Below are 144,179 nucleotides of genomic sequence, written 5' to 3'. Positions count from 1 at the left end.
AACTTTTAAATTGCTTTTCGGAAATCATAGATGCTGCACCTTCCAGGCTAAAGAGGAAAGGGACCATCTGGCTTGTTATCAGTGCACAATTCAAAAACGGGCATCTGTGATGGTATGGGGGTGCATTAGTGCACATGGCATGGGTGACTTGTATATCTGTGAAGGCATGATATATACAGGTTTCAGAGTAACAAATGTTGCCATCCAGATGACGTCTTTTTCAGGGAAGGCCTTGTTTATTTCAGCAAGACAATGCCAAAGCACATTCTCTAGGTTATACAACAGCATGGCTCTCTAGAAAATTCGTCCAAGTGCTAAACTGGCCTGGCTGCAGTCCAGACCTGTCACTCATTGAAAACATTTGGTGCATAATGAAATAAAAATACAACAAAGGAGACCCCAAACTGTTGAGCAGCTGAAATCCTATATCAAGCAAGAATGGAAAAACATTTCACTTTCGAAACTGCAGCAATTGGTCCCATCAGTTTCTAAATGCCTACAGAGTGTTGGTAAAAGAAAAAATGATGAAACACAGTGGTAAACATGCCCCTGTTCCAAATTTTGAGACGTGTTGCTGGCATCAAATTCAAAATGGGCAAAATGTTTTCAAAAAACAAAAAAAAAATTCTCATTTTGAACATTTGATATGTTGTCTTTGTAGTGTTTTCAAGTATATATATATAGGGTTTAAATGACTTGCACATCATTACATTCTGTTTTTATTTACATTTTGCATAGCGTCCCACCTGTTTTGGGTAATGCGGTTATAACATAGGTGATAAATATATATATATATATATATATATATATATATATATATATATATATATATTAGAGATTGTATCTATGATAATTGGTTCACTGCTGCTGCTCTCAGGCATATCTATTTCTGCAAACAGGTAAATAATATATGGAACTATTCCCTCTTTCTTATAATGTATCTATGGGATCCATGTGACTGGTTTCTGAATTTATACTCTAATTTGGCTCTAAGGGTACAGACGGCGCTCTAATGCAATGCCGTTAATCCTTAGTGGAGTCACGTAAATCTGATCTTTGACCTGCTCTCCTTGCTGTCTTTGCTATAAACTCAGGCTGAACTTTTGCAATCTACTTCTGCTTTTTCTGTCTTTAAAATGTATGTGTGTGTGACACATGTGCTTGTTCTATTTTGCAAGGACCAGATGTTCAGATAACCTGTCACATGCACCCCATTTTCAACTAAACCCTTCCAAAGAGTTACTGTGAAACTGCTATTATGTCTGTCACAAGCTTCAAGTAAAACATGGAATGTCTCATAGAAGCTTTAAATGCCTGTGTTTAATGTAGAACTGCCTTTTTAAAATTTTCCATCCCACTTTAAATGCTACAACACTTTAAATTTTCTCGTCCCTCAATTTTTGTACTACCATATTACAAATTCCCAAAGTGTCAATGTCAGATAGGAATACATTAAATACATGCTCAGCACAAATGCATGCATGAACACTCATACTGGATATAAACACATCTATGGTCTAGAAATACATTTATGCGTATACAGTATCTCAGAGTACGTGTAACAAAAGCTCTGTGGCTAAATATGTAACATTTTAAAGCATGACTCTATTCCTTGTTATGAACTGAAATTCCTGAAATGTAAAATAAATCGCTATAAATTTAGATTGTGTTCAGGTTTTCTTGCAATAACTCTTGAAATTATTACATATTAATACTGTAATGTTTAGAATAAGAATAGAGAAACATCATCATCATTGTGCTCTGGAACATAACTTGGGTGTGAAAGGGCTAAATGCTTGGTCACCAGTAATGCTCACTGGCTAATCATTGAACACTGAAATAGCGTTTGACTGTAGTCGAGAATAGTACTACCATTCAGCCAAACTCTAGAGAGACTGTAACACTCCTAAAAACAAAGTGAGAAAATGTTACTTAAATGTCTGTAACAAGCTTGAATTTTCTATGTTTAAGTAGAGCAGGAACAGACACAATTAGCTTGATGCCAATGTCACATATAAATTCCCTTGGCAATGGAAATTAGCATTGTACTATCAGTAGAAATTCCCTCCAAGAAAGCCACTTAAGAGTGAATTAAAAATTATTTCTGGATTAAACACTGCTATATTTAGGATGGGTATGGACAGCTGGTACATTCATGATTTGATGACTGTGTTTCAAAGACATGGTGGTAAAGGGGAATTCCATTTATATGTCAATGCAGAATTAAATAGATAGACATAATTCAAAGTTGATGTGAGATACGCAATTCTAGGGAAACTTGCAGAGTCAGAATTGTTCACATTGATAGGAACCAGGCATGTGAAATGCTTCTACAACACTGTTTTCAAAAAAGTTGTAATGCTGTGCCAAATGTCAATAAAATCAGAATGCAATGTGTTATTTAAAACCAGTATTTCACTGAAAATAGTAATAAAGACAACATACTAAATGTTGAAATTGAGAAATATTTTTTTTTTTTTAAATATATGCTCATTTTGAATTTGATGCCACCTTTTAAAAAAGTTGGGCAAGTTGCAACAATTTTTCTTCTAACAACACTCTGTAAGCATTTAGAAACTGACACCAATTGCTGTAGTTTCGAAAGTGAAATGTTTTTCTAATCTTGCTTGATATACAATTTCAACTGCTCAACAGTTTAGGGTCTTCTTGTCATACTTGTCATTTCATGATGCACCAAATGTTCTTAATGGGTGACAGGTCTGTACTGCAGGCAGGCCAGTTTAGCACCCAGACTCTTTTACTACATAGCCTTGCTGTTATAATGTGCAGAAGGTGGTTTGACATTGTCTTGCTGAAATAAACAAGGCCTTTACAGAAAAAGACGTTGTCTGGATGGCAGCATATGTTGCTCTAAAACCTGTTTATATTTATTGTTAGGCATTAATGGAGCCTTCATAGATGTTTAAGTCACTCACGCCATGTGCACTAATGCACCCCATGCCATCACAGATGCAGGCTTTCGAACTGTGCACTGATAACAACCCGGACAGTCTCTCTCCTCTTTAGCCTGGAGCATGCAGCGCCCATGATTTAAAAAAAAAATCTAATTTTGATTTGCTGGACCACAGGACACTTTTTCACTTCACCACAGTCCATCTTAAATGAGCTTGGGCCCAAAGAAGGCGGCGGTGTTTCTGGATACTGTTTATATATGGTTTCTTCTTTGTATGGTACAGTTTTAACTTGCATTTGTGGATGCAGCAATGAACTGTGTTCATAGGCAGTGGTTTTTGGAAGTGTTCCTGAGTCCATGCAGTGATTTCCACTACAGAATCGTGTCTGTTTTTAATGCAACGTGGCTGACCATTTAAGAGTTAATAATAGCTCAGGTGAACTTAAAATATGAATGGGAATACATTTCAGTTAGATTTCACTTTCTTAGATTCAAGAAAATATTTATTTCATGCTAAAGTGTTTTTTTTTATTATTGTACATCAAATAATTGTTCATATTTTATTGTAAGATGAAAAAGATAAGCAGTAAAGTTTTTATAGCCTGTTTCGCTTAAGTGCTCAGGTTTAACGGGGGTGGCGATATTTGTGGAGGGCACTTGGTGTGTGTGTATATATATATATATATATATATATGGTTGGTTCAGTAAGGAGCACTGCTTGCCCTTTCCAGCCTCCTTAATCTTTCACCAATTACTCTGCACTGGACTTTTCTTTGTGGAAGAAAAGGTGCAATTAATAATTCATAGTCACTGTAATATTTATAAACATAATACACATGTCAAGGTTGGCCAGATTAACTGTGTATAAAGGTAGTTGAAAGTCCACCATGTAGCCTTGTGTTGTTTTTGAATTGACTCAGGTTTTGCTGAATAATCATTATTTAATGCCACATATTTAGTCAGTTCTATAGCCCGTTTTGAAACTTATATATTAAGGCAATGACATCACCAACGTCCTTTGGGTTATTTTTATTAATAAAGCAGAGTATATGCATTACAGTACTGAGCAGAGCAGATTCACTTTTGTCATCATGCAAGATTGAACCTGTATAAGTAGAAATTATCACCAGTGATGAAAAAAGCATGGTGTTAATTTATATTCACTGTTTATCACTCAAGAACCTATTAAAAATACAAACAATTGAATTAAATATGTTCTTATGTAATTATATTTACAGAGGATAATAAAATGAGAGTGATAGTGATGACTTCTAAGGGTTAAATGCACTTTTTCCTTTTTTTCTGTTCATGAAAGCGACTGCAGATGCTGAGAGGCCTCACTGGCAGCTCACAGCTGGTAGAGCAGAAATCCAGAGAAGGTGTGTATGTTGAACTCCACGCTGGCGGCCACCTGGAAGCCCTTTGGCAGACGGAGGCTCACAGTGTCGCCCGGCTCCAGGATCAGAGCGGCCGAGTTAGTGGCGTAATCTCCATTGTCCCCGTCGTCCTGGTGCTCGCAAACCCGCAGCGCCTCCGCTTGGTTCCGGTACAGAGCCACCCCGATGTCAGCGTTCTTAGCCCAGCTGTGTGTGGTGAAGGTGAAGAAATAAACACCCTTCACCGGAGCTGTGAACACGCCTGCAAACACAACACAAATATTAGATGTTGAGCATGACAATATTACCATTATATACACCAAGGGCCTAAAACTATGCAATAACAGAGCTACGCCACACCAAGTGGTCAGTAGCAATGATTAGCAATGATTAGCAACTTTTTTTTTTTTTAATTTTTACCCCGATTTTCTCCCCAATTTGGTCGTCTCCAATTCCACCCCGCTAGTTAGGACTCCCCCAATCACACGATGGTATCAACACTAGGAGGGTGAAAGCTAACACAGGCTTCCTCCGAGACCTGTGAAGCCAGCCACCACTTTCTTTTCAAGCTGCCGCTCACGCAACGTCATTGGACAGCTGAACGCGGATTAGCAACTTTTAATAGCAATGATGAAATGAGAACCCATCAAAATCGCCATGCAATTAAGGTCATACATATTAAAGACGTCTACACCAAGTGATGCTCACTTGACCTTGCACTCTCAGGTATCTTCTACATGGGTATCACTTAGCATCAGTTAGCTGGAACCAAGCCTGTGGCACCTTTGGCTTGCTAACTAATTGTTAGCTTAGCTAATACATTATAGTCCAAATCACCACAGAACAAGTTTGACACCAGTCACTCCACTTTTGCTCTCTCAGAAATTAGTTTTAATCATTTACACTAGAGTCAGCAGAGTAGCAGTTAGTCAGAATCAGACCTGTACTGTGGTGTGTGGCCAGAGCCAGTTTATGAGGAGCCTGGCCACTTCCTATTCCCCCCGTTATATCAAAAACAGGACTGCTGAACAGCAGAGGGCGCCCACGAGGGAGTCCTCAATGAATGGGAGTAAATGGCACTCAATGGCTAAAAACGAAAAGTTAAAAAATAGTTTCTAATCATTTGTCCAGAACGAAAATCCAGTTTCTTTAATTTTAGAAAGTAGAACCATGTATTTTACAAAAAAAAACAATGAAATCTTACCTATATATTTCCTTTTTTCTATAGCAAATAGGTTTTGGGCAGCAGGAGGCGGGCTTTACTGCTAGAGCGTGATGATTGATTGGTAGGCGGAGCAGTTCATTGGCTGTTTGCGCTCACTGATGTCATGGACGTACATGAGGCACCATTTTAAATCCCTATATCTCGAGTTTAACAGCAGTGTTAAAATGTTTTATGCTGTTCTGTGTCCAGGATATAAATGCGTTCTTTTACATTAAAAATGTTTAAGCATTTATAAACTATGATTAGCCTCGGCTTCACTCCCTCAGATTTGAATCATTACCATCTAAACTTGAGTGGTACATTAGTTAGGCAGAGCTGTAGTGAGCAGAGCTGTTATCATGCTATAGCTAAGCTAATGCTAACCAGCTCCTCTCTCCTAGTTTGCAGCATTGGTTAACATTTAGTAATTGTTTGATAAATGGATAGACATTTATTAAATGATGCTTGAATATCATGCACTGTGTTCACTTATTTGGTGATCATGTAGACAAAATACTTTTTCTTTTTTGATTTTGAAATAATGCAGGATGACATGGCAAAAAAGCTTTTATGTGTGAACAGCCAGATCGGAATTCATGCGACTTTTACGCCAGTACAACCCGACATTCATCATAATTTCGCGCTGCTGAGACTCATAAACATTGAGTCTGATGTTTCTGTACTAAAACGTTATAAGAGACTCATCGCAACCGCTCAGTGTTCAAACGAAAGGCCGAACGCAGCCGGAGGAGCCCGAGGCTGCAGCGTCAGAGAACAGTTTAAAGAATCCGAGGACACGAACCAAAGAAGTGGCCGTGGCCGAATAACGTGCCCTTTTTTCGGCGAACACATTGTGGGTGATGAGTCCAGCTGTCAGTCATTGGAACTTTACACTCGCTCCTGTGATGCTGGCGAAGATGAAGCTGAAAGCTGCGGGAGCGACTGGTGTTCGCTGGCCGTCATGACTGTTTACCCTTAGATGAGCCGCCACGTGAAGCACTGTTCTTTTGCGCATGCGGGTCAGCTGATCTGTTCAGACTAATGTCCCATACAGGTCACATTTAAAAGATAATGTGAACAGCCAAACAAAAAAAAATCGGATTTGGTAAGAAAATCAGATTTGGGCCACTTTTACCTGCTGTGTAAATGTAGCCTAAATTTGGTTTTGTAGACTCGGTGTCCCCGAAAATGCTACCATCTTCTGCAAACCTCTAACCATCCTCTTTACAGTGAGTGGGGTTAAAATACACTTGTGTCCTTTTCCAATAAGGTTCACTACAACTCTGGTTGTTTTAAATTTTATTATCATTACATTATCATAACGCTGGATATGGACATTTTCAGGTGTTTAGCTATTTTTCTATAGCCATTGCCCGATTTATGAAGATCAACACCTATTTCTATTCATTTTCACCAACATTTTGTTGATTTTGTTGAAAAATGCATGGAACAAACTTTAATCTGAAATATTCCTGCAAATTTTACTAGACAACTGGAAAACTGCATTTCCTGAAGAAACAATATATTCTGTCTGTATAAACTGATAAAGATCCGAACTGTGGATAAAGATTACCTGTATGCGCCTTGTAGGCACCGCCAGTGTTGGTGATGACATGGGGGTGTACGAGGTTGGCGATGTCGGAAAAGGGTCCTATGATTCCGAGCCCACTAGTTTTAGGAGGGTGCAGAACTGCGGAGAACGCCACTTGTTTCACTGCACTCACTACACATTGAAAACACATACATGGAACATGAAACAAATGCAAACACATTCATATGAACTAAAAATGCATGTCCGTTACTTTAAGCTCATTTTCATTCAATAGAGTTTTGCTTGTGTGTAAACCCTGCAGGTATTACAGTGCAGGTATGACAGTGCAGGTATTACAGTACTACCCTTGTAACATTGTAAAGTATAGGATGGGAAAAATGGGTTAAATTCCTGAAACAGCCACTGGAAAATTGGCCGGTCAGGAATTCTTTTTCTCTGTGGGATCTAGGTAGATATAGCAAGGCGAGCTCTTCTATTGCTTCGGACTGGTTAGAAGCTGAAAAGAAGGCCAAATTTTTCGAATTTTCAGTTACAATCTGGTGCCAACAAACTTTCCATTCCACCTTAAAGACTGTAGCAGTTACATCGCTGTTAGCTTAGCGCTAACAAACTACTAGAATCCTATAAGGAGGCTAACAGATGTTAGCATTGGTATTAAGGGTTTTTTTTTCTTGTGTTTTGACTTTTATGGACCAAATCGAAGCCCAATCTCTATTAGTTGCCACCACAGAATACAAGTAATGCTGTTATATTAGAGAAATAGAGTGATTCTTAGAAAGATTACATGAAAACCACTCATCACTTATGGTGATTTTCTTGCTTGTGCTCTTCTCTACTTTCTTTCATCACAGAAAGAATCATGATGAAAGAAAGTTTGACCAGCAGTGGACCAAATTTATTTTAACATGTAGAGCACTAACTTTAACAAGGGTTAAATACTCTAAGCCAAACTAAGTTTTTGCTAGTGTTGAGCTACTCCAGTCCAGACTCCGGATTAATGGTCTTGTTTTGACCTCAACATCATTTAGACTCGGCCTTACCTCTGTCTTGGGGTAAGTTGGACTCAGGAATTGAGATAACTGGAAACTGGATGTTTTAAAATGGTGTAGCGTAAATATTCTGTAAACCTTTCACTCTTATTTTCCCTCTGTCACAACTGTTTTAAGTGTGTTGCAGGCAAAAAAATGTTTATATTTACAAATTACAATCAAGTTGATCAGCCGAAAGATTAAAACTAATTTCTCTGTACTTTTGCCAGTTAAGTAATGGTTCAAGAGAATTCACAAATTACAGATTCTTATTATTACATTTACAAAACTTTTCTGGAAAATGGGGTTTGTATTATTCAATAACACATTTTACAGAGTCTACTTATGAAAATGCTTCTATGTTGCATTCTTCTCTAATTTAATACAAAGTTTTTCATTACAAATTGTATTAGCAACATAACAATCTGAGGGAACAGTAGAATTTTAAAAATTTTAACTTGAAATTCAGAATTTCTTATTATTTGTCACACTTTTGCTTTAATGACAGTGTGCAACGGAGCTGGCATGGACTCTAAACACTAACAGTGACAAAAGTCTCTGAATGGTAGATCAAATCCACCTGAGATTCGTCTGAACCTGAGTTTTAATGGAAGCGATCAGACATTTTTGTACAAAGGCCTCAACATGTTCGGTGGCACCAATTTGAATAGTGACCTAGAAATAGATGCAAACTCTTGAATATTTCTTCTTCCTTTTACTCGTCATAACTTTTCAAATTTTTCGAACTTTCCATTGGATTAAATGAAAATACTCCTATATCTCAGACTTTTGGACCCCAGTGTTTTAAAACACTAAGTGTTATCTGTCATTATAGCTGAGGTGCCTTTGGCAAACCATGTTTATATGTAACCAAGTATTATATCCTTATAATGTCACCATTAATATTTAATATTATTTTGCCATTTAAAATTAAATTAGTCATCTAGTTAGTCATCTATCAGTTCTCTTTATTAGCATGGCATTTATCACATTTGAAGCATCATAGGCATTAATTCCAAAGCGCATAAATGGCAAATTACACATAAAAGAACTCTTACTTTCTCTTACAGTTTCCAGTTTAGTGTGCTCTGAATTTCAGTTTTTGGTCAAACATTTTCATTTCGGTGCATCACTAATCAAACAACTGTTAACCAAACAGTTTGCTTCATTAAAACTAGCAAGTGAGATGGCAGCCAGCATGGAACCCTTATTACCGATGGCCAGGGGGATATTTACTAGTGCACTACTGCTGTGTTACACTTTTCTTCAGCAGTTTCTTTTCCTACTGTTATCATTAGGAGTGACGAAGATCTGTTCTCTTGTTGGAATGTTGTACATTGGATACTAAAAACGAGTTGGGATAAAAAGCATTCCATACGTCCACAGATATGCTCAAGTGGTGGAACTGGACAAAACACAAATTTATATACTAAAAACCACCCTACAAAACATTTGGGAAACATGTTATGATCAGCAATATCACAAAAAACGTCATTTTTTATTCCTTTCAATAGAATTTCAGAATAAGCACCACTAACATAGATGACAAAAGTCAACTTTACCTTGCATGCTGCAGAATTTTTTCACCTCCTGAATGCGCCTATTTAGTTCTACAAAAACTTCTTCAATAGCTTCTTCATCAATGTCTTCATTCGAGTTCACCTTCAGCAGCTGGGCTGCCAACACCAGCACCAACAGCTTCATCTTTATCGTTGCGACCTTCATCACCATCATGCTGTACTCAGTGGAGAACTCGGTGGGTTCTTGTTTTAACACTGTAGAGCTGCAAGTCACCGTTCCTCTAATCGTGCTGATTGCACCACCAAAATAAGCGATGTTCCTTTTGTTCCAGAGAGGGAAGCTGTTAGTGCTACATCACTGGCCATGTTCACACCTACTGCTGCAAATGCAATTAGCTTGCATGGTTTTGGTTTGAGTGGATGAGACACAGCAGGCTAACAGATACACTCTTCAAACCAAGTCTTTTTGGACCTCACTTTGTGCACAGCAGCTCAGTCACACTGGAACAGGAAACAAATTAGGAAATGTTATTACAAAGTTAAGTATATAATAGTCTAAAATGTCTTTGTATGCTGTAGCATGAACATTACCATTCACTGGAACTAAGGGGCCCAAACCCTGAAAAACAGCCCCAGGACAATTATCCTTCCTCCACCAAACTTTACTGTTGGCACTATGCATTCTGGTAGGTAGTGTTCTTCTTGCATCCACCAAACCCAGATTCATCCATCAGACTGCCTGATAGTGAAACCTGATTCATCACTCCAGAGAACACGTTTCCACTGCTCCAGAGTTCAGTGGTGGCATGTTTCACACTACTCCAGCCAACACTAGGCATTGTGCATAGTGATCTTAGGCTTGTGTGCAGCTGCTCAGCCATGGAAACCCATTTCAAGAAGACCCTGTTGCACAGTTCTTGTGGTAATATTGCTTCCAGAGGCAGTTTGGAACTCTGAAGTGAGAGCTGCAAGAGAGGATAGGGTTTTTACATGCTACATGCTTCAGCTCCCAGTGCCCCTCTTTGGTCTATCACTTCGTGGCTGCATTGCTGTTGCTTCTAGACACCTTTATTCCACAATAATAGCACTTACAGTTGAGTAGGGTGAATATAGCAGCGCAGAAATTTGCAAAGTTGGCATCTTAAAGCAATTCAGCTCTTAGTATAACCCATTCTACTCCAAGTGTTTGTCTATGGAGATTGTATGGCTATGTGCTGGACTTTATACACCTGTTGGCAATTAGCACAGCTGAAACACCTAAACAATAATGAGGAGAGGAGTCCAGTGTACCCTTTAAACTGATTTCATTTTAGCATCAGTTAGCTGAATTCAAGCCCATGCTGTGGTGTGAGGCAAGCAAACTAAGATATTGTTAGCTTAGCTAAACCTCTACAAACACCACAGGACAGGTTCAATTTTCTATCACTCCAACACCAACATTGTAAAAGATTTACTGTAGATTTTACTGTAAATAACCATCAAAAAAGTTGCCAATAAAGTACTGTAAACAGTGTTATTACTGTAAGAAGCATTATAGGATGCCACTGGATACCAAGTTACACTTTTTCAGTAGTTAAATTACAAAATTTTACTGTATTTTTTACAGTAACTATTAGTTTTACCTGTAATCCAGTTCAAAGCAATTTGTTGTAATCCATATTTATATGAAGTAGCTTACCGGCAAGAAGAGTTGCTAATAAAGTTCTGTAAAATCCCTAAAAAGACAGTAAATTATATTTAAAGTGAAAAAATTATATATATATATATTATATATATATATATATATATATATATATATATATATATATATATTCTAGCCATATCCTATAAATCTACGTTGAGCAAACCACGTTGAGTAAACCACGGTAAAAATTAAACAAAATAAATCACCTGTTTCAAAGTTAGGTATATTAAAACATTTATTAAAAATGCTATTATGCATATAGAAGCAAAGAACACAGAATCAGAACACACAAGTCCTAATAAGTACAGTCTCAGCCCTACAACATCCAACTTTGGCTTATGTGTAAGCACACTTTGGAAAAACTGTTGGAAGTTTACAGGGAAAATGGCCAGATGGAGGGGGCAGGGCACTGGATATTTCTAAAAGAAAACAAGCTGAAACTTAAACACTATTAAAAATAGAATTTTAAAAATTAATTTAAGTCTGGGTTACACTACTATTTTATTCCCATTTTAGCCCTGATTCTCAGTCTGGCCAAGGCTGTGCTAGTTGGCTCTAGTCTGCAGATTTTGGGTCAGTCAGAGTCGACAGTTGGAGAGAGAATCAAGTAGTATGCGAGAGGTGCAGACTCAGATTTTTGGCCTCTTGATCGTGTTTCAGACGTTGACAGACTCTCAATGGATTCCTGCAACTGCCAATGAAAACGGAGAGCATGAAAGAAGAAAATACAGCAAGTAAACAAAGAAAAGGTGAAATGGCAAAAAGTCACTCACGTGTGGAGCGAAGCTTTTTAATGAGCTGAGTTTGAGACACAAGCACAGTCGAGTTTATGTACATTTAAATCTCTAAAAAATACCAGACTGATCACATTTTTAAATCCATGAGCCTCACTTAAACATGTTTACCTGCTGCTTCTTTACTCAGTGAGGAAACAGCAGCGAGCTGCTCCACAATTGTTTATTTGGGTCTTCTTGTAATGGGAGAACATGTGGGTTCACGTGAGTTTGCGCAAGTTCAGTGAGTTTGCTCGGTTTCAGCTGCAGCGTAAAAGTTGAGTAGTGTGTGATCCCCAATATTTCAGTCGCCCAAAAACTTGAAATGTCCTGTAGTGTACCCAAGGCTTTAGAAGGCCTTAATGCTAGAACAGCATTGGGGCTTTTGAAAACCAACTTAACAAGACTGAACAAAGCATCACTTTAATCAGCACAGCAGTGATCTTGTATAGGGAAATTCCACAGATTTTTCAGAATTTCTGCATAATTCAGTCTTTAAAATGTTAACACAGTGATTCAGAGTGGTTTGATATGAAATGGTCCATTATGAAGAAACACTACAGTAAAAAATCACTGTTTGACTACAATAAACCATCCTGAATGACTTTAAATCTCAATGATTTCATTCTGCAGAAATGTTGAAAACTCAGCAGAATTGCCCTTTAAGTGTCTCAGTATTACCATTTTTCACATGGTTCACAAACACCACCATGTGTCAGAATTAAAGCCGTCTGGGAAAAATGTCCAATGGAAATAGCAGGAAAATGGTCAGATGGAGAATATGAAAAAGAGAGATGCAAAAAAGAGGAACATAAGTTTAGAAGTTTAAAATGTTATACAAGCTGTTTTTTTGTCAAACCAACTTAACTAGACCAGCATCAGTAACCCTGCATATTAACTGCACAGTGCTACTAAATCACTGAGAAGAAAACACTGACCAACACTGCCAGGACCAAACATATGAACAAGTGGGACAACCTGCATGTCCATGAAGTCCACATAGAATGGTTTGCTCCTTGTTTTGAGAGCTTTGCATGCAGTACGCACTTACATAGCTGTTCAGAAGTCCAGTAGAAGAACACAGCAGGGGTTGACTATATTCGTTTTCTCAGAAATCTTTCCGCCTTTCTTGTACACAACCCCTGTGGTGGTCATCTTGGTGCCTGATGTTGGATTAATTCCAATGAAGCATCTGAAATAACAAAAACAACATGAAGTGAGTGCACAGAGCTCCATGCTTTACATCCCCTTTTTTATATTATGACATGCAGCATATTTCACATTGAAAATTAATTATGCAAAATGGTTAAATTCTTACTTTATGTATTATACCTTTTTAAAATTTAACCAAAGAAGTGGAATATTGTGTAAATTATTCTTTTTGAATTAAAGCATTACTCAGCAACCCTCCTAAATCCATACAGTTCTGTTCCAACCTGCATTTAATATCCCCCTTGAAGTCGGTTGCATTTTCTGCTTCTCGAGATCTAAGTAATCCCAAACTTACTCAGTGAGTTTGAGGTCTGGCCTTTGGGGTGGTCCGTCCAGCAGCATCACTGTTTTCTTGCTTTTTGTCTTTTTTCCTTTGCTAAGTAACGGCTTCTTGACAGCTGCACACTCTTTCAGAACCTTAGCACTGAGTAACATTTTAAACGTATTTCAGCCAGATTAATGCCTAATACAAGATCAATATTATACAATCAACCTGATTGGCAATCAACTGTTTTTTCACTTCTCTTCCTTTGAATTTCTCCTTCCTTATGCAAGCGGATTATTTTATATATAAATCCTCAGAAATATCTCCTGAAAAAATAATAACTTGTTCATAATGTCTGTTTTGACTGGAAATTAAATAAATGAAGTCTCTGACTTCTGCACAGTACCGTACCTGAAAAGTAATGGATTCCGTCATGGGCCCGGAATTTTCTAATCTGCTCATCATTACTTGTAACAGCTTAAAAGCCTCTGTGATATGAATTGGTAGATGGACAGCATCATTATGAGACCTCTTGCCTGCTGAGATTGAGTCCAGAGAGCTTAAGGCCATGGACAAGTTATCATACTTGCAAATAACTGTCATTATCATATGATTCCATGACACGTGCTCTGTGGACTACTATTAAATTGAGCTCTTGCTTGCTACAGCCTGTGATTTAGACTACAAAAGGCAGGCAGATTAAATACTGACCGTAGTACTAACTACAACTGATTAGCTGTGGGTTCCTGCACGTTTGGATACAACCAGTATCATCTGTAATTTATTGGTAGGACTGTGAAGGTTCTGTAAATAAATCTGTATGTGAGTATTACTGTCCTTTTGTGGATTTTTAAGTGTGTTGCAGTTGTTTTTAGTGACAATTTGACACTTGGCTAGCCCAGGGGTCTTAAATTAACTTCAGGCACTAGCCCATTCTCCAAGGTGGGGCAATGAAAAGTTGCAGGGAAAAAAAGTATCCAATATATTTTATATAAGTATGTATATGTATGTACTTTTGAGTTTTCATTCTATAAAGGTTTTCATCATTTTGCCTATTGTAAAATGAAGTATGGGGAAAAGGTGACCCATATGTGTTATCCAAGAATTTTTAACTACATAATATACAAACTTGTTTAAGTGAACCTTAGTAAACGTTTTGAGCAATTCTTCAGTTACCACAAACCACTATAACAACTATTAAAAACAACACAAATTATACAACCCCATTTCCAAAAAAGTTGGGACGCTGTAAAAAATGTAAATAAAAAACAAAATGCAATGATGTGCAAATCATTTAAACCCTATATTTCACTGAAAATGCTTCAAAGACAGCATATCAAATGTTGAAAAGTATATGCCCATTTTGAATTTGACACCGCAACACGTTCCAAAAAAGTTGGGACGGGGGCAACTAAAGGTTGGTAAAGCTTAAAAGCATATAAACAGATCAATAACATGATTGGGTATAAAAAAGCATCCCAGAGAGGCTGAGTCTTTCAGAAGTAAAGATGAGGAGGGGTTCATCACTTTGTGAAAGACTTCACGATCAAATAGTGCAACAATTCAAGAATAACGTTTCTCAACACAAAATGGCAAAGAACTTTTGCTTTTCATCATCTACGGTACATAATAACATTAAAAGATTCAGAGAATCTGGAGAAATCTCTGTAGGCAAGGGACAAGGCCAAAAAACAGTATATGCTGGCCATTATCTTTGGGCCCTCAGGTGGCACTGCATAAAAAACGGACATGATTCTGTCGTGAAAATCACTGCATGGGCTCAGGAACACTTCTGAAAAAAACTAAACACACTTAAGATGTAAACAAAGTCATTCAGAGTGCTTTGAGGTGAAATGCTCTGTTCTAGAGAAACTTGCTGAGTCACAATGGTGGTAAATACCAGATGTCCCTCACTGACATGCATAATATGAAATGGTTAAAAAACTTATATCTGAGACATTGTTTAATGTTTTTGTTCTAAAACAGATTTTTTATGTCCATTTGTTTTTTTAAGTTTAAGAAGGTGTTGGAATTAACAATAGTGTGTAAAGACCATTATTGGTCATTGTTTTACCAACACTACATATACAAATTCAGAAGGCACATGTAGGTTCACTGGTCATTTTGAATAGTAAATAAAATGGCTGTATTTGCATTGTAGACACACTGGTTCCTATCAGCACCACTGTAAAGAAATCTGTGCTGATGAGCTTCTCTACAATTAACCACTTCTCATCAAACCATTCTGAATGACTTTGTTTACATCTCAACCACTGAATTATGCAGAAATGAAACACTGTTGGAATTCCTCTGTGAGGTCCATTTTCTAACCAAAAGTATCAAGACAGCATGCTTTAAGAATCTGCATTTATCGAAAACTAAGTTAGAGTGATACTGAAGCTTCACCTGGTGATCTAATTGAATTCCTACCTGTGTTAGTCACAAACACATGGTTACACCGTTACACAGTTTCTTATTTGAATTCAGGGGGGCATGGTAGAGCAGTGAGTCTGGGTATGATTCCCCGGAAGGGCGACCAAGGTCCCTTCTGTGTGGAGCTTGCATGTTCTCCCTGCATCTGCGTGGTTTAATTCCCGCAGTCCAAAGACGAGCCTGTTGGAGATGCTAAATTGCCCCTAGGTGTGTGTGAATGTATATGTCTGTGTATATGCCATGCGATGGACTGGCGGCCTGCCTTCCGCCCAGTGAGCACTGGGATAGGCTCCAGCACCCCCCGTGACCCAGGAGGAAAAGTGGCTTTGATAATGAGTTATTTGTATTTGCCATGGAATGGAAAATTGGTATGAGCTGACGAAGAAGAAGCTAACTTCAGCTTCGTCACGGTGACCGTAGTCATTCCCAGTTGAAAGAAATTTCCTCCACAACTTCGAATTAACGTCTGACCTGTGCCAGAAAATAAAACATTAAAAAGGTACTTTAAAAAAAACAAAAAAAGGCTGTTGCCATGGGCTGTTTATGCAACCATGGTTACTGTCACTGTGCAGCCTGAATCACACAAACATTGCTGATCACTCACGGCACAAATCAGCACAAATCAGATACATTCCCGCTAGAAACAAAAATCTTGGTGAGAAATCGCTGGGGTGCTTATTTTTATTTAATCCCCGAGTCTGTGTAGTCAGAATGTGAGGAAAACGGTATTTGATCTTTGCGATTACTGTCTATTTGCGATGAAAACACCGCCGCCGTTATTCCACCTGTAGTAGGAACAATTATCTAGGAACCAAAAAAGGAGTGTACTGTTTCACGGTGGTGGAGATATGGAGTACTACGCTACGCAGTGCTCAATTTCTGTTGAAAATCGCCCCATGGCTTCGCTCTTTATTTGCATTTAGTTAAATTACGTTCAACTTTGTCGCATCGCTGACTCTGCCCACTTCGCATCGCCAACGTTCGCACCGCCTCCTGTTGCCGGAAATCGCCAGCTCTCATTGAAAATGAATGACCTCCGGCCGCTTTGTCGCATCGCGTCACTGCCGGTGTGAATGCAGGGTAAGGCGCGACAGAAGCCGAGAATGACGAGAGACCACACAGACCTTTAATTCAGGGTTTTCAGACTCCAGGCTTGGAGCTCCTGCACTGTATAGTTTAGTGTTTTTCGTTCACACCTCGTTCAGCTCAAACAGGGATTAATTAGCTAATAATATCAGATATTTTAACCAGGGAAACCACAGTTATTCAGTGCAGGGGTTGCAGGACTGGAGCTGAACTCTGCACTAACTGCACTAGCAAACATACAGAATTACATCTGTCGAAACACAATGTAGTTTTCCGACCCACGACATTCGGTCTGATATTTAACGTTTATGTTTCTCCATTCAAACCTCATTTAAATCTCCAGAAACGGAGAGTAAAGTTATACCGGCTGTCTGCAGCTCCGTTAGGGGGACGACTGTTCATCTTTCGGCTGTTAACATTAGCTAAAGTGATCTAAAGGCTAGCATTGATCTCATCTGTGTTAATTAGCTGATGTCGTTACCCTCCTATGATGGCAAAGAGCTTTTTCTCCTCTTTATGCAACACCATGGGATCCTTTACTCACCCTGACATGAAGAGCCAGGAGGCCTCTGTGCATTTAAATACTTTGAGAGAGTCTCCAGATTAGTGAGAGGGGCTGAGTATGAGGTAAATATAAATCTCAGGAAAACACAAATTTGGTAGATTTTCGCCAGTTAAAGTGGGACCAGGAGTTCAGGGGAAACTGTATAAGGATCGCAGCCTATTTTAATGACTTTGTCAAGGTAGCATTTTTTCTCTTCCAAAGTAATGTGAGTGACCTTAGCCATCTTTCATATCTAGTTAGGTTCATGCGGAGCAGCTTTTAGCTATGAGTGAATATTTTTTCAAATCCGACTTTGGTTAAGATCATCATCTCACATATCTTTAGGATTACTGAGAACCAGAATAAAATGATGAAGATTAAGTGACCTTTATTAGTCCCACAACAGGTGAAACACCACATACACACTAGTGCACACACACACTAAGGGGCAGTGAGCACACTTGCCGAGAGCGGTGGGCAGCCCTATCCACGGCGCCTGGGGAGCAGTGGGGTGTTAGGTGCCTTACTCAAGGGCACTTCAGTCACATGCTGTTGGCTCAGGAGATCGAACCGGCGATTTTCCGGTCACAAGGCTGGTTCCCTAACCTCCAGCCCATGACTGCCACCCCCATGAAGGTAGAGAGCATAGTTTTCTGTCTGTAAATACTGATAATAACATTTTACTATTGAGCTAAATATGATTATATGAATAAATACTACACAATTTGATATGATCTTAATAACATAGCCTTAATATATACCCAGAAGAACATTATAAACTGCTGTTTTTCTTTACCACCCCATCAAATTCACTGTTTCTAACCCCATTGTGAAAGTTCTGGCTACGCCCCTGCAAACATGACTTTGCAGGATCTATGACTGTGCATGATCAGCAACGTGAATGACTAAGCATGAGTTTTGCAATAAGATTTTTTATCTATCTTATCTTTTTCTCACATCTCTGCTGCTCTGCTGTGAAGGCAGCTCCTTCCGCACAACCCCATCATGACATCCTTGTGTTCCATACACATGTATTCAGTAGAAAATCTGGGTCCAGAGATAGAGAGAGAGAGAGAGAGAGATAGAAAGAGAGAGAGAGAGAGGGTCATCTACACAGTCACACTCCATCTCCCTCCTTACCTGCCTGCTCCAGCTGTGAGGAGCATATTGGAGGAGGGAGGAAGAGGAGGACAGTGGAACTGAGGAAGCTCTCGCACCTTCATCTGCTCTGCACCAGCACAGCAGCTCACAGGCAGAGTTCAATAAAAAATCTCATTTACTTTTCCCAAATGCATTTGATCAGACATGTTTGTCCAAAGTCTTCACTTTTCCACTTGCCCACATCAGGGCTGATACCTTTTTAAGGCCTCAGCAGAACAAATAACCATTTCCACCACATACCACACACACTCAGCTGAATTAAATCTATTTTAATATCTATTTTATTCAAACCTACTGGTTCAAAAACATGAATATATATTGCGACTGCACATCTTTCCAGTTTGTTTGAATTTATCACTCTGCTGTCCTCCAGGCCCTCATCAGCAGTCAGTTCTGACCACAGGACCACTGTCGGCCGGATATCTTGTGTTGGTGAGCTATTCTGCATTAGGTTAATGTACAAGATGACTTAGTTTTCAACATGATTTTTAGGCATCATCTTACAATGTCATTAGGGATGTCCCCTTTCCTTTCTTTTCCCTCCAGTCTGATCCCAGTCTTTTAATATGATCAGATACTGAGACGTTCATAATTCATACTGTGACAGTATAGACTGGTATGCGTAGTTTTGGCCTGTTCTAAATGACCATTTTATAGTGTGTTTTAAATGGATGTATGATCAAATCTGATTGACTGATCTGGTGATATGGCTACCAGTCACTTTAATATTCTGTAGTGAGATCCCTGTGCACAGTAGGGTACACTGAGTTTTACAGCTTTGGATTTATTGGACTATATATGTGAAATAACCACCTCATTCCTGAGCCACATGACGCTTTGAGTGACTTATGGATAGAACTTTCAGCAAAGTGTAAACAGACAATGAATTAAACGCTCATGATATCTTAACACAATAAAAATGTGGGAGTACATAAAAATATGAATAATTTTTATTGTTGGGATGCTGTTTCGAATGCTTGTGTGTCGATGTTTGTAATCAAACCTGAACCTCAAATCAAATCACATTTATTGTCACAACACATTTACTCAGGTAAGTGAAAATCTTAATACTTGTATACATATATATATATATATATATATATATATATATATATATATATATATATATATATATATATACGCATTGGACTCTATACATTAATATATACATTAATGTACACCAGTATTGCTCCATTTCCAATGTACAGTTTTTGTAACAGTAATATAGGTTATGAAATAAAAGCTTACAGTTTACAGTTACAGTTCAATTGTGTTTACACTCAGAGTCAAGTACACAGAATACCATGTGTAGTTTTTTGAACCAGTAGTATTAATGCTACTTGTATGTTTACCATGGTATGTTAGCCTCTGTTAAAAAAAGCACAGTGGTATATTGGTTTATGCTCATGTGATGCTGGTTAGGCTGGTCATCCAGCATATTACATTGTGTGAATATTTCATGATGATTGGACCAACAGTAATGCTCCAAAATTGCTTGGAATACAGGGTGTCCCAAAAACAATTGACATCATTTGAGATGTGAATGTCTGAGTAACTACATGTCCTGGCAAACGAAATTAAATAGGCTTCATGTTGAACAGTACAAGATTTATTTATCAAAATTCGAACAAGGAAATTCAGAGGGATTTAGATTTTATAACCAATTTCACAGCTTCACAAATGTTCACACTCTTGTCTGACTGTGTTCGAGCATATTCTAACACATAAAATGATTTTTCATTTCTAGTGAACGCCATCCTTCAACCTGAAAAAAAAACATTAAAAATTAAATTTGGTTAGTTTTTACAAATTTTGTTCAAATTTGAGATCATTTGAGGGAGAATTGGCTGTTATTAGACTACCAAATGATGTCAATTTTTTGGGACACACTGTACATTAATACATACTTTACTTACATTAACTTACATTGAAAGTAAACAATGTTTTTGGCCTCTCCTGTAAAGTTGCCATCTTGGAGATACTTGTTCTTCTTTGGACAGTGACAATATGCAGGTTTTGCTGGTGACCAGTCATGCTGCTCTGTTTTTTTCGAGCAGGGGTGTCAAGCTCAGCACTACTTTGGATATTGATATCAGCTCTAGCTTATATGCATACATTGTAAGCGCATAACGGGCATTCATGTAACATTGAAGTCTGTCTTCTGTTATTGTAGCCTGTTAGCTTTCTGTTGACCTGCTCAGTGTACTGACGATGGAATATATCCAGTTGTAAAGAGAATATGTGTGAGCCAGTTAAAGAGAGTCTGCAGCAGTGATGTCCAACTGGCAGTTCATCATCTGGTCGCACACAGGTAAGTGCACAGATTTTAACACTAGCAACTTCAACAAGTCATTATGAAGCCACATTCACTCGTCTGAGGAAAGCTCAGTGCTTTTTATGCTTATAGCAGCTCTTTTCTTGTCATATTTTCATCTACACTCAATGAGAGCTGCAAACTGCACGTTGTCTCAGAATGTATTAGAGATGTTTAATAGGACAAACAATAACGTAAAAAGTGAGCACAATTCCTTTGACAATTCCTTTGACTTAAAACCTTAAGGAACGACACTTCCGTTCCCTAACCAGATATTCCAGCCATAATCTCAAAAGCGCATACATAAAAAATAAAGTGGATAGGATCGTAATTCTGCTTCACATTCATAATGTGCTGACATTCCACAGTAGCTGCTCCCTGCCTTTCAACTGTGAATGCTCTAATGCTTCTATTAACATCGGTTTTAAACCAAAAATAATGCATGCTGCCAGGTAAGAACAATGGGTCCCCAACCGTTCTTAAGAAGAAACCTGTTCTTAAAACCAACAACACAGTTTTCAGAAGATTCTGATGTTCACCAATGTTTACTTATTTGGGATTTGTTCTTAGCTAAGAACATAATCTACACAAAGGTGTGAACAATTCTGAGGTTCTGAGACTGTTTTTAGGACCTTTCTCAAGAACTTCAGGAAGACATTGGAGAATGAGGCCCAATGTTTTGCAACTTAAAGGTAAAAAACTTCGCAAGAGTGCACTAGTACATGGTTTTGATGATCATGTTTAGGCAAATAACAGCAAGTTTAAACATAGTAGAAACACTGGAGCTGCAGATTATGCAAGCTTTAAGCTTAAAAGAGTTCCACGCTGCAGACATTAAAACCGCTTTGTTACCCTCTGAAAACGCTCCTCACTGCTGCAGATTGTGGATAATGTACATTTATTGCTCCTCTAAGACAGACTGCAAAAATAAAGCAAAGGACTGGAACTTGACTGGGTTTATTTTAGCTGATACCTGATCCATTAAAACATTTCTGAATATCCACAAAAATCAATACATCCAGTAGTAAAAAAAAAAGAATTTTGGACATTTTATGACTATTTAATATCCGTGTAAGACTTTATAAGACTGTTTAAGAGCCCAGTTTATCACTGTGTGCATGCTTCACACTACGTTGAGTTGTTTGGTAATCTCAAATAGATTTGATTATGTGCTTTTAGACAGTGACATACTGTTATGTATGAAAACGTACAAAAATGTATCTATTTTTATAGCTAACTCATCTAACTATAATATCCATTCATATTCACAATCAGTGACGTATACAGAACTTCCAGAAGGCCTTGAGTGACACATGAAATTGGCCTCCCTCATTATAAATCACAACATGATTGGTTGATTCCACTGTAACTTTTCTGCTGGTGGTTAATCTAACATGTAAGGCCTTCTGTCCTAACTTCTGTCCTCGGCCTAACTAATGAGACAGCTCACTTGGCTGTGTCTACCTAGGGGGAAAAAATCCTGATGGGTCGTGTGAGGATTTTAACCTTCTTGTTTCCAACAACATCTTAAAGATAGTATTGCCACAAAACTTTAAATACATGTTTTGTAGCAATACAAGAAGCTGTTAAATAAAAATGAACAAAAAATTACAGACAGAAATAATGAGGCCTTCTCTGAAGGCCACGAAGGCCCTCAGGGTTCCCCCTGCTGATTTTGCGAGTAGAAACTTTCATGACTTGTTAGCTAGCCGGTCAGCGCAAAACTGAACGAGCAACACCAAACATGTCTCGGCTAATGGACCGTTTGATCTTAGAAGGAAATTGTGGGTCTCCAAACTACTGTATTAACTCTTCGCTGGCTGAACACCTGCCGAGCCTGCTACGCTAGCCAGCCCAGCCCGTATGGCGTTCTTATGAGGTCCCAGCGGAACCCATCTGCCAGCAAAACAAGATGAAAGCCAAGGCTACACGGGGGCCTATGCAGCGAGAAATTTACCCAACTTAGGTGAGACAAATAAACAAATTAATTATTTGAGAAATTAAGCTGGACACACCCGTGAAGGAGTGTGGGGGTGGACAGAATGAGGAACATGATGGGGAGAAGTAGTGTGTGTGTGTGTGTGTGTGTGTGTGTGTGTGTATCTGAGTGTGTGTGTGCGTGTGTGTGTGAGAGAGAGAGAGAGAGAGAGAGAAAGACAGATATCGGCTAAAAAACACACTAATTAAATCTGTGAATGGGAACAGTGACAGCAGCAGCTAACAAGGCTTAGAAGCAGTAGTAAACAGGAGATTAGGGTTCATTCTCTGTCTCTATTAAAGCAGGGCTCCGTGAGAGACACATCACACTCACACACACACACACACAGCTTTGCAATACACTCTCAGGCACGACACACAGCAGTGATTTATTATTCATTATACAACACTCACAGAAACTTGATAGTACTAATAAGCTTAATAATGGTGCTTCACGCTGCATCTCTATTTGATTTCTGAGCTGATTACAGGGCGGCTGAGAGTGGGCCTGCAAAGCCTTTTGTGACTTCCATTCACCTGAAGGGTCTCATGTTAGACAAACACGGCCGATTCAATTCAACTGATTACACATTCTTGATTAATTGAGCCAAATGGGACGCTGCTTTGTTAAAATAAAGCTGTCCGTGGTACATCTGGCCCTGGGAATAGATTGTGAAACCGCCTCAGGCGCGTTTGCTTCAGAACTGTTTTACAAAAGTGGAGAACAGCACTTGAAGGATTGAATACAGACTGCAGCAGCTGCACCAAACAAGCTGATTTCAATTCTCCTAAAGGCTCTCCAGACGCTGGCCTCTCCACAGCACACTTCTGCATGTAACCAGCTTGTTATACTAGAGACAGAAACTCACAGGGGTCTTCGATGTCCAGGGTTCATTATCACATTTTGACTTAATTCCACTGATTTATTCAAAATTCGTGTGTGATTCATTTGTTGCGATGTAAACAAAGTCATTCAGAGAGGTCTGGTGTGAAATGGTTCATTGTAGAGTAACCTCAGATTTCAGATTTCTTTACGGTGGTGGTGATGGGAGCCAGGGGTCGCAATGTCTACAATGCAAATGTAGCCATTTTATTTCCTAACAAACCCTATCTGCAGGGTTGCCAGATTGCTTTTATAGTTTCCAGCCAAAAACTGTTCAAAATCTGCTAAAATGTTTGATAAACTGCCTAAAAAGTACACATCAAAAACAGTCTACAGTTATTTTAACCATAATACAAAATAATGCAGCACTTAATCAACATGACATCAGTAATAAGTGTCTTAGGTTACATTATCCACTGATGTCTAGCCTTATTAAGGCACTGAAAATGGTCGATAAATGGCGCAGTCCATCTTTTAAACCAATAGTTTGTGTTCATTTTATCACTGCTACAAACTATGAAGAGCCAAAAGCTTTTTACATGAATTTTAGTATCCCTAAAACATAAAAAAGGCAATTTTTACACCTGAAAGTCCAGACCAAGGTCCGAACCAGCTATGTTTTTGTTACATTGTATACGCATGATCTGGCTAGGTTTGGTGTTACATTGCAGTTTAGTGAGCGCACTAAAGAACTTTGCATGACATATCTACGTCCTGTCGTCATCACCGATACTTAACATTGATTGGTTTGTAGAGGAATGTGTGTCTGACGTCAACGTGTTGTCAATTTGCCGGGTATCATTTTCCATTTCAACAGAGAAAAATTAATATCCTCTCTCATCCAATAAGTTGACTTTTGACTTTTTTGTTGGACCAAATTACATTTAAATATTTAAACATTTCATCTCGCCCCATAAATATTTCCTGAAACCTCCTCTAAACCCACCCAAACCGCATCTAGAGCTTCATTAAGGTTGTGCAGACTATTCAGAGTGGTATAGGACACAGTAGGACATGCACGCATATGGACACCAGATGGCTTCTGTGATTTCTTTTGTTTTGTCCATTATAAACACATATCAGAAGCACATTACAGATCAATAATAAGTGGGTAATAATATGGTAATATTATGGTAACAAGCAGTACTACACTATATATTCCATGCTTATTAGGTAGTAGTTACTGAATAATATATTAGTAATTGTAGTCATAACAAGTTGGTACTAAAAAGGTAAAATAATGGTAACTCTTTGAAGTTACATGCTAATTTTGTTGTTTTTACTAAATAATAAGTTAGTAATTTTAGCCATAACTAGTTGGAAATAAAGGAAAAAGAATAACGGCAACAAATTACACTAGCCTAAAATTACATGCTAATTTTTTAGTTGTTAAGAAACAGTAAGTTAGTAACTGTAGTGGTAAATAGTTGAATCATTATAAGGTGTTATAATATTAGGCTTATTACCCCACAAATGGTGAAGTAACTCTGCTAAAATGATGTGATATAAGTGCTGTTAAACACCACTAGTTTTAGCTTTATTTCTTACCTGTTATGTCTTTAAATGGTCAAACACAGTATAATGTACAGATGCAGTTTCAGGCCGTAACTCCAGTAAAACGTAATGATATTGGAGCTGTAAAATACAAACTTACTCCTTTCTATCTTGTTGCTCAGTTACTGCATCTCACATAAGGTGTTAATGTTAGTTCTTCAAAATAATGTGCACTAATATTATGACTGAATCACTAAGTATAATCACTCATGGTTGTACTACTGCTTTAACTTGAAGACCCCTGTTTTTTCTTTACCTTAACTTATTAACAACTAGAAAATTAGCAAACAATTTTGAGCATTTTATATTACCAACTTTATATAATTACAATTACTAACTTGTACTCTAGTAATGACCTGAGAATGAGCATGTAGTTTTTTTGGTAAGTACCTGTTACCATATTATTACCATATTATAACCCACTTATTACCATGTTGTACAGTGCTACCCCTCAATCTTCAGTTCAAAATTTCAAGATTAGCATGTATGCCAATCATATGCCTGTGTGAGTGTGTTGGGGGGTGAAGGTAGGGGGTTTGGATTTCAGAACAACACCTGTTGTCTGAAATGGCTGCTAATATTCAGCTACAGAGTGATGTTTGTTAGTGTAAGTCACACTGGGCTCTACATCACTTCAATAAGTCTGCTTGACCTAAACGAAGGCCTGGGTGAGACTGGAGTGGCTTGAGAGAAGCTTTGGGGATGTATCTACAGAAAAAACTGGGTGACTATTGACTTCTAGTGTTTATTAGCAGAGTAAAGCAGCAGTAAATTTGGAAACTAAACATGACTACATCCTTTAAATGGCATAAGTCACTTTCAGATGTCAGAGCAGTTGTCAGCAAAGCTGAGACGCACTATACAGCTACAGTGGTTAGAACTGAATTTGAATTTGAATCTCCAGCTTTCCTGAGTCTGAAAGAGTTGGAGAAAGTAAAACAGGTGAACTGCCATGTTTTTGAAGATTAGTTTGCAAAGTTTCAGTTTTCGAAGTTTAAAATAGGCTCAGAGCCGAGGAGACACAACTCATTGATTCTTTCACAATCCTCACAAAGTAAAAGTTGTGTTTCCTTTAAATCAAAAATACACCAAATTCTATACTGTTCAGTATGCTTCACAGATCCGTAACCTTTCTGACCTTTGCACAGCTGTGTTCAGCTTATATCAAATAAACAACAGCTGAATTACCATAAGAGTGGCTGGAGAGAACACATGCAGCAGTGCCCCAAAGGCCAGAGGGAGAAACCAAGGCCAGGATCAAGAATGGATGTCATAGGTGGAGGTTATGGGTTACTGTGGCTGGAAGGACAGCAGAAAGGAGTGGGATGGGCAAAGCCGAGTTAGGGAATGACCAATATCTTGGTCAGTAATGATAGCCTGCCATACTACCATCTACCACCTTTTCAATCTAAATGTGTACATAAATATAGCTAATGGTAAGACACTTTTTGGACCACAAATTAGAGCAGCAAACATCAGCATGTGGTGCTTTTGCTCTTACTGTGAGTTGCCAGGGGCATTGTTTGCACTAGGAAAAGGTAGGCAGTTGCCTAGGGCCATGAGACAGAGGCCCCAGGAGAATACAGATTAGATATGCTGTTTGTGTTGATGTTAAATAACCTGTTCCAGAAAATATATAGATCATTGTACCGAATTGGTTCAAAGTCAGAGCTGAAAACACATTTCAGGCTTTTAAGTGGCTTCATTTTCTTTTATAGTCATTTTGCTTTGAGTGACCTTAACCCAGTGGTCGGCAACATGCCCTTGTGTCGCTCCACAGCAGAATTAGATTTGTAGGTAAAAATAAAATAATCTTCCTTTGCAGAGGAATAAAGCTCTGCTGATCATTTGAACACAGTTGTAACAATAAATGGTCTTTAACGCTGGAGTTAATGTATAACTGCTAATTTACCCTTAACTCTGAAGGTTGGTGCGCAGACTGCTGGTCAGCATAGCAACGCAGACGACAATCTCGCCTGGCTAGTAGCTAACGAAACGGAAAAGAGAGAGATTTAAGACAAACATTGATAATTTCAAGACAAATGGACTTATTTCCATTTATAATCACTCCAGCTGGTTTCCTGATATGTTCAATCTTCAACGAGAAACTGTCAAACACTAAAGTTGCGAAGCTGAAGTCTCATTCGCAGCTTCTTATTCAAATTTTCCCGTTCCACCTTAAATGGTGAAGCAGTTACATTCTGGCACCTCAGGCACCATTTAAGGTCGAACGGGAAAAATTCAAACAAGAAGCTGGTGAATGAGAAGCGACTTCAGCCTAATAAAAAGTCGAACATTAAAAGACATTTTACAAGAAACTACTCTACTTTTGTGGAAAAGTTTCCTGCCAGAGATGCGAGAAAAGTGGCTATAGCTGAGCTAAAGCTTAAAGCAGTGCAAAGTAAGTCTGAGTTTTCATTTATATTATATTTTTAGCCTATACTAGCACTTTAGCACATACTGAGGCATATTTACAGCCAAGATGGTAAAATGAATATAAAATGTTGTGACTCTCAAGGTGGTTTGGTTTTTGTTGAAAGGACAAAATGGCACTTCTTAACCTTTGGGTTGCCGACCCCTGCCCTATTCCTTAAATATGTTTATTTTATTAAAACAAATTATTAAACATTCCATTTTGTTACTGCCAAAACAACCATAACACTACCAAAACTTTACCAAATGTTTCAGAAGTGATTGTTCTGGTAATGACAATTTTGGCTAATTCTGAGCAGAACTCAAAAATACTAGCCAGTATATGACTAGCAAACACAGTTCTGACCAGTTGTACTTACATAATATCATAAAACTTTTCATTAAAAGTGCCCTTATTTGTAGAAAATATGCTTCAGTAGTGACAATTCTTAACATAACACACTGATTTTTAGACTTTGGGATACATTAACTTCAAAACAGTGGGATCTAACTGCTCACCATGTGGCCATGAAGGACAGGGATGCAGTCTCGCTTCCTGCTCTAAAATGCAGGGGTGTGTCTAAAATAAGGCTCCACCTATGGACTAAAACTCTTTGTGTTTCGGTAATGACATGAAAATGTGGGACAGCATTTTTTTTTATTTAAAAATATTCATCGTAAATCTGAATCTTTTAATCTCAAATTAATCGAACACATTTCTTTTAAACAATGAGTCCAAAACGACTGATCTTGACTTCAACAATTGCCATGGAATTGGACTTGGGCCTTTTAACTTGAAAAAGCTTTAGGCCCCCAACAAGCCCAAAGTAGTTTCAGCTTTTATCAGTTCCACTTACTATATAGGTGCACTTTGTAGCTCTACAATTACACACTGTAGTCCATCTGTTTCTCTGCTAGGAATGCAATGGTACATGGTATATTGTCCAACTGTTTAATACACCCCCTACAGTTCAATACGCACACAACAACTGAGGTATTATGACATGCCTGTTATTTTACTATCATTTCCACAACTTGGTTATTGCGCTGCATACTAACACACGTTGTGCGTTCAGATCCACAGAACATCTCTGAAGCCTATCAGAATTTCCCTGGAGCCTCTCAGTGCTCTGTATGAAAATATGAGGTGGAGAAAAGAGGCAGAACTAAAAACAAATAATCCCTCAGCTCCAATGTGACAATGGCGAGCGCTAGCAAGACAGAGGGAAGTTAAGGCCACTGCACACTGGCCAAACTACATCACATCACAAAGCATCCAAAAATTCGAAACCTTTGTTGTTAATGAAGGTACGAAAACTGCCTTCTGCCCAATGACTGCTGGGATAGGCTTTAGAAAGTGATTTAGAAAGTGTGTATGTACTTAGACATTATGCCAGTTTTCTCTCCAGATTAATGGTCAGTTCCACCTGTTAACTAACATTACTTTGCTGGTATTAAATGTTGAAATTACATTAAATTTGGTGAAGAGTGGGGGCTCCCGAGTGACAAAGTGGTCTAGGTTGCACAACGTGCTCCCCCATTCTTTCAATCAGCCCCACTACCACAAAGAAAGGTGCAGTTGGCCACGATATTATACGTTTTAGCCACCAACTGAACCCCTCAGTACATTCAGAGGAGAACACAAACCACTTTCTGACATGACAATGTGAAGAAACAACTACATCTCCATCTGCAGCCCCTACCATCCAGTGTCCATACAAAGCTGCCAACTGGACTACAGCAGACAGCACTGCTCAGATTCAATCTGGGTGGCAGAGTGCTTGATAAACAGTGTTTTTACCACTCGTGTGCCGAGTGGAGAACTTGCTATTGCAAACTGTTTCTTCAAACTGCGTGTGACAAGAGGCTTCCTTGATCTTTTTTTACTTGTTCATTGTATTTTTTTGATGTAGAACATGTAAATCCCATATTGCTCTAGCTGTTGTAGAGATCTGTAGAGCAAGAGGCAAAATGAAGAGTATAAAAACAACACTGTGTTAGCCTCAAGGATAACAGGAGAAAATAGTAAGCAACTGTAGTCATTTCAAAACAGCTGGAGGCAGGCTGAAAGGTCACTGTCAGGACTCCACAGGTAACAGGCAGTTCTTTCATTTAGAAACATGCAGTCATGATCTACAGACAGTGGTGGTGTCAAAATTTTGGAAAATGTTTATCAGAGCCTTCAAGAAGAGTTTGTGGCCTGAAAAAATGTTAAATGTACCCTACAAGACCCTCGCATTGATTTTGCAATCATAGTTTGTAATATAGTATTTTTGTTTTAATAGTGAAGATGCTATATTCAAGATATATGATAAGATTTTAGATGACGCTTTATTTTGAGTGGTCCTTTTTAGATGAGACAAACACTCAACAGACTCTAAGTAACGTCAAAAACATATGAGGGTTAGGATTAGGTTTTGGGTTATGGTTATGGTTAGGGTTAGGATTAGGGCCAGGGTGAGGGTAAGGATTAGGTTTTGTGTTGAGGTTAAGGTCAGGGTTAGGATTAGGGCCAGGGTTAGGGTTAGGTTTTGAGTAAGGTTGGTAAAGTAAGGTTTTAGGTAAGTTTGGTAAGGTTAGGTTTTGGGTAAGGTTAAGTAAGGTTAGGTTTTGGGTAAGGTTAAGTAAGGTTAGGTTTTGGGTAAGATTGGTAAGGTTAGGTTTTAGGTAAGTTTGGTAAGGTTAGGTTTTGGGTAAGGTTGGTAAGGTTAGGTTTTGGGTAAGGTTAAGTAAGGTTAGGTTTTGGGTAAGGTTAAGTAAGGTTAGGTTTTGGGTAAGATTGGTAAGGTTAGGTTTTAGGTAAGTTTGGTAAGGTTAGGTTTTGGGTAAGGTTGGTAAGGTTAGGTTTTAGGTAAGTTTGGTAAGGTTAGGTTTTGGGTAAGGTTAAGTAAGGTTAGGTTTTGGGTAAGGTTGGTAAGGTTAGGTTTTAGGTAAGTTTGGTAAGGTTAGGTTTTGGATAAGGTTAAGTAAGGTTAGGTTTTGGGTAAGGTTGGTAAGGTTAGGTTTTAGGTAAGTTTGGTAAGGTTAGGTTTTGGGTAAGGTTGGTAAGGTTAGGTCTAGGGTAGGGTTGGGTAAGGTTAGGTTTTGGGTAAGGTTGGGTAAGGTTAGGTCTAGGGTAAGGTTAAGTAAGGTTAGGTTTTGGGTAAGGTTAAGTAAGGTTAGGTTTTGGGTAAGGTTGGGTAAGGTTAGGTTTTGGGTAAGGTTGGGTAAGGTTAGGTTTTGGGTAAGGTTGGTAAGGTTAGGTTTTGGGTAAGGTTGGGTAAGGTTAGGTTTTGGGTAAGGTTAAGTAAGGTTAGGTTTTGGGTAAGGTTGGTAAGGTTAGGTTTTGGGTAAGGTTGGGTAAGGTTAGGTTTTGGGTAAGGTTAAGTAAGGTTAGGTTTTGGGTAAGGTTGGGTAAGGTTAGGTTTTGGGTAAGGTTGGGTAAGGTTAGGTTTTGGGTAAGGTTGGTAAGGTTAGGTTTTGGGTAAGGTTGGGTAAGGTTAGGTTTTGGGTAAGGTTAAGTAAGGTTAGGTTTTGGGTAAGGTTGGTAAGGTTAGGTTTTGGGTAAGGTTAAGTAAGGTTAGGTTTTGGGTAAGGTTGGTAAGGTTAGGTTTTGGGTAGGGTTGGGTAAGGTTAGGTTTTGGGTAAGGCAAAGTTTGTGCTCCCAGCTTATAATACAATGATACAAGTTCATGTGGGATGTCAAAGCAACAACCTAGCAACCACCTGGAATACTATGACAACAGCCTAGCAACCACTTGGGATGCCATGGCAGCCACCTAGCAACCACCTGGAATACCTTAACAACAGCCTAGCAACCCCCAAGCCATCACTTGGGATACCATAGCAACCACCAAGCAACCACCTGAAATACCATGACAACAGCCTAGCAACTCTCAAGCAACCACTTGGGATACTATGGCACCACCTAGAATAACATAACAGCCTAGCGAACCCCAAGTGACCACTTTGGATACCATAGAAACCACCTAGCAACCACCTGGAATACCATGACAACAGCCCAGCAACCACTTAAGATATCATAGCAACTGCCTAGCAATATCCTAGCACCCACCTGGTACACCACAGAAACTACCTAGCAACCTTCTGGGATACCAAAGCAAGCGCCGAGTAACACCCTAGCAACCCCCTGGGATACCACAGCAACCACCTAGCAACACCTTAGCAACCACGTGGTATAGCATAGCAGTTGGTTAACGACACCTTAGCAGCCATCTAAAATACCTCAGTATCCGCCTGTGTTTACTTTAGGAAATGCACTTCTCTAGTGTGTGCATGTACATCTTTGATGTACAATTATTTTATCAGTGAAAGTGTTAGGAATGAAAGAGAAACTATTTACAGGTCAAATATTTCCTTGGAAGACTGCTAATTCAACCTCTGGTCAAATGATGTTATACGAACAATGTAAATGTATCCTCAAAGTTACATCAGTGGTTTTAAGGTCCAGTTGTGAACCTTAAAAATACGTTTTTCCAGGTGAAAAGCACATAATTGTATCTTTTCATAACCTAATGTTTTAAAACAGAACAATAAAATAAAAAGTCTGGAGACGAGACGGGGTGTGTGGAGTCAGTACAACTTAGAAAATATAATTTCAATGGATTATGGTACAATTATGTTCCCTGACTAAACGTACTGAGATGTACTCTTAAGGGGACCACCCCAGTGACAAGAGGGGTACTGCACCAGTGACAGTTTACTACCTTTATTGGTATTGAGTGTACAGAGAACACACTCCTGCACATTTTAATTCACAGTTACTGTTCATTTGCTGAATTTACCATATTGTATTAAACATACCATAAAAAATATATAATATATTATTTTTGAACAAGCCACATTTTATGTTTTATTTTTATTCCAATAGGTTCAAAAATCAGAAAATAACAGCAATTGTGCATTAAAATGTGCAGAGGTGTGTTCACTGCACATGACTGTATGCTGTTTGACTTGCAGTTTAGAGTGTGGACTGCAGGGAAATGTAGTTTTTAGTGAGATTTAGTCAAAAGGAGGCTTAAATAACCAACCTTTTCCTTGTATTTAATTTTATAGTGTACTAGAAACAGTCATAATTCATTTTTATTTGTGTTTTCCAGCTTATCTGTATCTCTTAGAATTAGACAGGCTGTTTTAAGTTACTGTGTGTTTAAGACTGATATATGTAAATGAGATCCAGCAGTCCAAGCTGAAACGCTCCTTATAACCTCAGTGTGAATGGGTGGTGGGTGGGGCTAAACTGCTATAGCCTGAATAGGTGGATAAATATAGATTAATTATCCAATATCACAAAAAGAATGACTTCAAAACAGGCTGTAAACATTTACATAATATCTATAACTCTTATTCATTTTTAAAAAGTGAAGAAAATCTGGTCTTCCATGTTGCAATTTTGCAACAGAGCTTAGGTTAAATAAAAAAGTCACGTGCAAGGTTGCAGTCCTCTATGATATTAGGATGCTGTTGGCGAGCCAAATTACCATGACAACGGTGCATGGAACAAAGGCTGAAAGGGCGAAAGGTTACAGCAAAACGGTCAAGTGTGAGATCTAAGTGAGCGCGGCTCTAACGTCATTGTTAAGCAAAGAACAGCGGTTCAGAATCAGTGACATTGGGTCGTGGGCAGTGACAGTGGTCAGAGCATCAAAGGACATGTCTAACCTCTCTCAGCATGGAGAGGGGAGGGTGATGAGATTGAGGACCAGGCATCACGCAGCCCGTGTGCCCTTGAAGAGCAAAAACAGTCCATGAGCAGACTGCCTTGGAGAGGCGCTGGGGACGAAACACCAGTGAACTGAATCATCACCATCACCGTAATGAGAGGAGATCCGTCCTCACAGAGCTAGAGAGAGAGAGAGAGAGAGAGAGAGAGAGAGGGGGGTAGAACCAGGCAGAAAATTAGAGTGCAGGGCAGAAAATGAGGGAGGAAAAGCGAGGGAGCAATAGGAAAAAGAGAGAGGAGAGGATCCAGAGAGAAAACGACAGAAAATAAGGATCCAAACACACTCTGACAGAGAGATAGAGGCCGAGCGGGGAGACAACAGATAAGGACGGCATATGTAGTTATTTTGGATCCGACTCTGCTGCACTGACACGCCAGCATTAGAGGTTAGATAGCATTGGGGGGGCAGGATTTTAACACCGCTGGATGTTTGAGCTTGGGCTTTTTCTGTTTTTTCAACCGTAAGCCTGAAGAAACCATACCAGAAAAAAGAGGATAAACAGATAGAGATATAGGAACGGCAGGAGTGGCGGTCAGCGCAGCAGGGTATGCAGGGACAGTCCAGTTCAAGGCCAGAGGACAGTAAGGAGCGCTCTCAAGGTAGAGGACGAGCCAAAAATAAACCTTGGAATTTGCATTACGCATTTCTGCTACAGCAGTGCTGTGGCATAACAAAGTCAATTCATTACCATAGATATACATATTAGAGGCCTAGAGAGCAAACTGAGGGCGCTCTACTGAAGCCACCACTCCAGCGGCACATGATCCCTGGAACTAAGTGTCAGCCATAGATTTGCATTGATTTCTAAACGTCTCCCACCAATTTTCCAAAAGGTGAGATGGTTCATTGTAGAGAAATTTAGCCAATCTTTTCAGTGGTGGTGAGAGGAACCAGGGGTCACATTGTCTTCTACACATATACAGCCATTTTACTTACTATACAAAAATACTTATCCAGTGAACCTACATATGTTGTCTTTGGGGACTATTTTTCCCAACAACACCCTGCATGTACCTCTCTGTCATGAATGGGTTAAAATACTTCGAAAAATTCAAATTTAGAGGCGTTAAACTCTTCGTCTGGTTCCACTGCGAACAATTCTCCCAAGACCTCGTTGGTTTCTCTACAATGAACGTCAAACCACTCTGTCCAAAATGGAAAACAAATCATTTTAAACAGTAATTATAAGTAGTTTTCATTTAGGAATCCAGTGAAATTCATGACCCGCTCATGATCAAGTTTTCAAAAGTTCATTGTAGAGAAACTTGCCCACTCTTTTAGCTACAGTGGTGGTGATAGGAATCAGGGGTCGTGACTTCTACCACACAAATATAGCCATTTTATTTACCCTCCAAAACCACCAGTGAACCTACACTTGTCTTCTGAGTTTTGCTGATGATGGTAAAATAGTTTAAAATCTGAAAAAGTATGTTTTCTTTGGGGAAACTATCACAAAACTATCATAAAATAATCTCTCAAGCATCAGGCCTTGTATTCATGACCATTTCATCTATCCATTTCATGTCATAGGTTAAACTCCTCAGACGTCTGGTTCATATCACCACCACTGTGAACAACCCTCTCAAGACTCGGTAAGCTTCTCTACAATGAACCATGGCCGTTCTAGATTAAATGAGGACATTTGAAAGACATTCCATGCTCTATTTGAAGCTTGTACCAGACATCAACTTTTTTTCTGGAGTTGACTCCGACTCTCGATTCCTGCCTCTGGAATCAATGGCAGCGACGTTTCAACTCCACTTAATTTTAGCCCAGACAGCGCCAGAGCCAAGGATAAAAAGATACTGCAGATATTAAACCATCCTAAATGTGATTTACCCATTTTTGTGTAGCTACAGATTACAGTGACATGATGAAAATCCGTAGATTACACCATGTAATATCAGGCAGCTCGAAAAATGAGCTGATTCAACACATCTTACCATCAGAATTCACATCATTTCACATATTTCACATAATGAGGCTGCTGTAGGGAGCTCAAGCTCTGAGTGATGTACTGAGAACATCATTACTGTCAGGGGCATCACTAAAGGTCTATGGATAGGGGGGCTAGGCCTGTACTAGGGGGGTCCGGGGACACGGTCTCCTGAGAGAATATTTTTAATGGCCCCAAAATGTCTGTTCATCATGAACTTTTAGAGCAGCAACAGCCAGAAAATGTATCAAAAATGCCCTTTTGGTAAAATTAGCACACAGTAAATCTGTCTCTTTGTATTCTGTATTAAGCACAGAGCTAGTATGCCTTAAATACTATATCCACCCACTTACAACAGGCACAGATCAAGTAAAGGTACCGAAGTCAAGCAGCGCTTCTTAGATAAGCTGCGAGGTCCTAGATATATTATTCAAACACACAGATCATAGTTCAGTTCAGTCTCAGTTGGTGCAACCAGAAAGAGTGTGAATGGTTCAGGAAGATTCATGTTTAATAAGCTAGGTGACAGAATTGAAGTCATAGTGATAAATTATATATTTTCTCAGTTAAGTTCAGTTAAATTCAGTATTAATTTTAACTGAAAGCTCTCCCTCGCTTTCCCCTTGATCACTAACCTCCATCAGATCTGCTCCTTCAGGCCTCTCAGTCTCCTTCAGCTTCTTTTTCTCCCTTTTCTCGCCTGTGTTTAGTATTATATATTATCTTTATTAAACTCAGGTTTACAAGACTGCAAGGAAATAATGAGAGATTAATCAATTCAAATGTTTTTGTTTTTTTAAAAACCTTCTCACCTGACTGGCCTTCAACAGGACTGCTGCTTCTTCATTTTCATCTACACGTTGTGGAAATGCAATAAAACTGTGCTGTGATCAACACTCTATACCTTTTCACTGACATTAACATACTGTAAGCAAAAATATATGGCAAATGATGGTGTCACTGTTTTCAAATACCAAAGAGAAATCTAAAGACAAAGAAAATAAAGAGTCAATAATGTTATTTCTTTCTCTGTCACTCGTTCACACTCTCATTATGAAGTGAAGTTTCTTCAAATTCTTCAACTACTTGGCTTGTCAACTAGCTAGCTAATGTTAGTGGTAGCCGAACCCCGTTTCTTTGCGTCATGTAAACTCAAAGGCCGCTTTTCCACTATCAAGCCAAATGGTTCTCAGGGCCGTAGTAAGCCGCTCCACGCTGGTCTGGACTCATGAGACCGGCTACAGTTTCTTTTTCCATCTGTTGTACCGCTAAATCAGAACCAGGAAATACCCAGGAAAACTAAATCATCTACACTTGTGACAGCAGAACAGCACTTAGTCAAATGGAACCTGCACTGGGGTGTTTGGACCTCTTCATCTATGCTAAGTTAACTAGGAGAGAGGAGCCGGTTAGCATTAGCTTACCTAGGAGGCTCCAGCTCCAGACACCAGAGAACAGATTTCGGCTTTCTGTTCCTCCAACGTCAGACTTTGCTTCCTCAGAGTTGAATCATTACCATCTAAATTTGTGTCAGTAAAGCTTTTGTTAGTCAGAATCGAGCCTGGCAGCATGCTTGCGAAGCTAACGTTAACCAGTTACTCTCCTGGTCATCAGCGCCGTTTAATATTCAGAAATTGGTGTTAGATTGCTTTGACGTTTATTGAATGGTGGGTTTAAAATTGTGCACTGCTTTCATTTCTTTGCATTTAAGTGTTCCGTGTAGACCATGTCCATGTGGAAACGACACTGGAACGGTTACCCTCCGTGCTCAGAACCTTTCGGCCCTGCAGTGGAAAAGAGGCCAGAAGTTAGCTAGCTAACCAGAAGCCGAGCAAAAACTCAACAGATACTAATTTGCCACAAATCTGTATTGTAGTCACTGTGTAACTACAGTATATTATAGGTATATTATAGATTTTGAATAAGGTCCAATTTTTATTTTAGTGAGCTTTTAGCAGATGCTGACAGACATTACTGCAAGTAAAACCAGAGACCCTCCCCTAGGTCCGATATGACTGGCTTACAACTTACAAGGTCTGATATAATTGGCCGAGCCAGGGTCACCAATTTTCACATTATGTTAGTAAATCTGGTAGCTCAGCAGAGGCAGCACTGCATTAGAGCAGCAGCAGCGCCTCCCACAGGTCACGCCGTGCTATTATAGTATATGTGAATTTGGAGTTGAATAATGAAGAATGAAAGAATGAGAATAAATTATAGATGATTTGAACAAGTAACGTACTTTTATTTGGGGAAGGGGGGCTAAATAATGATTGGAAGGGCAAAAGCCCCACGAAAAATTGGCCTAGTGGTGCCCATGATTACTGTAGTCTATAAATAAGTCTATAAATATAAACTATTAACTAACAACTATTATTGGCCAGTTAAGCTAAAGTTTGCATTCCAGAGCAGATAAATGTATGTGTCTTGTATCTTGTTCCTTTTTTCACACAGCTGATATTGGCTTTTTCACCAGTTTCCTATTCGAATTTTCCTTTCCACCTTAAATAATGCAGGAGACACCTTAATGGAGTACAGGCACAAGAATGTAATAGCAGAACCATTAAAGGTGGAACGGAAAAAAGGACCAAAATGTTTTGGATATGGTATGTCGGTAATGTTTTTGTCAGCAACAAGTGAGCATCGTTGGCATATCATATAGCTGGTAAACAAGTTGGCGCAACTCAAACTCAACACATACCTTTTTCAAAATGCTTCTCTTGCCGAATACAACAAAAACAGTGTCAACAAGGACAAGCATTTCTCTCAGAGTCATTTGAAGAGTCATACCCAACTCTCAGACTTGTTGGAGTCAAAGAGTCGACTCTTGGAATCGACTCCTTATCAGTACATTTCGGTAAAGTCCTAAAGGCCTTGAAGAGTAAGATGAAAAAAATACAAAGTGCGTTCCTATTCCACTTTATTTTATGTTTTTCTGTCTGTATAAGAAGCCAAAAACAGCTAAAAATAAATATAGCATCACTTGTGCAATTTCAGCCACCAAAAACCTAAAAGAACTCTTTCACATTTTTTCTCCACTACTGAGGTGATCGAAACGGGTAATGTATGGAAATGCTAAGCATGTTAGCATGTTTATCTCCACTACTGAGGTGATCTAAATGGGTAACATATGAAAACACTTAGCATGTTACACCAGCTTTGTCCAGTAGGGGGTGGCTCTTTTTTCCTTTCCTTACCCTTCAGGGACCAGGTGAAAAAATTAAGTGGGGAGCTAAGTGGCTAACAATTAGCATGCTACACCAGCCTCGACCCCAAAAGAGTGGATGATTTTTTATGAAATGTTTTTTTAAATATATTAAAATAAACGTGTAAGATGTAAGCAAAGTCATTCAGAGCGGTTTGGTGTCAAATGCTCTGTTCTAGAGAAAATTACTGAGTCAGAATTGTTCACAGTGGTGATGATGGGAACCAGACGTCTGAAAACACGAATGCCTCTAAAGGAAAATTCTTACACAGAATGATTAGAAATTTGCAGCCTGATAGGTTGTTTTTCAATAGTTTTGAGTTAAGGTTTTGGCCTAAACCATTTTAAGTACGCAGGGCAGTGTAAGGAAAAATAGTCTCCAAAGAAAATATATTTTCATTGCATCATTATCAACCTATCACCACCACCAGGGCAGCAGCCAAGTAGCTTCACTTCACTATGTATGGAATAACCATCATATTTAGGTATTTAATATGTATATCTACAGTTATATGTAAAAGTTTGAGCGCCCCAGTCAAATCACCCTAGCATAGACTTCAAAATCAAGGGTGTAAGGACACCCACTGCATCCACAATCCGCTGACCTTGTCCCTTCTCCTGGCTCCAGCGTCCGTCCCATCCCTCCCATACATTACACATCCCTCATGAGCCAAGTCCAGACCTGTCAATCACACCCCATCCTAATCCAATCACTGTCAGTCATTGCCCTCACGTCCGGCCCACCGATTCATCAGTCAGAGGTGGTGGACCCGGGCACATCCACTCCTATTAACCTCACGGCCTGGACAGGCAGAATTACAAGAGCCTAGTCAGTGGATCGGCATGGCTTGAGTAACGAGTCGGAGGGCCTTAATTAATGCTTGCTGCTTGCCCGTGGTGGGAGGCTGGCATTCATCAGGCCCAAGACCAAAGAGGAGGGGAGATGGACTACTGGCCAAGGGTGCTGCAGGGGAGATTAAGTGGAAATCTGTGGGAAAAGAGAGAGAACTTCATGCCTCGGAGATTCCAGCCCTGGTTCAGATGGGTGAGCAGAGGCTTGGCGCTGAATGTCAAAAACCCCCCGAGCTGCAGCTCGCACAAAAGAATCGCCGAACTTGACCCCCAGCTGTCCAAGAAAGATCAAAGCAAAAACTATCACAGGTTTGGCCCAATAATTAGAGATGGATGAGCTATAGATGTGCGTCACTCTGTGGTTGATGTCTTGCCCATATTAAGAACTCTGGGTCTAGGCTAGGGATGCATCTATACCATGTTTTTCAGACTGAGTACAAGTACATGTTTGAAGTGCAAACCCAATTCCAAAAAAGCTGAGACAGTAGATAAAATTAAGATATATAAGGAACCCAGTCATTTAAAAGTCTACTTTGACCTCTATTTGAACAAAAACAGTACAGAGGCAAAATCAACTTCAATGTTTTTTTGTATAAAATAACATTGAAGCTAAATATATCCTGAAACTAATGCCTGCAACACATTCCAAAAAGTTGGGACAGGGGCAATTTAAGACCACCAACATTCTGAAATGTTCAAAAACAACTTAAACAGGTAATGCAATATAAAAGAAGCATCCAGGAAATGCCTAGTCCTTTATTAGCAAGGATGGGTGGAGGCTCGCCACTTTAGCAAAAATGTATCAGCAAAAAAATCAGCCGTTTATCGTTCCTCAGCCAAGGATTGCAAGAATTTTAGATATTTCACCCTCCACAGTGCATAATATCATTAAAATATTCAATGAATGCAAAGAAATGCTTTCTGACACACTTCCCAACGCTGCATGAATTGGGCAAGGGTCATGGAGGGGTCTTTATGGATGTATGGACATAAAGGGGCCCTCTGGCCAAAATGTGAAATCTAACCATTGCCACATCTGCTGTAAACATGCCTACTCACCTCCTACAGTGGTGCACCATTAATCTCTAGAGTGAGACTTTCCAGTTTAAAACCTAGAAAAAACACCTTTAGATGATGCACACTATATGGCCAAAAGTATGTGGACACCCATCCTAATTATTGTGTTCAGGTGTTTTTAGAATTAGGGTTATTCTTGCCGATACCAATATCATTATAGGTAACCTACTTAAAATAAAGTAGTTGTCAGTTTATAGGAGCACAATGTACCTTCACAGTAAATCATTAAAACATTACATCAATTACCACAAATTAAGCAGCATTAAAGTGAGGAAGAGGGTATTGTTTTACATCAGAAATGCACTTCTGTACAGCTGCAAGTTAAGTATGTTTCATAGTTTTGATCCCCTGCTCCTCCTCTGTCTCGTTCAACAAAAGTCAGGGTAACACACTAATAGCAGGTATCACATCTGAGGCTAATATATCCGAAGAGCTCACCTGTGGGAGTTTTATGTCTTGTTGAAGTCTTTTGATTGGCTGGTTTAGCTGTAGTAATACACAAAATCAACTTAATATTTATACCTCACAATTCTATCCAATCAAACAGTGTAAAGGCAGCATATACAGACTTTTTTACCTCTGTTGTTTAGCCTATGTGTGTTTACCTGTGTAGAAGTGGTAGTGATTGTTTTAATGAGTGCTTAAAAACTGGCTAAGTATACCCCTGGCAGGAATAAGCTTTAAACTGACCAACGACTTTGCATCCAACTGCCAACAACATTTTACTATGTAAGCAGACCATCATTGTCGGCCAGCTTGGGTCATTTGTTCATTAGCATGGCAGTGTACACTATGCCTATGTCACAAGATGTCAGGTGGTATCAGATGTTGGTATTGGTGCATTTTCATGAGTACGAGTGCGAGTGAATGAGCATGGTATTGGTACGACACCCGATGCCAGCATCAATATAAATGCATTTTTCGTCCAGACAGATTTTCTGTATAGGAAAAATGAATGGTGTTTTTGTAAATTGCATCCATTGATCCCAGTGATGTACAAAAATGGTTCAGTTTTGGCCGTGTGCACGTAAGGTCAGGTTTAGTGTGACTCAGCATTCTGCAACAGTTCCCACAAAACAATGCATTTGTGGGCGAAGGATGGATAAATCAATTAATCAGACAAGCAGTGATAAACACTCTTTAGTTTTTACTTCAGTACCAATATGCACTGCTTACACATGGTAGTGGGAGCACCTCATGCCCAGGCAATGTGGGTCATATTCTATATCTGGAAGATGATACAGAATACAGACATACAGCATATCCTTCAAACATCATGCACTTCAAAGCAGTATCTCTATCCTACTCTAGAGCCCAAGCTGCTGAACACATGACAGCTTCTCCTCAACAAATAGCCATGGAAAACAATAAAAAGCTATTTTCCAGTAGTGTCTGTGGGCCACGCTTGAAGGACAAGCAAAGCTAAAGAACAAAAACATGCGGGAACAAAGTGACCACAGCAGCGAACATCAGTCTTAACCGCTTCCCCACTCGCAGCTATTTTGACCTGGCCGTGTGTGTTTTTGCCTCCAAGGCCTGGGGCTCCCACTGCTCTACGTCTGCCGTGCAAGGCTGATAATAAAACACTCACACCATTTATACTGCCAGGTGTCATGGCCAGGGGTAAAGAGCAGACTGCACTAATGATGGAGCCCTCATCACCTTTTTCATCATCATCCTCATTTCCACCATCAAACAGAATTGTGGAGGCAACAGAAACTTCATTAATTAGGATTAATTAATGCTTTCTGACACACTTCCCAAGGTTGCATGAACTGGGCAAGGGTCATGGAGGGGTCTTTATGGACATAAAGAAAAATTTACACATCTAATCATCTCTAGAGTGAGACTTTCCAGTCTAGGAAAATCAGTATACTGCCAAAAGTATGTGGACACCCCTCCTAATTATTCTGTTCAGGTGAATCAGCCACACCTACTAACAAGGGTATACAATCAAGCACATAGCCATGCAGTCTCCATAGACAAACACTTACAGTACAGTGGGTTGTACTGAAGAGCTCAGTGATTTTGTCATCCCAGATAGCAAGCATATATCAGTCCACTGGTTTGAAGAGGTCAGCACCCCACTGACTGTTTGCCACTGCTGGTCCACCCTCGGACCACCCAGATTACTGTCCTCCATACAAGCTGTACCTAGTTTTTTAATCTCCTCAAACAGATTTTAAATGCACAGAGACTTTTATTTTAGAAAATAAACTTATAGACAAATATTACAAACAACTCGAGAAAAATATAATGACTAGGCCTAAAATAAAATGATTTTATAGAAAATGTTGTTGCAGACACTGTGCTAGATTAAAACTATTTACTAAACTAATTTACGAAGTGTAACTAAAGATAAGAAGGAAGGAAAAATCTGTAAATTGGACTAAATTGAGTGGAAAATGAGGATTAGGAAGTTTTGCCTATTACTCTGCTTAACCGCTAGTGGGCTACCCAGAAAACGCTGAGCAAAACGCCAGTGGACCACCAGCTCTGCCATCAGTGGGCCGACAGCGGTCCACTATCCTCTTGCTATCAAGGATAGGATGCCACTTTTGCCACAAGTCAATTTGTGAAATTTCTGTTCTGCTAGATCTGCCCCAGCCAACTGTAAGTGCCATTATTGTGAAATGGAGGAACCTAGGAGCAACAACAGCTCAGCCACGAAGCAGTAGACCACACAAACTTACAGAGTGGGACTACTGAGTGCTGAAGTATGTAAAAATCACCTGCCCTCTGTTGCATCTCCCTCTACAGAGATCCAAACTGCTTCTGGAAGCAACATCAAAACAAAAACTGTGCATCACAAGCTTCATGAAATGGGTTTACATGGACAAGCAGCTGCACACTTTGCGCAATGCCAAGCGTCGACTGGAGTGGTATAAGGCTCACTGCCACTGGACTCTGGAGCTGTGTAAACATGTTCTCTGGAGTGATGAATCATGCTTTACTATCTGGCAGTCTGTTGGATGAATCTAGGTTTGGCAGATACTAACGTTACCTACCAGCAAGGGAGGACAGAGTACTGAAAATTCCTACCTAAGTAAAAGTACTGTTACTTTTTTGATACTTTCCTTGAGTACGAGTAAAAGTATTTTTAAAGGAATCTACTGAAGTTAGAGTAAATAAGTAGTTTATTGGAAAACTACTTGACTAATCAAGATACTTTTTTTGTATATTCGCAATACCATTGAAATGACATCACTTGAAATAATCTGTAAACACAAATCTAAAGCACAACACGCTAATATGAGACAGTTTCGTGTCCTGAGAGTGATCACAGAATGTTCTCCTGGTGCACCTTTACACATCTTTCTGCAAACAGTGTAAGGAACAAGGTTTACATTAAACTACATGCATTTCAGGGTTAGATGGTAATATAAGGCTTGTTCATCTGTATTTGTGCGACCCAGAAGGATAAGCATCTTAGAAAATGTGTGTGTGTGTTTATCTGTTTCTAACAAAGTAGTTCTGAAAGGTTGTGCAGAGTTTGTTGCTGTTTATTTAAGTCCATTTTTAAATCTTTTTACTTGATCAGGAGTCAAAATAACAAGTAGATTCAATCAGTATTGTCATTTTTAGTAACAGCCCTGCTGCCCATTAGCACCCTGAATGTTAGCTTACATTAATAGGTGTGAACCTCTAGAGACAGTAAACATGATATTCACAGCCTTCAAACTGTGTACAATCACTGAGACCTGTATAGAACATTTCTGCCATTAAAATCATTAGCAATTTATGCAGATTCTCCTTACTGAGATATATTCCTCTGAGAATCATACTAATTACTTCACATAGAATCAGACATTTATTTGCACTTCATTTGACAGTTAAACAAGCTAAACAGACTTTCACACAGAGACAAACACAAAGGCAGAGAGAGAGAGAGAGAGAGAGAGCGAGAGAGAGAGAGAGAGGCTGTGTTCTGTAATGAATTGTTGAACTGACTGAACAAATTCTCTTATCAGCATGTACGTAACAAAAAAAAGCTTCATACTCCACCTCAGGCTGGTCAGATTACTCTTTAGGCCAGTAAGACTTAAAAAAAAGTGAATAAACAAATCTGAGCACAACAGAATTATTGCTAGAGTTTATAAAAGATCTTGTTTTAGACTAGATTTCCCGTATCTAGTCTTATATGGCCGTTTACCTCCAAAACTGTGACAAAATTGCATTTCATTTGAGTAAACAGTAGGCTGAAGCAGCTAGCTAGCTATGAAGTATATTCCTAAAGTAGCTAAAGTAGCTTAGCTGGCTGATTGACATTAGCAATGAAACATGCGCAGCAATTTTTTCAGTTTAATAAACAGCCACGAATTTATTCTAAAACAGCAGAGAAGAAAATGGAATTTAAACAATAAACAGTAAAAAGTATCTGTTTAGCTAGGATTAGCTAGCTATGCTAGCTAGCTGCTCCCTCAGGGCTGAGTTGTGAAAGCGGAGATGGTTTCAGGAGGCTGCGTTTAGGCCAGAAAGACTAAACAAACAAGGTGAAAAAACAAACCTGAGCATGACAGAATTACTGCATAGAGTTTATAAAAGAGTCTGCATTAGACTACATTCCCATATCTCAGCCTTAAACGGCCGTTTACCTCCAAAACTGTGACCAAATTGCATTTTATTTGGGTGTACTGTAGGCCGAAGTAGCTAGCTTGCTATGAATTATGTTCCTAAAGTAGCTAAAGTAGCTTAGCTGGCTGACTGACATTCGCAATAAAACCTATGCAACAGTTTTTCAGTTTAATAGTCTAATTAATTCTAAAACAGCAGAGTAAGAGGAAAATAGTAAACTGTTTAAACAGTAAAAAGTATCTGTTTAGCTAGGATTAGCTAGCTAGGCTAGCTAGCTGCTTCCTCACAGTGGAGGTTGAGTTGTGAAAGCGGAGACTTCAGCAGGTTTCAGGAGGCTGTGTTTAGGCCAGGAAGATTAAAAAAACAAACCTGAGCATGAAAGAATTACTGCATAGAGTTTATTAAAGAGCCTGTGTTAGACTAGATTTCCCATATCTCAGCCTTATATGGCCGTTTACCTCCAAAACTGTGACAAAATTGCATTTCATTGGAGTAAACAGTAGGCTGAAGCAACTAGCTAGCTATGAAGTATATTCCTAAAGTAGCTAAAGTAGCTTAGCTGGCTAATTGACATTAGCAAAGAAACCTATGCTACAGTTTTTCAGTTTAATAAATAAGTCTAATTTATTCTAAAACAGCAGAATTAGAAGAAAATAGTAAACTGTAAAAACAGTAAACAGTAAAAAGTATCTGTTTAGCTAGGATTAGCTAACTAGGCTAGCTAGCTGCTCCCTCAGGGTGAAGGTTGAGCTGTGAAAGTGGAGATTTCGGCAGGTTTCAGGAGGCAGATTTAGCAGCTGAAGAATAACACTGTATTCTTTAGTTCATCTGAAAACAAATGATGACCGTTTGGATAAAGTATGGTCTTCGTGTGTGCTGCTAACATTCTTCTTTTCGTCTCTCCTCTAAACTGGATGGCTCTGAACTCGCCTGTAGTGTTTTTGCGGCTGGGAGCTTCTCTGTTTTTCTTTGATTGGTTTTGGGAACTGAATCTTTTATGTTTAATAACACATTTTTCTCATTGGTTTATGAAATGAGACGCTCGTAATTTATTTTTTATTATTATTATAAAAAATTAAAGCAGTGAAGTTAAAGTATTTTATTAAAAATGAACTCAAATAAGAGTTAAAAAACTATTATTTTATTTTACTTCAAAAAGAACCATTACTGGGAAAAATGTGGCCTGCACAGAGCCCCGGCCTCAACCCCACTGAACACCTTCGTCTTGAACTGGAGCATCAATTGCAAGCCAGGCCTTTTCATCCAACATCAGTATCTGACCTCACAGATGTTCTTTTGACTGAACAGGCACAAATTCCCACAGATACACTCCGAAATCTTGAGGAAAGTCTTCTCAGAAGAGTGGGGGCTCTTACAGCTGCTAACAGGGGGGCCAACGCCATATTAATGACCATGGTTTTGAAATGGGACATCCGACAAGCTCAGATAGATGTGATCGTGTGTCCATACAGTGTACCTTGAAGCTGGAAGGAACTTTTAAAAAACTGCAAGCACTTTGGGATGGATGCTTTAGGACTGTTGCTTTTTCTTTCCTAATGGCTGGCTAATGCAGAAGGAAGCCAGACAGCTAACATTACTGCTAGGAAGCCGAATATCATGTCAGCCTGTACAAAGGTGCATTTCATTATCTCTGTAATGAGGATTCCCAATGGTTGTTTGAAATATTTGTGCAATGGGTGCTGGGTACTGTAGTGATGGGCGAAAAAGATACAAAATCGTAAAAACAGATGGGTCTGAGGGATGCATTTCTGTGCTATTACATAACATGACAAATAACATAGTAAATGCTTGTTTAAGGCAAAAATGCCCCTTTAATGACCACCAAATAAAATTATAATCTACAGATAATCTAAAATAAACAACTCTCTATCATTGTAAGCATATTTACCAGCTGCCAATCATGCCAAAGGGGTCCCCTAGTGGCCGGGGCCCTTGGCGGCAACCCCAAAATCCCATTAGGTTAATAAGGCCTTGATTATGATAGGAAACAAGACTGGGGCTGGGGGGCTGGGGGTACCTCTCATTTGTTCATCCATTCATTCACTCACTCATATCTGGGAAAAACATAGAAATTAAGGACAGAAAGAAAGAAAAACCTTACTTTGTGTACATTCAGTCAATGTGACGTCTTTATAATAGTCAAGAATTAACAACTTTCTCTCTAAATGGTCTCTATTCACATTCACATACATTTTCTTGTATTTCCTTTGTCTCTGAGGTCAACTAACAAAGTTTGTGTGGCTTTATGTACCCAAAACAGACATAATTCACTTTTACGTAACCATTTTCAACCTAACTTTATCCCTTAGACTTAAACAGGCTGTTTTGTTACTGTGCCTTTAAGACTGATACATGTAAATGAGCTCTGATCTGATTGGCTGCTTATAACGTAACACTCATTATCATGTAGCATGCACTCATGCATTCAGCATGAATGGCCGTGGCTGAACCCCTATAGGTTTAATAGGTAACCATATGTAAATGTGTGGGATTTTATGACATCACAAAAAAACAAATTCAAAACGGGCTGTATTTGCAGCTCAGTTTCCTTAAATGGATGTTTCGAAACTTTTATAATGTTTACTTTATACCGCATGTCATTTCTTCAAAACCAGGAGGAACATTTGTTTGTTCACGATATGGGCCCATTAAAGACAAAAGCTCACTCTGTAATTCTCGGTCGCGCCTCAGTTTTGAGCACGCAGAGCGGCCATACTGATCAGCCTCCAAGCTGGAGAGAGAGTAAACACGTAGGCTATGACCACCTGACAGATGGTGGCACGTGGGTGCATAGGGGTTATTTTCTGACACTGTGAAAATCATCGTGCTGGCACCTTGCAGAGTCACCACCAGCTGGTCGCTCTCAAAATCCTATTCTTTTGTTTGGCTGTAGTTAAAGACACTTAATCCACGGTCCTAAGGCAAAGAGGGGATTTCGGCATGCCGCTTGTTGATTTGAAGTGCGTGTAGCTGAGAGGATGAGCCACTGATTGGTGTGGGCAAATGACCCCTCACGCCACGGCCATGATCACGCCGCTCTGCGTGATCTGAAGATTCCAAGAATCTACCCACAGTTTTACAGCCTTGATTGAAGGTTCAGTAGAGATTAGCTTACTCATTTGAGGGGGGGAAAACAGCTTGTGACTACTGATATAAGCCAAGTGGAAAGTAGGACAAGCGCCTTCTGATGCATGTTAGAGTGGTGAATAAAGCAAGACTAGTTGAATATAATTAGCTTAAAATGGTTGATTTTCCCATATGAGATACTGCATTGAAGCACAGGAAAGAGATTTTCATAGAGTGAGTTTATAGCTAGGAACAGATTAATTTTCAAGGGCCTATTCGTACGCTTTGTATTGGGATATATGTAACGAGCTGAACAAACAGCTCAATACACACACACAAAAGTATTAGGGCACCTATACATTATACCTCCAAGAGCTTTTTATGACATCCCATTCTAAATCCATAGGCATTATATGGAGTTGGTCCCCCGCCTTTGCAACTATAACAGCTTCCACTCTTCTGGGAAGCTTTCTAGAAGATTTTGGAGAGTGCCTGTGGGAATTTTTGCCAATTCATCCAGAAGAGCATTTGTGAGGGTAGACATTGATGTCGGACGAGAGGGCCTAGCTCACAATCTCCATTGTAGTTCATCCCAAAGGTGTTCGAAGGGGTTGAAGTCAGGCCTCTGTGAGGGCCAGTCAGGTTCTTCCACACCAAACTCAGGCCAGCCAGGCCTTTATGGACACAGTGCACTGGGGCTCAGTCATGCTGGAACAGAACAGGTTCTTCCCCAAACTGCTCCCACAAAGTTGGAAGCACAGGATTGTCCAAAATGTCTTGGTCTGCTCAAGCATTGAGATTCCCTTCACTGGAACTAAGGGTCTAGGCCAACCCCTAAAAATAACCCCATAGTATTATCCCTCCTCCACCAAACTTTAGAGCTGGCACAATGCAGTCAGGCAGGTAACGTTCTCCTGCCATTCACCAAACCCAGACTTATCCATCAGACTGCCAGATAGAGAAGCGTGATTTAAATATTTTTTCGTTTTTTTAATATTATATATCTGCCTATTCAGCCTATAACAGTTTAGCCCTGCTCATTACCCATCACCCTTACAAACATTATAAATGAACCTCAAGAAAAACCATAAATTGTAAGATACGGGCCCTTTGAAATTTGGGCCCACCAAGGGCAGAAGGCCACCAAAGCAATACATAGTGGCAAGGTGTCCAAAAAAAACAAGTTAAATCATCTTAAGTCTAGGCAACCTGTCAGACCTTTTTTATTATGAGATGGTGGTAGGAAATACTATGATTAGTCAACCTATTTAAAGGAATGTTACCTGTTTTATGCTATTTATCAAGTAAAAGTTTGGTTTCACTGACAGAGTTTTGGTTTGGTTATTTTAAATTTTACTTAAAATTCATCATCGCATCCCTTCAGCACTATAAAGTCTGAGGTAACCGCACAAAAAGGAACATCTTGAGGAAAAGGTTATTAGGACTAGGCCACCCTAAACAAAGTAGTTATAGCTTTACCATGGCTACATCTATTGTAAATATGATTTAGCAATAATTACTGCCGCAGTAGACCCCAGAGTGGGATTTTCTGTTTGAAAGATTAGGAAAACTCCCTTCTGATGATGTATCTTGAAAGTGGGAGGAATTTTTGAAAAACTCCAACTGCTTCAGGGTGCATTTTTGAAGGCATTAGCTGATGAATACAGAGTTAAAAGCCAGCTAGCTAGCATTACTGCTCGGAGGTTGAATATCTAATTGCAGATGTATAATGTAGTATCTATCTTCAAATCACCATTACAATGGAGAGAATGGATTACTTTAACAACAGAAATGCCTCATCAGGTAGAGAAGACAACAAGCTAAAAGCTACATTTAGCAAAGTATTCTGCTTATCTAGCTAGATACTTTACCTCAGTTTGACTTAGAAGATAAGAACCTTTCTCTGGCTGAAAGGGGGGGAGGGGGTCTCTGGCATCCATTTTTCTTTACAATTTTGTTTGACGACTGAGGTAAAAGCTGTATGCTAATGCTAGCTTGGTTGTACCTGTTAGCCTGTAGATAAGTGGCTAGCAGTCAGGTTTTGTTGACATTGCATGGATTCCCAATGGTTGTGTGACATCTCTTTAATACATGGTGGTATTGTGGTGAAAGAATACAATGAACAAAAAAATGAAAATGATTTAAACTCATGAATTCTGACAGGCTGAGGTACATAACGCTGCACTAAATGCTACATAACACAGCAAACAGAATATTAAACTCTAGTTTTAGGCTGGAATAGGCCTTTAACTTCATAGTGGATCACATCTACACCTCACAGGGTAATATTTTCGTGAAGTAAGGCATCAGCTGTTTAAATCAGCATAAGTTCTCCTCAAGAACTATGCTAGGACATTAGCCACTTAGGTAGCTTAGCGTTAAACAATGAAGTCCCTGTACCCTTTCAGACCTCATTTCATGGAGCTTTAACAATAAGGGTAAACAGGCACACAAAAATCATCATCATTTTTAACGAAGCACTATATTCTGATACTTGCTAGACATTGCAGATGTTTTGCTAATACTTTAATCCTAAGAAAACACACTCATTAGCATATTTGATTTTCAGCCTTGTTATGGACGAGCAGTTCTCTTCTCTTCATTTACTTGAAGCAGCACAATGGGGGGAAAAAGGGCTGCTCATTTACATTTATTGAAATCCCATTTGTTTTCCATCTGCTAACTAGCCACCTGTGAAACTAGGTTTGGACCGAGACGTTTCCCCACTGCCTTTATTAGTGTTTATTTCTCTGCTGTAAAACCGCTGAGGGGACACGGGCAGACCAAACGGGTCGTTACGCTATAAAACAGTGACAGAGCTGTGCATAACCTCGGTGTCGAAGAGGTGTGACGAAATGAGATTAAAAAAATAAATTCTCCCAACAATGAAAGGTAAAGGCAGCCGTGGGCCAAAGTCCCAGTGACTTCGGGGAAGTCTGTACATTACATGAAACACAAATGGCTGATGCAGTTTACATTCAGCCTATGAGAATGTTGCCCGTTTTAGTCCAGCAAGTAACTATACTAAGGGCGGGGGCAATAAGAAAGCTGAGTAAGGGTGGTTCCGCAGTTTGGGTGCATATATATATGTCCCACTGATATTAGCCTACGTTTACGTGTGTGTGAAGATAAAACATTTACGGAAAAGTAAAAAAAAAAAAGCGTAGACAGCATTTAAAAACAGTATTTGTGTAACAGTATAAGTGCCAAAATTCAAAGCCTTGCAAAATCTTGTAATCAGTGGTTTTCATACTTATTGGATTTGGGTTTGGGATGAAAAGATGAATGAGAGACGATAAGAATTTCAGCTTTTATTTCCTGATATTTATATCTAGATGTGTTAAACAACTAAAAAAATAGCACTTTTTGTCTGAACCCACCCATCTTTCAACTGAGCAAAAATACTGGAACATGACTGACAGGTGTTTCCTTGCTGCCCAGGTGTGCCCTGTTAGATTGTGCCCTGCTTTTCATATGTAAAGACTGCATTTGTTGTTGAAAAGAATAAATCAACATCTATGGGAAACATCTATGGGTTATCCATGGGGAAAAAGCAAGCTATTTTCAACCTGAGACGAAAGGGGAAAATTGATCAAAGGCACTGCACAGACACTGGACATGGCCGATACAACAATTTGGAATGTCCTGAAATAGAATGAAACCACCGGTGCACTAACAACCAGACAATGAACAGGTCGGCTGAGGACAACAACAGCAGTTGATGACAGAAACATTGTGAGAGCTGTGAAGATAAACCCAAAACAACAGTCAGTGACGTCAAACATCATCACTGTGATGGGGAAACAATTATCTTCATTTTCCTATTTTTTGGAAAAGGTCTTTAGGTAAGAGCAATATATATTTGAAACTATAGAAGACTTGGAAAAAAAAATCAATTTAGCATGTCCATTCAGCACTGATCTCATAGAATGACATTGTTGCCTGTCCCCTCTAAAACTACACATTACCTTGAAAAATAATTAATGTACCTCAAAATATGTTTTGCGTTAATGTATGAACTCATTAACTTTTCATGATTGAAACATCCCTTTCCATAAGTCATACATTATAGGTATGTACATTTTAGTTGTGTCTGCCCAGAATCACCTCTGAAATACCTGGAATGTTCCACAAGTTTAACAGGAAGTTGCATCATTCAAGTTCACAGAAAGAAAAAGTTGTCATTTTTTTGTGATGACATTAAATTGACGAAGACACTTTGAAAGTACAACCCTGTTTCCCAAATTATAGACTGAGAGGAAATTGCTCATAAAAAATCATTTTAAGTCATTTATTAGTGTCCTTAATGTTCTCATAGCATTAGCATGGATGCTGGATAACCACATTTTGTTATTTGCTACCTCTATGCTATAACAAAAATCAACCATAACCCAAAATATACACTCAAAGTATATTATTCATGTAAGAAACAACCTTTAAAGTAAAACTTAGGAAGATCCTTAGTGTCCTCCACCTGGTGGTATGGATGCTAGTTAACCACATTTTGCATATTTGCCGTTTCTACACTATAAAAAAAGTAAACCGTCTTAACCAAACATACATCAAACATACTTCGAAAGCCAATTATTACTTTAAAAACCCACCTTTTTACGTAAATCTTCAGAATGTCCTTAATGTCCTCAGTGTTAGCATGAATGCTAGTTAACCACGTTTTTGTGCATTTGCCAATTCTGTTATAAAAAGGCAACCCTGTTACCTACAGGATACTGTGAGTACATCATTCATTTTAAAAGATTTAAAATTCAATTTAAGTATTCCTTTGGAATGTCCTTTAAGGCAAATTCCACCAATTTTTTCAAAATTTTGGAACAATTCCGTCCATCAGTTCACTGTTAAGTTGTAGACTCTGGTTTCTTTAGAGTGGTGCTAATAGGAACCAGGTGTCAAGACGTCTACAACACAAAAATAGCCATTTTATTTAGGCTACCATCTAAAATCACAAGTGTCTTCTGAGTTCCTGTGTGTAATGTTGATGGTAAAATGGTCATAAATCTGAAAAGCTCATTTTTCTTTGGGAACTATTTTACCTCACAACACCCTGCATGTATATCTCCACCACAAATAGATTAAAACAGTGTGTCAGACATCAGGCAGCGTATATCTAACCATTTCATACAATAACTTTCTGTGAGGGAGCTTTCAGAGGGATTAAACTCTTGTCTGGATGTCTGGTTCCTATCACCACCACTGTGAGCTATTCTGACTTGACAAGTTTCTCTAGAACAGAGCGTTTTACATCAAACCACTCCGAATGACTGTGTTTACACCTCTAACACTTAATTATGTTGAATTTTTGAGAAATCAGGGAAATTTCCCTTTAATATCCTCCTAAAGTTAGTATGGATGCTGACTAAATCTTGTTGGAGAATGCTTTAAAAGTTTAATTCTAAAGAATTACAAAGACAAAATTTCTCCCCGGTCATGGATTCACCCACAAGGTCTCTCATCTGTATTGGTAAGCATATACAGATACACAGGAGGCAGTGTGACTCAGTGCACAGTCTCAGGAGAAACTGTAAATTTGCTTGCAGCGTCTCTCAGCTTACAAAGACGGATGGCAAAGGAACGAGGAGCAAAGACTGGAATGAAACAAATGGATAAAACACCTCCTTTATGCATAAGGAATCATGTAGCCTGGAACACACTGCTGTATCATGTGTATGCATGTGCATGCATATGTACCGGAGAGGAAGGCGGTTCATCAAAAGAACACACAGAAGACATAAATAGCAAAAAAAAAAGTCCAAGGTTTATTGAGAGTGGGTTTGGTAACTGTGGTTACAAGTGTGATAAGAAGAACAGAAGCCCACTCGCACTCCCAGGGAGCCGGCCAAGAGAAGTTTGGCTCGACGTGTCATCCAGTGGGATATAGCACCCCCACACCTATCACACAACACGAGGAACTGCAGCCCGACACCTGAAAACGTAATACTACAGTTATCGAGGTAATAACTAAACAAATTACATGAAAGAAATAACGGAAATTGTGATAAATGTTAGTGTAACTTCATTCAGGAACAGAAAGCGCCTCAAGCACATCGTGTTGGAATCATTTCTAACTTGCAAGAGTCTCGGAGCCATTAGTGACTGTGCTAAATTTCCATCAACTGGCATTCTTATTCATTGCCCATGTCTTGCTTGCTTATTTTATCCTTTTATTATACCCCCATCCAACCTTCCCAACTCTCTAGGCCCATGGTTACCTATCCTGATCTTGGTGTAACCCTGCCCTGCACAGTGTTTTTGCTACACACAGACATTTTAGCTCAGGAAGGGCTTACTGAATAGCGGAATCACACTTATTTCCCAAAGCTGGGCTTCTCCGTTTCTCTACTGGACAATCTCAACTCTGGCTTAAGTTATCCAAAACTGAGATACCTGGTTTTATACCCCGTATCCTCTGTTTCACAAAGGACGTCCAAGTAAGCCAGGTAACTTATAAAAAGTTGAGGACTGCCCAACAGAAATGTCTCTCAGCGCTCTTCCTATCTGACAGGCTTGAATTTAGGGTTATCTTGCTAAAGGGAGAAATATTGCTTTGTGAAATATTTCTAAAAATTATGTTCTAAAATATCAGTGATTTTGCAAAATATTGTCACAGTTTTAACAAAACATCTCCCCAAAATGGTAGCTTTACAGAAGAAGCAAAGAAGTTTGGGGTTAAGCGTCTTGCCCAAGGGCACAACCAGGTATACCCAGTCAGTCCTGGGATTTGAACCTACAATCTTCCAGTTTCTGGTTCACTTCTCCTACCACTGGAGTACCAGCCACATCATGCATTGTACATGAAAGGGGATTATATCCTAAGTGATTGTGTACCATTGGCCTATATTCACAGGGCTGCTAGCATTTTTAAATGGTGGTTTAAAAAAAAAAAAAATGAAAGATTTTAATGACAACATCAGGGTTACTCCATCCCCAGGATTGGAAACCATTGCCCTAGACCCATCCCTCACCTCCCACCCGTCCCAGCCTCCATCTCCTCTATGCCTTCTGGCTCTGGTATTGATGGTGGAGCTGCAGCACATCCTCCTGGGAGACCCGTTCCCAGCCCTCACTGTGGACGTGGTACAGGTTGACTTGGCCACCGCTGTAGGCATCGCGGAACGTGGCCTGGTAGATGGCACGGCGGCCGAGGTCACAGGCCTCCTCGACGGTCAGATCGGGGCGGAGGCCACTGTCGAGGACACCGTAGGCGTACATGGAGCCGGAGCCCACGGCGAACATGTCACCACACACACGGTTGCCTTCGGAGTCGACGTAGTAGAGCCCTGTGAAGGAAAAGGAAAGAGAGGAGGGGGGTGTGAGTGAGAAAGCGAGGGATAAAACGGCACGTTTCCCACTGGGTGCTTTCAGCACCACTCTACCCTGTCAAAGGCAGCTACTTAAAAGAAAGCCAAGACCTATAAAGGGAGGGGGGTGGGTGGTGAACATGGAGAGCAATCTAAAAGAAGGAACGCCATGAAAACAGCCAATGTTAAAAACTCGACTACAAGGTCAAATCCCTTTCTGAAGGCCCATGAATTTTGAGCACGTTCGACGCTGTATACGGAATGTGCTCCCGGTGTCAGTAGCTAAAAAGAAAGGCTCCGGCAGCTAAGACCACAGCCCTCCAGCAAAAAAAGAAATAAAGAAAAAGAGAGAGAGAACACGAGAGCTTCGGCACGGTAGCCAGATTAAACAGGTCTCGTACAAGCTGCTGACGAGGCACAGCCAGACGCAGCCTCAGTCCCAAGGCAGCGCTCGGGGTGTTATTGATCCTTCCCAAAAAAAAAAAAAAACCCAACACCCAAATTAATTATTGATCCATACCTGGAGACATGACCTCCTGCCCCTACATGATGGAAGACTTGGATCAGAGTTAGCAAATTGGCGAGAGTTAGTCTCAGTGAAAGCCTCATAACTGACACATGCAAACGCCCCATCGCCGGTCAGCAGTTAAGCTTATGGAACCGCTAATGGGATGTGTGGAACTGCATGTTCTCCAGGGTGTGACACACACACACACACGCGCATGCAGGGAGTACAGATCGGTAATGGTGACTAGTACCCATCTGTGCGCTGCCAGAGCCAGGCTGCAGATGGGGCCTTAATGAGTGCGTGAGTCCGTCACGCGGTCTGACTGACACGCGAGAGAGCGGAACCGCAGGCCGAAAAAAAAAGGCAGTTCCGAGAGCTCGGAATACCTGCCCAAACCTGACGGAACCCGACTGTTCATGTAAGGGTTTGATCGGGTTCAAACTTTTGTCAAATATTTGTCAGGCCTTAGCTGGGTTTAAATCTCCCAGGCAGGTTTCTCATAAGCACTGCTCATACTGCATACAAACACCGGTCTCGAGTGGTCCTAAATGGATATGGACGTTTACACCTGCCACTTCTACAGCCCCTTTCACACATGCGCTACTACATCATTTAAATGGTAGTACGATATACTAGTAATTAGATCAGAAAGCGTTGTGTGACCTAGTACAATTCCTGGGACATAACTCGTTACATTCTATGAACAAAAGCCAGCACTGCACCAGGAAAAACAGAGACGTCTACATTATTACTGACAAAGTGTAACATTTCTGCAATGCGTGTTTTTACCGCTGAGTTTTGTAAGTAAGAAATGTAAAGTGTATGCTGTACAGGGCTGGGGAGCTTCAGTCCTGGAGGGATGGATTCCGGCACAGTTTGGCGATTTACCTGCTCAAGCATACCTCATTCAACTCATCACCTAATTACCAGATTTAGCTGGTGTTCTAGACCAGGGAAATCTCCAAACTGTGTTGGACTCCGGCCCTCAGTTCCCCACCCCTGTGGTAAACCATGCATATCACACAGCAGGGCTGCCGAGCATAAAAAAGCTCTCACTACAGAGTTCCAAACTGCCTCTGGAAGAAACATCAGCACAAGAACTGTGTGTCAGGAGCTTCAGGAAATGGGTTTCTATGGCCAAGCAGCTGCAATCAAGCCTAACATCACTATGTGCAATGCCAAGTGTCGGCTACAATGGTGTAAAGTACCACGCCACTGGACTCTGGAGCAGTGGAAATGCGTTCACTAGAGTGATTAATCATGCTTCACTATTTGGCACCCATATAGATGAATCTGGGTTTGGCGGATGCTAGAAAAACGCTACCTATCAGAATGCATAGTGTCAACAGTAAGGTTTGGTGGAGGAGGGATAATGAGCTGGGGCTGTTTTCTGGGTTTAGGCCCCTTAGTTCCAGTGAAGGGTAATGGTAGTGCTACAACATACAGAGACTTTTTAGACAACTGTATGCTTCCTACTTTGTTGCAACAGTTCCCCACTCCTATTACAGCATGCCTGCATGCATGGCCACTATTGCACAAATGCAATGTGTCATGGTCAGAAAAGCAACACATTCAGTTTTACACTGAAAGAACAACATCAGATTTTTTGTTCATGAAGAGGTTGTTGGCCATTCATGGTGAAGACACGACCCGTTTATTGGGAATGATGCAAAGCCTGAGCATTACTTGTTAAAGTATCCCAATAATGTCCTCAGTTAAAAGGGCTTTCGCGTCTCAAATGCGTCTCTAGTGTCCCAGTGCAAACAGGTTTCGTGACTGGATTAAGGATGCCGTGCACGTTTACTACGTCAGTCTCCGTGTGTTTGCTGTCAGAGAAAATGTACCACGAGTTTGTGTTTATTCATGGGCAGTTAAAAACATCCAGATCACATGGGTCACTAACACAGCTTATAAAACAAATGGTAGAGGAGGTGAAGAAAGAAGCTATAGAGCCGTTTTTATACTGTGGGGACGCATCTGATTAGACAGTCCTTCGACACAATGAGATGTGTTAGCATTCACAATACAAATGCTGTGTGGTCATGTGTGTTCCCTGACCACCTCCAAAGGTAGTTTGCATGACTGGCTTACAATACCCCTCCGAGATACACTGGATCTTGTTCACGTCTGTACTTAGCTTTGTCCACTTATGATCGGATCTCTGAAGATGAAGGTCAATGCCATGTGTGAAGTCGGCCATAATCTCCCAACATTTAGGCCCGTTTCTTCTTGGTTTATTCTCTCCCCTAATTTCATTACTTTAACAGTTTCAAATAAAGCACGCTGGAGTCCCTCGTGCTGTTAGGAGCGCGGTCCACAAGCCCAGCATAAAAACAGCACATTATCCTATGCAGAGTTTTATTAAGGCTAAAAACCTTTGGGATGTTGTTTCAATTCAATTCAAGATTTATAAAGTGCTTTTTACAACATACAGCTTTAGAGAAATCTGGGTCCGAGCCCCAAGTGAGCAAGCCAGAGGCAAGGAAAACTCCAAGAGGAAGAATTCATGAGAGGAACCCAATCTCAGAAGGGGAACCTCCTCTGTAAGTCAACACTGGATATCAAAACAAAAACACAACAAGAGCGATATGAATAAACAATGGACAATGAATATACAACAGTGAATATGGAACAAAGAAATGGACAGAAATATTTAGATTAACGAAGAATAACCAATGATTACTGTTAGAAGCCTATCAATGTGTCACAAATGAGAAACAGACCTATGAAAAACACTGACTACTCTTAGATGATATGTTAGTAACAATGCGTAGTTTTAGGCAGGTGAACAATGATTAAAATTGAATGGTTCTAGTTATGCTGGTCCAATATCATCTGGAGGGTGAGTGTGGCAGGCTTTGTTTGATAGCATGGGAAAATGGACACTTGTTAAAGTGAGATTTAAGGATGTCATGATCATTAAATTTTCGCAGACGAATGTTATAAACAATTGTGATTTACAATTTAACTGCCTTTTCTTGTTCACCCTACACATTGTTCACAGTAAAAGCCAAAAGTGGCCAAATTGGCTCACTGGCTATAATCTTCCTTGCCATGTTTATGACATAGGTAACACTGGTAGTACTGTGTGGTCAAGCAAGGTGTGGTCAAGCAAAGCTTCTACTTTTTCTTGAAGTGAAAATATAAGGGAAACAGTTCACTCTGCTAGCATACATAGCTAACCAAAGCAAGCATTACTCCGCACTGCCCTCTAAACATGTTCGAGCACCAAGTTTTAACTATTTTCATATTCATGAGCCCCTTGGTGCGTCTTAACGAATGCATTTACTGCCTTCTTTCATTTGCATTTATATACTTTAGTCATGCAAACTCAAATCACATTTTGTTTGCTGCAGCTTAACATTACTGTAAAACTGGAAAACGTTAATTGCGATCATCTCAAGTAATTGCGATTAGGTGATTATGCAATAATTGTAAAAGGCCAACTGAGATTTAGCATTTGTTCTGGCCAGCTGATAATTACACAGTTTGTTCTGCTTTTCGATGATCTAATGAAGGCAGTCAGTGCTCCCAAGGTCAGGCTCTGTATGAAAAAACTTGCTGTGGTCAAATTGGGGCAGCATGTTTTCAGGCTATATCGAGGTTTAGATCACGTCCAGAGAAAGAGGTTGGGGGAAGGTGGCGCTTGGAAAAACTTTAAGCAAACGTCAAGTGCCCCGAAGCTGGCGCTCACCGACTATTTAAGGACGGTCTATTAGTGGAGTCTTTAACTGCTCCAGGAGTTCACAATGGCTTTCAACAGGCAAATTGCACCTTCAGCACGCATCGTTAGCTCAGCCCGATAATCGCCACGGCCCCCTGACTACATGGGGTAATTTGCCATTTTGTCGCACAGAATGTGAAGACTTTAAGGGAAAAGCTTAAAACGCAATAGGACCACGAAAGAGACACAAGCGCTCTCATCAGGAGAGCCATACGAGGGCACTTCAGCACACGAGGCTCGGATAAAAGGAGAAAACGAGTCAGTGCCATCTCCTACACACCTGGGAGTCGGCTCACATCTCAACAGAGATGGCTTGCCATCATCGATCCTACATAATGACTGCGGGGAGGAGGTGGGGGGGCATTGTGACGCAACCAGTAAGCATCCAACATCCAACATCGAGCTCAGAAGCTGCATAATAGCTATGCATACAGATGGGGGGAAGCAAGGTGATGCCAGGGGGAAAAGCACTTGAATTTGTGAGGCCTCGTAAAAGCAAAAGCGGCAGGAACGTTCCGCAGGCCTCGACTTCTTCCACTCCATCACCCAGGTGACAGGCAGTTAGGGGTCGAGTTCTTTCCGACTTCCTGAGCGCGTGTATGGATATGAATGGCAACTCAGTGCGGAGGGAGTATACACAGGTGAGCGGCTGACTGCCACGCAGCCACGGCTGGTTAACAGCAGGGCAGCAGCTCTGAAAGCAAAGCAATTCCTCGTATAGACTTCAGCCAAACGCCGAAACTTTTATGCAGCTATGCACAATCGTGGAGCGCATCTATAGAATTAGAATGCAGGGAAAAAGGGCCTGAAAGATGCGGCGTAGCACTGTTCAAACGATAACAACTCTGCTGACATTTGTGGTTTCTGACATCTTTCCGAGTTTTATCTACATACGTACGGTGACTCAGCAGGAAAGGGGAAAAATATAGCGGGGGAAATATGCAATCAGCCACAAAAGGTATGCGTCGATACCATCTTTTTTTCCCTGCCACTACCAATTCCAAATAACTGATTCTCAAGTATCTGTCGATACAGAGAGATGATGCTGAAACTTCTTTCCTATTAGAGTCAATGGATATCTGTGTGATTTGAAAGAGATGAAATACAACGTAATGACTTCTGTGTTATCAATATCTGCATTATTGAAAGAGTTCATACTTACAGTGCGAGTATCAGGGCTGATCTTTAATGCACAGTGTGTGTATTCAGAATAGCAAATTAATAATCAGGAATATTTTGCTGAATAAAGCAAACAAGCTTATCACACCTTTTCCAGCCAATTCCACAACAAACAAAACAGCTTTATTACACTTTTATCATTTTAAATCAAGACAACTTTCTAACTATATTGACTATTTTTTTAATTGTATAAATCTTTCATCAAAACTAAGACTGGTCCTTAATCATATTAATCCAGTGCATGTTAAACGCTAATTAAACACAATTTTCTTTATAAGCAAACAAGTAAATAAATAATCCACCACAACCAAACAATGAATTTGTCTATATTCAAAGAGACAATTACATTATGCTCACAAGTTTACTGCCTCTAAAAGCTACCATACAGAAGACTAAGTTTAGTCTAAAATGTATTTTTTATAAATACATTCATAGTAAAAATGTAGATGCAGGCTGTTCTAAGACAAAACAGTCTCTAAAGAAAATTACCACTATTTTTGCCCTTAACCACTTTATATCAAAACCTGTGTAAAAAAAACCTGTGGTACTTCCCTTTAATTGAGGAAAAACTGCTGAAAACTGCAATCATGATTAAAACACAATTACAGTTATACTTAAAAGTTTGAACGCCTCTGGTCAAAATACATGTCTTTGTTCTAAAAATAAGTGAAAAACATCCTCTACATAAATTTCTATTTATTTGAGTTTAACATATTGGGGAGAAAACGAAACATACAGTATAAAATATGCCATAACTTTTGCTTAAGCCACCCCCCCCAAAAAGCGGTTTGCCAGGCCAAATAAACAAATGTAACTACTATTACTTCTGTAGTAAACTTGCACACTCGCCTTGTACAGTGGTGTCAAAACAGTATGTAGAGTGAGATTAAGATCACATGCCTTTAAAGGTACCTTCTGATGATGTAGTTTGAAGGAGGGAGGAACTTTTGAAAAACTACAGCTGCTTTGGAGTGGACAGGCCTACGTGACCTCGAGACAACTCAAGTTACTGCTAGGAAATGGATTTCATATATTTATTCACCTCGACATTAAAGTCTTCTTCTTTATTATTATGATTGTATGAGGCATGTGTGTAATGCATGCTGGGCATTGTAGTGAGAGAACATTGAGGAATACAAAAAAGAAACAGAGGATACAAAATTGTAAATCAAACCAATGAGACTGAGGAAAGCAATGTTGTGCTGCATATTACATAACATCAGTGACATTAAATGCTAGTTTCATGTCCTTTTAGGAAATGTGACAATTGAGAAATAATCATATCAAATTTAATTGAAAATGAGGCATGCCAGTCAGTAAGACACTGTTTAACTAAAACTATTAACTATTAACGGTTTGATTTTTGACTATATTAAATTATATAGGCTGAACAGTCTGAATTTCAGCCCCTATCAGTACAGTCACAAAATGTTCATATCAGCGCGTCCTAGTTTCACATCAGTAACGACAGCTGGATTGCAGTGCCGTATTGGGCAATTGGGAGAATTCCCCGTGTGCCAATAGGGTTTTGGGCCGGTTACTGTGAGTTAATGTATAAACTCACACATATAAGAACAAGAATGTTCAAATAAACAATATCGCTGCTGTCAGAGCAAAACCTCATATCATATATTTTTGTTGTTTTTCAGTTTTTGACAGTTTCAAAATGCCGGTTGCCGTTTACATTGTGTCCAAACTACATGATGAATGGAACCAAAAGAAATGGCCCAAAATGACTTACAAAATTACCAAATAATTCTGGTTCCATTGACTTACATTAAACGTGAAACACATTTTTTCCTTCTCCTGTAAAGTTACCTTTTTTTAGACAGCAGCGATGTTACATCCAAGTGTATATCTGCAGTAATTTAGAGGTTAAACCAGCGGCGCTCGCTTCAAGTGCTTCAGTCCCAGTTCTGTGATTGTAATTGAGTCTCGTACAGTGGATAGAGATCAGATGAAGCTGAAGTTAGCTTCTTATTCTCATTCCCCATTTCACCTTACATGATGTAGCTGTTACATTCAGAAGCCTGTACAAGCGCCATCATGTAACTGCTGCATTATTTAAGGTGGAACGGAAATTTGAATAAGTAGTTAACATCAGCCTGAAGAGAGCCCATCAAACTTAGTGTCCTTGTGTAAATCTAGTACTGGCTGACAACAGGCTGTGCTGGACAACAGCAGCAAAAACTGCAAAAACGCGGTGGAACCAAGAACGTAAGAACAAAAAGGCTAGTTACGGAGGATGAAGACAGATCCGAGCAGGTGGGCAGTGAGAAATGCTGACCTTAACTTACTCAGCTAGCATTAGTTTATACACAGTTAAGAGTTTGCGGAAAACAAGTCCTGCCCTGCTGAATTCTGGGTGCTCCCAGCTGATGAAACCATGGGCTTCACCACAGACCCTTCAAACAATATTACCACTTGCCATCTTGTTACAATGCAGCGCATAACTTTCAGGTGGCGGCATCAGTAAGAGGACTTAGTGACCGGGTCAGCACGACGAGAGCGCACTCAGTCTATCCAGCTGAAGAATCCTTAACATCCGTGCCACAGCATGACACGCTATTACCTCCATCTTCATTCAGGCCTCTTAACTGCACCTTATTAGATTTATTTTACATCGCAAATGGACAGTTAATCACAGGAATAAGTGTACTTGACATCATTGCAGTTGTTAATGAGCCTTCTTCTAATCGAGATTGATTTCATTTACACGACACTTTACATCTTCATTCAATCACGCTGCGTTTCAGCGGACGGGCGCCGCTATCGAACTTTTCTGCACAATCATTATTTGCAAATTGATTGGCCATTTAACCGTGTGTCACTGCATGTGGCCGCCAGGCAGGGGGCTGGTTTTGGGGGCCACGCTAACTCACGGAAGGAGCCACGTAAACCTTATCGATCAGGCCGAACGCATTATGCACGTGACCCGGCTGTCCTGGTAGAGAACCGGCGTCCATCATAGCGTCGCTGCTTCCTGGCCCACAGTCACAGCCACATTGATTTCCCATTACAGTGTCAGTGCGCAGGGCCCTCTTTAAACACACCAGCTGAGATCTAGTGCCTGTTACTGCCCCTCAGTCAGAGACACGGGGAGTGGTGCACTTGCAGAGGGAGTAGTATCGCCATCTGGTGGTGAGGGGCAGAAATGGCACTCTTTTTGATGCTTTTTTTTTGGCAATTATCAAATTTACACCATTTTCCATTTAGACCAAAGCTATTTGATCAGCCAAGTCAAAGCCACCTGTTCGCATCTTGGAAACTGCATATCGTCGCAGTCCAAAAAGAAACGTGTACCTCATAAATGGCAACTTTACAGGACAAGGTAAAAACCTACTTAACTTTCAATGCAAGTTAAGGTAAAGAGACTTTATTCCAAGCAATTTTGGAGCATTTCTATGAGTCATTCATTATGAAATGTGCACGCAATGTCAAGGGCAGCTGCTCTACCCAGATGAAAAATTAAGAAAAAACAAGAAAAAAAGAATCATTTTCAATTCAGAAATGAACAGACTTGGCTTCTGACACTGTATGACACACTTATGATACATACTTATGATACAACTCATCATCTATTCTAATATTCCAATATTCAATAAAGATTAAGAAGAGATGACTATTTTGCATTAATGATTAAATGAAAAAACTGAAAGCAGCTTGTTTTTATCCTGGTGGATTTAACCCCAATCTGGCAACACTGAACAGGCGCTGCTGTGCAACAACTGTGCTGTTTTAAGGTGCTACGCAATGCAGGAAAGCAGAGAAACAGAGTATAATTCATAACCAGCATCTAAAATTAAGATGTAATAAGATTAAACAAAGTCATTCAGAGTGGTTTGATGCAAAATGATTCACTGTATAGAAATTTACTGACTGGGATGTCTTTACAATGACGTTACTCTAGAACAGAGCATTAACTTTTCAATGAGCGACTAAATGACTATATTTAGGTATGTTCAAGGTTTTTAAGCTGCATAAACACATCTATCAGAGAACGCACTGAACTCAGGGTGATATTGGACTTTTTGTTCAATTACAGGTGGATGAAATGGTAAAAATATCAAATGTGTGAACAGTTTTTGGATGCTTCACAGACGATAAACTAGCATGCAAAAACTGAACAGTAACGTTTCTAAAACAGTCACAAAACCGTGAACGTTCCAGCCGTCCACACCCACCATGAATATTATTATTTATCATTAAGTGCCGTCATGTGTCCATATGGATAGCGCTTCTACTGAATATCTTGTTATCTGTTTGGACCATAAATAAAACAAGGTTTAATCCAGAAGCCATTTTTCATACCGTGACCATAATGGTAATTTCGACTAGCCTGCCAATGGGAATTACTATGTAATATTAGCATCAAGCTACTTATGTTGGTGTTGTGTAGTGGGTGACACCTCTGCCTTCTACACTGTAGACTAGGGTTCAATCCCCTGCCTGGGTAAGCAGCCTACACTATACCAATAAGAGTCCTTGGGCAAGACTCCTAACACTTCCTTCGCCTACCTGTGTAAAATGATCAAACTGTAAGTCGCTCTGGATAAGAGCGTCTTCCGGAATGCCATAAATGTAAATGTAAATTATGTCAGTTAACTTTTTCAGCATGCTCTACTTTAAACATGGGCAATTAAAGCTTTTAACCAACAAGACTTTGTTTGGTAGAATTATTCACAGAATAGAGTCGAGTGCATGTTGCTTACAGTGCCGACGTCTTATAGCACCTAAGCATTTAATATTTATTTTTTGGATGATCGTTTTTCACTTCGGGATGGCTGACAATTCTTCGGGATGCTTCTGGGACAGTTCTGGAATAAGTTAGGGAGCCCTGAGCTCCGTCGCTCCAACGCAAAACTAAAGAAGTCAACATCAGACACCAAACACGTCTTGGACGACAGGAAAATTGTGCAAATTTGATTTCTGGCCTGAACCATTACTTAAAACACAAGGGTTATCTTTAGCATTCAAAATCCTGTTTGACGCCCTCAGCCTTGCTGCTCTTAAGGTTTCCGTCCTCATTTTCCAGCGAAACGAGAACAGGACAAGCTTGCTACTTAAACAATCAGCGGTTCTGTGCCTGCGCCGATTCGAAGCCCATTACAAGCAGCAAACAACAATTTTAAAGCGGTCTTAGGAATTCCTTTCCTCTGCGCGCTCGTGTTAGGGCATACTGAATGAGCCCCGGCTACACTCAGACAAAATCGCAGTGAGCTACGAAGCTATTTATACAGAGCCGTTTCATCAGACAGCATGGGCCAAATCAGCATAGAATATGATTACACAGCCAGTCACCATGCCAACTGCTGCAATCATACTCCAACATAATAGGAAAGTTCTGGTCCCATCACAAATCAAGCACTTTTGTATTAAATAGTCCAGGCTAATATGAATAAATGCCAATGCAGTGACCTTTCATTCAAACAGAGGCTGAGTGCTAAAGGTCAAATCTGTAAAATAATAAAGCCATAAATATAACCTTGGCATCCACGTAATCTCCTGAACTGAGAGCTCCACCAAATTGGGAAGAGAGAGGTGAGATGATAAATGTCATTCTTAACATGATAATACTAAAGGAATGAATGAATGGAGGTCAGAACAAGAGATATCAGAACTTTTAGCATAATTGGAAAGTATAAGAATTCAGGTTTTCCCCATAACATATTCGCAGTTGTGCACTGAGCTAAAGACGAAGAAGAGTTTAGCTGGAGAAAAGCCGCATATGGCTTCAGTGGAGTAGCTTTAAGATATATACTATACACCGGTCAGGCATAACATTATGACCACCTTCTTGTTTCTGTGCTCATTGTCCATTTTATCAGCTCCACTTACTGTATAGGTGCACTTTGTAGTTCTACAATTAGACTGTAGTCCATCTGTTTCTCTGCATACTTTGTTACCCTCTTTTACCCTGTTCTTTAGTGGTCAGGACCCCCATGGACCCTCACAGAGCAGGTACTATTTGGGTGGTGGATCATTCTCAGCACTGCAGTAACACTGACGTGGTGGTGGTGTGTTAGTGTGTCTTGTGCTAGTCTGAGTGGATCAGTCACAGCAGTGCTGCTGGAGTTTTTAAACACCTCAGTGTCGCTGCTGGACTGAGAATAGTCCACCAACCAAAAATATACAGGCAACAGCTGTCCTGTGGGCAGCGTCCTGTGACCACTGATGAAGGACTAGAGGATGACCAACACAAACTGTGCAGCAGCAGATGAGCTATCGCCTCTGACTTTACATCTACAAGGTGGACTGACAAGGTAGGAGTGTCTAATAGAGTGGACAGTGAGTGGACACAGTGTTTAAAACTCCAGTAGCACTGCTGTGACTGATCCACTCAGACCAGCGCAACACACACTAACACACCACCACCACATCAGTGTTACTGCAGTGCTGAGAATGATCCACCACCCAAATAGTACCTGCTCTGTGAGGGTCCATGGGGGTCCTGACCACTAAAGAACAGGGTAAAAGGGGGCTAACAAAGTACGCAGAGAAACAGATGGACTACAGTCTGTAATTGTAGAACTACAAAGTGCACCTATATAGTAAGTGGAGCTGAAATGGACAATGAGTGTAGAAACAAGGAGGTGGTCATAATGTTATGCCAGATTGTTGTATGTTTGTCATTTCAACTGCAACACCTACGTTTACATGCATGCAAGAGCATGACTAAGTTATTACTTAGTCCAAGAAACTAAAGTGGACCAAACCAAGCTGTTTACATGCATGACAGCATGTAACCTGAAACATCTCCTTCATGATGCATCCACTTATGAGTTCCCCACCTTTTAAAAATATCTGTGCTCCTTTCTTCTTCTTCTTCTTCTTCTTCTTCTATTTTAATAGCTAATAACGACTATTTCTGACTAAGGCTGCATTCAGACAGTGGAGTGTTTTCCGGAAAACGTCCATGCGTCTGAACCGTGAAGAACCTGCCTGTGACAACTTTGATCTTTAATGGGCAGGAAGTTCAACCCTGTATCACAGTAAACGAAGTAAAGAAACTAGGACTTATTGCTACCTGGTTTAATTCTTCCCATTATAAACCAAGTAGCCCATGTAAACATTAGCAAACGTAAGCAAGAGTCTTGAACGCCATGAACAGGTAACAGACGCATCGTATTTTAGGGATGCCACGATTAATCGGCTTAGTCGACTAAAATCAACGACCGGATTAGTTGGCAACCAATTTAATAGTCAATTAGTTGGTGATGTCATTACGCATGTTTCTTGCGCTAACTAGGAATGTTTTGACGTCACCGCTTACTGGAGAGTTTGTTGTCTATTCTCAAGGTTTTTTAGCAAATTCGGTGGTAAGTGTACAGGATCATACATTCGCCAGTGAATAAACACATTAAGTATATTTGAAATCACAAATGTGAGCAAAACTTTTGTGCAACTGGGGCTGCTTTCGCACTCTGGTTCAATTTGATCAAACCTCTTTTTTGATTGGTTACCTCGTGAAAACCGACACATGATAAGCAGAGCTTTTCCACTGAAGCTGACCAAAAAAAAATAAATAAATCTGTCCACGACAAGAGGAGAACCTGCGGAATCCGTGCCCTGCCATAGAATATAACAGCATTTTCTCTTTTTTTTTTGGTGTCGTTAAGCTGAAAAAGCTGGGACACTTCGCAAAAGCTCTGTGTTAAAGTCAGAAGAGCAAACTACGCATCGATATTAGGGTGTATAAAAAATTCAGATTTTACTTTAAAACTCTTGTGAGGGTCTCTTATCTTTCAAGGAAGCCACTGTTAATGATCAATACCAGGCATGTGGGAGCATCCTATCAGAGTAGAGTAAAGTGTGAGGGAGGGGGAGATACTAATATCATGCACTCATGCTCAAATGACTGGAGTCTTTAATCAACTGTAAATTCTAGGGGTTGTGATTTTAGGGAATCATTTTGTTAGAGGGTGGCACAGCAGGCAGGTTCTGTTTGAGAACTTTGATTTATCTGAGTATTACAGTAGAGAAAGACCTGAAAACATGCACTGGTACCCCTCACACACCCTCACTAAGTGCAAATGCACGCAAACATATGACACAGTTGTTACATGCTGTCTGAAGCCCTATTTGAACAGGATTAGTTTTACATAAGGATGTGGGTTAATGTCATTTTTACCAGCGTTTCTCTGGTATTTTAGTCCCATCCAAACACACGATGCCAGTCATTTTTATGCTCCTACGTTTGTAAAGATTCTGGCACTTTTTTCCTGCTGTAAAATGAGCTGTAGAAATAAGCCCAGGTTACATTAATCCGTGCAAATCAACAAGTCAGTAAAAACACTTGCTTTATGTGAAAAAGTGAAAGAGTGTTAACTTCTGTTCTCTGTGGCGCTGAGTTGATTTTATGTCATGATGTTGGCTTTTGGCTGTGAATTCCCAAGCTAATGGCAATGCTGGTGGCACATTGCCTACACTTATGACAAGACATCTGAATAGGGTAACAAATAAGTACTAAATTTAATGTTTTAACATGTTTTCTTGTAAATGAAGAAGCGACTCTCTTATATCAAGATTTCTTATCCTGTGCGAACTGGTCATAAACATTTCAGACACCCTGTGGAAAAATTACGCTACCCCACCCCCCCATTTAAAACTAACCTCATTCACACAGTATTTAAGTAAAAGCAAGTTAACACATCCTCTGCAGGGACTAAACCTAAATAAGGATGCAGAGGCAGCATCATCCAAGATTGGAATCAGCAGACTTTTGCTCAGAATGTGAAATCAGCAATCACTGTTTGTACTTTGCAAGACGCATGCTGCAATTTTATGATAAAAAAGGAAGTGAGGTAGGTGCACTAATGTATATGAATGCTGCTGATAAACTATACGAAAATGTCGGAACTTAATAACACATGACTTACCGTTCTAACAAGCCCGTTGCCTCTTATTGTCAACGTAGCAATTTATTTGATTCATGTTATTTAAATGCAACTAAACTGAAAAATTAAAGCACCCATTAAAGAGCAATTAGTGATATTTATATTGCGGCTTTGGCTAGCATAAAGTACTGAAAATGATTTAGTGTGTTCCATGTTTCATTTAGAGCACACTGTAAGCTTTGGATTAAAAATATATGTACTAAAAAAAATCAGGTAATAAAAATGTGGACATAAAGAAATTTGTATCAGCCATAAAAATTAATGATTTTAGTGCACAATCTCTATTTGTTTGAGCTTAACATATTGGAAAAACATAAAATACTAAATGTAAAATGTGCCATAACGTTTGTACAGGCCGTTTTGTATTTTATTTTTCCCCTAAATATGTCAAATTCAGCAAAGAAACAGTAATAGTGCAATAAAATGTGCAGAAATGTGTTCGCAATTTGATCAGGGGCACCCAAACTATCGAGATGCCATCCCTAGTTTCTATGTCTAAATCTCTCAAAAATGCTGGCCAATATCAAGCAAGAGCTTTTTCAGGTGACAAAGTGTGCAGTTTACATGATTGCAGATTAGAAACTATCAACATTGAAACACTGGTGGGGATGTAAACATAGTTAATGATTACCAATCATTGAAATCTACTTCAGCTATGCCATTTGTTACAGTACAATGTGTGAGTCAGTGAATCTCTATTCCAGCACTGTATTTTAGTCTAAGACTGCAACTGAGAACCCCTAACCGAAAATGCTCGTATTTACCTGGCCCCCTCTTGTCCCAGCCGCAGATCATGGTGCCCATGCTGAGACCCATTCCTTTGTACTGGTACACCATGTTAGCCAGCAGTTTGGAGGCGGCAGCTACCGAGATGCGCTCCTTGTTGCGCAGCTCGTAGATGCGGCACTGCCGGGCCAGCAGGCGCTCCCAGAAACTGCAGTCTGCAGCTCCTCCTGCCATGGTGCCCAGCAGATATGGGTTGATCTCGATGACCTTCTTCACCGTCTGAGACGCAATGTAGGAACCAGCTGTCGCTCTGGAGTCCACGGCTACAATGACGCCATGCTGGAACTGGGAGAGAATTATAATGAACGAAAGACACTAAAAAATGCATGTGCATTCCTGCATATATGTTAAAACATAACTTCTTTTCACAAAAGAAGCATGCACATCAGCCCCCACTAGGATTAAGATGCAACTGAAGTCAAGTGGTCTTTATTGTCATTCTTCAATATAACTTGCACTCATGAAATATGGTATGTTAACGAAATTATGCACTGAAATTGATGTAATTGAATTCCATATAGAAACTCAGCTTGATTAGGGAAGTTAAATCAAATGAAAAACCATCTCTGTGGAATCAAAATCATTTCATCTTGATTGCAAATCATTAACTACTACACTGGGCAAAAAAGGAACAAGTGAGGAGCCTGGTTACTAAGTTCGCAGTAAATATGTAATATTTGCAGCATTTTCAGGGATTATTTACCTGTCAAGGTGAACTACTTTAATTGACAAGCTAAACAAAACATTATTAGGACAATTTGGTGCATGAGTTATCAGACTGGAGAAGATCATTTGAGCTTGAGCTTGGGTATATCACATATACCCAAATATGACTGATCAAGACATAAAATGGGAATCCAACAATTTTTCAATATGGCTAAATAGTTTAATTGTTAAGAAGGACTGAGAGTCATGTGAATTGTACCATTCTAGAGGAAGCTGGTCGATTCAGACTTTTCACACTGATGGTGATGGGAACCAGATGTTTGAAGCGTTTAATATTTCTAAAAGCAGCATCGGAGTTATTACATAAAATACTCACAAATATGTCGCCTGGACATTGTTTTATTGTAGTTTTATGCTGGTTTAACTTAATTTTTTTTATATATCCCTAGATTGTGGGCAGGTACATGCAGGGTGTTATAAGACAAAAGTAGTGCCCCCCAAAAAAATATTTTTTTCAGACATACCACCATTTTACCATTAATCAACAACACATATGAAAACTGAGAAAACAGGTGTAGGGCCACTGGTCTTTTTGCAAAGTAAAGAAAACGGCTACATTGCAGATATTCTGACCCCTGGTTCCAATCACCACCACTGTAAAGAAACCAGAGTTGGTTAGTCTGTTTACAATAAACCATTTCACAACAAACCACACTGAATGACTTTGCTGACATCTTAAGCATTTTGAAAAATCAGTGGAATTCCCCTTTATAGTCTAGGCAGGTATGTCCCAAAATCAGGAGCCTTACACAATCTAAATAAACTCAATGGTCCATAAGTAAACTATGAATGCTGACCTGAGACCAGCTTATGCCTATGATACATCACTGAACAGACTTTATGACCTGATGAGAGCTGATCTGAGTTCAGTGTTCTTACTTTGACATGCTTGAAAATGGCACTGGGCCAATGACAGTAAAACAACAACGGACCAGATATTTTGAAAATATGGCCCTGGCCAGCTAACATTAGACAGACAGTTATACTGACTGATAGATATATAAATACATGTGTGCAGCATTAAAGGACAACTCCACCAGTTTTTTTTAAAATTTCTGCATAATTCAGTGGTTGATACGTAAACAAAGTCATTCAGGGTGGTCTGATGTGAAATGGTTCCTTGTAAAGAAACTTACCAACACAGATTTCTTTACAATGGTGGTGATTGGAGCCAGGGGTCACAATGTCTACAATACAAATACAGTCATTTTAATTACCACAGTGAATCTACACGTGTTTATATGTAACACTGATGGTGAAATAGTGGTAAATCTGATAAGAACAGTTTTCTTCAGGGACTATTTTGCCTTGGAACACCCTTCATGTATCCCTCCACCATGAACAGATTAAAATAAATTTATTAAAATACGTTTTAGGCCAAAAGTTCATCACAAAACTACCAGAAAACAATGTCATTCATAACCATTTAATGTAATAACTTTCTGTGAGGAAGTTTTTAGAGGTGGACGTCTAGTTCCCATCACCATCACTGTGAGCAGTTCTGACTCAGTAAGTTTCTTCAGAACCAATGATTTCACACCAAACCACTCTGAATGACTTGGTTTACATCCTCAACCATTTAATTATGCAGTAATTTTGGAAAATCAGTGGTGTTCCCCTTTATTTACACTCCTACAGTAGCTGTTTTCTCATCTTTACAACTAGCTAGGTTAGCTAGCCTAGCTAGGTTAGCCTGGTGTGACTTGGCTAAATTTCCAATCCAAGGCTCGACTTACTGCTCAACACAGCGCCGCTAAGACGCGACTGAAAAGGGAAAACTGACCGTTTACTGTGGGTTACAAACACTGAAGACCTCCTGTGAACCCCAGAACTCACTTTAAACGCTAAGGTGGTCGTTCCGTGAAGGAACTCGATTTTCCTCTCAGGACCCTCTTCATCTCCAATCGTTTTCACGGCCAAGTTGAAGGAGTCCCCCAGTGTGGCGCCGAAGCCCAGGTCGGTTTGGTTAAAGCCACAGCCAAACGCAGAAGGCTGATCTGGAGCACTGCTGAAATCCGCAAACTCACCCCGCAGCACACTAGACAGCGCCATTTTTACACAATATCAACCGGCTCCCTGCGCAGTCGAGACTGATATGAAGCGGTGCGGCGGCTCCTCCAGCGCCATCTAACGGCGCGGAGGACGGACAGAGTCCCGCCTCCTTCAGTCACTGCTGTGGTAGCATCGGTAGCACTTGAAGCTGCCACCGCTGGAAACAACAATACATCGAGATAGACATTCAGTCTCATAATTATGACTTAGCATCTCATAATAATGACTTGGTGTCTCATAATTTTCTCATAATTCTTACAGTCATTATTATGAGATTCTAATTCATAATTATGAGATGTCGCGTCGTATTATGAGATGGAATCTGGAATTATGAGATAGGTAGTCACAATTATGAGATGCAAAGTCATAATTGAGATGCTAAGCTAATTATTTGATAGTAAATCATTATGAGATGCTAAGTCATACTTATGAAATGCTAAGTCATAATTATGAGATGCTAAGTCATACTTATGAGATAGTAAGCCATAATTATGAGATGCTAAGTCATTCTTATGAGATGCTAAGTCATACTTATGAGACATTAAGGCATAATTATGATATGCTAAGTCATAATTATGAGATGCTAAGTCATTCTTATGAGATAGTAAGGCATAATTATGAGATGCTAAGTCATACTTTTGAGATAGTAAGACATAATTATGAGATGCTAAATCATAATTATGAGATTCTAAATCATACTTATGAGACATTAAGGCATAATTATGAGATGCTAAGTCATACTTATGAGATAGTAAGGCATAATTATGAGATGCTAAGTCATTCTTATGAGATGCTAAGTCATACTTATGAGACATTAAGGCATAATTATGATATGCTAAGTCATAATTATGAGATTCTAAGTCATACTTATGAGATAGTAAGGCATAATTATGATATGCTAAGTCATACTTTTGAGATAGTAAGGCATAATTATGAGATGCTAAGTCATAATTATGAGATTCTAAGTCATACTTATGAGACATTAAGGCATAATTATGAGATGCTAAGTCATAATTATGAGATGCTAAGTCATACTTATGAGATATTAAGGCATAATTATGAGATGCTAAGTCGTTCTTATGAGATGATAAGTCATACTTATGAGACATTAAGGCATAATTATGATATGCTAAGTCATAATTATGAGATGCTAAGTCATACTTATGAGATAGTAAGGCATAATTATGAGATGCTAAGTCGTTCTTATGAGATGATAAGTCATACTTAGGAGATATTCAGGCATAATTATGAGATGCTAAGTCATACTTATGAGATGCTAAGTCATACTTATGAGATAGTAAGGCATAATTATGAGATGCTAAGTCATAATTATGAGATTCTAAGTCATACTTATGAGATAGTAAGGCATAATTATGAGATGCTAAGTCATTCTTATGAGATTCTAAGTCATACTTATGAGATATTAAGGCATAATTATGAGATGCTAAGTCATACTTATGAGATAGTAAGGCATAATTATGAGATGCTAAGTCATAATTATGAGATGCTAAGTTATACTTATGAGACATTAAGGCATAATTATGATATGCTAAGTCATTCTTATGAGATGCCAAGTCATACTTATGAGATATTAAGGCATAATTATGAGATGCTAAGTCATAATTATGAGACGCTAAGTCATACTTATGAGATAGTAAGGCATAATTATGAGATGCTAAGTCATTCTTATGAGATGCTAAGTCATACTCATGAGACATTAAGGCATAATTATGATATGCTAAGTCATAATTATGATATGCTAAGTCATACTTATGAGATAGTAAGGCATAATTATGAGATGCTAAGTCATTCTTATGAGATTCTAAGTCATACTTATGAGACATTAAGGCATAATTATGATATGCTAAGTCATACTTATGAGATTCTAAGGCATAATTATGATATGCTAAGTCATAGTTATGAGATTCTAAGTCATACTTATGAGATAGTAAGGCATAATTATGAGATGCTAAGTCATAATTATGATATGCTAAGTCATACTTATGAGATAGTAAGGCATAATTATGAGATGCTAAGTCATAATTATGATATGCTAAGTTATACTTATGAGACATTAAGGCATAATTATGAGATGCTAAGTCATTCTTATGAGATGCTAAGTCATTCTTATGAGATGCCAAGTCATACTTATGAGATATTAAGGCATAATTATGAGATGCTAAGTCATAATTATGAGATGCTAAGTCATACTTATGAGATATTAAGGCATAATTATGAGATGCTAAGTCATAATTATGAGATGCTAAGTCATACTTATGAGATAGCAAATATGAGATGCTAAGTCATATTATGACATGCTAAGTCATACTTATGAGATAGTAAGGCATAATTATGAGATGCTAAGTCATAATTATGAGATGCTAAGTCATACTTATGATATATTAAGGCATAATTATGAGATGCTAAGTCGTTCTTATGAGATGATAAGTCATACTTAGGAGATATTCAGGCATAATTATGATATGCTAAGTCATAATTATGAGATGCTAAGTCATACTTATGAGATATTAAGGCATAATTATGAGATGCTAAGTCATACTTATGAGATGCTAAGTCATACTTATGAGGTGCTAAGTCATAGTTATGAGATGCTAAGTCATACTTATGAGATATTAAGGCATAATTATGAGATGCTAAATCATACTTATGAGATATTAATATGAGATATTATCCAAATGAAGCACACACTCCCTGGGGCAAAAATGTTTTGGAGAATCTCTTATGCTGACATCCCATTGAAAAGATTTGGACATTTTCTATTACATTTTTTGTTCATAATAAGGTCAAAGAAATACAGTTGAAAGATTTACATAGGTTCCATATAGTATATTACTGAAGAAATGTTCCCATTAACTGCTGTTTCCGCTTCTTTATTTCATGTTTGTGGAGAGATATTACTCTTATTTATTCTTATTTATTTATTTATTCAACGTTCAACAAGTTTGTTTAATAGTATTAGTACTTTTATTTTGTAATATCACAAATATTACAGTCATAACTGTTGAGTGATGAAATGTAAACCCCAGACAGCAGATTTTTATGCATATCTTATGTACGTATAAGTTTCTTGCAAAAACTGAAAACAAAACTGCTGTATTTACTTCTAAAACTACCATCTTGTGTGCTAAGGAGTTCATTTGAAACGTCCCTCCTGTTAATTTTTACCCTTTTTTTTCTTTCATTCATTCTTATTTTATTCCTTTATTACTGGATTTCTAATTATGCTATGGTGTGAAAGTTGATGTATGATGCAACACAAAATAAGTGTTATTTTAAAATAAAGTGCCTGAAGCACAGGAAGCTATAGTACACAAGACATTTTAACATTCAAACCTCTGAATGCATTCATGTGTATCTTTGCATAGAATGTGTTTAAATGCAGATTTGTGAGCAGTTAAGCTAAAGCAAAGGCCTTCTTTTATCATGTCTCGTTAAACTCAACACATTCTCCTGACATATGTGACGTATTTCACAGTAAAACACGGTATCGGGTGGTAAAATGATATTATTGGATACTATTATTTTTCCCCACCCTCTAGTACACAATGATGTAGCCAAAACTCAGAAGAGGCTTTACAGGTGGGCAAAAGTCAATACATTTTGAAGGAAGATTACAAGAAAAGAAGAGTTTTGTCTTATACATGACATAATACAGTGAATCATGCTTAACATGAGCAGGGATATGAACTAACAATGTAGAATGAGTACATTTTGATTGCAAGTTGACTTTAAGCAAAGCTTACTAACTGTCTAACTGGCTAACTGGCTAGCTAACTGATCTTGCCACTGTTTTGTAACATTATTACACATCATATTAAAACGAGTGTTAGCAAATACAACTCAAGATAAAGTTTAGCTTACCTTAGAACGAGCATTAGCTTCCTGTTAATAGCATTAAAGTGATCTTCCACAAGGTTTGTCCAGCTTCCAGAATTAAATTAAACTAGCGCCACCTTTCAGATGCTCAGTAACATCTTTTCACCACCTCTTAGGCTAACAATTCTAACTACCGCCAGCACCGTTCTCACTCCAGGTTTGTTGTAAAAACAAGTTTTGTCTGAGTTTTTTCTTTACATGAAGGAAAAAGTTTGATAAAGTTGCAAAGCAGTGATTGGCTGAGAGTTTTGTCGGTCATTATTTTGCAAATCAGCCACATGTTTACAGCCACTTCAATGATCAACTCAAGACCACTTGTGAATTTTTACTGTTACTATTCAGTCCCTCAGTTTCCTCTCTTCATTTGCTGCACGTTCTCTCTCTTCTCTTTTTCTCCCTCCCGCTGCCGCATCATCTCCTTCTCCCTCCTCCTTTCCCTGTGGTACTCGTCCTTCAGGTCCTCCCTGCGCCTGCGGCTCCATCCTCGTTCAGTGATGTGGAACAGGTCTATGTTGTTCCCGGAGTATGCATCCCTGTGAGTGGCCCTGTAGACCGCTTCCCTCGCTAGAGCCACAGCCTCCTCTACGCTCATTGACCACCTCCAGCCATCATCGAGTATGGAGTAGGCGTAGGGAGAGCCTGAGCCGACTGAAATTAATTCTCCTTTTAGCAGTAGGCCATCGCTGCACACATAGCACACCCTGGGGCCTGACTGGCGGCTAGCTGTTAAGATTTGATCTGAGCCATCTTGTGATGAGGTCCCACTGACTTCCTTGGAGATCCCATCAGCTTGTTGCGATGCAGCCGAAGTTTCTGTCTTTGAAGTGCTTAAGTCAATGGCAATGGCTAGTCCTGATGTTGCCCTGCTAGAGCCAGCACTAGGTTCACCTTCTAGCAGAGGGCTAGAAGTGCTTTCATCTTTCCTCCTACTATTGTCCCATTCTGTCCTTGAATCCTCTCCATCCCACCCACAAAGCGTAGCTGCCACGCACACCTCAGTGCCCTTGAAGGGATGTAACATGAAGGAAAGCAGCTTAGCAGCCCCCATGACTGAGAGTCTTCGGCCATGGCGGAGTTGGTACAGTCGTATTTCCCTGGCCAAAATCCTCTCCCACAGCATGCAGTCTGCTCCACTGCCTGAAGTAGGACCACCAAGTGCGAGTGGATGGGTATTATCTTCTCGGCGGCTGGGCAAGCGACCAGACCCGCACAGCTAGCCCTGGTGTCAGCCGCCGCTATCACGCCGCCCTGGAAAGTGAAACCTAACGTGGTGGTGCCATGGGACAGGGTGAAAGGGCATGGAATGGTGGTCAAGGATGAAGAGAAATGCCTGCCCCGACTTCGAACAAGGCTCCGTTGAGGTGGCAGAAGGAGTTGAAGTGGACTTCCGTCATCTTTCTCAAACGGTTGACCCCAAGTGGTTTTCATCTTGCCTGCTGGGTAAGCGCTCAGGGTGGTATCATCAGAAGAAATGGAGAGTGAAGCCGGGTGGCGCAGAGCAATCTCCTGAAATCCGCAGACATCCTGCAGGGCCATTTTGACAAAAAGAGCTCTTATCAGTTGGTTAAATCTCAGCAAGTCTTGCTGTGACAAAATCAATACCAATAAAACAAACAGAAAGCAAATCTTCTTTGTACGGGGATTTATATACCACAGACAAGAGAGCACACACACACACACACACACACACACACACCCGCACCCACAGACTGACAAACCCACACACATAAGACATGCCTACTTTGTGAGATTTGATATTGTGCTTGCGCGGCAGCGACTGATGCAACTCACAGAAGCGACTCTTCAAACTCTTGAAAGCATAAAAATGCTGACACTAGATCTTCCTCAACATATGGGTATGAAATAAATGACTACTTAAAGGGATACGTTGGGCTAAAAGAACAATTTAACCATCTCTCCATCTGTTGTAAACATGCCTATGCTGCCTCAGTAGTCCCTGGAGCGTGATTTTCCACTGTGAAGACAAAACACCCTCTGTTGATGTACACATAATGGCCAAAAGTATGTGTACACCTGAGCATTTCACCTATACGAGCTTGCTGGACATCTCTTTCCAACACCATGGGCAGTAATACTGAGTTGGCCCACCCTTGCGGCAATACCAGTCTCAACTCCTCTGGGAAGGCTTTCCACAAGATTATGGAGTGTGTCTGTGGGAACTTGTGCCAATTCATTTTAAAAAAGCATTTGTTAGGTCAGGCACTGATTTTGGACAAGAAAGCCTGGCTCGCAGTCGGCCTTCTAATTCATCCCAAAGGTGTTTAGTGGGGTTGAAGTGAGGGCTCTGTGCAGAGCACTGGAGTTCCTCTGCACTAAACTCGTCAACCTATTTCTTTATTGACCTTGCTTCATGCTGGATCAGAAATGGGCCTTCCCCAAATTGTCCCTCAGACTGCCAGAGCGTGATTCATCACTCCAGAGAACGTGTTTGCACAGCTCCAGAGTGGTGGCGTTGCTTTACACCACTCCAGCCGACACTTGCCATTGTGCATAATGAGCTTAGGCCTGTGTGCAGCTGTTTCAGGAATGTAAACCCATTTGATTGAGTTCCGGACGCAGAGTTCTTGTGTTAATGTTGCTTTCAGAGGCAGTTTGGAACTCTGTAGTGAGTTATGCAACAGATGATTTTTACGCTCGGCGTGTTTCAGTATTTGCCAGCCCCACTCGTGGAGTTTGTGTGGTCTACTGCCTCCTGGCTGAAAGACCTGAACTCAATAATTAGGAGGGGTGTCCACATGCTTTTGAAAAAACTGCTTTTTTCCTGTTTAAATGTTTTTCAGCCCCATGAAGGTGTGCATCATTGTGTAGTTGCCGTCATGCATATTAGGCACTGCAGGTCTACTGCATTTTTTGAAAGTCCTCACTTTTGCGCCATAAATAAAAATGATTAAAAGCCAATAGGTTTTGTCCTGCATACATTTTCCACCCCAAAGTATCACTGGATTGTCTGAATTATGAGGTTGTTTAATAGTTGTAATGTGAATATTGCTCCATACATGCTTGCTAAGCAAGCTAACACTCCTGTGCACTGAAATGACACTTTAACACTGTTTTATACCAACACCAACTACTCAAACTATAGACTTAAACTGCCAAAGCAACTTAACTATCACACTGGATAAACCTTGTTGGTTTTGCGGGGGGTATTTTAGTGAGGTGGCCATTCTAATGATGTCAGTTCAGTGTGTAGCAGTGCTAGCTTGCATGTAGCAATATCTATATTTCAGCTTATTACCAGCCTCGTTATTCAGAGGATCCAATGACATTCGGGGAAAATGTACATATGGAAAAACTGATCAACTTTGGAGTCTTTTTGCTTACCAGATTCGACACAATGCTCCTGATATGGTTGTGCTGCCAACTACATAATGACCACAGACTTCAGAGGTCTATGGACCATCAGAAGCACAAAATATGTTTATATATTATTACATAATTCAGGATATGTATATTATTATACACACACACAAACCACTTACCCTTCTGGGTCATGGGCGGGTGCTGGAGCCTATCCCAGCGGTTATTGGGCAGAAGGCAGGATACACCCTGGAATGGTCACCAGTCCATTGCAGGGGAGACACACAGACATATACAGGCACACACATATTCACACCTAAGGGCAATTTAGCATGTCCAGTTGGCCTGACTGCATGTCTTTGGACTGTAGGAGGAAACTGGAGTACCTCGAGGAAACCCACACAGAAAGACCCCTGGTCGCCCAGCCGGGGAACTGAACCCAGGCCCTTTTTGCTGTGAGGTGACGGCGCCACCGTGCCCCCTATATATTATCATTGATGACCTTTATACTTATTTAACCCCTGAGCACTATACAATAGGACACTATTATGGAAAATAAAAATTTGTGATTCAGGTAAACATTTCCTAGGCCTACTGCTTGGCTGATTACATCATATAGGCCTACTGATTTGACTGGTACCACAGACCTATTAGTTGGTTTGCAGTAGACAGCACTGTGTTGTGGAAGAGGTTGGCGTGTTGAATTGAAATTTAATTTAAAAGATTAAGTATTTTAATTGCTGCAGCTGATAAAATGTTATGATATTCCATCTGCTTTCTCTGTTGTGTTTGGATTTGCTGTACTTTTATTTGTCTATTGCTCATCTACTGCCTGTGATGTGCATGATGATGTGGTTACATTGGACTAGGTTTAGGAGGCCTACAAAATAAACGTAGCCCAGAGGCCCATGACCAAGTTAATCCACCCTTGGACAGCATAATGGATTTGAACCATGCTTTTTAATTCTATTCATGAGTGCCTGCTCACCACGTCAAAGTGGCGGAATGAGTATAATTAGGCCAGGGTAAGTGTGATTAAACAAGGTAATTGTTTCTAGCTTCAGCAGATTTGGGCCCTGTGATGGGAACAAGTTAGACTGACTGGCTCTGTAGCTGTACCCGTGGAAGCTCAGTCCAGCACAGTCACTTTTTTGTGTATTTGGAATTTTTTTGTTGTTTCTTAATCTTGAATATTTCATTTTGAAGATATGCGTCTTGTAAAATCAGCAAAAAATGTGAATGTAGTTTAGCGTCCATATGCTTGTGTAACGAATGCGCAAAGAGGTGTCAGTATTCAACATAAAACTGATTGTCTAAAATGTGTGCTACACAGTGAAGTTTCATTCATTTGTATACTTCACGGTAAGCCCTACTGTGTCCAAACCACATCAGCAAGTCTGTACAACCTCAACGAAGTCCCAGATGCGTTTTGTGTGGGTTGTGAGATTTGCGGAAAAGATTTGGGTGACTATTGGCTTCTAGTGTTTGTTAGCTATGTTAGCCTTATAGCTTCAGCGCTAAACTAAATAAGCAAAATTTGGACTAGAAACATGGCTAGTCAACTACATCTGTGTAAAGTGGAAAATTGTGCACATTTGTTTGTTTTATTTAAATGAGGCCTGTTTTGGAGACATAAACCTGCACACACTTAATTAGCGGACCTCAGGGAAAAATAAAAAATGAAAAAAGTGTAGAATATGGGACCTATAAAGAGGGAACGATTTAGGCTGAATCTCAAATGGCTCCATACTCCCTATGTAGTGCACTAGTGTGATATTCACATAACGTCCTCTAAACCCAAACAGTGCATAATATGCCTAACATAGAGCCATTTGGGATTCAGTAATGTGAGCACAATTCCCTGCTTGATAAATAGTGCACTGTTTTGATGCAAAAGCCAAAATTTCATAACTCACATAGTGCACTAAACAGGCGGTAGGGAGCCATTTGAGATGTAGCCTGTGTTCGCGTTCGTTTTTTCTGTCCCTCCTGTGCGTGAGCTAATCTCGCCTTCAAATATCGCGGGACTTTGCAACGAGGAAACCGCTCTCCCTGTGGCCGCCATTTCGGCTCCGGAGGCCTTTGCCCGCCGCTAGCGGTCTTAACGTTTCGTTGAGCCAAAATGTCTGCCGTTTCACTATAGCTGCCGACTCTCTTTCATTTTCCCTCCTCGTCTCGTCTACAAACGATGGCGTCTGCCAGCACGGGGAGCAGGGTCTCCTGCGGGAGAGATATAAGCTGTGTTCCCGAGGTGGCGGACACCCTCGCTGCGGTCGCCAAACTCGGGTAAGCGGTCGGAACGTCCAGCGCTGTCATTCCGCCGGTTTATTTAGATTTAACCGCCGAAACGAGGCAGAATTTAGAGCCAAGCTCGCGCAGCTCGGTCACTACACGTGATGAACACAGACGGGCTGTAGCTTTTCACTAGTTAACAGTTAGCTTTCTTGCTAGCAGCCAGTCCGGTCTGGAGGCTAGAGAATGCACTGCTTGCTGTTTGGGGACGAGGCTACTCGTTCGAATTTTCCGTTCCACCTTAAGTAGTGCAGCAGTGGCCGCATGGCGCCTGCACAGCCAGAGTGTGACTGCCGTATCATTTAAGGTGGAACGCAAAATTCGAATAAAAGGCAACTTTAGCTTCGTTGTTTGGGTCCTAACGTTGAATATTAAGGCGGCTCGTGTGTAGTACGAGTCTCTCACGCTGACAGCCGCGGTCAGAGGTGGGTTTAAAATATCTTTCCCCCTTTTTTTGAAAGGTAGCCCGTATTAATCACTACAGTGAGCCCCCCCCCAAACGATCCTCAGTTCAAGAACGTGGACCATGTGAGGCTGAATGGAGGGGCGGTCCATCGCTAACATCAGCCTGGTTCAGTGACTCAGTTTGAACAGCTGCAGTTTTCGCGCTACGGTCTTCATTTTATTTTATTCATAACCTGCTTGTCGTTTGTAATGTGGACGTCTTTAACGTTATAGTTAAAGAGCCCATATTACGGGAAACCCAAACATTTAATGCTTTTTTAAATGAGTTTGTAGTGTGTAAGACGTGTTGTTTCAAAATATACAGTTCACGCCCCATATAGAAACTGAACCACCAAAACCAACTAAACTTTTGGTTTTGTGACATCACGTGTGTATATATGTGTATATATGTATATGTGTATATATATATATATATATATATGTATATATATATATATATATATCCACCTATGCAGCTTACAGCAGTTTAGCCCCGCCCACTCACGCTGAAGTTATAAGGAGTGTTTCAGCCCAGACCATCTTTTTTGAATGAGGCCAATCAGAACAAAGGCCATTTAAATATCAGTGTTAAAGCTAAAGTAACATAAACAGCTTCTTTAATTCTAAGGGATAAAGAGAGGTTGGAAAATGGCCTTTTTTGGTACATAAAACCACAGTTGGTTGGACCCCAGAGAGAATAAAAATGTAGGATCTAATGATAGAGCAAGCACCATATTGAACTCACTCTTTACCAGCTAGGATGATCTAGAACAGGATTGTTAAGTCCTGGTTCTGGAGAGTTCGGAATACCTAGCACTCCTGGCTCTAACATTCGCATGTTCCTTAAGGCCTTCGTTACATGGAACAAGGGCCGGATTCACGAAAGCGTCTTAAGAAAGTAAATCTTCTTAAATGTGTATTATTTTTTTTTTTTCTTTCATTTATAAGAAAAACAGTTACGAGAAATTGTTATTCTTCAAATAACATGTCAAGAATCTTATTTTATTAGCTTTTTTTTTAAGATTAATTCAAAGAACAAGTGGTGTTCTTGAAAATAAATATTATGTTCTTAAAAGTTTTCTTAACCTTACGATAGAACCTCATCTTAGACAGTAAGAGTTGACGCATCTAAATTTATCACGGCTGCTGCTCCTGCCCATCCTCATCTATCACCCCACAATTATCATATTTTCCAGTGAGGATTTTTTAAAAGATTTTCTTAAGAAAATCTTCATTGTTTTCTTATGTAGGCTATGTTACATTTTACCATGTGCCATAAACGATGCGAGATAGATATTGAATTTGTGTTAACTGTTATTTCTGTTATTTAGTTTAATCCGCTCAGAGGAGTGAAATAGAGGAAAAACATCAAACTAAGCTTTAAAAAAAAATGCCAACAATAACTAGAGGTAATGGTGGAAGAAACAGCCAGCAGGAAAAAAAATCCTCATTGGAAAAAACTTAAGTTCTCAAATATTCTCTTAAGATTATCTTAAGAAAGCTTTTGTGAATCTGGCCCCTGGTGTGTTAGATTAGGGTTGAAAGTTAGGGCTAAACTCTGCAGATCTCCAGGACCAGGATTGAGCACCACTGATCTAGAATGATCTCAGGAAGCTTTTGGGAAAGTGGGCCACTTTACAGGAGGTTATGCCTGGTGGCATTGCTGCTTTTGAGCAACTGGGATAACATGTTGGGTTGTTGAATATTTTAATGATACTTCTAAGCAAAATTTCTGTATAGTTCAATTATTGAATTGTATACAAAGTGTTTTGATGTGAAATGATTCATTGTAGAGAAACATCGACTCGTTTTCTTTACAGTGATGCTGATAAGAGCCAGAGATTCCAATATCTACAATGTAAATGTAGCCATTTTATTTACTACCTTAAAACAACAGTGAGCCTACGTGTTTTCTGAGTTTCTTTCTGTAATGTTGATTATAAAGTAGTGGTAAATCTGAAACAGTGTGTTTCCTTTGCTTCTGTTTTATCTTAGAAAACCCTGTGATGTAGCTTTCCACTATGAATGGGTTGAAAACACGTTTCAAGCCTAAAGTTTATCAAAAAACTATTGTAAAACAATGTCTCAGGCATCAGGCAGCATCTTTGTAGCAATATTGAGTAATAGATTGCTGTGAGGTGTCTTTGAAGAGACATTAAATTTTGCTGAAATTTTGATTCCCTTTTAAAGTAACTGTATAGTTTTGGAGTTATATGTTTATTGTCAGTGCAAGGAGTGCAGCAGAGAGGCCTTCTGCATACATTTCTCTCAATGGCCACTTTATTTGAAACAGCCATCCTCTAGCCATCATCAGCGGTCAATTTCTGACCACAGAACCGCTCCTGGCTGGGTGTTACTGGGTAAAGTACTAGCTTTAGTCTAGCAGTGATGTGTATAAACCCAAATAATATGTGATCATCAGTGGTCCTGTGGCCAGAAATTGACAGATGATGAGTAGGGTAGAGGGCAGCTGACAAATTGTGCATGACAACAGATGGGCTACAGCAGGGGTGTCCAGTCTTATTCTCAGGGGGCCCAGTGTGGCTGCAGGTTTTTATTCCAGCAAAGCAGGAGTACACCTGATTCCACTCATTAAATCGGCTGGCCTCAGTTGGTCTTTGCTGGAATGAAACCTTGCAGCCACACCAGCATTTTGCGAATATGATTGGACGCCCTGGACTATTTCTGCACCACTGGAGGCTGAAGGTTGGTTTTTCTAATACGACGGACAGTGAGTGTGTATCCACATGCGCTTTATTCATTAGGGGTGACCTTTTATTCTTTGTTCGTGCTGTGTTCAAATAAAATTGTGGTCCTTTTTTCCCCCACAGTTTTGACTTCCTGTGCATGCCCCTGTTTCATCCACGGTTCCGGAGAGAGTATGAACTGGACCCTGCTAAGGCCAGACCAGGAGCTCAGACGCGCTCTGACCTGCTGCTCTGTGGTAGAGGTGAGATCACTCCTTGGGCTGGCCCAGCTCCTTAATAGGAGAAGTTCAGTACTTTAGAGCATGACCATATCACTGTATCACTGTGATGCACTGAAAAATTGTCATTCAGTGTTGAATTTCAGTACCTAAGTATCCTACCATTATCCTACGGTTTGTAAATTGACATTCCTGTCTCCAAAAGGGTAGCAGAGAAGTAACATAATTAAATTATTAAACTAAATTGGTAATACTGGACTCTTGTACTGTTAATATTGTTGTACTTGTTAATATTGATTTACCAATACTTAGAACTGTTTTATGAAACCATGCGCCTCAAATGCATCATCCAAGGGGAAATTTGCTCAGTGGTCAGAGGTCGTGGCTCCGTTCCTGTCTGTATTACAGATTTAATTTGAGGTGAAAATGTCCGTTTTAATCACTCAGTTCAGTCTGAATGCTTTTCCTACAGCGTTGGACTGTTGTTCCCAAAATTTTCTAACTTGCAGCCCCCACAAACGATCATTTCAAATGCATGTAAATAGAGCACAATCAATGCAGCCTATTGAATTTCACTTGTCTGTATAATCGATGTCTTTTTATTGTCTGTATAAACACACAGTGTGATAAACACAAAAACACCTTTAATTTTTCGGTTTGTAGCCATTTATCCATTCTCAAAAAGAAAAACATTGACTTGCATTGAAAATATAGGATATTTTGCAATCAGAGCTTGACCTAAATAACCGCCATATGAATGATTTGGTTAAACGCCTGTATATTGTAACAAAAAAAAAAAATTATATGTTAATTTATGTATATTGCACTTAAATAAAATAAATAAAAATGACTGGTCACAGAACCCTAGTGTTATCAGCTTGGCCCAATGGGGGGGCGTGGCCACTACGTTGAAAACCACTGCTCCACTGCATTTATGTCCAAGAATAAACAAGAGCGTTCTGATTACACTCAGCAATCTGGTGAGATTGGACAGGATCTTCCTGATAAGCATTTTATGTTATTTGCTATGACAGTAATTGTTTGTTCATCAATGATGTTTTTCATTACCTTGTGGCCTTTTCTAGGCTTCATTAAACAGCATAGATTTAAAGAAAATAAATGAACAGATTCCAGCGTAGTAGTAGTAGTAGTAGTAGTAGTAATAAATAACGATAAAGAACAATAATAAAATGTCATTAAAGTGAAACATATCTGAGGTTTTCCTTAATCCCATAGAATATTTAATAGAATATTCAAAAACAAACATACTGAATAGTTGCAGTCCTAGCACTTATAACCAGTTATGTTGCAGTCGACTGTCATGATGCTTCAGGAACACCAGTGCTGGTGCATCTACAGACACATCCCATAACTAAGAAGTTTTGCAGGAATCTCCAGATTCCTGTTGTTATAATGAAGACAGTTACAGTTGCAGACCACACTCGTTGCTAGTTGTTGTCATGGCTTGCTGTTAACGATAGGGGTGTATATCATTGACCTCCCAAGGATTTCATTACATTCCTTTAGAAAGCAGTTGAGTGCATGATGAAATCTCACGTTTCACAGTTCAGGGCTGGGTTTCCTGACAGCATATTAGCACAGCCGTGTTAAGTGGTAGAGCGAGCATGAACTGAACCTTGAACGCTCTCTCTACTAGTTAAGATGATCTTAACGTGAAGATGCTTTTAGAAAACGCGGCACAGTTTGATTATTTACATATGGGTTTATTTTTAAAAATGTACCGAAAGCACAAATATGACTGCAGGAACTGTGGAATATAGAGAGTGAAACACCAAACCTTTTTGATGTTAAATGCTGGTGATGTTAAATGCAGGTGTACATGCTGCGGCTAGCTTATCACTGTTGTCGGAAGAAAACCTCGTATTTCCATTTTTGATGTTTTTCGGTTTTTGACATAATTTGAAAATACCTGTTACCCTTTATGTTGTGTGTAAATTTCATGATGAATGGACGAAAAGAAACGGCCCAAAATTACTTGGAAAGAAGTGTGGGTTTTCTTCCGTCAACAGCGATATGATAGCAGTGATAATGCCACCCCAGGTCCACTCATTGTACACAGTCGTGACCAGATTGGCTTCATGACAGTCAGACTGGATTTGTTCATTTTTTTCCATTTTAATTTTCTTTTTTGACTAATACTTCTGCCGTTGGCGTGATACCAGTTGGAGCTGTCAGTCTTAGAGGTTTACATTTAAACGTTTAGACATGGATTGCAGCAGAGATCTGTAGCACAATCACAGTGGAGCTGTAGTCACATCTAAAGGCTACGCCGACTTCTTTTTCCAAACAGCTTGGCTGACACAGTTAATACACTTAGCAGTTAATGAGATATATCAGTGAACGAAGCAATATGTCTGCTTTATAAGCTGAATAACGGTAGCAGGCTCTGCTGCACACTGCACTGCAGCTACTGGCATTTAAAGACTTTTTAGCGGCAACTCATATTTTTGCTCACGCAGACACACTCTGTCCTTTTTTTTTGCTTGTAATGACAATATGTTGGAGTTTTTGTGAGGAAGTCACTCTCAGAAATGTATAAGTATCTCACCACCCATCTGTAACCGTTGGTTTTTGTAACACATGAGGCGTGAGCTTTTGCGGATATGCTGAGCACGCTCATGTGGGTGTAGAAAACAGACGTTTTGACTAACAGTTTTGCATATTGAAAAATAAACATATTTTAAACTGAAATATATTAAACATTTGAGGGGGGGGCAAATAAAGATAATTTGAAAGCTTGGCCACTAACCTTTCCTGAACTTTGAAAATCACAGTATTTCACTGACTCATGATGCAGGGGCAGGCATCGGTGACTGTTCTAGCCATGCGGGTCAGTTTATTTATATAAGTGAGTGTTCATAATTAGCAGAAAAGAGCATTTTAGAGCAGCGTTGCTTTGCATTAAGAGAGAGGATTTCCAGCCCACAGTACATTAGGCTTTTTCCTAGAATCTCACAATCTTGCGTCCTGTAAAGAGGAGAGATTGTGGATTCTGAGATTAAACCGTGCAACCACATAATCTTATGCTTGTACTTATTTGAGTGGTAACAAGAAGTAGAGGGGGAACGTTCGTGGACAATCATTGGTAAGGAATTGCAGGTGATTGCTAAGGTGTTGCTGTGATAGGCCTGGTTGTTGGTAGGCCTTTGCTTTGGTGGTGGCTATATATGTATGTCTATCTATGTATCTATTTATATCTCTCTCTCTCTCTCTCTCTCTATATATATATATATATATATATATATATATATATATATATATATATATATATATATATATATATGTATATGTATGTATGTATGTATGTATGTGTGTGTGTGTGTGTGTATATATGTGTGTGTGTGTGTATATATATGTGTGTGTGTGTATATATGTATGTGTGTGTGTGTGTATATATGTATGTGTGTGTGTGTGTATATATGTATGTATGTGTGTGTGTATATATATATACACCACTAAAGCTATATATATATATATATATATATATGTATGTGATTATCTGCAAAAAGCACAACCGCAATGTTACTATATTGATTCTATATTCCTGTAAAGTTTTGTAGTGCGACTTGTAAAACGCCACAAAACAAGGGTAAAAGAATAAAACAAAGAACGTTTACTTCCAAAAGAAACATCATATTGACAGCAACTAGAAGGCTTTATTGTAAATTGCATCAAGTTAGCTTATTAATGTGTAGACGTTATTGATCAGTTGTATTCAGTGTTTTATCACCCCTGTATTTTCTAAACCAGACTGGAACACTCTGATTGTGGGAAAGCTTTCACCATGGATAGAGACGGACTCCGAACTGACCACCGAGCGCAGGAATTCAGAGGCAGTAAGTTAAAACTTCCCATCATCTAAATCACGTGTGGGGCACAGCTCTGCAGTGTAGTGTTCTACCTCATTAAACACACCTGTTCAGCAATCTGATAATTAGCAAGCCTTTGTGAGTTGAATTCTGAAGCTGCGTTCCAGAAGCGAGGCTGCGACAAAGAAAGATATACATTTTACTGGCCATTTTGACGTAGTACTTGATTGCATCCACAGGCATGCGCTCTCTTTGGGTCAGACAGGTGTACGAAAGATTTTGGGTGACATGAGGCAGAAACTCGAGTAGCACCTTTGAACATTGTCAGAATGTAGGCTGCATTTCTCAGCTATATTCACAGCGTCCGTCTGATTGGAACAGCCTTCAGTGACACAGTGGTCTAGAAATAGAGCCTAGCTTTTGGAACACAGCGGAAGTGTTGGAACAGGGACAGCTCTGTGCAGAACTGTGGTCTGCCAGGAACTGAGTTTGACACCTCTGATCTAAATCTGTATATTTTATATTTAAAAGTGCCCTCATTCCTGTAATATGAAAGTTCATTAAAGAAGACTGGAATCTTTTAAGCATCACACACACTAATATGGCTGCATATGAAGATTCGTTTATTTGAAATACTGAAATGGTGTTTTCACATGATCACTGCTCTGTGAAAAACACTAAAATGTTTCTGTATGTGTTGTAATAAGACATCCAGTGCTTTTCTGGCTTTGACTCCCCTCTTTAGTTAAGAAGCAGAATAGCTTTACTTTTGTCCACCCAAAGTAACGCAGTCTGACTTTGTTTTGGAGCCTCGATATGCAAATGTTTTTATTTTTATATATTTTATTTGATTTTTCATGTGAAGTAATTGATTAATAACAGATTAATTGGCTTGAATGTGACCTGTAAGTGTAAAGAGATGTAATAAAATGTTTGGCCATGTTCTGACAAACTGATGTCCTGTTTACCAAGAGCTAAATTACCACCACAGCAAAAAAAAGAGCAGTTTAAGTCTGTCTGTTTTTGAGCTACAGTAAATAAAGCAATAGCCAAACATGTGTGATATAGTAACAAATGTGTAGATTAACATTATAGATCTTAAGGCTGCTGCATCATTTAACATTTTAAAATGGTTAAGTAGACTGATTGAGTGTGAATAGATTTCAAGGACCCGTGGATTTATTTTATTTTTTTTACTAATGTATGTTATGCCGTGATTGGTCAAGCTGTTCAATAGATTTTTAAGTAGCCTGCTAAACACATTAACCCGAAACAGATCTGGCTGAGAATTTTCCAGTGACTAAGGATAGTAATGTAACTTGAGATTTAGTGATTTGTTAGGGTAACGTTAGCTCATTCTGTCAGATCAGTTACGGTACAAACAACGCATCCGTACTCACTTTAGCCTCGTCCATTCATTTGTACTGCTTGCTCGACACCGTCATGTTTCTTTACTGGTGGTTGAAGCTAAAATGTTGCTTTCTCCATGAAAAGCTAAGTCAGCCTTGTGTATGTGATTATTCTTCATTTTAAGAAAATGCTCCCAGGTTTTACTGTTTAACTTTCTCCCGTAATTGTTCTTTTTCTTTCGCTACATGCTCACGTAGGTACCACATTAAGTGTCAACCTTTTTGGGTTGAGTTGTTCATTCTCTCTAGGTTGGACGTCGCTTTGAAAATGTAAACTTAACATCAAAAGTGAAAATCATTAAAATCAAAGAATTATTTTTGGTTGACGTTGACATTATTGGAGGTGTTGGCCCAATCCCATTTCATCCCTCGCCCCTATCACTTAGCCCTTTGCCCTCCGTTTTCGCGTTCATGTCTAGGGGTAGGGTGTCCCGATTCATGTTGAGGGGTAGGCTGAAGTATTAGGGCTACATGGCCCTCCAAACAGAGGTTTTTCAGAGGCAAAAAGAAAAAACAGCAAGATGATTGCGCGAACGATCTAAGAAACTCACAAATGTTAAAAATTACGTAAAAATTACGATGGCCATTGTTTTGTCCTAGTTTAATGACGTTTCATTCATGGTCCTTCATAACAAGCATAAAAAAATCCCTAATAGTATGCTGATATCTCGGTAGCTAGCTAGCTAAATTACCTGTTCCACCTTAAATAGTCCAGCGGTACTGACTCCTGAAGCGTCAGAATGTAACTGCTGCTCCGTTTAAGGTGGAACGGGAAAATTTGAACGAGAAGCTGGTGAATAGCTGACTTCAGCTTCGTATCACCAAAGAATTAGCGGTGGGCGATAATAAAAAATTGTCTTAAACCCCCTCTTTGAAAGCATATGATGCCCAAATGTAACTAAAGTCCAACAGCGAGGTTGCTGAACTTTACTCTCCTCTGCTGTCACTGCAGACTGGCAGGGTTGCCTACAGAGCAGCGCTAGTAGCTGTTAATGAAGCAATATTCTTTTTATTTGAGGGTCCCATTTCATAGGGGAAGATTTCAACCACTACTCATTGTAACTCAGTTCCAAGGGGCAAGGAGACACTCAGAAATAAGGGGTAGGGGTAAAAATGAGAAATGGGATTGGGCCGTTGAATAATTGTCCACACATCAAACCTCTGGCTTAAGTAGGGTATGTGCTCAATATAGACGTTTTCCTATCATCTTTTGACATTGACAGCGTTTACAAAGGTATCCATATTGGTGTGCACAAGGCTTTAGATTGAGGGCTCATCCTTTGCTGTAGCTGACAGGTGCTAAAGCGAAAACATCAAGCCCACTTCTACCCCACCACTCCATCTGAGGTATTGCAGTTGTTTAGAGCAGATGTCTGAATGTCTGATGTTTTCCTAACTGGGACCAGCTGTTGGCGTCATTCCTAACCTATAAGTAGCAAGACTGCTTTTGTCTGTGTTTGGATCCGCGCAGTACTCATGATTAACTCTGCATCCTTGCTGCAGGCGCTGGTACAGGAGCTGAATTTCTGTGCCTATCTGGGGCTTCCAGCCTTCATGATCCCCCTGTGGGGTCCACAGTGTGCCAACCTGGCCCGAGTTCTGCTCAACCACATCCATACAGGACACCACTCTTCCATGGTGAGAGGACAGCTACTTGGGATCAAAAGCTGTGTTCTCTAAACTTAGACATTCATTTGTGTCCACGGTCGTAACAGTTACACGGCTGTCAAGCTGTTCTCTTTTGAGGCAGGTAGATGCTGTTACCTAATATTTCAAGATGCTTAAAGACTGATTGAACTGCCTCTAAGGCATTCCCAGTATATACTGATAAACATACAGGCATAATTAGAAGCCCGTGTCACTCTGATTCATGAAGTGTTGCATTTTAGTTATTTATGAACAAGTTTGTTTCGTTTTAATCTGTTACTCTGTTTTAGTTCTGGATCCGAGTTCCCCTGCTGGCGCCCGAGGACACTCGTGAAGATCTCATTGAGAACGAGCCCTCGAAACAAATTGATGATAGCAACAATGAAGAGAAGACCTGGGGCTGGTGAGGAAGCTTTGTATATGATGACATTTAGAGTGAAGATGACACATCAAGCAGTATATTGAGTAGGTAAATAGTGTCATGATATAGAAGTGCAATTCTAAGAAAATGGCAATGGAAGAGGGAAAATAAGATCTTATTGTAATGTGGACTGTCTGAAAAAGTATGTTTGGTATTTCTAATTATGTTCCATCATATGCAAGCCAATATGCAACAGTCATTAAATCGTAATTAGGACAGAGCAGCAGGGATGGAGAACAAATATAACTAAGTGTGGCATATACTGCAAATGATCATTGTCTGACGTTTGAATTGTGTAACCCATTATAGTTTATTATATCTTTTAATTAACTTCCACACTAAGTAATGTCAGTAACACACCTAGGGGAATTACTTGTTTGAATTTCATACTAACTGTGCTTTATTGAAAACAGTTGTAAGCTATACTGTGAAAGGTTTACAAATACTTGTTGAATTTGAGTTACTTTATGTTCTATAGTATTGTAGCATTTATAGTATTTATATACATCTAATAGTATTTTAGTTTTTTTTAGTTGTTAACATTTGTATGTTTGTTCATTTTTCTTGGGGAGAATTAATATTTTGAAAACGTCACAAAGCAAATAGTCCAGCAAGGATTTATTTCAGTGGCATCTGGTACATACAGCCAAACAGGCTTTCCCATTGGTTCGGACTTCAGGAGCTGTACAAAAGGCTTTACACATTCGATAAAATAACAAGATAATCAACCAATCATGTTTTGATTTACCATTTGTGGGGCCAGTTTCATGGGAAAAGACATTCCTTTTGGCCTTCTGGATACATCCCAGATACGTCATTGACTGTGAATGCAAGTGGTAATCTGAAATTCCAGTGAGTTGTAAGAAATGGAAAACGGCAGCTGCTGCTCCGTAACAAGGCTCTTTACTGAAAGTCACTGTACAGCTGCTGCATGGTAAAATATGTGTTAATGTCTGTTACGGCTTAAAATGTCTATATTTAGTTTGAAACATTTAAACAAATGTCAGTGTACATACTAACATACTACTAGAATCCCATAGGGGTACTAGCAGATATTGGCATTATCACAGAAGTGTGTGTTTCTTCTTTTTTATGGATGGATGGATGGATGGATGGATGGATGGATGAATGAATGGATGGATGGATATGTTTTTCTGGCATGTTAATTCTATGATGAATGGACCAATAGACATGCTCCAATATTACTTGGAATAAAATCTCGTCACATTGACTTACATTAAAAGTAAAGATTGTTTTATCCTCTCCTGTAAAGTAACCATTTTGGAGATTACTTTTAATGTAAGTCAGTGGAACCAGACTTTTTTTCTAAGTCATTTTGGGCCATTTTTTTCATTTTTTCATGAAATATACACACAATGTAAAGGCATTTTCAAATTATGTCAAACTTAAAAAGGACAAAAATGGAGGTATGATGTCCTTGAACTGAAAGCCTAGCATTATTAGTCACAGTCTGCCACTGGACTTCATATCACAGACGTGATTGAGAACTAAATCTCCTGTACATTTTAAGTGCACATTCTCATGTTCAGTTATTGGATTTTCTCTTTCCCCTTTGATTCTGTGTTAGGTGGCATTCATTCAGAACACTCTGTGACTACAACAAAAGGATTTGCCTAGGTGAGTTTTTCAAATTTGAACACAAATGGACAACACAAAATAAATGATCATTCATTTATTAGTCCCTATTTCCATATTTACCCTTTTATCAGTCTCTAAACTCCATCTTTTCCATCTGCTTGAAGCTGTCGAGATTGGTGCAGACATTCCCTCTGACACAGTGATCGATAAGTGGCTTGGGGAACCAATCAAAGCTGCCATTCTTCCTACCAGCATATTTCTGACCAATAAGAAGGGATTTCCAGTCCTCTCAAAAGCCCATCAGAGAATCATATTCCGCCTCTTTAAGGTAGGCACTCCAACTTACTGATTCATGATGTGAATTCTGAGGTAAGGGCAAGGTGCGAAATGCAGGGGTACTGGGGGGTCCAGGACTGCCTAATTAATGTCTTGGGTCCCCAGAACATCTCTGGGTCAAAATTGTGCAGGGGTCCCTGAAAATAAACTTATTGGGCCTCATTCACCAATATCTTCCTAAGTTTTTTCCTAAATTTGTTCTTGAGAAAGGTCCTAAGAAAACATTTACATCAGCTTCATGATGAGTTTTAAACCGTAGAACTGTTCACACCTTTGTGCTCTTGAGTGTGTGTAGATTCTGTTGTTACCTAAGAACAAATCCCAAATAAGAAAACAGTGGTGAATGTCAGAATCTTAATAAAAACTGTGTAAGTGGGTTTTAAGAAGATTTTTCTTCTTAAGAACGGTTGGTGAATGAGGTCTATTGTGACGTTATGCTTGTTTGTTTGTTTTTGTTGCTTCACCCACAATCGGCGACCTTCTGCCTTTGGCATTCTTGACTAACTAGAGATGCATCTTTGGTTTGCCTCAGGGTGGCGCTGTAGCAAATTGGTTCACCCAGTTGGTCCTTCATAGCCTAGCACCTGTAACTATGCCTGGGATACCTCTGAAAACTTTACAGTATGCTGCAGTATGTTAATAGAAATCAGCTGGTCCACGCCAAGTTAACCAATTTCTTTTTGTCCTGTCCAGCTGGAGGCCCAGTTTATATTCACCGGCACGAGTCGCCACAGCGAGAAAGACTTCCGCTCCTACCTGCAGTACCTGGAGTACCTCAACCAGAACCGTCCAGCACCCAACGCTTATGAGCTGTTTGCCAAGGGCTATGAGGACTACCTACAGTCACCATTGCAGGTGTGTATTAGGGCCCGACTGATATGACTGTTGTCCTGATACTGATTTCAAGCCAAGGGTGCCCACTCTTAACCACAAAGGGCCGGTGTGGCTACATTCCAACCGAACAGGAGCACAACTGTTCAGCTGTTTGAAGACTGAGACCAGCAAGCACAGGCATGTGTACATTTTCTTGGTTAGAACGAAAACCTGCACCCACACTGGAAGATTGTGAGGACACCCCTGTACTAAGGAACTAAAAATTCTAACAGCTGATAATGTTGATAGATATAATTTTCTAAGGTCAAAATTAAGCATTGAGCTAAACAGTGTTACAGCTGTCGACTGTGAATTTGTAAAATGTGACTTGTTACATTTCTTAAACTGCATGAGCTCTTAAAGAAATGGTTTGACAAAAAAATTACATTTATAACATTTGTCCATTAACATCAGGTGTAGTCGGTAAGCCAAGACATGTCTGGTGCCCAGATTTTGCTTCTTTTAGTGTAGCGCTGGAGCTATAAGGCTAATGTTGCTGACAAACACTAGAGGTCAATAGTCACACACATCTTTTCTGTAAATACTTCCCTAAATCTTCTCCCGAGCCGCTTAAACATCCAGGTCTTTGTTAAGGTTGCACAGATTTGTTGTTTTGGTTTAGGACACAGTATGACTCACTATAAAAAGTTTCACTGTGAACGCTGAACAATGCAGGCGACCATTCTGCCGGTGTTGTGCCAAATTTTGACTTCCCTGTAGAATCTGACTCAGCTACAAGCAATTCTGTTTCTTCTTCTGGTTCTATTTGTGAACATCAGTAAGACTTTATAATAATAGACTCGTAGCATTTCTTATTAGTTCATAGTGAATAATTTATTACTGATAGTTAATTATTTGTGCCGTAAAAATAAAATAAATAAAAAGTGCTGCCATTTGAATTGGCTGTTTACTTGGACAAGAAAAATCAGTAAATATTTTTTATTTTAGAAGCCTAGTCATCAATTGCAGTTTATAATTCATTATTAATTTAATGCCCATAAATAAAAATATATACAGTTTGAAATATTAAGCATTTACCTGGTTGCTTAAAAAAAATCTAAATAATTGAGCCCCTCCAATAAAAAAAACATTTAACCATTGCTTTACATGGTTTGGCTTTTTAATAAAACACAGAGCATCAAACAGTGCCATGCCATGGTTATATGATTTTTACGAAAAATGTCTCACGTTTCGCTGCAAGGTCTCAATTATGAATGAATTTGCTACGGCCTGCTTTAAATGATGAAGTAGCTAATTACAGTTTAGCGTAAAATGTCTCATTAATGTGTAGTCTCTCATTATTAAGGGAATATTATATTCTTTTTAAAGCTGTAATCATGAATAGGACCCTAATATAAAGTTGTGACTATATGTTATTAAACTTGCATGTAATACCTTTATGGAAAAGATTGTGTTTTAATTATTTGTATGTCACTAAGTAAATGGTTAATAAATCAAATGGTGGCACTTACTAATGCATAAGTAACAATTATAAGTATTAACAATCATTAACAAACTATTAGATATGGATTAAGTTTCTATTTTTAAGGGCCAGATATTATAAAGTGTGATCCATATATGTTCAGCAGTTATTTATAAAAACAAACAGAAATTAATGTTAACGTAGTCTGTAGTATCTTGACGTCACTTGGGTGATGTATGCGAGTGATAGGCAGTTGAATTACAGTACAGCGTCTAAAATGCTGCATGTCTGCCTGATCTTAAAGAGCTGAATGTGGTCTAAGTTGGGTGAGACAAGTTCTGTATTACAGACAAGATTTGGGTGACTATTGACTTTTGGTGTTTGTTAGCAACATTATTCTCATAGCTTTAGTGCTACACTGAATAAGCTTGGTAGTCCGACTACATTTGGGGCAAGTGAAAAATTGTGTACATTTGATTGTTCACCAGACCATTCTTTTAAATAATATAAATTCCCAGATGCTCATAATTTCTTTTAGCAATTTCTCTCGTTCTAGTTCTTTTCACATGAAGGTTCTCTAAGATTTTATCGTCGTGTTAAAGGTTTGTCATGTCCTTGTATTGTTTTGGCAGTAATGGTTAACAAAAGGTTAGCAGTTTTTGTCTGGCATATGAGTCTGAACCTATTGTAAACGTCACACATGAATGGTTTTCTCAATATTAGAGGTGTGTTTTTATCACGAGCCTCTTGTATCTGTGGTGATAAAATCCCGTAATGTTAATATTGGCCAAACAATACATCAGCTGGAATTTTGCTTCTACACATGAATGAACAGACCCCCCCCCCGTTTTAGCCCTTTCATATGTCCCATTCTTATGTTTTCTAACTATTGTCATTTACTATTTTATTACTCTTTTCAGCCTCTAATGGACAATTTGGAGTCTCAGACGTATGAGGTTTTTGAAAAAGACCCCATTAAGTATTCGCAATACCAGCAGGTGAGTAGAACAGAGAAACGCAGTGGCTCGGCAGCTGCAGTCTTTCCTTTGTACATTCCCATTCGCATGCATCACGCCTGTGAATGTTTTTGATCTTTGTATTGCTCTTGGTACGGCTGTATTATAACGCTCCACTGATTTGAGTAATTCATCTCTCTCTCTCTCTCTCGCGCTCTCTCGCTCGCTCTCTCTCCAGGCGGTGTATAAATGCCTGCTAGACAGAGTTCCAGAGGAGCAAAAAGAAACTAATGTACAGTAAGTGTTCCCACTTTCATGTTTACGCTTCTCTTGCCAGGACTTTCCAATTTGCTGCAAAGCTTTAATTATGCAGTGAGTCTCACCTGAGACTAATTTGTTCTTAGAGCTAATATAACCATAAAATATGCTATAGAAGCTTGTGGATATTAATGCACTGCTTCCAGCAAGCTGGCGTCTGTCTCATGAAGCAGTGTTTCCTGCTTAGCCTGCTGACTTTAAGCTTAGTTTGGATTTTCTGTCTCACAACGTTGGATCACTTGTTATCCAGCCACATCATCAGGGCAACTTGTGATGCATGCCTAGCCTGGGGTCTGTCTCAGTTTGGACAGCGTTCTGACCAAATTTCAGCTTCACAAACCCCAGCAAACGCACCTTATGATGACTGTTAACCAGAGTATGTGAGTGGAGTGCATTCTCAGAAATAAAGATACTAGGGCAGTACCCTTCTTGTCACTGGGGTGGTACCCTCAAGGGTACATCTCAGTACCTTTAGTCAGGGAACATAATTGTACCATAATCCATTGAAATTATATTTTCTAAGTTGTATTGACTCCACACACCCCGTCTCGTCTCCAGGCTTTTTATTTTATTGTTCTGTTTTAAAACATTAGGTTATGAAAAGGTACAAATCTGTACTTTTCACTACTTTGTATTATTTTCCTTAAATACATACACTCAGGTGCTTTTTTGTCCACAACAGTCCTTTTCTCTACCATCACAAAACTTGCAAAGGGAGGTAATGCGATAAGCTGAAGCAGTCAAGTTACAAAATGAACCAATCAAGCAGCCCCACACATGGCGCAGGGAGGGGATGGCTTCCATGCATGCAGTGGACCACACCAGAGTTTGCTGGAAGCGCACCCCAGACCACGGACTTCATGAGGACCAGAGATCAATTTTCTGGACCGCTCCCGAGCTCAAACAGCTTTCATGCTTGACCAAGCGTACCGAACTCACAGAGCAAGCGCTCCTGGGTCTGGAAAAAAGAGTTCTAGTGTGAAAACACCCTAAATGTGTAATATGTGTAGAACTTTGTTGTGATCTGTGAGAATCACGACAGGTTTGCTGAACAGTTCTGCGGCACAAACGTTGTGTATGGTTGACTGTCACGCAGAGGTTGTCAGTGTAGAAAAAGGACTGGCTTTTTGGGTGAAGCAGTAGTGGAACGATTTGAGTGTGGGGGGAAAACACTGATGCTCCGACTTTCTAAAAAGCCACTCCATGCTCTGAGCAAAATCGGGTCACTCCACTCCACGCTTTGCACCATTCATACACTCTGCTGTTAACAGCTGTTTACCTGTTAACCCAAGTTGAGAAACTCAAGCTGTGATTAGTCCTCTAGCACACATGACAGTGACATTTGTGACACAGCCAATCTTGTTAAACATGAGGTTTTGAGCAGCTTGTTTTTCAAAGATGGAAAAAGAAATTATATTGTGTAAATATGTAGAAAGTGAAGCATTTACAGCTGTATGAAGCAACGACTACCACCACTTCCACCATGTTTGTGCTTATTAATAATTGCTTAATATTCTTGCTGCACTTTATGGCCAAAGGTATTTGGGCACCTGACCATCACAACTATGAGTCGTTGGATGCCACCTTTACAAAACTATAGGTATTAATATGAGGTAGACCCCCTTTTGAGGCTGTAAAAATGTCATTTGAGAAGGCTTTCCACAAGATTTTGGAGTGTGTCTATGGGAATTTTTGCCCATTCATTCAAATGAGCCTCTGTGAGGTCAGGCACTGATGTTGGATGAGAAGGCCTTCTGGCTGATATGAGTAAAAGGGCGTTTTCTAACATTGCTAAATCACTCCCATCTGACTGCGGACCTACTACAACTGACTAGCTATTAGAAACTATAAACATCCCCGTGGAGTTACTTGTTACCTTGTCACTTGTTACCTGTGTGGAGAAGGAGCCGCTGAGACTTGTTTTCTCCTTGCTCTGGTTACTGACCCATTTGGGTGAGTCTTCACAAATAAGTTAGCATAATTGAGTATTTGATGCTTGCTCAGTATCGGCACAATGTCACGGTTCAGTCTGCTACTCTTTGCCCAAACTCTTGCAATCAACTGGGAAACTGAAATGTTCTTAAACAGGGGATGAAAATTGGGAAAACTTCTCTTACTTCAGCACAAGCTTGCACTCTTCATTTCGAAACAGCTGAGCTCATCAGCCATCATCCACGGAAGACGAGCTGAATTCAGCTTCTTATTTTCATCTGGGCAAACATAACGGCTGCAGTATTTAAGGTATAACAGAAGATTCGGGTAGGAAGCTGGCAATGAGAAGCTAACTTAAGCTTTGTCCCAACGTACACTAAGCAGACATCATGGGTTCTGTTAGAAACCATTCCCGATAACACACATTTTATAAAATTAAATCTACCTGTGTTCGACACACAGCACATACAGAAAAATGAATATTAAAATGCATATCTTGGCACCCCTAGTATCCGTGAGTGATTGTCACCTCTGCTGAAAAGCAATATTTTTAATGTGATTGATGCCACGAATATCAGGAAGGGAAAAAAAAAGACCTGTGGGCCAGTTCTTTCAAGAGACAGACCCTGATTGGTCAAAGTGCCGTTTACGATCTGAAATCGTAAACCCTGAAGCAGGTTAGGCTTGAAGTTGTAGCCCAGCAAAAAAGTGATCCACTGTTGTGAGACAAAAAAAAAACAAGGCTCAGTGAAACTTAGCTAAAAGTTAGCTGGCTAAGCAAGAAACCTGGCTGTGTGAAACGCTGTTTATGGCTCATTAACAGCTCTTGGACCCTCCGGCCTGTTTTGTGGAGCCATTCACATGAAAAAGAACAAGTGGAGGAAACATTGTATATAGATAAAGTGATTAACAATAAAGCTGTTATTACTCTAATAAGCACAAACACGGCAGTGTATTTTGAAAAATGATCGACTCTTCGTCATAAATGTCAAGTTTTCATGTGCATATGCAGGAGGATTAATCCTAACGACCATTTAAACCGGAGCTAAAGGAGTTTGTGAAGCTGAAAAATAGTCAGAATCCCTGTTTAAGTTGAACATGCTTCATGAGACGGGCACCACAACTCTGCACCGGCTTCATAGTGACAAATAGAACAATATAACAGGTTTTTAAAAAATCGTTCCAAATATGTGGTACGTTTAAAATAAAAAATCTTAACAAAAGTGTCAAAGCTGTTACCGTTAACAGATCTGATATGGCTGTTAGGTGTGATGATCTGCTAATTGCGACCATTTTCTTTGACAATTTTCTCTCTGCAATCTGTATGCCTATTGCATCAGGATCAAGGAGCTGATTAAGTGTCCTGATTAGTCACAGGAATGTGAGTTATTTTCAGCGAGTGATGTTAAATGTTTCCACACGGTGCTCAAAGGAGAGCAATGTGACTATTTACAGCTCAGCACTGTTCAAGATAATTATGCCTGAATGGCTAACATTTTTTGATGTGGGCTTTTTTGCTGAGAAATAGACTTCTTGGAATGTCGAGTTGTGTAGCTGACATTAAAAAGCAGCTTTTGCTTCATATAAACATGTGAAGGCAAATGACACAACGTAGCAGATCCGTTCAGTCAGATTTTAAACCCAACAGAGAAAGTGCCACCAGGGGGTGACATTAATCACACGCACAGTGACTTTAATTGAAATCCAAAACTATTGATGTCAGAATTGAAAGCTGTTTTAATAGAGGAGTATATTGGACGTTTGATTCTAGGTTTTTGAGCTGCTGCTGTCCCAGGAGACAACTGTGTTGTGCAAAATGGTCAAAGTCAGCTTTACAGTGATGTGTGAAGACAAAGTTAGTTATTTGTGTGTCAGTGATGATTCTGAAAGAGCAACAGGCAACTGATGATTCTTGTGTTTAAACAAACTGTTATTGCTTTGGGGAGCTTCTGTTAATGCCAGTGCACTTTTTTGCACATTTCATTGGAACTATTTTTCTAATTTCTGTTCAGATTTATCCAGCCTTTTTCAGTTATTAATTTCACAATTTCTAATTTTTGGAATTTAATAAAAACTATGAATTTCTTTCATACCTACAGACTTGTTGCCTTTCAGTCCCTGTTTTCAGTGTGGAAAAAGGATGGATATATATATATATATATATATATATACATATATATATATATATATGTGTATATGTATATATATATATATATATATATATATTCAATTTTCTAACACCCATAATTACTGTATACCTCAAAAATAAAAATACTATATCTGTACTACGTCTATGACCTGGGTAAAGGGGACTCTTCTTGTTGGCACAATTCACATTAAATGTTATATTCCTCACTGAAAACAGGGACTGAAAGGCAACAAGTCTGTAGGTATGAAAGAAATATATATATATTGTGTGTGTGTGTGTATATATATATATATATACACATATATATATATATATATATGTATGTGTGTGTGTGTGTGTGTGTGTGTGTGTGTGTGTATATATGTATATATTACGTATGTATGTATGTATATGTGTGTGTGTGTGTGTGTGTGTATATATGTATATATTATGTATGTATGTATGTATGTATATATATATATATATATATATATATGTGTGTGTGTGTGTGTGTATACCCACTCTGATTGGCTTGCACAACCTAACCAAAAGACAGTCAAATGAAGAATGTGGATTATACATTACGTGACATGAAGATAATTGTGAACAATGGAAATGGGACCCATGTTTTTTACCCATTTACTTTGTAGGTTTACGTAAGGAAGGTAATGACCTGCACCAACAAATTAGGGCTAGTATTTTAGCACTGTTTCTGTAGTTTAAAGGGGGGAAAAGCACGCCTCTCTAGCTCACACCACTTAGGAGTAGTGACGCTTTAAAGATAGCCTGGTATTTCCTCTCACCAGCAAGAAGGCCGGTTCTAAAGTGGTAAAGACAAACCATCATTTTTGACAAATTATTTACATTTGTAAAAGTTGTGTAAAATCCTTTCTTCATATCCACACTTATCTGGAGTGTCTGTGATTGATTAGGACCCTCACAGCACACAATACAACATGATCAGTTGGAGAGCTCATCTGCATATTGCTGCCTTCTATGCTAGGACTGTTGTGCAGTCCAATAGCACAAATTACAGCTAACAAGTGATATATATTACACTGTGACTGTCTTTATAACTTTGAAAAACTCCTCTCTCTTTATCAGGGTGCTGATGGTGCTAGGTGCTGGACGTGGTCCTCTGGTCAATGCCTCACTGCGTGCCGCCAAACAGGCAGACAGAAAATTGCGCGTGTACGCTGTAGAGAAGAATCCCAATGCTGTCATCACGTACGTGGGTTTCTCATGTATTTTATATGTATATTGTAAATCCTGAAAAAAATACTTACACACATTCTTTTGTTTGTTTTTGTTAAATGTCACAGAAACATTGACAGTAATGATTTCTCTTTTTTCAGCCTGGAGAACTGGAAGTTTGAGGAATGGGGAGATCAGGTGACTGTTGTGTCATGTGACATGCGGGACTGGGCAGCTCCAGAGAAAGCCGACATCATCGTCAGCGAGCTTTTAGGGTCGTTTGGAGACAACGAGCTTTCACCTGAGTGCCTTGACGGAGCACAGCACTTTCTCAAAGGTACAGAGGAACACAGACGTTTTTGTAGATTAGGGCCCATTCCCGTTTTTTATTTTTTACCCTTGCCCCTTGTTTTCGAGGGTTACCTTGCCTTTTGGAACTGAGTTACAATGGGTGGCGGTTGAAATCTTCCACTACAAAATGGGACCCTCAAATAAAAAAGAACATTACTTCATTAACAGGCTGCTAGCGCTGCTCTGAATTTCTACAAAGCTAAAGCTTTCTGTTCAAATTTTCCATTCCACTTTAAGTGGAACAGCAGTTACATCCTGTCACCTGAACAAGCTCTTAAATGTAATTGCTGGGCCATTTAAGGCGTAACAGCAAATTTGAATAGAAAGCCAGTGTTGGCTTTGTCAAATTTCTGAAGTCATTTCTGTCATATATGCGTCTCGTACTCATGCCTCTGACTGTCAACCCACTGCTGTAATTTGGAAAATACTACAGTTGACACGCTCCACACCGGCTGGTTGTACTACCAAGGGTGGAAGACCGTAGTGCTGTCTGAGCAAGGCAGCTCCTCAGCCAGGCCTCGTCAGTCTGGTGTCCGTGTCAGGCTAAGGCTAACGCCAAAAGACCAGCCATTCCTGTATGACTGCTGCCTCAATCAAAGTGGACTACTTCTGATGTATCAAGGCTTTCAACGGCTTATTGCTTTATTTTGTATTTCCCTAACAAACGTAGCACAGTATATGTTTAAAATCATTTGACACAGTTACATCCCAGTTTCTCTGTCTCTCTTTTGCAGAAGATGGAGTGAGTATTCCCTGCTCCTACACCTCATTTTTGGCCCCTCTGTCCTCGTCTAAGCTGTATAATGAAGTGCGAAGCTGTCGGGAGCGGGACAAGGACCCGGAGTCCCACTTTGAGACACCGTATGTTGTGAGACTGCACAACTTTCACCAGCTTGCTGAGCCCAAACCCTGCTTTACCTTTGTGCACCCCACTTCAGGTAAGAGATCCAGTTCCTGCCAGTATACAAATACATATTTCTTCTTATTTGTTAGCATAATTAGTTGCCCTAATTATATATTGATCTATGTATCTTTCTCTTTCTCAGATATGAACAATAACAGATATCAATGTCTGCGCTTCACTGTTGGCTGTAACTCGGTGCTCCATGGTTTCGCTGGGTATTTCGAGACCACGCTGTACAAAGACGTCATGCTTAGTAAGTGTCACTCATTGTAGGGACAGCAGCAGTGAATTAGGTTGTGGAAGCAGCAAACTAAATGTCTGCTTTGTGTTTCAGGTATTAGGCCAGAGACACACTCCCCAGGAATGTTCTCCTGGTTCCCCATCCTCTTCCCTCTCAAAGTAAGTGATGCTAGCTTGACTAAAGGTTTAAGATAAGGCAAAGACAATATCCAAACGTACCCCTTATTTTGATTCATCTAATTCTGTTCCTAACTAGCTGCATACCATGCCATCTCTCTGTAGTATGTTAATTTGGGTTGGGTTGGGAACAGTTATATAAATTATTAAGTTGACGCTGGTAAAGATTTAGCACTTATTCCTTTTTGGATCTTCTCTATATAGTCTTTTTTTTAATCTGGGCCTACCCTACATGACTTCAATACACATACAGTAAGAGATCCTAAAGGAATTCTAAAATGGAGAGCATCTTGCATTTAATGTCTGTCCCTCATTTTTCATGAGGGCGCACACACGAGACGATAAGGCAGAGACTCCATGTCGCACACACAAATTTTACCTTTAAAAAGCACCTAAATATCTGTTAGAACGTGGCACAAAGAAGCTAAAGCTGGACCACATTTCTGCTTTTAAGCACACACAAAACCACAAACTGTGGATGGATATGGGGACGGGAAATGCTAATATCATTCTGTTCTGCAGTGAGACCTGCAGTCATGCTGTGGTCTGGCAAGCTAAAGTGAAATTGTACTTGTGCATCTGCTCCTCTGTCTCAGCAGCCGTCACCTGTGGGGTGTATACATATCCCTTTTGTACCCTTTTTTTATTATTATTTTTTTTTCCCTGTCACCCACCAGCCCTCCTTCATGTTGGTTATTGCCGGAATTACTTATTCGCTAACCATCTGTTGCTTCAGGGCTTGTACATACCTTTAGTCATAAGTGTCTGAAAATAACGGAAGGGCCCTGATGACTCGGCTAAATCTCTACCAGGTCGTCTGCGCCGTGAACTGCTACCAGTTAAGCTTCTGACCTGAAAATTTGCTTCAGTTTGACAGATTGTCAGTATTTGTTACAAGGGGCAAGATGGGGTTAAAAACAAACTCTAAACTGCATGGTGCGCGTCTGGCTTTAGTGTTTTTGAAGAATCCGTGGAAAGCTTTTCAATTTTATTGACCTTTTTTTTTTAAGGAACTGAATGCTCTAAGTCTAAACAGATACTCTTAAAACAATGGTAAATATCTCGATTACTAATGTAATTGATAATGACAGCAGTACTCTGATAAATTCACATTCGCATGTTTCACAGAAGTATACAATGTAAATTTCACTCTTTAAACTATTTAACTTTAAACTTGACAAATTAAACTGACAACTTTTATAGTAAACTTATTTTTGGTTATACTTCGCACTCTGGCTGTCCTTTTTTTAAATTTTTTTTTTTGGTCATTTAAAGAAAATGGAGGCTACAAACGGCATCAGCGTACTTGCAGGTGCTCTTCTTTCTGCTTCTGTTTTGCTGTGTTCTGCGTATTGAGCAGTTTGTCCTGTTTAAGTGGTATCAGCCCTGTGATGGAGAGGGTTTTGGGTGTTGTACCTTCTCCTGATACTCAGCATGAGGTGCAGTTACACATCTCATGTTTAATGTACTTTGCAGAAACTGAAAATGTGAATGAATGAAGCTGACGGCTTTTTTTTTTCTCCTCTGTTCCCCCTGTAGCAGCCCATCCCTCTGTCTGGAGGTGATGACGTGAGCGTGAGGTTCTGGAGGTGTAACAACGGGAAGAAGGTGTGGTACGAGTGGGCCGTCACCGAGCCCATCTGCTCTGCCATCCACAACCCCGCAGGACGGTCCTACACTATTGGCTTATAGGGAAACACAGTTACTTTTTTTAGTTTAGTTTGTTTTGTTTTTTTACATTGTCCTGATTTGCAGTGGAGGAGAGAAGCTTATTTAACTGAACATCCATACTGACATGTACAGTGTAGCACTTAAATCGAAATCTTTCTGTGCACTCCTACTGGGTTCACGGGTTTGATCAGTTTTCATACACGTTAATTTTTTATACTTGTTTACAAACAGGAAGTTCAGTCTAACATCTGAAAATACCCATTAAAATAACACACAGCTTCCTGCTCCTCTTTCCACTTTAAACTCCTAACAACTCTGAGTCCTGTAGTACTGAAATAAAAGATACTGTATCTTGAAGGGCCTCCTTTCTAGAACCGTAGTGGAGTCACACTGTATTTTTCGACAGTGTAAATAGATCAGAACCTTAAATCTAGAGGACCCAAACACTCATACTCCCTCTCAGCCCTCTGTGCCATGCAGATAGGTCATCTGAATGGTATGAGGTCCCTTACCAGATCAGATCATTACAGCATATTTGGTAGTGTCATTAAAAATCCCTTTTTCATACTGTCTTCTATGTTTTTTTTCCCCCTGTTGAAGTCCATTGTCAGATACCGTAAATTAAAAGAAAATGACAATTTCATAAGTGATTTGTGTCGTCATTGAAAAGATTTGATCAGGCTAGATTGGCTCTCAGTAGAATAAGGATGAAGGAGCTTGACAAGAACCTCAGATGCAGTGATTTTTCCAGGCAATGATCTTCTCTCTGGTTCTTTATGGATGTCAAAGCTGGGTAGTAAACAAGCAAGAAACAGACAAATGGATCCTTGAACAAATCAAGGCTTTCTACTCATTCAAAGCCCAGAAAACCAAAGTGAAGCTCTTTTATTTTGGACTTATTCTGAGAAGAGCCAGTTGATTGGAAAAGGCAATTATGTGTGGAAGAGTTGAAGGTAAAAAGTAAGAGGACAACAAGAAACAAGATGGATGTATGCATCATGAGAAATTGTGAACCAGCCATTCAGAAGACTGAAGACTTAAGACCGGGTGTTCTAGAGAAACACTCCGTATGGTCGCCAAGAGTCGGGAAACAGCTTGATGGCGCTCAGTAAACGCATCTGAAATTAGTAGAGAGGGCATATCACTATCGCTGGGTATCAGTACTGGGTCAATATCAGCAGAAAGTAGCTAGATCAGATAGCGAAGACCGTGTTTTCCACAGATTTGACATGTACGTTGTGGCTGAGCCTGGAAAAACAGACTCTGAACATAACTAAATGCATCAACTTTTTTGTTGTTTTTTACAGTGATTGCACTGTAGTGATTACATTCAAATATTAGTAAGACTTTCCCATTTACAGGCTTAGTTTAAGTTGTAAGAACCCCTACTGGCTAATTCACTGCATTTAAAATCAGATTGTAACAATTGTTAAGGAACATCATACTCATTTACACTAACAACTGCTTAACTTTAGATTACCAGCAAGTACCAAAAAAACATGTATTCATACTCTTCATGCAAAAAAATGTTTAGCAATGGTTTTAATATGGGTTCTGTGTTGAAAATGGGTGAAAATGCCAAAAATATCATGACAAATTTTCACAATAAATGATAAGCCACAGTATTTCTTTCTTTCTGAAATCTGAAATGTTGGAACAGCCAAAAAAGATTCAGTTTAGGGCAAATTTTAAAAGAATTTTTAATTAATCGTTTCACATACTGCACTGTGCCAAAGCCAGTTAAACAGGACTAAATATGATCTCCCTGAAATAAGCCGTACAGCTGGTCACTGTTCACCATCTGCGCAGAAAAGGTTGTTGTGATGTAGTGGGACATAATTTGTCACAATAATCAAAAATATTGTGTAGTCATACACCAACCAACATGGGGAATCCAAGCCATTACTGAACGTGCTGTTGCAGTTACTGGTGTTCTTAAATAAGCTTATTCAATATTTCTTGCAGTTGATATCAGTGCTGTTCACCTGTCTGTATAAAACTTGTAGAATGTTTTCCTTCACTGTTCTTTCCTTCAGACAAACTGAAGTGCATCCTACAAGGCGGTGGGTGACTACAGAAACCGAAGCCTGAAGGAAAATAGTTTAATGGACTGCAAATTTAGACGTGGAGGTCCATTGTGTTGGTCTGCTTAACCCAAAACAAGCAGTGAACAATCTGTACGTTACGATACACTAGGTTACTTATAGTGTCTGGAAGCCAAGGCATTTAGTCGCCATAGACCGTATGTAACAGTAATTTTACCACAGTTAAGGAATCTTGAAGCATGTGGCACAGCAGAGTGTATATATATATATATATATATATATATATATATATATATATATAATATATAGAGATGGATATATACAGATGGATAGATTAATTCAGTATTTCAAGGATTTGGACGTTATTGTACATTCCTGTGTAAGCTACCCTTCATTATATTTAATCTCCAATTCAGTGTGGGGGGGGGCGGATATTACAGCTTGCATTCTTTTTGGAGACTTGCTTTCAGTTTTTCAAAGAAAAGGTACAGTTTTTATTTAGTTTCTATTTTCTTTTCTCTCTAATGGCTTCTTGACAGCTGCACATCCTTTCAGTCTCATTGCGTTGTCTTCTCACAGTGGAAGGATGGAAACGTTTAACTGATAGTGACAGTTTTGGTGGTCTACCATCCCCTGAAAAATGAATAACTTGTACTTCCTGTCCGTTTTGACTGGACATTTAATAAATACAAGGTCTCTGGCACAGTACTGTACACTGTAAATCAGGGGTGCCCAATCCTAATCCTGGAGATCTACCACCCTGGAAAGTTCACATGCCCCTGAAGGCCTTTGTTACCTGCATCAGGTGTGTTAGATTAGGGTTGGAGCTAAACTCAGCAGGAGCAGGAATTATGCTGTAATTACCTTTTTTCATTTGTGTACTGTTTTGTCTTTTTGGCCCTCATCTGTAAAAGCTGTGATTTGATGCCCCACGACTAAATGTTTGGTACCCCTGCTTTAGAACAATCTGGATTTCTTCAGAATAAATCTTTGGTTCAGGAATAAATAGCCTTATTCCTGAACCAAACCCACGTTTCAGTGCCATATCATTATAGACCAAATGGATGTGAAATCTTTAAGTGGAAATTCTTACATTAACTGTTACCTCAATCAAAGGCTGCAACTGTTCTGATTGCATTGGCTGCACCCTTTCCATTTGGAACATTATGAATCTCCACATATTACCCCAGCCTTGAGTAACAAATACCTTCCATGAGTGTAAACCTTATAGTTTTACATGGAAATATCACTGTTGATAAAAAAGCAAGGCCAGTGATGACAAATTATACGGTTCAGCCTATCAAACAAAAGTGTTTTGAAGAAAAAGCATGTGAAATATATGTATTTGGTTATTTTTATGATGAATGTTTTGTCCATTGCTTTCTAGGCCACGAGGTGCAGATAAGAGCAGCCCGCCAACGCTGGGTCTGATTGCTCTTATCAGAGAGTTGCATGCAGTGACACCGGTGACCGTGTATGTGACATGTTTATCTGAGTGACTCGGTGATAAACATGCTCCGACACGTACTCTTAAGAGCTGTTCTCTCTCTCCTGCTCTCTCACTCTGCCGTTCTTCCCCACTTTCCTGGTTGCACATCATTGCTGTACAGTGGGTGTCTACCTAGTGATGTGGCCTACGACAAATTAAAGGAAAACTTCACAAAAAGTGTTGTAGTAAAGCTCCCAGAACAGCATCAGCACACCTTGGCATAGGTTCTACAAGTCTCTGGAACTGTACTGGAGGAAAGGAACAATGTTTTTCAAGAGTCCCTCAGTTGGTGTTTTGATGCGGGTGGTGGCGCGAGCGCTGTCATCCAAAATCTTCCATAGTTGTGATTTGGTGACTGGGAAGGCCACATCATAAGATTTCCGTGTAAAAGACCAACTCCCAAAGAAAATGATTTATTATTGGGTAAAGGTGATTAGTCAGCATTGACTTGCAGTGACCCGTCCCTCTGAGGGAACAAGTTGACCCGAGCGACACTAGTTAAATGCCCACCACAGCATAACAGAATCACTGGACCCCCTTGTTACGGGGGTCAAACATTCAGGCCTGTACTGTTCTCTTGGTGCTTGCCACACATGCACTCCCTCACAGCATGAGAGAACCACTGGACCCCCTCATTATGGGGTCAAGCATTCAGGCCTGTACTGTTCTCTTGGTGCTTGCCACACATGTACTCCCTCGTTATCGGGGTCAAGCATTTAGGCCTGTACGGTTCTCTTGGTGCTTGCTATACATGCACTCCTTCACAGTATAAGAGAACCACTAGACCCCTCATTATGGGGGTCAAGCATTCAGGCCTGTACTGTTCTCTTGGTGCTTGCCACACATGCACTCCCTCACAGCATAACAGAACCACTGGACCCCTTTATTATGGGGGTCAAGCGTTCAGGCCTGAACTGTTCTCTTGGTGCTTGCCACACATGCACTCCCTCACATGTGGAAAATATGGTGAAGGATGAGTCAGCTGTTCCTTACATATCACACCAACGCACAAGCATCACGGTCATTGATTGTGCACTTTCGACCACAATTTCCATCTCTATTAACTGATGTCTTGCCCATAGATCTAAAAGCAGAATGACTTTAATTGCAGTTCTTTGAAAGACCCGCCAGTTGAGCGGTCTTTTTGGCTGAAGCTCCTGCTGTCTGTGCCCCAATAATGGACCCTCTTTCAGAGTCATTTAGATCTTTTCTTCCTATCTTAATCCAAAATTGAGGTCAACTGGGCCTGGTCAGCCACAGAGTGTTGTGCGATGTTAATTGCTTAATTGCGTCATGCAGTACACCTGTCTGGAAGCATCAGCACTGTGGTATATTTGTTCAGATCTTTCCTTTAATTTGTCATCTGGCTGTACACCGATGAGCCAGAACATTATGACCACGCTGTTGGTCCTCTGCATGCTGCCAAAACAGCGATGACCTGCCAAAACATGGACTCTACAAGATCCGTGCCCTGTGGTGTCTGGCACAAAAATGTTAGCAGCAGATCCTTTAAGTCCTGTAAATTGCGAGGTGGATCCACCACAAATGGGACTTCTTGTTCCAGCGCATTCCACAGATGCTCAGTCGGATTGAGATCTGGGAAATTTGGAGGCCATGGTAACACATTGAGTTCATGTTCTACAAACCATTCCCAAGCAATGTGTGCAGTGTGGCAAGGCGCACTATCCTGATGAACGAAGCTACTGCCATTGGGGAATACTATTGCCATAAAGGGGCGTACCTGGTAGGTAGGGAGGTAGGTAGGAGGCATATCCTCATAAATGCCCAGATCCAGGGTTTCCTAGCAGACCATTGCCCAGAACATCTTACTCTCTCTACCATCTTGTCTTCTTCTCATAGTGCATCTTGGTACCATCACTTCCCCACGTACATGGTGCACATGTACCTGACTGTCCATGCAGTGTAAAAGAAACTGGACTTTTCAACTAGGTGACCTTTTTCCATTGCTCCATGGTCCAGTTCTGATGCTCGCATACCCGTCTTAGAGGCTTTTCGGCAGTGGCTAGGATTTAGCATGGCCACTGTGACTACTCAGCACGGTGCAATGCACAGTGTTGTGACTCATTTCTCCCAAGACCAGCAGATGAGAGAGCCTTTGTTGGCCTGGCATATCAGTGAGCTTTGGACACCCAACATTCTGTTGCCAGTTTGTGGTTTGTTCCTCTTTGGGTCACTTTTGGTGGTCTCTTGCTTTTGCACAGTACTGTGTACTGTAAATCAGGGGTGCCCAATCTGGGTTTCTGCACAAATGGCTAAAATGTTGTCAATAAATAGACTTATTTCTGAACCCAAACCACATTTCAGTGCAAACTCATCTGGTGGTCATATAAGAAATGTGTTTGTCCTTCCTTGGACCACTGTTGGTAAGCACTCACCACTTCTGACCTGGAGAACCCCACAGGCCTTGCTGTTTCGTAGATGCTCCAATTCAGTCGTTTGGCCCCACTAATTTAAAGCCTTTGTCAAAGTTCTCAGGTCTTTACGCATTCCCATTTCTTTCACATTCAACACGTCACTTGTGAGAACTGACCGGTCGCTTACCATGTAATGTGTCCCAGACTTTGATATGCATCCTTGTTTGGAGATAATCAGCACTATATCGCTGCTGTCGGAAGAAAACCTTGTATCTCCATTTTTGTCGTTTTTCAGTTTGTGGCATAATTTGAAAATGCCTGTTATCCTTTATATCGTGTGTAAATTTCATGAAGAATGGACCAAAAGAAACAGCCCAAAATGACTTGGAAAAAACTCTGGTTCCATTGACTTACATTAAAAGTAAAGCAGGTTTTTTCCTTTTCCTGTAAAGTTTTGGAAGGTTTTCTTCTGACAACAGCGATATGTTGTATATGAGTGGTCTAGCATGTTCATGTAGCTGCTTCATGTTTCCTGCTATATGCCTCTGAAGAAAATGCATTTACAGGACACGTGGAACATTTAAAAATGTTCTTCCTTGAGGTGCATAATTGTTCTCGTGTGCTGAAAGCAAAAACCTGTTTGCCCATTTCTCGGCAAGACAGGACAGCAGGACCTGACAGTGCACTGATGTCATAAATATAAAAGAACACTGAGTCCTTTCACTGTGCATAAGTAAGGGCTGACCTTTATGTGTTTTTAAACAGTTTGATTTATGCAATTTAATGCATATTAAATAGTGGTTTGTTCTGCTCTGGAGTTGGAATAAATCAAGCGAGAGATGCATTGCGCTCAAAACAACCCTAGGACGGTTAGGCAAAGCAGAGTAATTAATAAGACAATTAAATAAAGCATGTACAAAAAGAATGCATGAATAGATGCAAAACAGCTCTGCAAGCTCTAACTGTGCTGTGAATAAAAACTAAAATTTCCAGTGGGACAGCATGTTTTAGAGGCTGTTGGCTGGCCTGTTTTGCGTACCTTAATTCTTGCTCTCTTACAGTCGCTAGTTCAAGTTAAAGAAGAATTGCGACAGTTTTTCCAAACTTCTGCATAATTTAGTCACTAAAATGTTAACAAAGTTACTGAGTGGTTTGATGTGAAATGGTTTATTGTAGAGAAACTTGCTGGCTTACAATACCTGCATGTATCTTTCCACAGTGAATATACTTTTAGAAAATGCATTTTAGGCCCAAAGTTTATCTCAAAACTATTGTTGAAACTGTTAAAACTGAGGAATTTTATTGTTTTTTGAGAAATAAATGCCCATTTTAAATTTGATGCCAGCAACACATTTCAAAAAAGGGAGGGGGGCATTTACCACTGTGTTGCATCATCTCTTCTTTTAACAACACTCTGTACGCTCAGTATAGGATTTCAGCTGCTCAACAGGTTGTAGTCTCCTTTTTTTTCAGTTTTCAGTGATGACACATCAGGACTGCAGTCAAGCCAGTTTAGCGCCCGGACTCTCTTACTACAGAGCCATGCTGCTGTAATATGTGCGGAATGTGGTTTGGCATTGTCTTCTTAAAATAAGCAAGGCCTTTCCTGAAAAAGATGTTGTCTGGATGGCAGCATATGTTGCTCCAAAACCTGTATATATCTATCAGCATCAATGGTGCCTTCATGGATGTGCAAGTCACCCATGCCATGTGCACTAATTCACCCCCATACCATCACACTCTGTTGCCTGAGGGCCGGACGATCACGGCCAGCCAATACTGGTTTTCGGCCTTGTCCCTTGCATGCCGAGATTTCTCTAGATTGTCTTAGTCTTATAATAATATTATGTACCATAGATGACGAAACACTGAAGTTCTTTGCTGTTTTACATTAAGAAACATTATTCTTGAATTGTTGCACTATTTGCCTGCATAGTCTTTCACAGAGTGGTGAACCCCATTTTTTTAAGCATTACACAACTTTACCAGCCTTTTGTTGCCCCCGTCCCAACTTTTTTGTGTTGCTGGCATTAAATTCAAAATGGATATCTATTTTTCAAAAATAACAAAATTTCACAATTTGATTTGTTGTTTTGGTTTTATTTTCAAATAAATGTAGGGTTTAAATTATTTGCACATCATTGGATTCTGTTTTTATTTACATTTTGCACAGCTTCCCAACTTTTTTGGAAATTGAGCTGTACATTGTTCCAGTTTTTGGTAACATAACATTGATGTTAGTTCCTTCTTTATAGTTTGTTCTTCCAAAAACATGACATGGTTTATGAGGCATAACTATGATAGCCACTAATGCAGTGGACTCTTTTGTCATCATTGGTTGTACATGGTGATTGAAGTGCTCTCCAGAAATACAGCAAAGACGTTCTTGTTTTTTTTACCTGATATGGATTCACTTTTCTTTGAATCATTTAACCTTGCTGAAGGCCAAATAGGTTATATAATTAAACTGACTTGTTGGGCCTGTTTACACCTTGCGTTAACATGTGTTTTGTCTCCGGATCACATCTGGATAAATTGGATTTGGATTTGGCCAAGTTCTGTTTACACTTTTCATAAAACGCTTCCCCCATGTGATCACAAGATCACAAAAGCACTTCAATACGACATATGCATTTCACTTTTGTTTACTCTTTTCCTCATTACGATACAAGTGGACGAGCTTAACCTGGATGCCTTCATTGGCCTGGAGTGCATGACTTTTGTATCCTCCATCTTTCTTGTCGTTGTTTATTCTTCTCGCATCCCGTTTACAGTTGTGTTAAATGTGTTCAAGATCCGCCTCTGATCATCTCTGAATGTGGTTTGAGTGATGCAATCATAATCCGCCCACACTGCGTCATGGAAGTGTTTACACCTGGCTTTTTTTGTGGTCAGGTGAAATCTGAACATGATCCGATCACCAAAAACAGCATGGAAACACCCCTTACCATTTCAGGTTTAGTTCATACTGAGGTATTTTATTCAGTAACTACAAGCACTTCAGTGCAAACTAATGGAGCTATTCTTAAGCTATAGAAGGACCATGGCTTGTTAAGGGGATAATGCAAGGTGTAAACAGGCCCATTGAGTCCTGCAGACCAACTGAGATGGTAGTACGTGGAGTTAATATGTCATTATGCCTCATCATTATAAAAGCATAATAGTATATTTACTTAGATGGCCCATATTATGTACTGTTCTTGTATTTTATTATATGCTTTGAGGTTTATAACATGTATAAGGTGGTTTTATGCACCAAAAATAGTCAGAATTTTTATTTGCATGAGCATTTTGCAACCTCTCTTTTGCTTTTCAGAATTAAACATTGTTACTGTGCCTTTAAGACTGACATACACATATATATACATACATATATATATATATGTGTGTGTGTGTGTGTGTGTGTGTGTGTGTGTGTGTGTGTGTGTGTATATGAGTTCTGATTAGCTGTCCTGAAATGTGCCTTATTCAAAAAGCAGTTTCTGGACCTACTGATCAATAACAAAGACATGTTTGCCTGTATTTATCAAGGGTGCCAATAATTCCAGAGAGAGCTTAACATACTTAAAGGAAAAACATGCTTAGCCACACAAATCAGAAGTGCCTTGTTTGTTGAGTGATTCCACATTCGTGTGCCATTCAGCCCTTGTAACTCATTAAAAAAGCCTGATTATTGTCATTTTTAAACACTGAATCTGAGAAAAAGTGTGTTTGACCATTCAAAACATGTTATTAACCCATTTTAGGAACAATACCTCAGTTTTTACAGGGTTTCTTTGCTGACAGCGGCTTAAGTGAGGATTTTTTTACAAAGAATTAGTAAAAACACAAAACGTGGTCCATGTTAAGGGTATGGGATTCAAATGATTTACTCAAAAATGGTTCCTTTAAATGAATAATTTACTTTCGGTCTATAATTTGGGTAAGAGGGGTTATACTTCTGAATTGTCTTCATCCGTCTGATGTCACATTATCCTTGAAAATAAAGAGAATAGTTATTTTACTTCCTGTGATCCTCAGGGAATTTGCACGATGCAAATTCCTGTTGAACATGTTTGATCAAGTTGAACTTCCCTGCTGCAAAAAGTTTGACCAGCATGAATTCAATGACGGACTAAGCTGGTTTATGCTGGTCTGGTGCTGGTTTACCAGCACACCAGCATCCAAAACACAGCATATGCTGGTTTTGAGGGTGGCCAGCCATGCTCAGGTAATGGGGGTGAGTGATATAAATAAAATATAATGAAATATAATGATATAAATTTTTCATAACCTTTTTTTAAGTGCTTTAATGATTATATTTCAAGGTGAAATGTAACTGAGTTTCATGTTTAATATTCTATGTGTATGAAACATTCACGTAGGTTATCGTGAAGGACACTGCACCTTTATTTAAACTGTCCTAAACTATTTTATATGCTGTTTAGTGATTGTAATTGTGACTGTAATATCAGTGGGACGCGAATAGGACACCAATCGTCCAATCGCTGTGTTTATTTGTTTACCTGCCTGTTTTCCGACAAAGCCCGCCCTCCAGCTCTACGATTGGCTGATAGGGTCGTCTTGCTGCGCTAGGATTGGCTAGGTGTTCGCACTCACCAGTAGTCCTCCGATAGTAGCCAATCGCAGCGCAGGACAGGGCCTCGTGCACGCCCGTTGCCATAGCAGCGCTCCGTACTCCTGCGGGCGGGTGCCGAGTTCACTATTTGATAATACGGGGTTTAAAACCGGCTTCCTCAGTCGGTCCAACAGCTCGCTGATACAAAACAAAGGAGAGAAATGGCGAATAAAGCGGCTTTATTAGGCTTTATTTAGCGTTATTTTATTATTAAATACATTATTATTGTGTGTAGTCTGAGGCAGAGGTGGGCAGAGACGTTTACTCGGTGTAGGCGAACTTTAATTAGTTTTCGGAGTAAATTATTTAACCTTAACGTCATTTTCAAATGCTTTTAGCTGGCGTCACTTCTGCTCCAGCAGCTGTAACTCGATATCTGTGCGGAGAATGATTCACGTTTTACTCGCTTTTACTTTACTAAGTCCTTCTGTTGATCCAGGACTGCTTGGCTGTTGCTTCCACCTTTCACTCTGGAGTCTCCTTAGACCACAAAAACACAAATAAGACCAATAAAAGCTCCAGTTCCTTTGCTGACAGGTGCTGGTTTGCTGTTCTTCAGTGAACCTGGTTCTTTTGGCTCGTTTTTCACTGAAGAACAATTTACTTCAGTGTGAATTTGGGCTGTTTATCCTCCTCTGCTGTGGTAGAAACTGTGGTACACTACCATGTGGTGCGAAATGTCCCGTTTCGCCTGAGAAACTGTGTCTTTTTTCAAGAGAAAATGTTGAGAGTAGATGTGAAGCCTGCAGGAAGTAGACGCTGCTCTTGGCAAGACAGACCCCTCGCAGAAGAGACCCCCTCGGACGAAGGGATAAACCTGTATTTGCTTCTCCCGGCGAACTTTCAAACACAGGGGCCAGAGAAGGCTGAATTGCAGCTGTGGTAGAAGAAGTTACTCATTCGAGCTGCTTACTGGAAAGATGGACGGTGGTCCTCGACAGAGGGGGTCACCAGGACCCCCCACGAACCCCAACACGGAAAGCTCATCAGTGGCCTTGAAGAAGGAGATCGGCCTCATCAGCGCTTGTTGTATCATCGTGGGTGAGTTACATTACCTCACATTGCTGGACGGGTTAGTGTATGTATGGTGGACGGTCAGTGCCTCGTGCTGTAATCTGCCTCATATGAAAGTGTTTGCTTGAGGTTTTCAGTTTAACACACAGGATAAATAAATATATATATATATATATATATTTTTGGGAGGCTATCAAATTGTAAAATATATAATAATAATAATAATAATATATATATATATATATATATATTATATATATATATATATATAACTTCACAGAAGAAAGGAAAACCGAAAACATACTCTACTTTTGATGTAAGTCAAAGGAACCAGACTTTTTTTCCAAGTAATTTTGGGTCATTTCTTTTGGTCCATTTATAATTAAATTTACACACAACATAAAGGGCGACAGGCACTTTCTAATTATGTCCATATTGACATAATTTATATATATATATGTGTGAGGGAGCACTTCATTTTTGGAATTTTTAAGTCAATATAACAATTAAAAACAAGAGATTAGATATAAGACAGTCCACTTACATAAGAGGGGGAAAGGAAAATGAGGGAGAAAAACTAGAGTTTCTAAAACTGAAGTTTAAAAAATTATTGAAAGATTTTGAGAAAGTGAGATTCCTAACAACAACCTGCAAGACCTGGTGAAGCGCTAAAGCTATCCCCATCAGATAAACAGCACATAAAGCTTTAATCTGTGAGAAAATCAAGTTTACACTTTCACTTCAGTAAAAATCCTCTGGTGATTCTGTCCATCTTCCACTGTGAGAAGACAACTTAAAACTGTTGGTTTGATCATAAACCAACTTCTAAGACTGAACTTGAATATATGTCACTTCGCCTGTAAGGTAAATAAATGATGGGTGGTCTCTGACATTATATAAGCATTAATAATGAAGGTAATAGACATTCAGCCTCATTGATACGGTTTTCTCAGCAACATAGTTACTATATTGTACTCAACATGTCTTTTTACAGTTCTGTGCAAGTGTTAAATGAGAAAGTGTGGACGAGCTCCAAGTGAACAGATTTATAGCAGAGTTTGTAAGGATTATTGGGGCATAGGTGGATTTGTCGGTGGAGAGGATAGAAAGGGAGGCAGTGCGACTATAATACATTAATGGCAGCCAATGCATTGCCCTCAAAGTAGGTCACCAAATGAGAACTCTGGGGCTTAGCTGCCGGAAGCAGTCCCCTCCACCTTATGCTGTTTCTGATGCAATGTCCCACACAAGCACACAAACACACCCAGCAAAAAAATACCCAAACAAAACTCAGTGCACTTCCTTGTGATTGACAGATAATGAGACATTCTACACACACATTCAAGCCTTACAATGGAAAGGAAACTTGGTTGCATTACAGACATTTACGGCATCGTCATTTTAACGGTGATCTAGGATTACTGTGTTAATCCGTCTACTGCTGTGCTCACTCCTACGCTGAAGTGCCACTTAATTCAGTACTGTGCAAAAGACAGAGACCACCAGTCAAAATGGCCATGAAGTGCAAGTTATTGGTTTTTTTAAGATATAATAATAATAAGGAGATTAGATATGAAATAATCCACTTGCATAAGGAAGGAGGAAAGTCAACGGAAAAGAAGTAAAACAACAGGAAAGTTTCCAAAACTGGAGTCCGAAAAATAATGAAATGATAGAGAAAGTGGGACAGCCTTGCCAGACCTGGTAGACCACCAAAACTGCCACCATCAGGCTCCACTCTTGCTTTAGATCTGAAAACATCCACAGGTGTTTCTGTCCATCCTTACACAGTGAGAAGACAACTCAGTGCTATGGGTCTGCAAGGATGTGTGTGTGAACATATATGTCTGTATGATGGACTGGCAACTTGTCCAGGGTGCTTCCTGCCTTCCACCATGTGACCACTGGGATAGACTCCGGCACCCCTCACGACCCAGGAGGATAAGTTGTTTAGATATTGTGTGTGGGTGTGTGTTTAGTTGTTGAGGCTTCTATGTAAATTCCCATTAAATATGTTTTCTGCTTTTTCCTGACACAAACCTGACACTTGACTCTTGCCTTTCATCAGTGGTCAGTTTCTAACCTCAGGACAATGTTGGCTGGATATTTTTTGTTTGGCAGTCTATTCTCAACACAGCAGTGGCACCGAGGGGTGTAAAAACCCTGGCATTATACACTCATACCAGCCCCACACAAACAACCATGTCGCTAGCACGCTGATATCACTGCTGCGCTGAGAATGGCCCACCACAGAAATAATTTCTGGTCAGCGGTGGTCCTGTTGTAGTCCTTCACCTTTGCTGAACAGCATAGAGGGGGGCGGATAAATCATGCAGCTACAGTCAATAACTGTAAACCTACAAAGAGACCACTTACGCTGCTGGTCATAAGTTTGTAGTAGCTGTTTTTAATAATATAAAACCAGTTTTGTTGCAGATACATGGATAAATTGTTTCTAATATGATGCTGATGTTCTACAGGTGGAAATCTGTAGAAAGGCATTTTCAATGAACGGAGTTTTAGATGAAAAAGCATTGAAAATGAAAGTAAAATTAGTTTCCAGAATACCTCAAGTTCAATGCAGTGAGCAAATCTCACTGATGAAATAGCTGTTCATAGTGACAAAATCCCTATAAACAGATAAGTAAAGATTATATAACAGCATTTGGGTCATTCTCACCAAACCTAAATGTGTTTCTAAACATTTGAGTGTCATGAGAATCATGCAGATAAAAAGTGTTCATAGTCAAATGTTTGCAGGCTTCATTTAAATTTTTTTAAAGATTTTATCTTTTTTTTTTGCCCTACTTCTCTTTACTGCAATGTTTCCAAATGCAGAACATGTTCCTCATTACCTGTATTTATCATTTTATGAGTGTGTATTACTTTTAACTCTTGAATCTCTTCACGTCAATATTTTCATCGTAAACTATAAGGATGTGAACCAAAAAAGTAACATGAGAACCTCAATGGCTGCCAGTGTGTTGCAATAATGAGATACAATTGCAAAACACTATATTTTGCAAAACAAATGGGCTATTTTAATAAAGAGCTTTTAAAACACTTTGTCTGGTGACAGTACGCAGGTTGTGAAAAGTTGCCAAAAACAAATATAACTTCAATACTTTCTGTGTTACAATAACTGAAAAATAATACTAAAAGTCCTTTTCAAAATCGTTCAGATCATTCAGGTTTGTTTTGAATTATTCAATCAGGAATCATTGTTTGTATACCCAAAAAAGGACACCGGTATTTATGTAAGTTGGTTTCCAGTATTTGTCATGATAATGAGAATAACCCTTTTTTGCATGTCATATCTGTTGTTCCTAAAATACTTCACATTGTGAACACACCATTGCTTTACCCTTTAATATCTATGACGTTTCAGTTTACACTTTATCAGTTATTACTGAATAACAATTATTAATATGGAAAGTGATTACAACATATAGCATATATGCTAGATGTGTCTAATAAAATGGTCAATCTCATATGGAAATCTGATATATGGCAACATAAAGGTTTTAACCCCTTAAAATGCCAGGCTTATTACATACTAAGGCTTATTATTCAGGACTACAAGGACTTCAATACAAACTGGTGGAGCTATTCTTAGGTTATAGAAGTGTGTAATAAAATTGTGGCCATGTAGAGAGTTAATATATGACATATATTAGCATATATGGATTTTCCTTATATTTTACTTATAATTGTCCAACATGGACATATAGGTTACATATGCTAACTTCCTTAAAATTGGCCATTTTCAAATAAGCGATATCTATTTCGGGCATCCACATAGGTACATAGGTATGTCTAAGACATGTTTAACAATTTTTCATAAAAGGCATTATTCATAAATGGAGGATATATTTTGTTTATATATCGCTACGGTCTGGACAAAACCTCATAGCTCCATTTTTTGTCATTTTTGATTTTTTGACATAATTTGAAAAGGGCAGTTGTGTCAAAATCATATGATGAATTGTCAAAAATTACTTGAGAAATTTTTTTTATTATTATTTACATTAAAAGTAAAAAAGTGTTTTTGACGTTCCTGTAAAGTTACATTCTGGAGATACGTGGTTTTGTTCCGTCAGCAGTGACATGCTAGCTTTATGTTATGATAAGGTTTATATGCATCTCCTTAGTTTCTCCCATAAACTTTCTGATGTTGTGAAATAGCTGTAGTATAATGGCTACATAACTAAACACTAAAGACACACATTGTAAGCTGTGTAATAAAAGCATTAAAACATCAATAGAATCGGTTATAACTGTACTGGGATGTATTCACTACCTATCAGACATATATTTGTCATCCATGTATTGTGCATATATTTGTTCACCCATACCAACATGCATTTATTGTCCATATATCATGCATATATGTTCAATATTTGTATGTACACAACATGCATGTACATATATTTGGAAATATATGTCTGACCCATTGTGATATATGTGCATTTGTGGCCATACATCACATTTCTCTATGAGATGGGTGCAGGTACAAGGTTGGTGTACCTAATATACTACTATACCAGTTCCTCTCTTACACTCAGTGTTTTATCTCTCCCTCTCAGGTAACATCATTGGATCTGGGATTTTTGTTAGTCCAAAGGGAGTCCTGGAGAACGCCAGTTCAGTGGGTCTGGCTCTTATTATATGGATCATCACAGGGATCATCACTGCCATTGGAGCGCTGTGCTATGCTGAGCTGGGAGTCACTATTCCAAAGTCGGGAGGAGACTACTCTTACGTTAAGGACATCTTTGGAGGACTAGCTGGGTAATATTTATTGTTTCTTTATCTAGCAGCGTGTCTCTGTCTCTTACAGCAGTAGTTTGGAAAATAACCAAATGTACACTTACCTCAACTGTAGTCACTCAGTCAAGAGACGTTTGGTATGCAATGTTTTATCATTTGTTTTGCCCTGGGGCTGAAGGATAGGCGATACGGCAAACGTATCACAATATTTCAAGACATTTAGTATCGCAATTTTCTTGTTTGGTAAGTTGGAGCAGAGACAAAAGAATCAGTAGTGCCACATTTTGTAAAATACTATTAAAAATGAATTAATTAAATAAAGTCTACTTGTCATCTCACACACTGTGCTGAATTATGTCCAATTAAAAAGGCCCAATCTCTTTTTAATGCAGATGATTGTCACATATTGTTACATACAGTACCATGCAAATGTCCACCCTTCATTTTATGAATTTCCAGATATAAACTGTGAGTAAGTACAAGTTATTTTATTGAACTTTTCCATTTTTGTCCATTTTTATAGATAACAGTATGTGGTACAGTTTCAGAAAGCACATAAGCATGTCTTTGTGAGATTAACGACTATACAGTAACTTTAGACACCAGACAGGTCTTGGCTGATCAACTATATTTGGGTTAAATGTGTAAAACTGAGCTATTTCTTTAAACAAAAATGAAGACGGGCTAACTAACTAGCATTCCCAGTGCTCCTGTTCATAAAGACGTCTGTTTTTGTCCTAGATATAATGAAATGAAAGCAAACATCCAGCCAGTCATCACTTGTGTACCAGCTGGGGATCATTCCAGCTGTCTGTACCTTGTGTTGTGATTGAAAGAATGGAATGTTCTCAATGTACTTTTAGGTTGACAGTATGAATGTGTTCTACAGGTTCTTGAGGCTGTGGATAGCATTGTTGGTCATCTATCCCACCAACCAGGCTGTCATTGCCCTCACCTTCTCCAACTACGTCCTGCAGCCTCTCTTCCCGTCCTGCTTTGCCCCCAGACAGCGGCATCCGTCTGCTCGCTGCTGTTTGCCTGTGTGAGTAGAGAAACAGCTGTCATGTTTAATTATGTGAATGTGGACAAAATATGTGTAAGATGGATTTCCTTTTCTGCTTTTTCTGGTTTGTTCGTATACACAAAGTTTCTGAATGTATAGTGGGTTTGTTTTGGTGTCGTGGCCCATAATGTGCAGTCGTAAGCAAAGGTTTGGGCCCCCGTCAACATGTTGCATGTATTTATTGATTTTGTACGTGAAAATAAGTTAACACATTCTTTACAGAGATCACAAATTCTTCTGCAAATTTTAATGCATATTTTTATGCATTTTTTAATGCATATATTTATTTGTTAAATTTAACATTATTATGAACAAAAATGTACATAAAATGTGGCCTGAGCAAAAGTTTTAGCACACTTTATATTCTTCCAATATGTTAAATGCAGCAAATGGAAGCTGAGCAGAAAAAAAAACATATTTAAGTTTCTGTAGAGGATGTGTTCACTTATTTTAATTTAGAGGATCAACCATAAAAAAACAAACTTTTGCATACGATTATAGTGGTTTGTAATTTCTGTTTTTTTCCCATCAGTGCCCACTAACAGTGTAGTGATAGTGATATGGTACACACTTAAAAAGATGGTTCTTCAAGGGTTCTTTACTAAAGAAAATGGTTCTGTATAGGGCCATGAACACTCAAAGAACCCTTGATGATTAAAGGGTTCTTTGCATCTTGAAAGGGTTCTTCAGATTGATGGAAAATGTGCTACAGATGATTCTATATAGCACCAAAGAGGGTTCTGTTATTGTTACGATACAAGCTTATAACCCTTTTGGGTGCTATAGAACCTTTTTCTAAAATGTTCTATATAGAAGCATCTATAACACATTTATACAGTTCTCCCTCAATCTGAAGAACCCTTTCATGATGCAAAGAGCCCTTTAATCATGCAGTGTTTTTTGAGCGTTCATGGTTCTATGTAAAACCATTTTCTTTGCTAAAGAACCAAAGAAGCACTATCTTTTTTAAGAATGTACTGTAGCAATGTGGGACTGTAATTTGTGATATTTAAGTATGACAGATAAAAATTCATGATAAGCATGCTGGCAGTCTAACATGTGTGTTTTCAAAGAGCTTGTTCATACAGATCAACAGCCAACAGCATTTTGGCATGATTCTTAAACATTGTCCTGACTGGCTTGGTGGATGGAAAACAGCATGCTGTTCACTGAGAATCATAGTTCTCAGCCTTGTCTTAGAAAGCCTGTATGTTAGTATTATAGTTAGGAGAAAACCTAACACATTTTGTTTTTTGTTGAAAAACAATATAAGGTGGAATAATCATGTTTTTATACAAGCAACGTATACATCTCTGCTACAAATGAACACTTTAACTTTGTTTCTTAACCTGTTGTTCTAGAATTTAATTGTAATTGTTAATTGTAACAGACAGAGGGTTAGTTTAACACCTGCTAGAAAAGCCTGATGAATTAGTACAAACTTATCTAATTCAATATAATTCTGTGTTACAAGAAATAAATATATTTTCCAATCATACTTCATGATATATTATCTATCTATAAGACAGACAGCTCAATTGATACACACACACGCACACACACACACACACACACCAAATTATATATGAAAACTGACATGAGACTCTGTGTCAAACAATGACAATTTTTTTTTTCGTCCAGTGAAGGACGGCAAATAAAAAGCATCACACATCAGTAGAATATTGAACATTGTTTCTGAATTACTACAGCTATTATTACTAACTGTAAATGTCAATTTCATGAATATACTTATTTAAAACCAATATACTAACATCTAAAAGATACAAATAAAGTAGAAGAAACAGATTGTTTCATCTTAAAATCTGTGTAAACATGAAACAAAAAGCAAAATTTACTTTATTTGTTTTTGTTTACTAAAGGTGACTTAGTTGTAACACAGTGTTACAACGAATCCCGCAGTACTGAGGCTGTACTTAACCCTAGCAAGCACTTGCTGTGAGCTCGTCACATGCTTCAAAATGGTGCTACGTTGTCAGCAACGAGATGGTGATTAAAGTAATATAAGGTTGGATTTTGCTATTTACACAAATAGCTCAGTAACCGAAAAAAGCTTGTGTTAAAAAAAATGACTTACATGCCCTGAAAACACTCTTTGGCACAGATCTCTTTAAAACGCTGATGAATCGCTCTGAATTTTGGTGGGAGAATGAGGCTAGGAAATGTGGTAATGTGGCCAGAAGCACATGCTCCTTAAATTCTTTAACAACATAAGAAGTCCATGTTAATTTGTGCGCCACGCTCCCCTAATACTTATTCAACTGGATTCTCAGACTTGGATTACACCTAGTCTTGGACTAAATTGCAATGTCAGTGGTGTTTCACCATTAAAAATCTCATTTACTCTTTGTCATTTGCATAATAGGCCATTTAAACAAGATTTTCACCGATTTAAAAAAGGCATAATTCAGTCATTGAGATGTAAACAATGTCGTTCAGAGTAGCTTGATGTGAAAGGATAAATTTGGAGCAACTTACTGACTGATTTCTATACAGTGATTGTGAAAGGAATCAGTTGGTTGCAATGTCTATAACATAAATATAGTAATTTCATTTACTATCCCAAATGACCAGTGAACCTATTTTTGAGTTTTATATGTAATGTTGATGATGGTAAAATAGTAGTATATATGAAAAATAAGATTTCTCTGGGTTCTATTTTGCCTTTCAATCTCCTATATGTACCTTTCTGCCATGAATGCATCTTAAGAGCAGCTCTTGGGCCTAAATCTTATCTCATAGCTTTTAGAGACATAGCTATCACCACCACAGTGAACAATTCTGACTTGGTTCTCAGAAAAAAGGTGATAAACTGTCGCTAGGGTGGCACCCTCAAGCGTACATCTTCAGTACCTTTAGTTAGGGAACATAATTGCGCCATAAACCGTTAAAACTATATCGTTTTATGTTGTATTGACTCTGCACACCCTGTCTTGCCTCCAGCCTTTTATTTTATTGTTCTGTTTTAAAGCATTAGGTTATAAAAAGCTCATTTTACCCACATATTATGAATCTATAAGGTGCCCTCCAGACCTTAACATTGTATTAAAAAAGGATAACTGATTTCTGAATTCTTTCTTAGGAGAAGATGACATTACCATAAGTATTTCATTGTGAGACGCTCATTGTCATTGTGGTGATGAATGAGAAAAGTGTGAGGTCTGCTTCTACACTGATAGACTGCTAAAAGAGTTCTGTGATGTAGAATGGAACAGTAGCGAACTGTAATTATTAAATCCAGGCCTCAGTTGGGACCATAAATATCAAAACTCAGTCAAAAAAAGGGTTTGACTTTGACCTGATCAATAGATTTTCCCTCTGTGTCCCATAGTGTTGCTGACATGGGTGAACTGCTCCAGCGTGCGCTGGGCAACACGGGTACAGGACTTCTTCACTGCTGGCAAGCTTCTGGCCTTGGGGCTCATCATCATCATGGGCATCGTGCAGATATGCAAGGGTACCTATGACTTTTACAGCTGCATTTATCCACCTACTCTCTGAAAATACACCTACACCCACACTCAGTGGCCATTTTTTCAGAAACACCTATCTTGTGGTTTTGTAGGTTCACAATTACAGACTGTAGCCCATCTGTTGCTGCACAGTTTATGAGCCCCCCCTTTACCTCATCCATCAGTGGAAAGAGACTGCCGAAGGACCACCACTGACCAGATATTATTTGGGTGGTGGATCATTCTCAGCACAGCAGTGATACTGACATGGTTGGTTCTAGCATATCAGACACAGTGGTGTTGTCGGGGACAAATCATTTTCACAGCTAGGTTAAGAGTGGTCTCCCAGCCAAGAGTGGCTCTGTGGTCAGAAACTGACCTTTGATGAAGGGCTAGAGGATGGCTAACACAAATTGTACATCAGCAGATGAGCTACAGTCTCTAACTCTATACCAACAAGGTAGGTGTCTAATAAGAGACAGTAAGTGTGCATAGTAATTTTAAACTCCAGTAGTGCTGCTAAACCTGATAAACCTGTAGCAACACCCACTAGCATGCCATGTCAGTGGCAATGCTGTGCTGGGAATAGTCCACCACCGAAACAATATTTGGTTCCAGTGGTTCTATGGTGGTTCTTTTCAATTGATGCACAGAGTAGGGGTTGAGTGAACAATTTTGCCTCAACAGATGAGCTGCAGTCAGTAACTGTAACCTACAAAGTGCACCTATATGGTAAGTTGACCTGATAAAATGGCCAGAAAGTGTAGGCACAAGTGTACCTAATACAGTGGCAACTCAGTGTACATTCAGATGATTGTTCTTGTAGCTTTATTTATTGTTCCAATGTGAAGTGATGTTTGGCAACAAAGAACTCTCTGTGGATCCAGGGCAATTTTACTGGCTGGAACCAGTCCATGCATTTGAGCCTTTCCAGGAGTATGACATGGGCCGCATTGCTCTGGCCTTCCTGCAAGGATCCTTTGCATATGGAGGATGGAATTTTCTCAACTACGTTACAGAGGAGCTCATTGATCCATACAAGTAATGTACATTCATAAGTGTTGCTCGAATGCACTTGATTCAAATGTGTACATCGGTTCCACATGAATGAAATACATTACATGAACAAGATTCTTGCCAAAAGTAAGTAAACAATAGCAATTGTGTTGATGCAGTACATTTCATTCATGTGAAATCAATGTACACATTTTTAAAAGCAATGATTTTTAGTGTATACATCACCTGTGCACATTAATTATTTGTCATAATTGGTGGCCAGACCACTACATGTGATTATTTTTGGTTTCATGAACAAATTCATTTTGTTGAGTAATTTTGAATGTATTTGTACTCACTGGCCAATTTATTTTGAATACCTGTACAGTCATGCAATTACTCAGTCACTGAAATCACTGAGATGTGACAAAGTGCATTTTCATGCCAGAAGAAGTCAATCGAAGAACTGTTAATTGTGGTGTTCGTGGCTGACAGGAACAGAACCATAAGTTTGCAAGGTCTTTTGCTGTTGTAGCCCATCCACCTCAATGTTCGACACATTTTGCATTCAGAGATGTTTTGCTGATGACCACTATTGTTAAGACTGGTTATTCGGGTTACTGTAGCCTTCATATCACCTCAAACAAGTCTGGCCATTCTTCTCTGACCTTTCTCATTGACAAAGTATTTCCACCCACAGAACTACCGCTCTCTGGGTGTTTTTTGTGTACACTTTAGAGGTTGTTATGCATGAAAATACCAGAAAACAACAGTTTCTGAAAAATCTGAACCCCCTCCCCGTCTGGCACCAACAACCATTCTGCATTCAAAACCACTTAGATCACATTTTCCCCCCATTCTGATATTTAATGTGAACATTAACTGAGGCTCTTGACACATGTCTGCATGATTTTATGCACTGCGCTGCTGCCACGTATTTGGGTGATTGGATAATTGCATGACTGAGCAGGTGCACAGGAGTTTCCACTAAAGTGGCTGGTAAGTGTCTCTGGGGAGACGCAGTTGCATGCAAAATTTTTGCTTATCCATTGGTCAAATTGCCTTTGGAGACAAAGTTCCTTCAGACAGACATTTTCTGCAGATCTTTGTTTTGTTTTGCTTATCTGATCTATGGATGGCAATATCTAGTAAACAGTTTTGTCTTATAGATACGCCCTTGACTTTAGTTTTTCATATAAACCTCCATTTATTCTTACGTTCAAGTTCTCAGACAGCTGCTTAAAAGAGAACGTAGTTGTTGACACACTGAAAACCATTTGGAATAATAGATCCACTCTAGTTGTTTCACCTTATTGCTGTTAGGCTTTCTAGGTTTTCCAAATCATGTTATTAAATTTAATTAATAATTTAATTTTTTAAGGAAAGGTATATACCAGAGATGGCATATTGGTATTGAAGGATGTGGTATCAGGCCGACATCTGCAGAAAATGTTTGATTGGATTGGATAAAAGACGGGCAAAAAACTAAAAACAGATCCAATTCTGTAGGAAATCTAGCCTAAAATAGTACACACTCCCATTGTGTGATGTGATGTTTTTAGATGTGTATTTCCTCCTGTGGGGTAGAAGAGTGTTTAAGTAGTTTGAGCATGATTGTCTACTTTTAGATGCTTATCTCAAGCGAAGTGCTTCAAGAGATGTTTTGCTGATAACCACTGTTGTAAAGACTGTTTTTTTCGGGTTGCTGTAGCCTTCATATCACCTCGAACAAATCTGGCCATTCTCCTCTGACCTCTGACATCACAAGTGAAGTGCTTCAATTAACAGTGTAAATTCAAACCCATGGAATAGAAAGTCATCTATATTTTCAAAATTATGCTATTTGTGGAACTGCAAGAGAAATGATTGTCACATTTTTGTTTTTCAATAATATATTGTTTGAATGTATCACATATGATACAGTAGGCATGTATGTTTACTTATAGATTACAAAAACATGCCACTAAATCCACATTTAATTTTTTTATTTAATTTCGTAACAGGTTACATTTCTCTTATATTTTCAGTGTGAGATTAAGCTAATCAACCACATTTTTATGAACTTTTTTTTTAATCCATCTTCACCAAGTATGCCAACATTTAAGGAACTGACTAAAATACCAGCAGTATCAATTAATATACATGTTTTCAGCCTCAATTTACCATAAATACATTAAACATTCCATAAAATGCACTAAAACAATTCATTTTTAAAGAGTAGAAGTTTTGAAAGGAAAAATATTAGATCAGTATCAGCATTGGCCAATACTAAAGGTTTCAATATCGGTAGTGTTATCAGAAAGAAGTGCAATTGTGCCATCTTTAGTTTGTACACAAAAAAACGTGCAAAAACGGAGATCGTTGCTGTCCAAAAAAAACATGTATCTTCATTTTTTATTTTTATTTTTATAGTTCATTTGAACATGACTGTTGTGTAACAATTTTATGATGATTGGGCCAGTAAATTTGCTTAGAATAAAATGTCTTTTTGCTCTCATCTGTAAAGTTACCATTTTGGAGATACTTGTTTTTCTTTGGACAGCAGTGAAATATACAAAGCCAGTGAAAGATTTCATGATGATTCTGCCATACTAAAGAAATCAGAAGCACCCATAAAACTGTAGCTTTGAACTGCATGAACAGTAATTGTGGTTCCTCTCTGTCCAACAGGAACCTGCCTCGGGCGATCTTCATCTCCATACCACTGGTCACCTTCGTTTATGTGTTAGCAAATGTGGCATATGTCACAGCCATGAGCCCAAATGAGCTGCTGGCCTCCAATGCTGTGGCTGTGGTGAGTTAGTCTTCGCAATAAGCAGCTTAGTGGCTTCTCCATTCAGCAAGAAATTAAACACCCATTCATCAGTGGATTAGACAGACTGATTCATCTGCCATTAACACGAAATCCACTTTCACCTGTTATAATGTGATTGGCTCTATTGTTCTCTTGAGCTCGTTTGAGTATTAAATGTCCTCCACACCTCACCCAACCATCTCACCTCGTCTCCCTCGCTGACAGATTTTTGGCGAGAAGCTGCTGGGCGTGGTGTCATGGATCATGCCTATCTCCGTGGCTCTGTCAACCTTTGGAGGTGTAAACGGCTCTCTCTTCACCTCGTCTCGGTTAGTTGATTCATGCTGTTTTTCTTAAAGTAGACTTCCTTAAGCTCCTCCCACTTTATTTCCATTCATTCTTGCTGACCAAATGGCATATATCATACAAAGCTCTTGTCAAAAACAGCTTTACAGTCCATCACAGGTCTGTTTTTTATTGTGTATTGTCCATAAAAATTATTTGCCCCCTCCCGATTTTTTCTATTTTTGCATATTTGTCATACAATTGTTTCAGATATTTTAAACAAAATTTAGTAGAAGACAAAGGCGACCCAAGTAAATGCAAAATACAGTTTTTCCATGTTCATTTTGTTTATTGGAGGAAAAAAAAGTTATCCAACACCAACTGACCCTGTGTGAAAAAGTAAATGCCCCCTTAGTTACTCAATCAACCCATTGACCCAACTTGGTCTATAAACAGGATCCATTAAACTAGAAACACCCAGGCTTGATTACTGCTGAATCCAAATATTACTTAAGTAGAACATTTCTAGCTCTCTAAAGAGTAGCAGCACACTATGCCATGATGAAAAGAAATTCGGGAAAACATGAGAAAGTTGTTGGAATTCATAAGTGTGGAAAGGGTTACAAATAACTAAGGCTCTGGAACTCCAGGGAACCACAGTGAGAGCTGTTAAATCCAAATAATGAAAACTTGGAACAGTGGTGAATCTTCCCAGAAATGGCCAGCCTACTAAAATTCCTCTAAAAGCACAGTGACGACTCATTCATAAACTAACAAAAGACCCCAGATAAACATCTAAGGAACCTCACCTCAGATAAGGCCACCGTTCATGTTTCTACCATTTGAAAGAGACTGGGCAAAAATGGTATTCATGGGTGGGTTGCAAAGTGAAAACCACTGCTAACCAAGAAAAGCATAAAGGCTCATCGCACATTTGCCATATGAAATAATATTGTGTCGACTGATGAGTCAAAAGTAGAACTTTGTGGAAGATATGGGGCCCATTACATCTAGCATAAAGCTAACACGCAATTCCACAATAAGAACATCATAGCAACACTCAGACATGGTGGTGGTAGTCTGATGGTGTGGGGATGCTTTGCTGCTTTAGGGCCTGAGTGGCTTCCCATAATTGACAGAACTATGAATTCTGCTTTCCAGAAAATTGTGCAGGGGAACGTCCAGTCACCAGCTTGTGATCTTAAGCCCAAGCACGGTTGAGTTATGCAGTAAGAGTTTTTGCATGAGGATCTGAAACCATTTAGTGTGACAAACCTCAAAAAATAGATTAAATCAGTAGGGGGCAAATACGTTTTCACTGAAGTGCACATTGTGAACAAACGTTTGTTACCTTTTGTACTGTCTGGGCTTCTATTGGTGCAGTTTAACTGTTAGAATGCACATGTGATAACAAAAAAACCTGTAATTTTATATGATTTATATTGTTATATAAAACAATTAGCCACTTGGCTTAACAACACTCCTTACCAGTGAAAAAATCACGAACTATGTACTATTAAAAATAATAACCACGAACAGTTCTTCCACCACAAAATGGATTGTTAGAATAGGCTATTGTTTCCAAGCATCCATGGACAGCTGAACATGGACAAGTTTCAGTTGCCCATCATAGTATATTACAGTCATTCACTTTTGAACTTTCTGTCACATAATAATGAACATATAATAATATAGCAGTGGTCAATGCAGAAATTTTCACCTCATAAAAAGTTTTTCTTATCAAATTATTATGCTCATTTCCACCTCTATGTGATTTCCTATGTCTTGTTAGCGTCAGGCTAATAGTGCTACACTTTCGTTCTCCCACACTTGGTTTATTACAAGGACATTTGATGCTTGTAAGGCATTCAAGTAACGTATTTTTATTGCTTTTATGTATAGTTTTACAATGAATCCTTCAGTGAATACTGCTAGCCTGTTAGCTATCTGCTGAGTTGATCAACAAAGTTGTAACTGTTAAGAAAATGAGTTTAAACAAAACTGGGTTCTTACATGGGATATATTTCAGACTCAACCCTGTTGATACAGAACATTAATCTAATGTAAATGTAACTCATAGAGTAATTACATTTATATGGAAATAAATATGTAATAACACAGTTACATTTGAATAGCTTATCAGAATAAAAGTAATAACTCTAAGGGTTAAAACTAAGGGTGTGTTTTTTTAACACATACTTTTTATCACATAGTATTGTAGCTTTCCTCTTTCCCAACCCATCTTCTACGAGATCATCTTATTAGATACTTTCAGTCCTTTTATCAGCAGGTCAGTTTGCCAAAAGCATTGTAGTGTTAAGATTATCTTATCATCTACTCTGCTGCTTTTTCTACAGCGTTATGATGCTCCTTGAGCTACAGTGCTTTTTTGGGGGGTGGAACTCAGCAGTTGACATTGTCTGTATATGCACAATTTCCTCATGAATTACTAAAATACATCAACATTTCATTCTTAAGATTTAGTTGCATAGAGAAAAAAACAAGCGCATCACTTCTTATGTCATTTAACATGTTGATAATTTTTTCTAGCTGTATGCCACCCTAATAAAATCTCTGGTTTCTTAAAAGACACAAAATAGAAAAAAAGAATATAAACAAAAGTACATTATCTATATTAAAGTAAACAAAAATGTAAACTATAATGCTGCATCTCAATATTAAATGGACTGAGCATTACAAGTCAAAGTTTATTTATATAGCACTTTATATCACAAAGCAGCTTTACAGAAAAATCCGGGTCCAATCACCCATGAGCGTCGCCAATGGCAACAGTGGCAAGGAAAAACTCCCTAAGAGCAAAAGGAAGAAACCTTGAGAGGAAGCAAGACTCATAAGAGGAACCCATCCTGATAGCAAACAATAACAGCAGAGAATATGATTTGACCATTAGTATAAGTATAAGAATGTATACTTATTCTTATACTAGTTTCAAGTTTATTTGTCATTTGCACAACATGTCAGGACATTCGTGCATTGAAATGCTTGTGGTGAGGCACACATAATCACTCTACAGCAGGGCAGCATTATATACATACTAAAAACAGTGTAGACAAAGTAGCAAAGTAAAAATACAAAAGAAAACACTGAAACTGAAATATATTAAATATACACAAAATATACACACAATTTACACAAAATATTGAGACAGGAGGGACCTATGTAGAAGAAATCTTTGCTATGTACTAATATATTAAACAAGGGATAATCTAAAAACAATATATATATGTTTTAAAGTGACTTAATGTTATTGTTATAATAATACTACAAGTTAATACTATAATACTATATACAATAATACTATAATACTACAAGTTAATTCACAGGCTGGTCTTGTCTTTCTATATAAAGTGTAGCTCTTACCCTCAGCTGAAATGAGTGTGAGAGGGCATTTTCTAATGTGGTTCATTCACTCCTAACATAACTGAATAGAGGTGGACTCTGCAATCGAGTAGAGGTGCAAATCAGTAGCTATTACCATCCCTACAGAGCAAGTGACTTGTTTAAGACATGCAGAATTGGCACTACACTCAATCAATCATTCAATCAACCTTTATTTAAACTCGTACATTGAGGGAGACCCTCATTTACAATGTAGCCAAGCCAATACAGAAATAGTAAAAACATAACAAATGCTAAAAAGTAATAATAATCATAGTAGTAAATAAAAAAAATTTAAAAAAAATCAATAAACCATAAAAAATTACAACATAAAATTACATAAAATTATAAAATTTAATAAATAAGATAAAGCAAGGATAAAAAAATATAGTTAATAAAATAAATAAAGAAACTGAAACATGTAAAACGATAGCTTGGCATCATTAAAATAAATGAGAACACAATAATAAATGGAACAATATCTAAAAACATAGCAAAAATCACTTTAAAACTTAACAAAAATCAAGTGAAACAGTTGCAGGCTGATTGGAGGTGGTTAGAGATGATTATACGAAAAGTTTAAAATGTTCATATGACACCAGTGAATGAATTACAACTCACTGGTTCACTGTAGCTAAAAGCAGATTTCCCCAGTTCAGTAAAAGCAGCTGCAACTTAGCAGTTTCTTGAATGCTTTGGTGAGAAATAGCTGCTGGGACGTGTGGTTTCTCTTGTGTTTTTCCTATTTGCCAGCTTGTTATTAATAAATAATAGCATTTTCCTCTACATGTAACATGTAACTGCTGTTCCTTTTAAGGTGGTATGGAAAAAGACCTTTAAAGACCTTTAGCTTCAGGTTTTTCTCCTCACTTCTTTAACTGACACATTTGCTTCATACGTCAACACTCTGTTACCGGTCAGTCTACCACCCTTACTCCATCATTCCTGTACTCGACTGAGAAAATTCCCTGTTTCAAACAGCTTGGCTGTTAGCCAAATTAGACTATTCAAACTAGTTTTCTCCAGTTCAGAGAGCTGCAGAGTGCAGTTGTTTTACGTTTGTAGTGATCACTATTAGGAATATTATGGATTGCGTTAAATAGAACTATAGAAACCATTCCTGGCACCACACATTTTATAGCATGGAATTGATAATATAATAAAAATAAAATAATATATGTGTATCGTGACGCCACTTCAAGATAATACTTGATTTATTTCATTTTTAAATTCACAACTGCACATGCCTTATTTGAATACCCAATTAACTCCACCACAAACATGACATTTGTTAAATGGACGTACACAAAGCGCAGACAATGGTTTCATAAAACAGCGCACTTTGCCTTGTGTTAAGTTAAAATTATTGTTGAAATTATTTCAACTGCTTCTTATTGAATTGTATGATTTTGAAAAAGACAAGTAATCCAAAAGTAGAGGAAAGTAATTAAATTATATTACTGTAACATAGTAATCATTTGGGATTGACAAGTAATCAGTAATCTGTCACCCACCTCCTAAACCTGCGCGTTACTAAATAGCGTATGCTTATTGGCCCTTATTCACAGATTTGATAGACCTGAATGATGTACAAACTACTCCATATCAGATTCAGGAAGCTGCCGTACAACAACAAAACAAGTAGTGATTGGGGTGCAACTGATGAATCAGTTCCAGTGCGTGAAAACTAGTGCCTGCTCACAAGTACCTTATTTACATGTAATTCGCAATGGACACACCCAAATTTGCCCTCATATACATATAATTTGCTAGAAGTACACCCTAATTCATGCAAACGTTTTGATCAGTCAGTAAAAGACAAGTATTCACCAGGTTTGTAAGCCAATGGTTGTTGAACAGGAGGTTCAATGATTGAAAAGAATAAAATGTGAAATGAACAAAATGAAGCCTTTTTTCAGATGAAGTGATGTGATTGTATGATTGCAGTTATTTTATATAAAATACTAGAAGTTTCAGAGATATTATCGCAGTATATGAGCTTCTACTGTACTGCCGCCCACCACCACCCCCCTCCCCAAGCCACATCACTCCAGTTTAAACCCTGAGAACGTGAAAGGTCAAGCACATCTCAAACTGCAGAGAACTTTAGATACTTTTGGCTTAAAGTCAGCAGCAGCCATAAAGACAACAAATAGAGTAGGTATTATTTGGGTGGTGGGTCATTCTCAGCACTGCAGTGACACTGACATGGTGGTGTTTTAGCGTGTGTTGCGCTAGTCCGAGTGGATCAGACACTGCAGTGCTGCTGAAGTTTTTAAACACCTCAGTGTCACTGCTGGACTGAGAATAGTCCACCAAACAAAAATATTCAGCCAACAGCGTCCTGTGGGCAGCATCCTGTGACCACTGATGAAGGACTAGAGGATGACCAACACAAACTGTGCAGCAACAGATGAGCTATTGTCTCTGACTTTACATCTACAAGGTGGACCAACAAGATAGGAGTGTCTATTAGAGTGGACAGTGAGTGGACACAGTGTTTAAAAACTCAATCAGCACACACTAACCTGCCACCACCACGTCAGTGTCCCTGCAGTGCTGAGAATGATCCACCACCCAAATAATACCTGCTCTGGGATGGGCCCGTGGGGGTCCTGACCATTGAAGATCAGGGTGAAAGGGGGCTAACAAAGTATGCAGAGAAACAGATGGACTACAGTCTGTAATTGTAAAACTATAAAGCGCACCTATATGGTAAGCAGAGCTGATAAAATGGAAAAAGAGTGTAGATACAAGGTAGGTGTACTTAATGAAGTGGCCAGTTGGTGTGGTCAGACATTCCATCAGAGGAAGACATCTGCAACAATTCGAGCCCTGACTGTCAGTGAAATTTGCATGCGGTCATTTTTTGTTCAGGTTTCAACTTTGATGAATAAGGGCCATTCTGTTCGTAATAGGCGCTTTCATAGATACACATTACATTAACATACTGATTTGTGCAATTCATCAATCACTTATCCAGTCCTAACTGCCTTTTTCTCCTGTTAGATTGTTCTTTGTCGGAGCAAGAGAAGGCCATCTTCCTCGTTTGCTGGCGATGATCCACGTGAACCGTTTCACCCCAATCCCAGCACTGCTTTTCACTGTAAGTGAAGACCATTGGAGACCATTTCCATATTCCTTATGAGAATTCACCTGACCACTAAACACAAATCCTTACTCTCTTTTAGTGCATATCAACTCTTCTGATGCTCTGCACCAGCGATATGTACACCCTCATCAACTACGTGGGCTTCATAAACTACCTGTTTTACGGGGTCACTGTCGCTGGGCAGATTGTGCTGCGTATCAAACAGCCAGATTTGTATCGACCAATCAAGGTGAGGCAGCACACAGCTCATGTCTTTCAGTATACCGGAGCTGAATGACAATTAAGAGTCAACAGTTTGAGTCATACATAGATTGACTGCATAGCTACATACACAAATCTTCTGACATTGATACACCAGTTTGATGGTTAGGGCTGAATTATTAGTGCAAACAACAACCCACATGACAAAGCCCACTGAATGTTTTGCACACATGTTAATGTTTTCACATTAACCCATTAGTGTAGTGGTGCGTATACATAAGCATATGCCCACCTTTGAGGACATGGGTTGAACAAATGCACATCTAAACCAAAAAAGCCCCATTTAGGACTGCACATTCGTCCAATTGTGAGCCATATAACCAGCTCTACAGTCACTGATCAAACAAATGTAAGCTAGCTAGCTGAAACAATAGCAACGACAGTAACACCAACAGCCACATTCCAGTCCAGCAAATGAGTTTTAAGATTTGTTATATGATCTTATGCTCTCATCTTTTAATTATTTCATTGGTTTAAACCTTTACATTGGATATATAGAGTACTGTGCAAACAGCCTTTATTTATTTAATGTCCAGTCAAAACGGCAGTTAGGTACTGGTTAATCCTTTAGACTGGATAGGAGATAATCTTCTTGTGTAAGGAAATCAAAATGGGACTCCTAACAACCATACAAGACCTGGTAGACCACCAAAACTGTCAGATAAAGAACGTAAAGCTTTCATCTTTGAGAAAGAGGAGAAAATCTAGTGCCAAGCTGCTTTTCATTAATTTCATTTTTCCTTTAAAACAGCCATTAAGTACAAGTAATTACTTTTTCAGGAAACAGAGAACACAAACGCCTCAACAGCTAAATATAATATCAAATTTTTCAGTATTTAGTGCGTCCACTCTGCCTTTATTACAGCTTCCATTCTGTTTGGGAGTCTTGCTTTTTAAAGAAATCTCAGGGTTTTCACAGCTTCAAAGTTCAGTCTTAGAAGTTGGTTGCACATTCTGCTTCTCATAAGTAGTCACAAACACATTCAGTGATGTTGAGGTGTGGACTCTGGGGTGGTCAGTCCATTGCTCTGAGAGCACCAACAGCTGCTTTATTTATTTCCTTTTCTCAGCAGCAGCTTCTTGACAGCTACACATCCTTTCAGACTCATAGTGCTGAGTTGTCTTCTCACAGTGGAAGGATGGACGGAAGCACCCGTAGATTTTTTCAGATCTGAAGAGCTTGATTTCCTCCTCTCTCTCAAAGATGAAAGCTTTAAGTGCTGTTTATCTGACTGGGGCAGTTTTGGTGGTCTGCCAGGTCTTCCAGGTGGTTGTTAGGAGTTCATTTTCTCTTTATCTTTTACAATTTAACTTCAGTTTTTTCACTTATTTTCCTCTGACTTTCCTCTTTCTCACGCAAGTAGATCATCTTTTATCTAATCTCCTTAGAAGTATCTCTTGAAAAATGAAAAACTTGTACTCAGTGGCTGTTTTTACTGGAAAAGGGTGGTCACTTTTGCCATGTAACTTTTGCCATGTGTTGTATGTGAGTATCTAAACATCTTTTTCCATCTATGCATCACTGTCAAACAGGTTAGCCTGGCGTGGCCTGTGATCTACCTGCTCTTCTGGGCTTTCCTGCTCATCTTCTCGCTCTACTCGGAGCCGATGGTCTGTTGCATAGGTCTGGCTATCATGCTGACGGGTGTCCCAGTTTACTTCGCTGGCGTCTACTGGGAAAACAAACCCAAAAACTTCATTTCATTCGTTGGTAGGTTAGCACTTAAGATAATTTTGCTCGTTTCTGTGCATTTAAAACGATGTACATTTCCCTCATCAGTGCTTTTTAAGTTATTTTTAGTGTTGTAAAGCACTCTGAGCCGTTGTTGTTGTTTATTTGTTCTTAAATCTATTTTTTCCACACTGGATTTGCTTCAGTTTCTCTTATATTATTTTTAGCATTGTTGCATCTTGTATTGTAAGCAAACTGTATCATTATTAATAAATAACAGTGACTATTACAGCTACAACAAATCGTTGGTAATGATGATAATGATTATTATAATGAAGATGATGATCACTATTATCATCAACCACTTTTCCAATCCTGTCTCTGCACAGCTAAAATGACACGCTTGGGGCAGAAGTTATGCCTGGTGGTGTATCCCGCAGAAGACAAGAGGAGAGACGATGAAGAAAATAGAGAAGAAGCTGATGAGAAACTCTGACAAGAGAGTGATTTTAAGCAGAACATGAGCTTATTTACAGGTGTTGAAATGTATTTGAAGTGTGGACACAAAGTACAATCATCCATGAGGATTTCTGAGTGTTGAGTTTGCTCTGGCCTTAACAATTGTCTGTTGCAGTCCTGCCATCTACTGGCCAGGCTGTGCACTGCTATGTAGCAGATTTACATACGCACACAAGAATATGAATTGTGTAAAAGCTTATTGCTGCTTCGATGTCTGTCATAGTTTCATTTTCTTCCGTTTTGTTTATCTGTGGTGCTTGAAATTGCAATAATTACATTTTTTTGTGGAAGGTTTGTAATTGTAAATCTCATGCTGTCACATTTTTTTTTTGTTTTATTTCTGCAATTGCTGATTGAACTCAGCCACAGTGACAGTGATGGGAACCAGACATCTGAAGTATTTAATAACTCTAAAAGCCAACTCAAACAAAGTTATTACATAAAATCTGGTATGAATACGTTGCCTGATGTCTGACAAATGTCTGACAGTGTTTTATGATAGTTTTACAAGTTGTGGGCCAAAATGTATTTCCCTTTAAATGTATGGAATGTATTTTACATTAGCTTAGAGGTACATGCAGGGCGTTAGGCAAACTAGTTCCTAAAGAAAACCTATTTTTTCCAGATTTACCACTGTTTTACCATTTGAAACATTTCATATAAAACCTTAAAAGACATGTAGCTGCACTGGCTGTTTTAGATGGTAAATAAAATGACTATATTTGCATTGTAGACTTCACAACCCCTGGTTCCTATCACCACCACTGTAAAGAACATTTGCGTCAGTAAGTTTCTCAACAATGAACCATTTCACATCAAACCACTCTGAATGACTTTGTTTACATCTCAACCACTGAATTATGCAGAAAGTTTTAAAAATAGATGACGTTCCACTTTAAGCATTCTCGCTTTAAGGATGTCGTTTGATAATAAATAGTCAATATTGTTTTACTGATGTTTTTAATAAATTTGCTGGTTAAACTGGCTGGTCCAGAGTCTGAAATGGAAAACCTGATGGAAAATATATCTACAACTAAAATATCATGTTAATATATAATAATAGGGGAATTAGAAAAAGTGTAAATAAATGATAAAATCGTCAACAGTGTGGATCTTTAAATACTGTCTGACAGTTCCACCACTGTTGAAAACAAGAGGCCCTCTGCCTGTACCAGTTGTACAAGAACAGTGTTTCATTCATTCAGGAAGCTGAAATTTCAGCATAAAGTAACATTTCACAACATTCAAGAACGTTAAAGGGGAATTCCACCAATTTTTCCAAATATTCTGCATAATAAAGTAGTTGGAATGTAAACAAAGTCTTCCAAAGTGGTTTGATTTGAAATGCTTCACTGTGAAGAAACTGACTTGGATCTCTTTACAGTGGTGGTGATGGGAACCAGGGGTCGCCATGTCTACAGCGCAAATATAGCCATTTTATTTACTATCCAAAATCACCAGATAACCTGAGTTTTTAAATATAATGTAGATTATGGTAAAATAGTAAAGACAAAAAAACATTTAGCATCATTTTGCCTTACAGTGCCCTGCGCATACCTCTCCACTGTCATAAAACAAGATGTAAGATGTACATAATTCAGACATCTGAAGTGCTTAATGCATGAAATAGTTATGAATATGTATTGTTATATATGATTATATGACATCTGAGACATTGTTTTGTGATAGTTTTCTGATAAGGTTTTGGCTTAAAATGTATTTTAATCCATTTATGGCGGAGGGATACATGCAGGGTGTTGGAAGGCAAAACAGTCCCCAAAGAAAACTTTTCCAGATTTTTCACTATTTTACACGGGAACCCGGTTGGTGAAATCACATATAAATAAAAATAATGAGTGGCCACGACTTAGTAAGGCATGGGAACAAGATCCTAATGCGTGCCAATGACTTAGTAAGGTGTGAGAATGAGATAATTAAGCCTTGACCACAGCTTAATATGGCATGATTTCATTCCCACACCTACGGAGCCCTACTGCTGACATCCCGTATAAACAAAAAATAACACGTGGCCACGACTTAGTAAGGCATGGGGACGAGATCCTAATGCGTGGCCACATCTTAGTAAGGCATGGGGACGAGATCCTAATGCGTGGCCACGACTTAGTAAGGCATGGGGATGAGATCCTAATGCATGGCCACGACTTAGTAAGGCATGGGGATTAGATCCTAATGCGTGGCCACAACTTAGTAAGGTGTGAGAATGAGATGATTTAGCCTTGACATAGGGCATGATCTCATTCCCACGCCTTACTAAGTCAGAGCCCTGCTGGTGACATCCCATATAAATAAAAATAATGTGTGGCCACAAGATAGGTGTGGGAACAAGATAATTAAGTCATGGCCACTACTTAGTATGGTGTGTACAGAACCCTGCTGGTGACATCCCCTATAAATAAAAGTAATGCGTGGCCACGACTTAGTAAGTCACTAAGTCATGGCCACGCATTAGGATCTTGTT

At 39.2% G+C, this 144,179-nt stretch overlaps 5 protein-coding genes across 5 annotated transcripts; 2 read left to right on the top strand and 3 right to left on the bottom strand.

The window, feature by feature from the left end:
- Nucleotides 1-3,928: 3,928 nt before the first annotated feature.
- Nucleotides 3,929-9,881, bottom strand: LOC118826195 (complement C1q-like protein 4). Its single transcript, XM_036597093.1, has 3 exons — nt 9,637-9,881; nt 7,068-7,217; nt 3,929-4,552 (listed from the first exon to the last, which is right to left on the bottom strand). Exons 1-3 carry the CDS (start codon nt 9,806-9,808, stop codon nt 4,263-4,265), a joined length of 612 nt encoding a protein of 203 aa, XP_036452986.1. The 5' UTR covers nt 9,809-9,881; the 3' UTR covers nt 3,929-4,262.
- Nucleotides 9,882-54,095: 44,214 nt separating this feature from the next.
- Nucleotides 54,096-73,584, bottom strand: psmb5 (proteasome 20S subunit beta 5). Its single transcript, XM_036596689.1, has 4 exons — nt 73,317-73,584; nt 70,733-71,039; nt 55,325-55,639; nt 54,096-54,285 (listed from the first exon to the last, which is right to left on the bottom strand). The coding sequence occupies exons 1-3, from the start codon at nt 73,530-73,532 to the stop codon at nt 55,353-55,355; spliced, it is 810 nt and encodes a 269-aa protein (XP_036452582.1). The 5' UTR covers nt 73,533-73,584; the 3' UTR covers nt 54,096-54,285; nt 55,325-55,352.
- A 3,413-nt stretch (nt 73,585-76,997) lies between these two features.
- psmb11a (proteasome 20S subunit beta 11a) lies at nt 76,998-78,965 on the bottom strand. The gene is given in 2 exon segments (XM_036597173.1): nt 76,998-78,575; nt 78,578-78,965. Coding segments are annotated over 2 exon segments (1,188 nt in total). The 3' UTR covers nt 76,998-77,775.
- Nucleotides 78,966-82,900: 3,935 nt separating this feature from the next.
- prmt5 (protein arginine methyltransferase 5) lies at nt 82,901-108,461 on the top strand. Its single transcript, XM_036597100.1, has 16 exons — nt 82,901-83,033; nt 86,315-86,433; nt 90,181-90,266; nt 93,152-93,286; nt 93,586-93,698; nt 95,305-95,354; nt 95,480-95,643; nt 96,345-96,506; nt 98,868-98,945; nt 99,142-99,200; nt 104,386-104,508; nt 104,637-104,812; nt 105,561-105,764; nt 105,873-105,983; nt 106,065-106,129; nt 107,687-108,461. The coding sequence occupies exons 1-16, from the start codon at nt 82,936-82,938 to the stop codon at nt 107,837-107,839; spliced, it is 1,896 nt and encodes a 631-aa protein (XP_036452993.1). The 5' UTR covers nt 82,901-82,935; the 3' UTR covers nt 107,840-108,461.
- Nucleotides 108,462-118,477: 10,016 nt separating this feature from the next.
- Nucleotides 118,478-141,899, top strand: slc7a8b (solute carrier family 7 member 8b). The gene is given in 12 exon segments (XM_036597147.1): nt 118,478-119,386; nt 123,946-124,150; nt 125,019-125,124; nt 125,126-125,171; nt 128,542-128,667; nt 129,550-129,703; nt 132,329-132,452; nt 132,678-132,781; nt 139,146-139,242; nt 139,328-139,477; nt 141,043-141,220; nt 141,571-141,899. Coding segments are annotated over 12 exon segments (1,518 nt in total). The 5' UTR covers nt 118,478-119,265; the 3' UTR covers nt 141,678-141,899.
- Nucleotides 141,900-144,179: the final 2,280 nt, after the last annotated feature.

Source organism: Colossoma macropomum, unplaced genomic scaffold, assembly GCF_904425465.1.
Source record: "Colossoma macropomum unplaced genomic scaffold, Colossoma_macropomum, whole genome shotgun sequence".
NCBI lineage: Eukaryota > Metazoa > Chordata > Actinopteri > Characiformes > Serrasalmidae > Colossoma > Colossoma macropomum.
The sequence above is the reverse complement of the archived record's forward strand: the minus strand, read 5'-3'. Positions and strand labels throughout refer to the sequence as shown.

Excerpts from the sequence above, each read along its gene's own strand:
- LOC118826195 (XM_036597093.1), bottom strand. The coding sequence starts at position 9,808 with ATGATGGTGATGAAGGTCGCAACGATAAAGATGAAGCTGTTGGTGCTG. Across the intron at positions 7,218-9,636 it reads AAAATTCTGCAGCATGCAAG|TGAGTGCAGTGAAACAAGTG; the intron begins GTAAAGTTGACT and ends TTCAATGTGTAG. Across the intron at positions 4,553-7,067 it reads TGCCTACAAGGCGCATACAG|GCGTGTTCACAGCTCCGGTG; the intron begins GTAATCTTTATC and ends TTGTGTTTGCAG.
- psmb5 (XM_036596689.1), bottom strand. The coding sequence starts at position 73,532 with ATGGCGCTGTCTAGTGTGCTGCGGGGTGAGTTTGCGGATTTCAGCAGT. Across the intron at positions 71,040-73,316 it reads CGACCACCTTAGCGTTTAAA|TTCCAGCATGGCGTCATTGT; the intron begins GTGAGTTCTGGG and ends ATTCTCTCCCAG. Across the intron at positions 55,640-70,732 it reads CTGGGACAAGAGGGGGCCAG|GGCTCTACTACGTCGACTCC; the intron begins GTAAATACGAGC and ends TTTCCTTCACAG.
- prmt5 (XM_036597100.1), top strand. The coding sequence starts at position 82,936 with ATGGCGTCTGCCAGCACGGGGAGCAGGGTCTCCTGCGGGAGAGATATA. Across the intron at positions 90,267-93,151 it reads AGCGCAGGAATTCAGAGGCA|GCGCTGGTACAGGAGCTGAA; the intron begins GTAAGTTAAAAC and ends TCCTTGCTGCAG. Across the intron at positions 96,507-98,867 it reads ACCTACAGTCACCATTGCAG|CCTCTAATGGACAATTTGGA; the intron begins GTGTGTATTAGG and ends TACTCTTTTCAG.